The 144,179-nt window shown below is 38.4% G+C and overlaps 4 protein-coding genes across 7 annotated transcripts; 2 read left to right on the top strand and 2 right to left on the bottom strand.

Annotated features, from left to right (window-relative positions):
- Positions 1 to 39,871: 39,871 nt before the first annotated feature.
- LOC306877827 (E3 ubiquitin-protein ligase HACE1) lies at positions 39,872 to 61,397 on the bottom strand. 2 transcript variants are annotated; one of them, XM_079429811.1, is made up of 24 exons: positions 61,150 to 61,397; positions 60,680 to 60,734; positions 60,259 to 60,348; positions 59,995 to 60,099; positions 59,751 to 59,826; positions 57,289 to 57,420; positions 57,107 to 57,189; positions 56,195 to 56,291; positions 56,010 to 56,111; positions 55,822 to 55,928; positions 55,593 to 55,743; positions 54,282 to 54,589; positions 52,942 to 53,010; positions 51,297 to 51,384; positions 50,396 to 50,507; positions 50,209 to 50,306; positions 49,003 to 49,090; positions 47,575 to 47,724; positions 42,918 to 43,114; positions 42,189 to 42,320; positions 41,760 to 41,858; positions 41,413 to 41,483; positions 41,178 to 41,291; positions 39,872 to 40,970 (listed from the first exon to the last, which is right to left on the bottom strand). In XM_079429811.1, the coding sequence occupies exons 1-24, from the start codon at positions 61,238 to 61,240 to the stop codon at positions 40,868 to 40,870; spliced, it is 2,718 nt and encodes a 905-aa protein (XP_079285937.1). In that variant the 5' UTR covers positions 61,241 to 61,397; the 3' UTR covers positions 39,872 to 40,867. The 2 variants fall into 2 exon arrangements, with proteins under 2 accessions (XP_079285937.1, XP_079285938.1); XM_079429812.1 differs by having other exon boundaries at positions 50,492 to 50,507.
- Positions 61,398 to 62,508: 1,111 nt separating this feature from the next.
- On the top strand, positions 62,509 to 65,897 carry LOC306877821 (serine/threonine-protein kinase pim-2-like). Its single transcript, XM_079429799.1, has 7 exons — positions 62,509 to 62,653; positions 62,974 to 63,516; positions 63,867 to 63,961; positions 64,354 to 64,404; positions 64,910 to 65,279; positions 65,397 to 65,519; positions 65,736 to 65,897. The coding sequence occupies exons 2-7, from the start codon at positions 62,988 to 62,990 to the stop codon at positions 65,819 to 65,821; spliced, it is 1,254 nt and encodes a 417-aa protein (XP_079285925.1). The 5' UTR covers positions 62,509 to 62,653; positions 62,974 to 62,987; the 3' UTR covers positions 65,822 to 65,897.
- An 11,179-nt stretch (positions 65,898 to 77,076) lies between these two features.
- Positions 77,077 to 88,373, top strand: LOC306877521 (cytochrome b5 reductase 4-like). 3 transcript variants are annotated; one of them, XM_079429312.1, is made up of 17 exons: positions 77,077 to 77,378; positions 77,987 to 78,105; positions 78,199 to 78,352; positions 78,510 to 78,610; positions 79,206 to 79,290; positions 79,503 to 79,538; positions 79,648 to 79,720; positions 80,090 to 80,147; positions 80,248 to 80,341; positions 80,449 to 80,481; positions 80,751 to 80,873; positions 81,604 to 81,744; positions 81,855 to 82,004; positions 82,393 to 82,543; positions 86,027 to 86,113; positions 86,430 to 86,591; positions 86,714 to 88,373. In XM_079429312.1, exons 1-17 carry the CDS (start codon positions 77,285 to 77,287, stop codon positions 86,766 to 86,768), a joined length of 1,716 nt encoding a protein of 571 aa, XP_079285438.1. In that variant the 5' UTR covers positions 77,077 to 77,284; the 3' UTR covers positions 86,769 to 88,373. The 3 variants fall into 3 exon arrangements, with proteins under 3 accessions (XP_079285438.1, XP_079285440.1, XP_079285439.1); XM_079429313.1 differs by lacking the exon at positions 77,077 to 77,378 and adding an exon at positions 77,694 to 77,909; XM_079429314.1 differs by lacking the exons at positions 86,027 to 86,113; positions 86,430 to 86,591; positions 86,714 to 88,373 and adding an exon at positions 83,158 to 83,316 and having other exon boundaries at positions 77,190 to 77,378.
- A 1,033-nt stretch (positions 88,374 to 89,406) lies between these two features.
- LOC306877520 (granulocyte colony-stimulating factor receptor-like) lies at positions 89,407 to 103,994 on the bottom strand. Its single transcript, XM_079429311.1, has 16 exons — positions 103,778 to 103,994; positions 103,276 to 103,356; positions 102,673 to 102,972; positions 102,146 to 102,275; positions 101,546 to 101,721; positions 98,447 to 98,604; positions 98,200 to 98,353; positions 92,855 to 92,919; positions 92,526 to 92,724; positions 92,231 to 92,422; positions 91,549 to 91,647; positions 91,304 to 91,450; positions 91,072 to 91,206; positions 90,581 to 90,674; positions 90,418 to 90,499; positions 89,407 to 90,304 (listed from the first exon to the last, which is right to left on the bottom strand). Exons 2-16 carry the CDS (start codon positions 103,343 to 103,345, stop codon positions 89,828 to 89,830), a joined length of 2,478 nt encoding a protein of 825 aa, XP_079285437.1. The 5' UTR covers positions 103,346 to 103,356; positions 103,778 to 103,994; the 3' UTR covers positions 89,407 to 89,827.
- Between the last annotated feature and the right edge of the window lie 40,185 nt (positions 103,995 to 144,179).

Below are 144,179 nucleotides of genomic sequence, written 5' to 3'. Positions count from 1 at the left end.
ACCAACCTGGCACACATAAATACCACATGCCACAAAGATGTTTAGCAGAGGAAGCAACCATTAGCTACAAAAGCATTACAAATTCATTTATATATATATATATATAAAACCTATGTGTTGCTAAACAATAGTTGCAGCTATACTGCCAACTGGCAGTCAGCAAAAAAAAAATAAAAATCAGTGCATTAAAGGTACAGTCTCTAAACATTATCCATTCAAGTAACATTTTGCTCTGAAAAATATTTATTTTTATAAAATGTATTTTGGGGACTCTCATAATTGAATAAACAACCATTTTGTGCATCCTTCATTTACTTGATGTGTAAGAGGTTTCACTTTTGTAGTCAAAATTAGTGCCAAAAATCTATTTTAAAGTTTTTAGCTTTTATGTTGTTGTCCAAAACCCTCTTTAAACAAGTTTGTGTTTTACTGAACATAACAGTTGTATGGATTTCTCTAGCTCTTGATGCAAATTTAAGGCATCAACTATTACAAAGAGTCCAAGAAGTGTTGGAAATGTAGTGTCGTACTGTACCACTTTTTTCTTTATCTTTTACTAAACATTGTAGAAGCCTAACATGTAATGCATTACATAGGCCAACTCTTCCCATGTACTTGTTGTAATGCAGCACAGGCTCTGGGATGAGAATGGCCTTGTCCAAAGACCTTCACTGAACCTCCTGTTCACCCTGTCTCCTCTTGATGCTTTGTGAACTGAAGAACACATGACATCCTCCTGTGTGTCTGTTGACTTGATAAGAAGGCCATCTTTTCTTATCAGAAGGTCAAATACATGAAAAGCCTATTCTAAATGTTAATTCTGCCACAATTGTGACAAAATCATTGTATGTCTTCTTCATTTTAAGGCTTTAAAAAGAGGTTGCTGGTACTGTAGGATGTTTGCCTTTAATAATGAGATCAGACCGAGAAATTGGCTTTATTTTGAAAAGTGGATCATACTCATCATCAGTTCTGTTTTTGGTTGTTTGCATTTAGATCACATAGTCAGGACCCAAACCAGCTTCTTTGACCAAAATCCTTTACAATCTGAATGTAAATAATCAGAAACCAAAATTCATAATCCTCACTCAAGGTCAGCCACTTAAATTTATTTCCACTGGCTATTTTCACAGCATGAGTTTGTCAGAGTACTTGTGAGAACACACACAGACAGACAGACAGAAACACACACACACACACACAGCTGGAGTGAGGGGCTGATTCATTATTAGTTGGGGTCCTGGAAGGCATTTAGGCACAAAATTAAGCATTTGTGGTGCCTCATCAACCCCCATTTAAATACACAAACCCCTCTGTTACGACCTGAGTTTCTTGTATTTGCTGTGTTGTGTGTGTGTGTGTGTGTGTGTGTTCTTTTTCCTCCCTCTCTTGTGCTGTCTGATCTCTGATAGGATGTCCACTGATTGGGGTGTACGATCTCCACTGGTGGTTTAGACGAGGAGTGGTCTTTACAAGGACGCCGCCGGCATTCATCGGGGAGCTCATTGTTGGTTCAGTCGCGTTTGGGTTGAGAGCCCCTGGATCCCTCCTCCGGCCGATGATCAAATTTGGTCCTTTTAAGTGTAGCGTAAAATCTGTAGATCACGTTCATTCATTCTTAACTTTGTATTCTAAGAACGTGGAGCAAAGGGGTGTCCTGCCATTTTGTTTTGGCTATTTGGTTTGGCTTCTGTTTTGTGTAAAGAAGCTGTTTGATTTAGCTTACCCATAAATGTTAATTAATGCATTAACTATCAAACATTCATGCATGAGTACGTATGACTCCAGTCGTAGTTAAGGATAGCTCTGTGTTAGTTCATAATTAGTTAACTCCTTTAATAATCATTAGCATGTGATGAATTAAGTATTAATTTAGGCATTAGCACATGGTTATACATGTACCCTTATTGTAAAGTGTTACCATCTAAATGTAAAAGTACAATACATGTAAGAAAAAAATATGGTTAGACTTTATTTTGATAGTCCATGTTCGATAGTTCTACTAACTATAAGTAACTTAGTAACTACATGTCAACTAATTCTCATTAATTTGCAACTACATGTCTACTAACTCTCAGAGCAGACTGTTAGGTTAGGTTTAGGGTTAGTAGAATAAGTTGACATATACTTGCAAATTTTCTCATAGTTAGTATATTGTATGTTGTGGACCCATCAAAATAAAGTGTTAGAAGTTATTAAGCAGATAGTCTACTAATACTCTAATGACTGCTAGTTGACATGTAGTTGCAAAATTACTTACTGTTAGTAGAATGTCTAAAGTGGACTATCGAAATAAAGTGTTACCAAAAATCAGTTTTTATTTATTTATTTGTTTGTTTATTTATTTTTGTACGGACATCTGCTTGGAAGAAAATACAGAGGCTGTCCCTCTTGGAACTTTAATTGAATACCCCTGACTTTTATCAAAAAGAAATACTTGATTTTTATGGTTTTGTAATATCTGTGTTACATTTTTCCTTATGTGTTATGGTAGATAGGACTCTTATTATAGAATTTGATTACAGAAAAACAGTTTTGAACATGGGAATGGATTAAAACATAAGTAACAGGCTGGATGTACATTAACCTTACATCTTAACACCTATTGTTTTTGCAAAGCAGATCATAGATCATATATTTTGTCTATAGCCTATAAAACAGCTTCGTAAATAGGACGATTTCAGTACATGAGGATTCTGAATGGGATTTTTTTAGCGAGCCATTAAATGACTTGAGACTCGACTCGGACTCGTGACCAAAGACTCGAGACTTGACTCAAGACTCAGAAAGAAATACAATTTGTCTAAGTTTTACTGCCTCTAGTGTTGATTTCAACTGAAAACTGCAGTAATTTGTGTATGTTTTTGAGTTTTTCAGCAGTGAAGGTAGAGGCATGTATTTCTAATGAGCCTGGGTAGGCATTTGCAGTCGTGCAACTTCTTTTGTTCTTTGCACTCTCTATATTTTAATTTTAGGGAGTCGATATGTTTTGAATGTTTAGTCCATTTAAACACAGTCTTGACCTGTCATAAATCTTCCAATAGATAAAAAAAAAAAAAATGCTCAAATGAAACTCAAAATCACAGGCCTTAAATGACATTTCAGCTGTCATCAAACTGCAGGCTTTCCTCTGCTTTTGGGATACAATGCTGATTTGTCATGAGGAACAGAACATGATTACATGTGACTCACAAGTTTATTTTAACGTGACAAACAAACAAATGAAATGTTACAGAGATTCTAGAAAATTAACAGGAAGACATGAAGTGTTAAGCATTATTCATACACTTTGCAGATAGCTAGCCTATTATCTTACACCATTTTTGGTATCCTTGCACAGTTTTGCTGTAAAGTTCTTTTGGTGAGTACTCATTCAGTAACATTAAGTATAATTTGGATGTTAATATCTTTATGGTTTCTTATTTGAATTAGAATTGATTTTGTAGTTATATCAATGCTCAGGTCTGCCATGTATATCATCATAAACTTTTGAAGTATCGAGGCAATCTCTCCCGGGTTTTCTGCAACCATGATGCGCACGCATCCCGTATGTTTACAAACTTTTAGTTGGTCTATAACTATAAAAATTCCAAGTATCATCAAGGTTTTTTGGTTGTTTTTTTTTTGTTTTTTTTAACCACGGGACCTTATTTTATTCATGAATTGAAAAGCCCCATTTTAACAACCAACAGGAAAATCTCATGGTGATTTTAGTTTTGATGATTCAGCTTTGACGTCATTGCTGCAGAACTGTATATGCCATTCCGGAAATTATTCAGGAACCATATTATGATATAATTAGATGCAAAAGAGTTGCTCAGCAATGCAGGGCCTTCTTGGAATGTTAGTTGGCTGCAGGTTACATAAAGGTACTGCTTGTCGAATGATGGCGAATGAGTAAAGGTACACGTAAATCTTTGAAAACTCCCACATCCAGGGTCCCAAGCCAGGCTCTATGGCAACAGTTACAGCTCATCCAGGGGCATATCTGGTCTCTCTGTCAAAACTTGAAAACTTTGTGGGAGGAAGAATGCCAGCCAAAGCCAAGCTAATTGAGCTGCCCGAGTCTTGCATGACTGCAACTCATCTCTGATTCACCCAGACCTCCTCCTGCAGAATGTCAGTCGAGACCTGGTGTCTGATGAAGGATGCAGCCCAGGAATGCGGTCTGAATCATATGGAAATCAAAGGCTTCAAGATGTCTTGTTTACTTGCTGCTATAACCCTCAAACAAAATGATGAATATCTTTCAAACATACTGTGCACTGCGATCTTTTCAAACCTAAAGATATGGCATATCTAAAAAAAAAAAAACTCATTTTATTACTCATTGTAGCAGCCCGGTAACTTGTCAACAAAACTTTACTTCACAGCAGACTAATAAAAACTTTGCATTCTGACTCCCTGAGAGATACATTTGGCAACCCAATGACGTTGAAACCAATTTCACTTTCATCTTGTACTTACTGGACCAGATAATAATCATAATTCCCTGTAATCATTCATATTAATCCCAGGTGGACATCAGAGGGTTATAGGTATGTTAATTTAAAAATTATAATACATTCTCTTGTTCTGGCTCAATTAATTAAACATATTCCACCCTTAACCTTTATTTACTCGTCTTTTCTTACACACTGGATATTTCTGATTAAGATTAAGAACACACTGAAGTGCCATGCCACTGATCAGCTCCACATTGCTTCCTCTGTCCACAGTTCACTTGTGTCATCGGCAGGAGCTTGAAGTTGAGGATAATGAGCGGCGCTCCTGCTGAGAAAGGGCAGGTAATTTTATCATTGTCTCCAGCCCCAGCAGTAAGGGTTTCCGACAATTCTGACTAATCAGAATATGGGATCTCAGACTCAATCATCGCTGTCAGGGGCTGTAATTACTATAGCCTCGTCTTAATTAAAACTTCAGGTCATAATTAGGAGTCATTGTTTACCTTGCAGGGGCTGCATTGATATGTGTGTCATTGCCTGCCTTTGTGGCTTTTCCTCATCTGGTGTGGCTCCAGGCCCCTCTCATCACTTTCCTCCTCTTTTATTTATGTTTGGCTTGTCAAAGGAGGAGGGCGCTTGAGGGGAACCTCCAGCTCCACCAATTACTTTGTGTTTGCTGATTTTCTTAGACGAGTCAATAACACACTGGCACAATAGTAGGACCTTCCTGGGGGGTAGGTGCCGAAAGAAATGAGGGGGTCATTACTTCAGATATGGATCAGACCAGCCTCTCGCTGTGTACGTGGAGGAGAGGAACCAAAAAGTTATTTCACTTTGTACAATCACCATTTCAGAGTTTATTCAGGGTGCTCTTGAGAAAAGCACTGGCCTTTACTTTTATTGCCACAGTAACCTTTAAAGTCAATAGAGAGGATGTTAAAAAAGGGTCTTTTTCATTTGTTGACCAAAGAAAGAGATTTCTTTCAACTTTACAGTAATCTTTCCTCTTAAGGAAGTACATGTTATTATCCTTGATTTGATTGGCTTTGTAGTGTTGTAGCAAGTAAACTAATATCTACAAGCAGAATTGAATATTCACATTTTATTAAATCTGTAAAATAATCAATACTTACAGTATTACTTTTACTTTCAGGTGGCAATGTTTAAATTCATCACTGTGCAGCCAGTTGTGAACCAAACCAGCTAAGCAATTACTTTAATTTACCTTTTTTTTTTTTAGTTAACTCTTAACTGTGCCAGACTGTTTTTCTGGGTTGCACTTTATTTCAATAGTTAAAGGGATACTCAAACCCAAAATACAAATTTTGTCAATATTCACTTACCCCCATGTCGTTCCAAACCCGTAAAAGCTTTGTTCGTCCTCGGAACACAATTTAAGATATTTTGGATGAAAACCGGGAGGCTTGTGACTGTCCCATTGAGTAATGCATGGATACGTATTTTACGTTTATTTACGCTTTGATTTGAATGGAAACAGCGTATCCATGCATTACTGATGACAGAGAATAGCCTACGCACTTTGCGTTCATCGGAGGCTCTCCAAAATGGCGCTACACTGACACGGACAGACAGAGAGGAGACGAATTGTTGAATAAATGTCGTTATTTTTATTTTCTTTGCTTACAAAAAGTATTGTCGTCACTTCATAAAATTCCGATTGAACCACTGATGGCAGATGGACTATTTTGACAATGTTTTTTATACTTTTCTGTGCCTTGATAGTGAAATTTACTTGGCAGTCAATTTCGTTTCTCTGATCCGCCTGATAATCTGGGGTAGCAGGGCGATCGGAGGGAATGCATACAGGCGGGTGTTGGGCCAATCGTGGGCCAGAGCATCCCGCTGCTTCGAAAAATAGGTTGGGCAGTGACAGTTGTCGAAGGCGAAGAGGCGAAGAGGTCGATCTCTGCCTTGCCGAAGACTGACAGATCAATTGAACTGTCTGAGGATGTAGCCTCCATTCCCCCGGAGTTACATTGTCTCTTGACAACATGTTCGCTCCTTGGTTTAATTTGCCCGGCACATGAATCGCTTGTAACGAGAGGAATTATTTTTGTGCCCAAAGCAGGGGATGTCGAGTCATCCTGTGAAGGGGGCATGACCTGAGGCCGCCTTGGTGGTTGATATAGGCCAACCACAGTTGTGTTGTCTGACTGGACCAGGACATGATGTCCTCTTAAGGCTGGCAGGAAGGTCTTCAGGGCCAAACAAACAGCCATCATTTCGAGGCAGTTGATATGCAGGCGTCGCTCGTGGGTCGTCCAGGAGCCATATGCCGGATTGCCCTCGTACAGAGCACCCCAGCCCGAGCTGGAAGCGTTTTTCGTGTCCATCTTCCTCAATAGAACCCCTGACTGAAACAGGCGAGAAGTTGTCCAAGGGACCACAGCTTTGAGGCAGCGGTGGGTTTGCGCGGCCCAGGCGCCAGGCGTGGGACAGAACGCAAACTTTTAAGCAATATTGGAGGGGCCTCATATGCAGCAGGCCCAGAGGAATGACTGAGGAGGCAGCGGCCATGAGGCCGAGCAACCTCTGAAAGGCCTTGAGTTTGAAAGATGCCACCACTCGCTGGATTGTCAGGGAACGTTCTGGTGTAATCCAAGCCCGCATTAGCCCAGAGTCTATGATTGTTCCCAGAAAGGACACTCGCTGTGTGGGAGACAAAAAACTCTTGGATGGGTTGATTTTCAACCCTAAGCGCTCCAGGTGGTTGAGCAACAATGACCTGTGAGCGATCAGTTGGCTAGCACCAGCCAGTCGTCGAGGTAGTTCAATATGCGGATTCCCATCTGCCTCAGAGGGGAAAGAGCCACGTCTACGCACTTCGTAAAAGTGCGGGGTGCCAGGGACAGTCCAAACGGGAGGCCCTCGGATCAAATTTGCGCGAGGATCTGCTTTAGTGTTAACATTCTGAACGGCCGTCGCATGAGGGCTCGATTCAGAAGTCTGAGATCGAGGATCGGTCTGAGCCCACCGTCTTTTTCGGGAACGAGGAAGTAGCGGCTGTAAAAACCTGACTCGCTGTCCGCTAAGGGGACCGTTTCCACTGCACCCTTTGCAAGCATGGTGTGTATCTCGGCTCAGAGAACGTGAGATTCGTTGTCCTGCACGAAGGTCTGCACCACGCCGCGGAATGCAGGTGGCCTGCGAGTGAACTGGAGCGAGTAGCCTCGTTCTATGGTCTTTAGAACCCAACTCAACACACCTGGGATGGCTTTCCAAGCTGATAGCCAGGAGGCGAGAGGTTCTATTTTAATTTATGACATATCGCCGCCCGCAGGGGGAGAAATTACATTTTTGGACATTTTCATCAAGGGCAGCTTGCCTTGCGGGGAGCTGGTCCTCGTGATTGATTTTGCCTTTAGTAATGACTGTTCGCTGCCCGAAGGGGGAGAACAGACATGTATGAGAGGCTTTACTGATGACAGTTTGTCGCCGACAGGGGAAGAACTGACATGTGTAAGTGCAGGGAGAGGAAAATTGCTCTTTATTGTATGTGGGTCCGCTATCACAGTGGTAGTTTGCTGATTAGGGCACACACTGAAAGGACAGGACGTGCCCTGTTACAACACCTCCACCACTCAGAGGCATTCGAAGGGGTGGGTAATAAATGCAAGCTGTCTTTGAGGGGATTCTGGCATCCGCGAGAATTAACCCTCTCCTCTTCCTCTCCGCACACAGCCCTGATGCTTGGGGAAGGGATACCTCTTCGCCGATCTGGAACGCTGTCGAAGCCCCGGCTCCAGCTTTTGCGAGAGCTGAGGCTGCGGCAGTTTTTCAGGCTGCTGAGAAACAGTCGCCGTGCCTGTGCGTTGGGGCAGGAAATGACGCATCGCTTGCAACGTCTTCTGTGCCTCGGTGAAGCGCTCCGTAAGCCATCTACAGCTGGACCGAAGAATCCTTTGGGCGAAACCGGAGAATGAAGAACAAAGAAGGCCATTTTCTCCACGTCCCGGATATCTGTGAGGTTCAACCATAGGTGGTGCTCCAGCCTGCGTCATCGCCTTGGTAGCGCGCAGAGCCAAGTCCGTGCCTGTTCGTAGCTCCATGAACGCGCCATGATCTCAGCCAGACTCGTCCAAATCACAGAGAAGTTTGGCCTGAAATACCTGGAGTACGGACATAGTATGCAGGGCTGAACCGGCCTGGCCCTAGCAGGGCTGTGAAGTATGCGTTCCCCTCCTCGAGAGGGGGGAGCTTGCAATACCCTTTTTCCTCAGCGCCGTCAGCGGTGGTGAGAGCTGTTGAAGTGGAAGGTCTAACACGCGCCGAATAAGGGGCTCGCCAGGTTTCAGTGAGCTCCTCGTGGACCTCTGGCATGAACGGAGCTGGTCACGACGGGAAGGCTGACGGCGATCCTTGAGGAACCTCTCGTCGAGGAGGCCAGGGGCGGGCTCTTCCGGGGCCCTCCACGCCAGGCCTAGTCTTCCACAGCACGCGTGAGAACGCGTTCAGAGAAAATTATCAGTTCAGAGTCCACGCTGGGCCGCGCAGACTGTGATGGAGGGGAGCTTCGGGCTCTTCGCCGGAACATGCCCACTCGTCAGCGTCAGATGCCGTCAAGGACATAGTTTCGTCAACGGCTATCTCCTCCTCCTCAGATGCGCCGAAGGAAACCAGGCCACTCGCATTTGACGAGGGGCGCTGCTCCTTCCGTGTGAAGCACACCGGCGGCATGAGGCGCTGTAGGGAGAGCGGAGTGCATGGGCGCTGGGCCGACGCAGTGCCCGAGAGAATTTCCGCTGTTCTGCTGTTTCTTCATAAGAGGAGACAAGGGAACGGAGCGGGGAGGATTGCATATGTTGCAACATAGTTGCATATGTTTTGGTGTCCATAAGCACAAATACAACACATGTTGTTATACCAAAGCGCTTTACTTCAACATCCCATCCCATAAAACCTTGAAATAGAGTGATGTTTGCTCTTATTTATTATTTGACAAACACTCCATGAAACTCCACAATCATAAGATAACAAAGAGTTAAATTTATAAATTATATAAATCTTTCCCAAAAAATTATTATAAGAAATTGAAGAAAATAAAACCAATTACAAATGTAATAAGGTTACGCATTATTTCATTAGTCCACCTTAGACATTCTACTAACTATAGTAATTTTGCAATACAATATTGCTCCCCCACAGTATGTGACATGCTTTGATGGCCCACGCTGTAGTCGAGCTGTATATAGAGGAGTGAGCACCAGAAGGGCCTAAGTGACATTTCACCAACTTTACAGGAGAGCCAAAACAAAAAGCTTACCATAGTTTGATCTGACTTTGTGTACTGATTTCAATTGTTTGTAATATAAATTTGTACACTCATGGATGACAGTACTTTTGCCAGTAGAAATAACTCATTAAGAGCTATCATTCGATGTATAATCTCCATTTCACCAAAAATGTCACTTATCCTTCTGGTTCTCATCCCTCGCTGAGCTGTATATGTCTAATTAGTTGTTCAGACCTAAATTAATTGCATGGAAACAATTTCCTTAATTTTATTAAGTTTACTGAACAAACTATTTTTGAGTGTGTAGCTCAAATGTGTACTGTTCCAGGGCAACTCGCACCTGAAGGCATGTCAAACTAAATAAAGTGCATTGAGTCTCTTTACATGTCTGTGATTCTTGGCCAGAGTAAGCAGCAAAGTTGACCAGACTTGATAGATACATTAATCATTTTCATTTGTGTTCCATATTGTTACAAAGTATAGGTTTACAGAATAATGTGCCTTAATGTCTTAAAGCCCACAGTGAGCAGTCAAAGGAAACTGTGGCAAGGACAAAAAACCTCCATAAAATGCTTAGATAGTGACTGCTAAAAAAAAATCATTGATAGAAACCAGGCTCATCTGGAGAAGCTCATCCTACTCTGACATTACAGTGTCTATACAACGTGTAGCACAATCATGGGTCATAAGTCATAAATTAAACGATTGAATTATTCATTATGTTAGTAAGGCAATGTTTAAACTGGAAGAATAATGATGAAATGTGAAGTCAAAAGCCTTCCTACACAAGATTAGGACAGAACAGATCAAAGGCTTACTGTAATAATGTGTTAGAGTGCTTTCAGAAACACATTATTGAATGAGCCAGACATCAGATCCATGCAGGAGGTTCAAACAGGAGTGTGCCACCTAATCAGCATGCTTTCCCCATATTTACTCAAGTGCCCGCTAAAGAGATTGGAAAAGAAGAATATTGAGAACAAGGATCCATAGTAATCAATCAAACCATTGAGAAAAAAGAAATAACTCCCTTTGACCAGAATTTTTTTTATTATTTTCTTTTTTTTTTTTTACAGTTCAGCATTCTTAATCAAGCAAGCTTGACATGAACTGACATGTCACCGGAAATCACCTCAGTGCTGAAGGACCATGAGTGTATGTGTATAACTTTTACTTAGTTATCACATTAGTGCAACTTTAAAACACCAGCAGTCAGCAATCTCTCACTTAGTATAACTCCAATATTCAGCATATTCAGAGTGACTAGATGTCCAAAAATAGCCCAGATTATTTCAATATTGTACGAAGGCTTAAGTGCATCCATGGTTTGTAATATCTATAAATTTATCATAAGGTCTGGTATTTATAAAATGCTGGGACAGTATGTTTTTAAAGCTTTCTGAAGGTATATTAAACCACTGCCTGAGGCCTGTGTCATGAATAAGTTCAGATAAGTCAATCATGCTCTAAGTGAACAGTAGTGTGTGATTGGTTGGTTTAAAAAAAAAAAAAAACTTTCATCAGCAGAAGACTTCAACCATCACTCGCATCATATAGACCCATACAACACTACATTACAGTCAAGGCTTGCATTAAAGATTACAACTGTGTGGTATGTTGTTCTAAATGCATATTTCACCCCTTCTTGTAAATCAGAGTGAAATCCCACATGCGCATTTGCACACGCACACCCCGTCAGCTGAGCTGTCTGCCTCCAGCACCCGTGCAGCAAGCCAGCGGGGTGGAAAATTGCATCTTGTCGTTTAATTTCCAAAAAATCTTTGTTTTCACAGGATTAATCTCAGTGCTTTGCTACTGTTAAGTTGAAAGCTCAGCAAAAGCAACTGGCCTGTGTCTGTATCTGCAGTCTGTCGGGACGCGTTTGAGAACTTGTGCTGAGATGAATAATGATCAGCAGTGCCGTGGTACCGTTTGCCCTGCATAAGCCATAAATTACCCAGCTAAAGGCATCATGCATCATGCACTGCTATTAAAGGAAAAACAACTTCATTGGTCCCCAACAGGAGGCCGTCATAACTGCAGTGGAAGTTTTTTTCTTTAATCTGTCCGCATGCATTGTTAATTACTGGCATAGTTGTGTTAATTGACTATCAAATTTAACTTTTCCCTGGCCTAAACTGCAGGCATAAATCAGAAACGAGTCAAAATCTTATCATTTTGCAAAATCGTTTTAATTTACGCAGCTGTTGCTTGCTGAGAAGATTTATGTTGACTGTATGACTGTATGTTCAGAAGGATGGTAGTGAATTCGGTGAAGAGCCATGACCAGCTCACAAAAGCCTTGTTCAGACTATCAGTCCAAATCCATTTTTGTGCATATCTGATCATATTTAGCAAGTGTGAATGGCAAAACAAACAAACAAAAAAACCCACATGAAATGCAATTTTTACAAATCTGTTTCAAGCTACATTATGTGGTTTGAAATCCTATTCAAATAGCTTTTCTGGAAATACGTTTCAGCCCGGGCCACTCTTATTAGATTTTGCATTAGATTTTTTGTCACTTTCTCAGGACATGTAAAACATAAACACGTCAGTATTAAAAAATTCTGAATGTGAATCTGAACGGAATCTGAGTAGACTGTCAAGTTGATTTGATCACAACAAACTCATGCAGAAACGTGTCTCGCTGCCGTGAGACCCATGACAAATGAAAACACTATGGACTGGTTTCACAGACAGAGTCTAGATTAGGCCAAGATTAGGCTTTTATAAACGTTACTGGTGTGCGTCTTGAGACAAAAACAAAGGCACTGACATATTTTAATGACATATGTCGGTGCAAGTTTCTTACATTAAAACAGCTCAGACATGCATGTTCTAAAACTGGCTCAAAATATTGTGATGTTATATAAAACTAAAAATTATTAAGATGAAAATCCATCAGTCCCATCAACTCCTTTTATAGCGCAGTTTGAGTTTTGAAACCTTGCAGACGTTTTACATTCACAAACAGCTAAATTATACACTACATGAAATGTAATATCCAAACAAGCATAATAGGGGCACATTAAGTCAGCTTGCAGATTCCATGTGGGCTAGCTATGACAAACTGACTGACTGTTAACTTGTTGGTGCATTAGCAAGTGATATGTGAACTTACACAGAGTACTATCAATGTTAGTAAAAAAGAAAAAGAAAAAACTTGATCAATGTGTTATTGTATATATCTCATTATTATCTGATATACCATTGCCTGCTATATGACCTGTGGAAATGCCTCTGGTCAGAGGGGGCCAAAGGGGTGTAAACTGTCACTGCAAATTCAATCATTCTCTGCAGTTTGCTGAGCTACACGACAACTTAATTAAAAGAACAGATTCTGATCCTCTGAAGAGAAACGTGTGTGCAGAATCGATCGCCTCACAAGGGCAGTGCTAGGGCTTACAAAGACATCTCCCTAATAAAAACCCGACTAAATGGGGAAAGCAGAAAGCACTGAAATGGCGAGACATATTGACGGCGTATTGATGACCTGGGTTATGAGGTCACAATGATTTCCCTGGGAAGACAGAGCTAAAGGTTAAACTATTCCTATTAATTGCTCCAACGGGGCGTTTATCAATGGCTGCGGCTACCTTGAGCTGTGTAAATAAAGGTGTGTAGCGGAAGGTGTTTTGATGTCGGTGGGTGTTACTAGAACAAAGCACTTGTTTGATGGTACGCTGCAGCTGAAAGGTCCATGAATATCCCAGAAGGCAGAGAGAGGCAACAACCGTTAGAAACCTAGGTAGATTTGGTTCTCCATGAATAATATCACAGTGGGACTTTGCAATAGCACAAGCAATGCATTTGCACATAAATGCACATCTCTTATGAGAACCCTTACACAACCCAGCAAGTGTACGGCACCCTGAGTTTGTTTACTTCCAGAGATATACGACCACCTATGGTCAGTGAGCGTGGAATTTCTTTTTCTATATATAAAGATAAATAAAATTGTGCATGTGTAATATTGCTGCAGAGACATAGAGGTGGATGAAGAGGTGAATGAGGTGAACAGATTAAGTAGATAGATATAGAAGCAAAGAGAAATTTCTGCTCCCCGGGTACAGCACGACCTTCAATTTATACACTCGTAAGGATAATGGGGATTGAGGTGTGTGTAAGTGTGTGTTCGATGATTTATTAAAGGATCGTTAAGTTGCACTGCTGTGCACTATTCACCTCCAAGGAGCGTTTAAATGGAAGATGATAAAACACACAATCGAGGGTAAAATTATTTTTCCAAAGTTATAAATACTCTAGTTTGTATTAAATAAGTAATAGTCAAGAAATGCAGAAAACCGTGTAACTGTTTAATTTAATGAATTGCTTGCTTTTGGTCAACATTTTTAATTTCCAAACTCATGTTTAATTGATGGATATACATAAAATGATTCAGCAAATTAGTATTATACAAATAATAACTTTTTAATCAGAAACAAATGTATTTAAATCCTTGCCAATTGTATGTAGTTTAGTCAAAATGAACAATATAAATCTAGATCAGATGCAGATACTTAAGCCACAACTCTTGTGGATATTTCAACAGAATTCAGAGCTGTGGATATTTCACAAAACCTACACTGTAAAAAAACAAAAAGGAAAACAGGTTTGTTGAAAATATTTGCTATGGTGCAAATAAACCCTTCCCTAAATCTACACAATAGTGAAGCCGACATGAGATAAAAATACATTTGCTGAAACAGCCATGCCATTTTAGCTTGCTTCTACAAGTCATGACTCATATTTCACAGTAGCTTTTTGCATCAGGAGTGCAATGCTGTATCAGGTGGGCTACTGAGTAAGTTTACTTTGTTAGAAAAGCCATACTGTACATATGGAGCTGTTTATTTAATAAAAAAACTTACAATGTATTTCTTTTACATACCGTAAACATGTTTTGAGGTCATAACATATTATTGTGGAAGGTAGATGCATGTTTTTCCAGTCAACCTAGTTTTTTACAGAATCCAATGGTAATGTGTTACAATAAATGTAATGTCCTGTCAATACCAAATCACACTGCATTGCAAGATTTTGCATAATGGAGTACCAATAAGCCTTTGAACTGGAATAATTTAGTTATGCTTGCTCAAAGCATTTAGGACTACAGTATATACTCACAGATTTCATATAATATTTAATGTATTGTTATAGATGTTTCAGTGATATAATTATTTATGGAGGGCTCTTAAAACCATAAAATAGACTCAGGATAGTAGTCAAGGATTTTGGGACTATGTGTTTTTTGGCCATCAGCGTTGACTCCGAAGTAATTAGTCAGTTCAGGTGCCTCGGAAAGTTTTATGGTCCCACAACACATCGCAAATGTATTAGGATTGGGATGAACTGGAATACTAATGGGTAGTTCTCTCCAGGTATTACAGACCTCACTGACTATAGACAAATCTAAGTTGTAAATGAAACAAAGATTAATTGAGAACACATTACAAGAAAATACTATTTCAGTTTTTAATTCAAAATTGTATGATTAATTCAATGTGTTGCTTGTGGTTTGTTATTGATTGTGAAATTTACTAGCAATTTCTGAGTGAACGTTTTTATTACCTTTTTTTTTCAGCGTGTGTTAAAAACACTCCAAAACACAGGTGTGACAACATTTATATGTAACAGTTACATATACAGTATAATGACATATTTGCTTAAAGAAATTTGAATGTCTGTCAATGGAAAATATTCTTTATTTCTACAGATTGTAAAATCAGCATCTACCAGTAGGTGCTACAGTACCTGCTTAAAGGGGTCATCGGATGCCCATTTTCACAATAGAGCTTAGTTGGGGACACTTCATTCCCAGCGATATCGTCGACCTGATTGCAAAGACACTATTTAAACTGAACTGAGCTGGATGATGACATCACTGAATTCAATAAGGAAATGCCTTTAACTGAAAATCTTTTCATTTTACATTATTGACACACTATTTTCCTTTTTTGATATTGTGCAGTTGCTTTGACACAATTTACATTGTTAAAAGCGCTATATAAATAAAGGTGACTTGACTTGACTACAGAATTACGTCATTCTGACAGGGCTCTCACCGATTAGGAGCCACGATCACAGAAATCGCCATGATTGTTTCACGATGCCAATCTTTCGTCTGAGACAGTTGAAAATCGTGCAGTGTGTTTAGGGCTTTATGCTAACCAACCAAACCTTGACCACCTTGATAGGTTTTAAATATAGCCTACACCTTAGGCCTTATTCATAAAACACAAGCAGGTCAAATTTCTGTCTAAATTATTAATAAATCCATAAAACTAAATGCATGTGTAACGGTTCTACTTCGCCTCGCTCCGAGCGGGATTCGAACCGCGGTCTCCGGCGCGGGAGTCAGGCGCTCTAACGAGGAGGCTAAAGGCCTCCGGCCTCTAGCGTCAGTCGCCAGAGCGCCTCTTTTTGAGATCAGGGGAGTGAGGTTTACACGCACCAGCACTTACTTGCCTACGTCTGTTACACTTACCCCCCTAAACCTCACTCCCGTCCGGGTCACGGCACCAATGTAAAGGTTCTACTTCGCCTCGCTCCGAGCGGGATTCGAACCGCGGTCTCCGGCGCGGGGGTCGGGCGCTCTAACGAGGAGGCTAGCGTCAGTCGCCAGAGCGCCTCTTTTTGAGATCAGGGGAGTGAGGTTTACACGCACCAGCACTTACTTGCCTACGTCTGTTACACATGGATGTTTTTTTCCACAGACATTATTTCTGCTTGTGTGAATGAGGCCATTCTGTGCTCTTCATTTGTTCCAATAACACTAAAAGCTTCCAGTTTTTGTAATTTCAAGAAGGAAGTAGGAAATTGCATATTTACTTTATTCCAGACAAAATCATTTGACTGCATGGAACGTTTTAATTAGGAATTTATAAACTTCCAGGAGCACTTACTGTATGGCAACATTTCAAAAGCATGTCACAGCATTCAAAAGGCAAAATATGACCTTGAGGTAGCGATGGCCTCTACTGTTTGCTTTTTGTACATTTTCAACTTCAGACAAAACACTTGCATATATTGGCTTCACAGTCCATTGAGTATTAATCTCGCCACCTTTGTGTCGAGACCTGTTTGTTTGACACCCCTCACCTCCCGTATCCTTCCTGTCCACTCACCTCTCCTTCACTATTACCAGCCTTTTTCACTCTGCATTCTGTTACTGAACACATTCAAGACCTTGACTATTTTCCTCGGGAATATTACATTTTCATATTCAGAACCCATTTCTTTCCTTTCCCTATCAAGGACGAGAAGCAGTCTGCCGCTGGCTCCATACCCTCCCTTCTCTGCGCTTCTGAAAGCAGCTCGTGTTTGCTGCTTTACTCAATCTTGTGTTTGATTGTCAACAGCAGCAGGTCTATTCTCCATTCTCAGATCAAAAACAACAGTGCTCATTCATATGCTCATTCATATGCTCAGTCTGCCACCATTTTGTTAGCCAAGTGCTACAAATGTGAAAAGAATATCAAAAAGGCCGCAGAGTTTCTCAGTAGTTTGTTGCTCGGGGCAGATTTACATTTAGACACTTAGTTTTAATGCAACAATAATATTTGACTAGAAGATAACTGTAAAAATCTATTTCAATGCCCTGCTTGTTTTGTATATTTTTATATCATTTGGTTTATGGGTTAGAGCCGTTGCAACATATTGAGCATTTGACTAATGCTTTTGAATTTGCTTTCACAGTATGTTCTCCAACTGTAAAATCAAATTATATCCTTGAACTTTTTTGGTCCAATGACTTATTCAGCAGAATATAAAAGAGCAAGTTAAAACACTAAATAAAATATATATTTTTTGTTATGTTATAGGATTATTCCTTGAAGAACAGTGGAGAATATATTAATGTTTGATAATTATTGCTCATACTTTAATGCCTTTTCCATGTGTTTAATGTTTTGTGAATTAAAAATACTATCCCACAGCTAATTCATTCATTCCCCCATTTTAGTTAAATTGTGGCCACATTCTACTAATTTTATACACAATACACATTCCACATTCTACTCATTATCGCTAAAGATTTGGTGTGGATTCTGCTTTTATTTACAATTTGGAATGATTTTTAAAACCATGTCTTTATTTTTATCAGTTACAGTTATCATCCTCGGTTTGAGTGGGCCTTTAGTCTGGTATCTAGATATCTATACCGTGACCAGATCAGGACTTACTGTGTACGTGTATCCTTAAATTGTACATCTGAAACTGAAACTGATTTAAAAAAAAAAAAATGAAAAAATAAATATGAGTGAATAAAACAGAGTGGATGTGACTTCAGATGAAAGTATGTGCTAGCACAAAGAGTCATCAGTAGACAATGTTTTTATTTTGTGAGCCATCTGTTTAGTCAGTGAGAGGTAAATGATGGAAATGTGGTGAGATACGCTAGACTGAAATCTACTGCAACTGCAACAGAATTGAGCATGTGCATGAATATAAGCATATGTATGAAATTAGTGGCAAGTGGCCCACTCCTGCTTGCAATAAATAATTAATTTGTTTTATATATAAAACTGTCTGACGTGGCCAACTGGTATGATTTCTCTTTGAAAAGTCTCTGTGATCAGGGATAAAAACATTCACTGCTACACCAACATTTCAGTTGTTTAACTAAAGCACACAACATTTGGATAAAGGCTCGTTTACACCAAGGACAATAACTTTAAAATTTCAATGTTATATAACTATTATTGATACACAAATTTATACCGTCTCTAAATTATACATATGATTGAAAATTAAAGAAAAAAAATGTCCTGTTGTACAAAACTACAAGCATTATTTTATCCTTTTATACTTCAGATTTATGTTTTTATACTTTAAAAAGTATATAGTATGTATGTGTATATATATTTTTTTTTTTTTTTTTTTGGGGGGGGGGGGCTTTACTGATTTTTTTATGTAAATGTAAGACTAATTTTATATAACAATGTTAAAATATGAATTAAATATGTTACATCAGGCTTTTAAATGGCACCTATTATGCCCCTTTTTACAAGATATAACATCTGGAAAATGTCAATATGTTTGGGCATGTCTAAACGCTAAAAGCTGTTTTGGTGTGACTTGAAATGCAAATGAGCTGCATATTCCTGTCCCGTCTTCAGAGGAGGGAGTAGCATATGTACATCTATGTTTTGCATATCTACATCAATAAACAGCAGCATGACTGAGAGCAAGAGAACGTCTCGGTTATGTATGTAACCTTCGTTCCCTGGTGGAGGGAACGAAGACGTTATGTTGTGACTCAACTTAGGGGGTTTACTTGAGAGCCACAATCCACTCTGACTTTAAGAGAAAATGCCAATGAAATTTGGTAGTGAATTTTGCATGCCTGAGCCACTCCCCATGCATACAGGTATAAATAGGCGACAGGTCCTTCCACTCATCAGGTTTTATGCTGAGGAGCCGAGAACGTGTCCTGGCATCCAGCAATGGTTCGAGGTTGAGGCATGGGGACATAACGTCTCTGCTCACTCCATCAGGGAATGAGGGTTACATACGTAACTGAGACGTTCCCTATCTGTCGGTCACTATAAGTTATGTCGTGACTCGACATAGGGGCTCCATGGAAGGCGCCATAACCTGAACCCCGTCACAACCTTGTGGCATTGCAAATGTTGACAAGCAGCCGCGTGTCAGGCCCCGTTCACATGGAGACACATTTAGCTGTATACGCATACATTTTGCATCGTATAGGCATTTTGTCCAGACGGATCCAGCATGTTGGGAGACTGAAACCACTATTTTTTGAAACCGGGTCCTAGAGTGGATAAATCTGAAAACGACGTCCTTGCGTTTTCGTGTGTACAGCGAATCCGTATATTTTCTGAAACAATAATGTCATCAGCCCACATCTCACCCCAGTCAGACACTGCTATGTCACATGACAGCAACAAAAACACGAACAAACACTGAACGATTGTCTTTTCATTAACTAACATTAACACAAATTAATAAATGTTCCGGATTGTTCCATGTTCGTTTGTATACTTTAAAGAGCTTGAGCATTTGAAGTGGAAGACAACAACTACAGCACAAACCTAAACAGAATTTATTGTGCTTTGGTGTACGCTAATCTAGCGTGTTCTTATACATTTTTGGTGTGAACTGGCTTTGCAGTACCTTGCATCCAAAATTTTGATTCCATTTTGAGAAAGTGCCTACTGATCTAAACTTGTTCCTCTGTTTCTTAATGACAATATAGCTACATCAGATCATTTTCTTGGGCATACATGGTATAAATCCCCTCCCAGCAGATCAAAATGCAGCAGACATGCTAGCCACTATGGATCAGCAAAATATCTCAGTCTGTGCGCAAATCTACAGAAAGGAACACCTGCTGCAGCATGTGCTGTCAGTGCAACTCTTCCGATTGCTAATGTAAATTACAAGCAGTTTCTGTAGACTTCTCACTGTTATTCTTATCTTCCCCTTCTAGAACTGCAAGTAGAACCGGGTTGATGATTTCACCTGACAGAGGAGACAAAATGTGGGCTGACAAAATAAAATTATCTAACGTACAAAAGCACAAATATGAGCTTGAGCTAACATGGCATTATCATTTTGTAAAATGTTACTTTACAAGTTTTCAAAAATATGATTTTTGTATATTTCATACTTATTGTTATACAGAGGCTTATACTTGTGCATTACATTAGTTTTTCGCAATACATTTTTGAAGCGGGAGCTAGGAATGAAACTTGAAAATTTCGAAATTTAATTGAAGTTCACTTCATAGGATTTTTTTTATTATTTATATTTTTTTATGCCAAACAGTAATTGCAACTAAGTACATAAATAAACAAATTAAGGACCCTACTAGAAGACCGATTAATGCACAGTGGAGATAAATAGCAGTAAAATGAAATGATAAATATATGAAGACTACTCAGGTGAACACAGGTAATCAATATTCCTGCTAGTATATAATGTGAAAGAAATATCCCCTCCAGATTCGAGAACTTTTCTGTAGAGTTCACTGCATTGTGCTTTTGACAGCAGAAAGGCATTATTACTGATTTATATTATATTATAATTTAAAAATGGCAGGGGGTAATGTCACCGCTCACCTCAGGATGTGGGCAGGGGACTGATGCAGGAATGAGCAAGTCATTAGGCACGTCAAATCAAATCAACCCTGAAAGGAGGCATTATGCTCCCTAATGGAGATTTAAACCTTCAGCCGTCAGCAGTCTGTACAGCTATTTTACCTGGGCTCACCTGACTCCTTCCAGCCACAGAACATGTGGCATTTCCATCCTCATTCTGCTGTTTCGTATAACTGGAGAACCCAAGCAAAAGGCAATTAGGCTCTGCTCTAGTGCCCCGCACATCCCCCAAATACCCACATTTGTTTATTTAGTGTTTTTCAGTCTCCTAGCTAACAAGCAAACCTACAGTTGTTTTCTGAAAAGAAAACCGTTTGACATTTTGATTGATTTTACGTTGAATTGATGATTTAGGGAATTATTTTTTCTTAATATTCTTATTACTAACCTCAAATGCTCAGCATCCCTAAAGCATCCACTTCCAAACCTCTGTAGATCAAACTATTCTCTCTTCTAACAAAGCATGAAGAAAGCTAAGATTCTTACTCTTCAATGATTTGTTTGTGAACGCGGCATGTTAAAATGTCAGTAAGATACAAAGAGCCGAGCAAGCAGTCGTTTTAAAGTGTCTGTGTTGTGTGTTATTGGAAGCTCATTAGAATGGTAATTAAGCACGTGATTGGAATGGCATTACGTATAAGGGCATTACAAACTAAAACTCTTTCTTGAGACTCAGATAACCATGACGGGTTTGTTGAGTCAAACCGAGCTTATTCCTTTGCATAACTTTGAAAACAAAACTTAATCCAGCACATGCATGTATTTATTGGTTTGTTCTGGTATTCGGTACCTTTTCTTCTGTTGTCATAGTCCCTTATTCAACTCATCATCACCTTCATCTGTCCTGGATTGAGGGTTAAGGCCACTGAAAGCTCTCTAATTATCACACTGTGCCACACATCAATCATGTTTCCCACAGACCTTGCAAAGCTACTGTGATGGAGACGAGGAGAATCCATTTGACCTGTCCAAGAGTGAATTAATTATCCAATTACTCCTCTCCAACTGACTGTGCTGCCTTGATAACTTCAAAGCTGTTTACAACTGACTATCTCCTCCAAGATAACAAAAGACCTCTCTGCTTCATAATCACCCAGCAGACTGGCCAACCTGCTTCAGATCTTCCTTTTGCTTTTTTTTTGCTTTTCAGAGTAGTACTCTGGGCATCAAAGATGAAAGAGAAATGGCAGACATTTTTTCTATGGAATAGCTTGGCCAAAAATGTAACGTCTGTCATCATTTACTCACCGTAATATCGTCCCATGACTTTTTATCTTATTTGGAAATGAAAAGGAAAATTAGCAGGATGCTCCAGTTATTCTTTTATTCAGTAAAAGTGAGTGAGGATTCAGATGCTGAGCTCCAAAAAAGCACTGGCACTCATATGTACGCACTCACACACATTCATTCACCACACGCACCCATCCGTTACCTCGTAGTGCTGTTTGGAAAGCGGGTGCACACGCGATCTGATAGTGCATGGTCATGCATCCACATTTCCTACTCTCCTTCCATTATTCCCTCTGAATATGTCACACATACTCATTGATCGTTTGTTTTACGTTTTATTGGTAATCGTCTGTGTTATTTGTTGGTAAAGCCAGGTTCCTGGGAGCTGTGCCGGCAAACACGTGCGGATGGCGGCGAACCCATATGATGTCATTAAATTGTGTGGCGAAGGCACAATGGACAGGGACCCAGTGAAACCATGTCCTGTCTTTATGTGGGGGTATCAGAATTCTAACCTAAAAAAGGAGTTAGATTGCGTTATTGATGTTGGTTTTATTATGGTTATATTGAATGCAATTTGTTTGTATAATGTTTGTTTCTTTTCAAGGTTACATTATTGTGAATTAGCTTATTTTAGAAGACAATGTACCTGGTAAAACATACCTTTTTTATGGTGTGCCCAAAAAGGGGCGGAGTCTGGCCTTTATAAGCCTCACCCAGACTCCAGTGTGGCTTGTTCACCAAGTCAAAGCAAGCATGCTACTGCGGTGCCGTGAGCGGAACACCTATTTTGTATAGTGTGTATACTTTTGTAAATATCTGGATACTTATATAGCTTTGATTTATTTTGTTTTTGTTTTTTTTTTGGGTTGCTTTGGTGCTTTGATATTTTTTTTGTTGCTGTTGGGACTGTTCACTTGTAAATGATTCTCCACGGTTGGACTATTGGACTTTCGGTGCACCTGTAAATAAACATCACCATACTCTAAAGAGTACTTGCGGGTTGAGCCATCCTTTTTTTTTTCCTTTTTGGGCCTTAACACGCCCGCAGTAGACCCTGCCAAAAGTCTACTGCATCACACTATTGCAACTATACTGTGATCTATATTACATGCGAACTTATAGGTATAGGTTTGCTGTTAGTTTACTGTGGCTGTGATGTTGAAGTCATGTGATCATGGTGTAGTTGGTTTATAGCTTATGTTTAGCTTTTTACCTCTGCTGATTGTATTTAGGCTTCAAAAGTCATGTTCATTTGTAAAGATTATCTAGATACACAAAACATGTAAAAGTTATGAACTTTTGTTGGTCACAGAGCTTATTTTCTGCAATAATCCAAAAGTCAATGTTTTTTTTTTTTTTGTTTAGTTTTTTATGGAGGGAAACAGGATGATGTGAACTTTTGTGTTGGCCTCCAAAAATATGTAATCACTGCAGCACTCTATTGTACGGTGGCCGAGAGAGCTCAACGTGCTGAAACTTCAGAAAACACATGCAAATAGAAAAAACACCAGCAAATCAAGAAAACATCTTCATCATTTTGACAACACATGCGCTGCAAATGCTCACAACACATGCAAATTAAGAAACGCTGCAAATGCTCACAACACATGCAAATTAAGAATGCTGCAAATCCTCACAACACATGCAAATTAAGAAACGCTGTGAATGCTCACAACACATGCAAATTGAGAAACGCTGCAAATGCTCACAACACATTCAAATTAAGAAACGCTGCAAATGCTCACAACACATGCAAATTAAGAAACGCTGCAAATCCTCACAACACATGCAAATTAAGAAACGCTGCAAATCCTCACAACACATGCAAATTAAGAAACGCTGCAAATCCTCACAACACATGCATATTAAGAAACGCTGCAAATCCTCACAAAAACGCGCTGCATGGACCACAATGGAAATGTTTCAAGGGGACCCAAAAAAGGTGACGGACCAACTGGGATTTGCTTATTGTGCAGTGTCTATTGGTTGAGTTGTTGGTGAACTGAAAGGTGAGTGTTTTTTTTGTTGTTGTTGTTTATTTTAACACCCTGATTGCATGATTTCTTTGTCTTTTGGATATTATTAGATTAATAATGACAAATTACACGATTAACGTTATTATGTAAAATGGCTAACTTATCCTCAACTAAATATAATTTCAAAGTTAATGAAAATAAATTCGCAATGCTTCATTAATTGTTAAAACCAGGTCAAAATAAAAATGTCAGTAAGAATAATATTTTAAAATTTATTCAGGCCCTTTTAGTAGGCTAATGAAAGAAAGGACATTTGCATGTGTTGTGAGGATTTACAGCGTTTCTGAATTTGCATGTGTTGTGAGGATTTGCAGCGTTTCTGAATTTGCATGTGTTGTGAGGATTTGCAGCGTTTCTGAATTTGCATGTGTTGTGAGGATTTGCAGCGTTTCTGAATTTGCATGTGTTGTGAGGATTTGCAGCGTTTCTGAATTTGCATGTGTTGTGAGGATTTGCAGCGTTTCTGAATTTGCATGTGTTGTGAGGATTTGCCGCGTTTCTTAATTTGCATGTGTTGTGAGGATTTGCCGCGTTTCTTAATTTGCATGTGTTGTGAGGATTTGCAGCGTTTCTGAATTTGCATGTGTTGTGAGGATTTGCAGCGTTTCTGAATTTGCATGTGTTGTGAGGATTTGCAGCGTTTCTGAATTTGCATGTGTTGTGAGGATTTGCAGTGTTTCTGAATTTGCATGTGTTGTGAGAATTTGCAGTGTTTCCTAATCTGCAGGTGTTGTGAGCATTTGCAGCGTTTCTTAATTTGCATGTTCTGAGGATTTGCAGCTCATGTGCTGTCAAAATGATGATGTTTTCTTGATTTGCTGGTGTTTTTTTCTATTTGCATGTGTTTTCTGACGTTGCAGTGCGTTGAGCTCTCTCGGCCACCGTACTATTGACATATATTAAATTTATGGATACAGTATTTATGATCCAAGATAAATAAATTCCATCAAGTAAAAAAAACCAAAAAAAAAAACATATTCCTGTGAAATAAAAGCAGACTCAGTCATTTTCTGTCATAACATATTACTATATTTAAATATGGTGCTGCATTGTGGGATAATAGTGCAAAAGATTTTTCACTTAGTTACCATTACTGTAATTTGTGTTCTCTTTGACTGACAACTTGGACCTTATTTACTTTCAATTTTATAGCCATGCAATGTAATACTGGAGAAAATAAGGTAAGCATAATAATTAACTCTTAAGTCAAGTAAAGGCTAGTTCACACTACAGGATTTTAAGCCCGATTTAAGCACGATTTGAAAGTTAATGAGCTCGCCGACTGGTCGGGCTGTAATCGGGGGAAAATCTGCGGGTGATCGCGCTCCGCAATCTTTATGTGTGAACTACACAACGATGCATCAAAAACGCTCGCTGACACGTCGCCGACACCTCGCCGACGCCAAAAACATATATCTAGAGCAAGGCATGTCTAGAACAAGGCATCAATGAAAGAGCAAGGCATGGGTTGAGGTCACCGGAAGAAAAACAACAGCAAATTCGCTGAAAGAAAATGCTTATATTTTTGCACATAAGCATCTTTCGCAGGCTTTTGGCTGCTATATTTTTTATTAACCACCAACAGTTACTGTTGCCATGACTGACAAACACTCACACTACACTCTATCTCACGCAGTGAAAAACACATCTCAGAGCAGAGAGGAAACTGACCGCACACCGACAGAGAGGACAGAGCAGGTTACTGCTGATATGAAACAAGTTCTCAGGACTCTCAGCTTTTAAATAGAGTCATTTTTAAAGAAATTCAAACAATAAATACCTTTTTGTGGCTCTTCAATGTGTCGTGACAGATCACTGTATTGCCTCAGTTCAAACACGTGAACCGATCGTCTTCTCATATTTACTTAATGCACGAAATGAACATAAATAAACATCAGAAGGTGTTTAATTTCAACCGCGGAACACACCATTTTAAGTCCACCAAAGTTAATCTACTCCTGTCTGATTTGTGGTTAAGGTTAGAAGGGATACAGCTGCGGCTACTGGGCATGCGCATTTACATACTTCCTGAGCACACAATATAACGTGAAACCTATGAAAATGGTTTTAAAAAGCACATAGCTCCATAGTTTCATCACTTTAGAGTGTCGCAGTGACCGTCTTTTTGCAGTAAAGGACCTGTCATAGTTTAATGAGTGGATGATGACATGAAGTTCGCGGTTAACCTGCATTGTAAACAGATGAGCGTGCATGTGCATATACAGCTCCCATTCGAGGCGAAGTTCACGGGATTTTGTCCACAGAATGATAAGAGCACACTTTTTAACATATTATTTTATTATTTAACACGCAGCTCTGATTGGTCAGATCACCTCTCAATCAAGCTCTTTGCGAACGGTCAATTCTCGCGTGTTTTTATGACAAAACGTGGTTTAGGGACCGAATCGAGTAGTTAGGTGACAGAGTTGTTGTCAGCTCGTGTAGTGTGTAACCCCTGGTTGCGGATCATTTACATAAAGTCATGTAGTGTGAACACCACAACGACTAAAAGACAGACAATCAAGTCATGTAGTCTGAACGGCTCAACGATATGCCGACGTGTAAAGTCCTGTAGTGTGAACTTGGCTTAACTCATAACTTAAGATTGATCATATGCATTATAAAAATGCTATGCTGTAGTTCAGAATGTGTACAATCTTTTGTTAAAAAAAGGAGAGGGGTTTGTTGGGGAAAAAAATCTGATGTAGGGCATGAATCCTCTTCTACTGCCATTTATAATAATGCTTTTCTGACCCATTCTGACTGGCTGCTGTGTGACCCTTGACCTTAACGCAGTCGAGGGGATCAGGCAGACATATCAAAGTCTTTCATATGACTTTTCTGCTTTGCACAACACACCTTTCTTTGTCTCTGTAAAAAAAATGGCAAGAGAGAGAAAATGTATGTGTTATAAGAAAGCAATGCATATTTTAACACAACTTTATATGGAAAGTAATAATGTAACGTTTTGAAGAATCTTCATACTGTATAGAATATACAATAATAAAGAAATAAAATAAAATACCTAACAGTCTAGTAATATGCTAATAAAAATTGGATGACTTTGATGTCTCATTGGTCTGTGCAGCTTCAAGTCAAACTGTATTGGTAATATTATATTATATTAACCAATCATACAAAGTAAAATAGGCTTCTACAACAAAATGTATGTTTGATTGATGCATTACTGTCTTTTATTTCTAACATGATTATAGATATTGAGATTTTTCCAGGACACGTTTGCAGTGATATATGTTAGTAAAAAGTAAATGCTGGTAAATGGTTACAGGTTTTTTTAGTTTTGGGTAACCTATCGCTTTAAACTTTAAAAGGCCATGAACATTCATTCTACACAAAAGAATTCAAAACACTGGTAACACTGAGAGTTCAAAGGAAAGCGAGATTCTGTGACATTGAGTTGGAGGTATAGACTGACCTGATCAATATGTGAAGCAAACAGCAAAGCCCTTCAGAGGAATTCACAGCACAATATAAAGGGGGAAGTAGTGCACGGCAGCCAAAGTACAGAGTGCAATGCATCTGAGCCAATGTCAAACAGAGGTGAAGCGAATTCAAACTCACAAACACATTTAAAGCTTTGACACGCTGACCTGTAGACTCTGTGAAGCACTGATGTGTATTCATGAGGAGAAAAATGCGATAACACGTATATATGCGCACAAACATGCAAACTGAAATAGCAGTAAACCATTTCAATCATTTATTAAAGTTGAAGAAAAATATGTATTTCTACACACAGACAGTAAACACTTTTTTAATGTACGTATGCAGAACATATGCTCATTTATACTGCTGTTGACTTATTTGTGTGGGTTGACCTTGAATCTCTGCCCTCGGCTGCTACATTTTACTTTGATCTAAAGCCCACGGGGCATCCACCAACAGAAAGACTCACCTCTGCTTTTCAGTGGCATCTAAACCAGTGGTATTCTAATGGTTTTACACTGGATATCAAGTGGTCACCCAACACAGTGCCCAATCTACCCTAATCTGCTACTTTCATCCTCTTGGCTGCAAATGTTTAGACCCACTGAAAGTGCACCAGTGTGGGAGTAGGGGACAGCAAGTTGACAAAACACCCTACATGTAAAAGCTTTGCCCACAAGGATATTTACGCCAATACCTTGGTAGATGGTTATGCATTTTTTGGGGCTTTTTGTCTGTATTAGAGAGGAAAGTAAATAAGCAATGTAAAGGAAAGAAGCAATCTAGAGAGGGAACAAAAATGGGAAAGAAGTCAAGACTCCTTAAAATATACCTTTGAAGAACTTAAATAAATAAATGCTTTTATTTTTTACATTCAACTTTATTTTATTTTTGCTTTTTACAACTTATTTGCACTATACTAAAACTAAAATAGCAATAATTTGAAAGTACAAGTTTCCCTCGAAGAGGTCCTGGACATCTTGTTTAGATAGAGTGGCATCATGTATTGACAGATAAAAAAATCAATGACTCTCTGTTAGAAATCTTATAATGGGCCATGTTTGGATCTTCCAACCGTACAATAATCCAAACACAAACCTCAAAAACAACACAAAAATGGGTCACTGGGCACAAAACCAAGCTTCTGTTGGCCATTCCAGTCCTCTGACCTGAACCCTGTAGAAAATGAGTGAAGTGAACTGAAGAGAAGGACCAACATGGAGCTGTGAATCTGGAGTGATTCTGGATGAAGGAATGGTCTCTGATCTCTTGTCAAGTGTTCTCTAACCTCATCAGGTGTTATAGGAGAAAATGTAGAGCTGTTAAACTGACAAATGGAGGTTTCAAAAAGTATTGAATAAAAGGGTGCTGTTAATTGTGTTCAATGTGTATTTGAGAAAAAAATATATTTCATAATGATGTTTCCCCCCATTTTAAATTCCTATTATCCAATGAAAGTTTAGATTTTTGTATTTTTTTGAATAAAAGATCAAAAGGAAAAGCAATGCAGATTAATTTTCACAGCCTTCTTTGTTCATATTTACCAAGGGTGCCAATACTTTTGGCCATTACTGTATATTACTATTTCTGCTCTAGAAAGGTATGGTGAAAATAGTAAGAGTAGCAACAATAACACCTCTCCTAAACAAGCAGCATAATTTGCGCTATCAATCATGTCCATATAGCACAAACAGTGTGGAACAAGTTTAATAGTTAGTGTTAGGATTATGTTCAACATCCTGTGTATGAGAAATAGCAATAGCGAGTTTTGCTTTGGCACAAATACGTCACTTAAACATTCACAATAGTGAGCAACAGTTTTTAGGATTATTAGGAGTATTAAATATTAAAGGCACATAGGCACCTTTGGGGATCTTTTAAAATATATATTTGAAGAATATCATGAAAATGAAAGTTGAAGCCTAACCGTTAACTGAATATTAAAATGGTAATTTTAGATATAATTTATCATACAGGCTTAGCCTCCCACAGTGAACCAAGGTCATGGACAGGTCTTTCAATGTGACTGATATAAACCTGATCAAAAAAAATATAGCTACAAGTGAAAAGTGTGTCCTAAACAAACAACCACTTTATTGGCTTACATTACTTGTGTTTAAAAAATAATCTTACAAATAAAATAAAATATGAGTGAGATTTTGTGTGTGAAGTGACCCTTGTTTAATATAAATTACTGGATGCAGCAGAAGATAGTATGGCCAAACATTCCAACAGCATGTCAAAAGCAATTCATATAAGAGAACGCACTCTGCATATTAAATGCTCTTTAAAACTATACAATCTGAGAATGCTTATTCATGGCACCCATCGTCCTCTCAGCCGCATGCGGGCAGCAGGCATAAGAATTAATGAGCGAGAACAGCTTCTGTAACAAGAATGCCAGAACATGTTAAGACTGTTGTCCGATCATGGTAACCGTCTGTGAGCACTGCAGTATGTGTCCTTTGGGGCGTCGCTGTGAGGAAAGCTTGTGTACCTGCTGGTTTGCTGATTGTGGATATTTGGTTTTGCAAGAACATCATAAATCAAGTGACCTCCTTTAAAAGCTTTATTCTAAAGAGATGAAGGTTACCACTCTGTGAATAAACATGCAGTGTCTTGAGGTCATGTGACAAAGTCATGGGATAATAATATAGCATTATACTGTTTAAAAAATATATATTGTGATCTAATGACTAGGGCAATATTAAGCAGAGAGTGTCAGCTAAGGCCCTTCATTTCCCTGTCATTGAAACACTGTCCATTCTAGTGAAATCAAAACACAAAATGTTAATATACTACTGACAAACAGATGCTATTTTATCTGACCTTTGGAAATTAAGGCAAAACATATTGAGCCACAGGACCTCTTGTTTGGCTGGGCATGTCCAAGACAAAAATGATCTGATCCACTGACCAATAAGAACTCAGAGAATGACTCTTTCCAACACCTAAAAGGAATAGTTCACCCAAAAATGTTCAACATTTGCTGAAAATGTACTCACCCTGAGGCCACCCAAGATGTAAACGAGTTTGTTTCCATCAATTCAATCTCCAGTCCATCAATGAATATATTCTGAAGTGAAAAGCTGTGCGTTTGTGAATAACAAATCCATCATTGGAATTTTTTTTTAAACTTAAAAGTCTCAAATCTGAATCAGAAGAGAAATATGCACAGACCAATCACTGTTTACAAGCTAAACCAGTTCGAAACAGTTCTAAACAAATATTTTGGTGTATTTTGATCAAATGTTTCATTTCTACTGTGTATGCATCCTACGTTATTTGGGGAAAAATTGCCAAAATGTTGCACAGCAGTGTCAGGCAAAATCTGGCTTAATTGTGATAAAGTTGGCAAGTTACTGGCTGCCACATCTAGTCTGAGTGATTGGTGTCAGATCGAGCTTGTGAGTACAAATCAACAAAAGGCAGGTGAAGTTTTAACTAGTTTTGGCTAGAGATCTAAAATTACTGATAATTAACCATGCATATTTTAGATCACCAACCCAACACATGTAAATAAAGCAAAACAAAAACTCATGTTGTGCCATCTACAGACTATGACCAATATTTGTAAATGAATGAGAGAGCCATTATAGATAACATCTATTTGCCTCAATCGTCTGCTCCTTCATTATGATATATTTATATATGACCCAGTCTTTCACTTGTTTTGAGATCCACCTGCTATGTTAACCACATGCTGGCTTAATAACACACTAGATTAATACTGGTTTAAAAGCTGATCAGTTTGAAAGGTTACTGCTGATAAAGACTGTTGGAAGGAGGCATGTCTTGTTTCTTCTCCCTTTTGCTTTTTTAAACACATTTTATTGAGAAACATAAGAAATTATACAGTTTGCGTTTACATTAGTCAATTAATGCATCAGAGAAATATTTATACTGTCTGACTCTTCTGGCATTTGCAAAGCGATTTCGCTCTCTACTCTACGCACATGACAGAAACTTGCAAATAAAATACCTCTTTATATATGCATCTTATATGCAGTTATGCACAGCAAAAATAAACTGAATAAAACAACAGTTTTATTTGTGTATTAATAATTGCATTCATTTTTATCTTTTGAGGAGACATCCTTTATCACTGACGGACTGCCACTAGCGAGCCATGAAGAGGGAGATTTACAGTATTATTAATTTGACAGCAAGTATGTTAGTAATACTATACGTTTCATCATTCCAATATGGAAATTTCTACAGATCTAACTATGGCAAGGTGCTTAACAATAACACATGGCAGATACTGTATGTTGGCCACCTGACATCACACTGTCAACAAATGTGAATAAGTGGCATCATAAGCGGCAGCCTGGGTATATTAGTTTATAAAGTTGTTTTATAGGTTCCCAATATCTGTCTCACCTTTCTGGGTCCTCTTTTCTGAACTAGTTCCTGACATCATGATCTGGCCAGCATGGACTCCTTGGTCAGGGCATCTCAAAACTTCTCCAGAGCCCCAAAACGCCATGGCACCATGCACCATGGCATTTATTAGATGCTGCGTTTGGACCTAGGCTTGGGCTGGTGAGGAACTGCACCAATGCCTGAACCTATTTGTGCCACTTTGATCCTCTAGTTGTCCAAAACTGACCATCTTTTTAATTTTGACAATTTGACTTTTAATGCCTCTAAATCAGGGATTTTCAACCTTTTCGGACACGCGCCCCCCAAGTTTGTCTAATTTCACTAGTTTTGGGGGGGCTAAGATGACAGATAGGGGGGCTGAAGCCTACCTAAAAAGGGTTTAGATCCACCCCTGGTATAGCATGTGTAATTATATTGAAACATAAATATATAACCAGTTTACCTGATTCAATGTGATGGCTGAGCCTGTTTCTAAAGATTTGCTAGCTCGTATTCATAAATAGGCTACTCAAGGGTATGCCTCTGAATTAACAGATGCTCGCACCCCCTTCACAGGTGCTGGCGCCCCCCTGGGGCGGCCCGCCCCACAGGTTGAAAGCCCCAGCTCTAAATAACAGATATAAATAACTTCAAAATCTGCAACATTACCTTTGCAATGAGATCCTTAAAAAATGTCCCTCACTGTCCTCTTTGTGTTATTTATTATATGTTATTGTTGGGTATTTGTTTGTTATATTTATTTAAAGAACTGTGCATTTTCTCTAGGTGACAGGCACAGAGAAACTCCAGGGAAAAGAAAATGCAAATGGAGCACACAATAGACGTTCCTACTACAGTAATTTAATTAGTTCATAATATGAAACTTTCCCTAATTGGCCAATGCATATTCAGTCAGGCTACTTTATTAAGAACTTTCATTGATTCTCCTAGCACAAGAGGTGTCGGCCAACCTAGTTGTATAGGATACACAACACTGATGGAATAGACCAAAATAAAATAAAAAAAAATGGAACAATGAAAGAAAGGATACCAGGGCTGGTTCTAGACATTAGGAGGCCCTAGGCCAAATTCATGTTACTTCACTTAAGTATTATTTTGGGGGATTTTTACTTTATTCAAGTACAATTTAAACTGACTACTTGTACTTGTGATTACATTTCTGAAGCAAAAAAAACAATACTTTTTACTCCTTACAATTTTATTTCAAATTAAAAAGTACATTAAATTTTTATTTGATCTTATGCAAATTAAATATGGGAAATGGAAGCTCAAACATGCGTGCTTGACGTAAGAACCAATGATCATTGTTTTCACGCATCAAGCACACAGTTCAATTTCCGTTATGACTTTCATCAGGTAAATATCTGGGTTCAAAAGTTCACCATCAAATCTGAGGACGCATATTGAGGTAGCAAAGTTGTGTTTTCCCCCAAAAGAGTTTGTTAATTAATCGTTCTGTTTTGATAGAGCCATTGGCTGTGTAATATATTGGCTGAATGCACAAGATTGAGTGCAAATAAAATCAGTGATGAAAATTTAAATGTAATTAATATTTTTGTGGGAATTAATCATGTTTTTTTATTAAATGTTACAAATGACAAATGTTAAATGAACATTGCAGGTTTACTTAATTGTAATTCCTGTTGTGATGTTCTTACCAGGTAGTGGATAAGTTGTTTTAATAATATGTCATTATGTGATACATTGAGTAGGAATTTGGATTCTCAATGAATACTTTTTTAATCTTAATAATTACATGATTTGCTCATTAATTCATATAATTAGTCACTAATAATTATGCAGCAATATTTTCTGACAAAATGCCCAAATAAAAAGGCCCCAAATAAACAATTCAAAAATTAATTATCCTTTTAGACAGTGACGTAGACAACACACAAAAAGTGGCCTTTCAAAAGGTTAATGTTGTATGTTTTAGTTCTATGACTCTCCTCATTAATTCAACCCATTCTTGCATTCTGTCTGGAATATGTTTCTAACCTCTGCATCACATTTTTATTAAAAATTATAGTTCAGCCAAAAATGAAGATTTTCATGATGTCCCAGATTACTTTCTTTCTTCAGATGAACACAAGCAAAGATTTGTAGTCCGTGTAATGCAAGGGGACAGGACCACTTCAGAAACAACACAAAGTGAACACGTTTAAAATATTGTTTCACTAACGGGTTGTATGAGTCATATTCACGTTGTGTAGTTAAGTGTCATTTTTGTCCCATACTTGTCTTATAAGAAGAGAGATTATTTAGTTTAGATGATTTGGATCTTAGTTTGTGTTCATCTGATAAATAAAAGTACTGATAAATAAAATACTTGTACTTTTAATTGACTCACATTTTCACTGATTATCTTTACTTTCACTTGAGTAAAAGTTTTTAGCACTTTTTACACCTCTGGGTATAGGCAGGATTTCCCCCTCCCAATTAATCAATATTGACTACAGATATTGTCATATTATTAATTACAATAATATGATATTATGTATTGCATTGTTACCTTAAATATGACATATATACACACACACACAAATCAAGTGGAACAGAAAGACACGGTCGCTACTAAGCAGAAAAAAGTTATTTACTTAGTTGAAACAGACATCAATTTGTACAAATTAATCATATTAAATCAGATTTAATGAAACTTAATTGTGGTGTGCCGCAAGGTTCGGTGCTAGGCCCTAAGTTGTTTGTACTGTACATAAATGATATTTGTAAAGTGTCTAAAGTATTTGGAACAGCTTCTGAACACAGTGGAAATACAATTTAAAAAAATGGTTTGATGATAACAGACTTTCACTGAATTTAATTCAAACAAAGTTTATAACATTCAGTAATCGACAAAGTAACAAAGTGAAACTAATGATTAATAATGAGGAAATATAAAGAGTGTATGAAAATACATTTTTGGGTCTTATAACTGATCATAAATTATGTTGGAAATCACATATTAATAATGTTAAAACCAAAATGTCTAAATCACTTGCAATATTAAATAGAACAAAACATATTTTGAATGAAAAACTTCATATATATTGTATTGTGCGCTCATAGTTCCATACATTACGTATTGTGTGGTGTGGGGTCACACATATAAAACCAACTTAAATTCAATATATAGGTTACAAAAGAAAGCTATTCGGATTGTTAAAAGGGTTGATTATTACAAACTGTTTATGAATTTACATGCATCAAAATTAGTAGATTTAGTTGATCTATATACGTTACAGTTAATGTACAAAAATTATAATAATTTACTTCCAAATTGTATTCAGAGGCTGTTCAAAATAAGAGAAATTCAGTATAATTTAAGAGGACTGTAAGGGCAAGAACTAATGCAAAAAGTAGGTGCTTATCTGTTAAAGGGGTAAATGTATGGAATAAATGTGATAAGGAACTAAAAGTATGTAATTCACTTTGCCAATTTAAGAAAATGTATAAAAAAAAGGTGAAAAATAATTATATGACTCAGTATAAATAAATTGTGGTTGTATTGTTTAAAAGAGAGTGTCTTTTTATGTTTGTTTTGAATTATGTTTGTACATTTTGGGAAATATTTTTATTACATTGTTTATTTTGTGTTATTTAAATCAGTGAAAATGTTGCCCATTCAGTTAATTATGTATAAAGAGTAGACATAGCAAGGCTTCTGCCTACTCCTTTTTCGGTAACAATGTATTTTATTTATTTATTTTGTGAAAATTTGTTTGTGAGGACCGGAATAAAATGATTATTCATTGATTGAAACTTAAATTATAAGTGTCATGTTAGAGCAGCAATCCTAATCATCAGCCGAATTTAGAAAACCTGAGATCCTTTACAAGGTGAGACTTAATAGCAATTTATTCTTCCCAGGGGGAATTATGCTGGCTCCAGCAATAATTAAAAGGAGGTCATATAATGGCGACAGACATAAATGATGCCATTTCCAAGCACATTTGATTTTTCTCTTTCTTTCTTTCTTTCTTTCTTTCTGAGAAGCCCTCAGAAGCCCTTATTTTTTAACTTGTATTGTGTGTTTGTATGGTTTTCTAAAACATGATTCCAGGGCTGAGAGTGTCTGTACAGGCAGGCTGTTGAAGAAAACAAGGAAACAAGGATTTTTCATTTTCTCTTAAGCAACTTTATACGCAAACATTGCAGTTTACATCACTCTTGTTCCCAAGATGCAATCTGGTGTTGAGGTAGTAAACATAAATGGCCCAGCAAATAACCCAACCAAAGGACTGAATTGAAGAACAAGGGGTTAAAGTTCAGCCACTGCAATCTCCTACTCAGTGTACAAGGACAACGGAAAAGAAGACATTTATGAATACACTCCACAAATGAATTCTGTTATTACAGATAAAATTGTTGTGACATCACACAACAAGCAACCACATTTTAGGATTCTTCAGACAAGCGGCTTTAAATGATGCCTTTGAGCTGTGCCATTATTGTATTGATCTGTTAATCATTGTATAATGTAATATCGCTTGTTGATGTTGATAAACATTATCAATAAACATATTTTATTGTTTAAAGAGAAGAAATATATGAAGGTTATTTTGGGACAACGGATAAAAGTATTAGTTCTTGCAGGTCATGTGAGTTAACATGAGATGATTAACAGAAGTTATCACACAAGAACACATTACTGACATGTTGCATTGTTGGGCATGGAGTTAGCATTTTTCTCATTCAGAAGGCTGCATCCTTTGGCTGCTATGTCATCAAGTGCCATCTGAATTTGAAGGATTCTTGGAAGGCAGCCTTCATTTCATGTAATTAATTCGGCATATTTTGAAGGACATATCCTTTGTGTCCTCTAATCACCCACAATTCTTCAATTCTGCACACATTCCAATTCAAGAAAAAGAAATGCATTGGGCACTGAGCTTGTCAAAAGTCATTATGAAATGCAAATAAATAAATTGTTTCAAAGGTGAAGGCATATATATATATATATTCAATAAATGCTATATAGCCTATGATGTAAACCACTAAGAGACAAGTTGAGGTTTTACACATTTTTATAATTTTCTTTCTTTTTTTTATCTTGATTTAGTGAAATCTTATGTACTGCAGTGTAACAGGCTACAGCTAGCAAGGAGCTAACCATGTCCCTTTAGTGGCTCGCGTTATTTTATTAGAACGCATTATTTGCTTTCCGTGCATTTCTGAATAAAGACACCAACCCATCCCTGCACTTCACACCCCCTGCACAGTCTGGAGCATAACACTTATTTCCATGGTCCGCCATTTTCGGTGTTGTCCGAGCTTGTTTATTTACAATATCTGCAGAACGTCTGATAGTTCGGCTGGCGGTTGGCCTAGAACAAGGGCGGGTTTATGCAAATGTTGGGGGCGTAACTATTAGTGATCCCGACTGTTGCGTCACAGTCCGTGTTATGTTCTGATTCGCCTGTTTTTCAGTGGTCTTTTTTTATTCACGAGATTTACATAAGGAGGAAAAAATTGTGTTTGAGGTTCATCGTATGTCATTTCCATGTACAGAACTGTTATTATTTGTTTTTCATTTTATGGCACCTTCAATTTACAAGAACCAATCCATGCCATGATGCTGCTGGGTCCTTTTAGTTTATCAGTGGTCTTGTATTTTGCCTTATATCTGTCACCTTGGTTGTTTTTCGTTAGGTGAAATCATCAGTGTGCAGCTTTGGGGTTTGTGTGATGCCTCGGAGAAATGCAAATCTACTGGAACCACCCACAGGTTAATCAGATCTTATTAGAGCAGAAGCGAAAGTAAATTGTGTCAAATCCTCAGTATGTCCTGATCCACAGATAATGATGAAAGTTTACAGAACACCAAATCTCCAACCTCTACACTTCTTAACGTTTAGATTATGAAAACTCTTTTCCATGGTGCCTGAGGAACCTTAAAGTCTCCCAGCAAAGCGTTTGTAAATGGGAATTTCATCTATGGCAGGATGATTCAGCAGTTGATTACTGTACAATCACATGAGAATTGACGGAGAAAGAGCTGGATGGATGAAGGTGTCTCAATGTGGAGTGAAACCTTCTCCCTTCTTTCCAATTTCATGGACTGGAACTTCAGTTGAACTGGAACAGATTGTAATGGAATGGGATGCAAGAGTTAATGCCATACATGTCACAAAAGAGGGCATGGAGAGCCAAAAGTTTTGTGGAAAAGCACAATAGCATGACAAGTACAATCTGTATCCGTTCCATCTGTCCAAATCACACGCATATATACAGTACGTCTGTATGTATACTCTATTCTGTCGAGCTTATTCTAGTTCCCTGCTTCTCTGACTCTTTCAATCTTGTTTTTGCTTGGCTGTCATGGTGACATATGTTTAGTTCGCATCTGTCCCAGCTTCGGGCGAGCCCCCATGCTGAGTCGCTCTAGCTCTGGATGCTGTGTTGCCATGGAGAGCAGCTTGCAATTACAATAGCACTGGTGTAGTGAGCAGGTGATATCAAAACGGCACTTTCGCCAACTGCCAAGGGCCTCATGCACACTATGGTAATAGTGGACAGAAACTAATGTGTAGCACATTGTAAGGTGCTTGGTCATGTTCATGTGGTGTTGCTGAGCTTCAACAGAATAACATGAAAGCTGGAATTGGGATTCCATTGGATTTTTCAGTGAACTCGGTGTAATAAAGAAAGCTGTTTATTATAGCTTTGTGGATTATACACATCAATGCTATGGAGTGCTGCAGGGAAGATTATATTTGTAGGCCAAAACCCGAAAATTAGTTAACATTTAAATTCCATTGTCCTAAAGTCATTGTGTCGTCTTTGTCATTTACCCATTGTTTTTTAAATTAATTAATTTTTTTAAATTTTCAGTAAATGTCTGAAATATGGTCTGTGGTGAACACAAGCTTAATATATTTTCACTTTTTGTTCTAAAATAAAATGCATAATACCATAATTTTCCTATTTTGATATTGTGCAGTTGCTTTGACACAATGTACATTGTTAAAAGCGCTATAAAGGTGACTTGACTCAAATTTTGATGGAATGTTTTTGTTTATTAATAGAAACTGAAAGATTTGTCAGATGCTAAATGGTGATGTTGAAGTCATGTGACCGTGGTGTAGCTTAGTTTACATTTCTTACTTCTGCCGATTGTATTTAGGCTTCAAAACTCATTTGTGTTCATTTATTTAGATCATCATGATGAACAAAACATGTAAGAGTCATAAACTTTTGTCGGTTACCAAGCTTATTTTCTGATATATTCCAAAAGCAAATGGAAAAATTCTATTGGGCTTTTTTCAAGAGATCCAGGGTGATGTTAACTTCTGTTTGGCGTACAAACATACGTCATCACTACAGCACTCTACCGCTCCTACTGAGAGTTAGGAATTTGTTCAAAGAATGCACTTAAGGGAAAAGTTCTTCCTGTGATTTGAGTTACAGACATGAATCATTGGTGAGGTGTGCTATTACTTTCTATCTTGGGAATCTTTTGACTTGAGCAGCAAGTAGCCACCTAGCAACGAACTGCATAGCTACATGTTGGAAACTATTCGAAAACATTTGCCGCACCCTGGTGATGGTGAGTTTTCTTCAGATATATATATATAATCTATACACACACACACACACACACACACACACTACATGTGTACACAAACAAAGTCTAACATGCACTTTTTTTAACCAGAAAACCAGGTAAAATTATTAAACAACACCATAACATCTGTTAGGTTCATTTTTAATAAAAAGCATACTTTAATATTTTTGATGCCCACTTGTAATATCCAAAAGATTGTACAGTATATTCTGTTATTACAAGTACAAAAACAAATCTTAATCCAAAATCATAGTCACAAATTAGAATATATATATATATATATATATACATACACACATTTTCACTTTAACCACAACCAATAGTAAAGATATGATACGTTCCTAAAATGATATGACTTCCCTCTCCAAAATCATTTCATGACATGTCCTTGCTTTACAAAAGGAATTTTTATGATTTGCTTGTAAGAATATTTGGCACACCTATAACATTATTTGATAATTTATACTGAATAACTTAACTGCACATAAACAATTTAGACACTGAATATAAAATTAAGAATTCCTGGACCCCATATATAACTAAATACATTTGAGTACATAAAAATATATATGGCACAGTAATCATGAGAGAGTAAAGAACTTTCTAGACCACTAACTGAAAGTGTGCCACAAGAGACAAATACAACAGAAAAAAAAAAATACTACTGCTCAAAATGACAATTTTCAATAATGTGTCGACAGTTGTCAGTTGTGATAAAAGCTATAGATATTTCACTCTCACATGCATCCGCACACACATGCATTTCAAGCATGGCGTGAGTTGAACAGCATCAGATAACTGAAATAATACAGCCTGGAGTACATTTATTAATGTAAAAGAAATCGGAATTGTGCATGTCACAGGCCATTTGGATTCAGTCATTGGCAAATTTGAACCTCAAGAAACCCGTGAAGAGCATGTCTAGGTCATATTTCACCAAAAAATGTATATATTTAAATGCCTAACTTATTTTTATGATGAATTAGATTTTATGGGGAAAAAATGCCAAGTGTGTGTGTGTACATATATGAATAAAAGTAAAAAAAAATTAAGGATTTTAATAAATAATAATACTAATAATAAACAAAACCTGTATAATAGTATTGCATTTGGTGTAATACAGAAAAATGAGCAATGAAAAATTTAAAAATCCATGTTTTGAATTTACGGTGAAATGTGACCTGAACAGCCTCAGTGCCTGAACTATCATTAATTCATGTCATTATTCACTGATGTCCTTGCCATAAATGTCCTCATGCCAAAAATAAATCAAATATAAAGGCTTTTGAATCGAAGTGTTGAAGAATCCCTGAATTGAGCCATGTGTGCGATGTGTGTCCACAGAGCAGAATTCTCAGCAAACCCAGAAGCCGGCGTCACGCCATGGTGTATCCATAACTCCCACAATGCAGTGCAACCAGCAAACGATCACGTAGGACGTCCTTGTTTGGGTATTCTGGGAGTTTCAGCATGTTAATACTGGGAGAAGAGAGAGATCGGTAAGTGATGCTACACTGTGAGAGTCGAACCAGTTTCATTACACACACCTTTTTCTTTTTGTTAGTCTTTGTCACTCTTCATCATTACGTTTTAAAACAGCTCTGTGTTTACAGCTCAGAAATATCAGAAGAGCCACATTGCCCTCTAGTGTTTCTATCTGAGCAACACTATCCATCTGTTTCTCACCATGTACTGGAGGTAGGCAGTAGGTTTGATGTGTAGGGCACAGCGGCGATAGTAAACTTCTGCAGACCACTGCCGCCCATCAGAAAAGCAAATCCTCCATGAGGAACTCTTGAACTGTTAGATAGAAAACAGTATTGCTAAAAAGAGAGGCACAAATCCTATGTTTTTTTGGCAGTGATACTTATCAGGACAGTATGGAGGCCTGAATACAGAATAAGGTAATAACTGTATGTACCTTCCTGTAACAAACTGTAAGAGAAGGACTCTTTCTTCTTGAGTGAGATTTTCAACCACTTCCCAAAACCACTGCAACAAAAACACACACACACACAAGTCTCTTATCACAGCCTGGTAGATACTTGTCAACCGGTAAGCATTTTCATGTATAGTTTTTAATCACCATTATAACAAACGCTGCAGCATTAAGCAGTTTACCCTCTGCTAAGCTACTGTTTTCTCTAATAATGAACTTTCTGACAAGTGGTCTCACCATTAATGTGATAATGTAAACATTTTGACATAACTGTTAATTATCATCCGTCTCTGAAGCAGTAGAATTGTTTTGTGTGCTGGTGCTGATACCTGTATAACAGGCTCCTGCAGGTCATAGCCACTAGTGTACTCTGTGTTCCTCTTCCAGTCCATCACATCAATTTCAGGCATGCCTGACAGCAGCAGTTCCTGCTCACACAAACATAAAACAAGCCATGCCATCAAACACACATTCTAAGTATTTTGTATTATGTTGTGGATTAATTTTGTATAGACTGTGTCTGAGTGCGCTTATTAGCTTGCTCATTTTACTGGTGTTCAAGGCTTTCATCTTAATCCATACTACAAAACATACGGTACTATGGTTGCGGTTGCTGTTGTTGTTGTTGTGTGTGTTACTTCAGTGAGTACAGGAGAAAAAAATAGCAGAGAGAAACTCCAAATGAAAAATGCAACACGAGAATATAAAGAAATAGAAGCAGGAGTCTCATGCAGAGATCAGAGGAGGAATCTACTGACCAGCTCATATTCATCAAAGAGCTGGATGAGCGAGGGGGGGATGAAAGTGTGAAAGCCCTGCAGGAAGGCATTGATCTGCGGCTGAATCGCTCGGGTCATCCTGAGCTCCGTCACCAGCTGCACATACTCTGCCTGACACACACAGAAACATGACAAATCAGACAAAAACCTACCATCATTCACTTCTTCGATATCATGGACAGACTGCTTTGTTCTCAGAGTGACTAAAATGAGGGCAAATGCACCTAATAATAATAATAAAAAAGGTACTTCACAAGTGTAAATGATTTTAAAAAGATGATGGAGACACAACTAAGTTTTAATTGCTCTGAATATTAGTCTATTCGACTCAAAAATAATATAGGCAGTTGGCTCATTTTCCCCCAGTTTTCTGTACGGTTCATTCCAATAGTTTGATTTTAGCAAAAGTAAAAATGCTATACTCTAATGTGCACCAAAAATACTCAAAACATTCAAAATGTTTTTTGTTTTTTTAAGATGTCTCTTGTGCTCTCCAATGCTGTATTTATTTGATCAAATATACAGTAAAAAAAAAAAATACAATTTAAAATAATGTTATATTTAAATGTATTTTAAAATGTAACTTATTCCTGTGATCAAAGCTGAATTTTCAGCATCATTACTCCAGCCTTCAGTGTCACATGATCCTTCAGAAATCATTCTAATCCATTCTAAAACTTACAGAACATCTATATATATATATATTACCTTGTTGTCTTGGGTGACCTGAATGACAGTTCCTCCTGGTTTGAGAGGGACCTCTTCCATAGTTCCAAACACATCTGTCTCCACAGAGAAGGTGAGCTCAAGGCCAAGGTCACTGATGTCATTGTCCAGAATCCACTGCAGATTTTTTGCATACTCTGGGTCAATGGATGACACATCCTGATAGCTCACTGGGATGCCTGCAAAGATCCCACACAAACACACTTTTACATATCATGCATGTTGCAGACGCTCCTGTTAATGACCATGTTTACCAGAATATTGGTTTAATCAAGTTGTGGCAAATGGGTACTGTTGACAAACATACACAAGCACACATTTTTATCAAATATGTCAATAATAGCGGTTCACTTCCGTACCACTTCCGAACCGTACCAGAGTTCACACGGACAATACCCCAGACTACCTCTTAAAGGGGTCATCGGATGCCCATTTTACACAAGTTGATATGATTCTTTAGGGTCTTAATGAAAAGTCTATAACATACTTTGGTTAAAAATTATCAATGGTAGTATAAAAAACACCTTTTTAAACCCGTCAAAAATCAGCTCTGTCTTCAGCACGCTGATCTAGTGCATGTTGCTTTAAATGCTAATGAGCTCTGCTGACTCCGCCCCTCTCTTCCGTGGAGTGACGAGCAGACCATAGATATGTGTAGATTCCCTATTCGACCGCTCCAGATACGCTAATGTGTCAGCCATCTCGCATTCACCATAATAAATCAATGAATATTCAAAGATATAGACGCACACAGTCCATGCACTCAAAGATTTGCAGACCGTTCCAAAAATGGCGGATGGCTTACGTATCGCGGCCCATAGAATCAGTCGATAATGAGATCTAGGTATATATGTCTATGGAGCATACTAAACTTCAGCCACAAAACTGGCTTACTAGCACATTATTAGGAAAGGCGATTTGCAAAGATTCATAAAAAACCCTTATACTCACTCCCTCTGTAGATAAAGCTGGATCACGAATGATTCGCGTGAACATAGATGCATTTATATAGATCGGGGATCGGCACATTCACTTCAAAACGAATCATGGGAGCGGTCTGTACCGAACTACGCCATTCTGACAGGCATCTCAGAACAGCCTGATTTGAGAAAGAGGATTTTAAAATAGGGATTTAAAAAAAAAAAACACTGGGTGGATTTTTATCATTATAGGATGGATGTGTACACTTCCAACACACATTTATGTTCAAACAACTTGAATAGTGAATTTTGCATCCGATGACCCCTTTAAGCAGACTCGGGTATGGATCGCAGGTGCGCACCTGAGTTCAGAAGACAGTGATCACATCATCCAAACAAACTGAACTCTGACGTCAATCGAACCAAAAGTGCTAATGTGAAAGCACCCTTAACACTTTAACCTTCAACCCCATTTAGGGCCTCGCAGGTGAAAATAACCTACCTGAATTAAAATGGTAACAGTTTGTGACAAAGTGTGCTTACACAAACAAATTAGGTATCTTTGGAAAGAAGAGACTCTGGGCTTTACTATCTATCATCCAGAGTTGATAATGCTCAAAAAGATAAAAAGTTATAGACACTGACGTGCCTTGAAAAATATTTTTCCACACTGAATGTTTTTTTATTTCATATACAAATACATGAAATAAGTCCTGGAGCAATCCAGAAAAGTAATGGATCGAAAGCCATGTGTCTCATCAGTTCATATTTCAAATTTGAAGAAGATACCATGAAAAATGAGATTCCTGCAATATTTTTTCTGAAACTATTTATAGTCCCCCCACCCCCCTGTTTGAGGAAAAATAACCACCAAATGGATTGCAGAATTATACAAGCTATTTTAGTCATTATACATGTTCCTGCATAGTTTTTCAATTATAAAATAATAGACAGATTTATTTGAGCACTAAAAAATACAAAAATAATTATTTGAGTAATAAAAAAGGAAAAAAAATAGAAAAAAATGCTTTGTATATAGTATGTATACTGAAGTATTCTTCGTTATTCGTTATTACAATGATAAATATCACTGCCAGACGTGAAGTGATATTGCCAGACATGGTCATAGAGTCAGTAAACACACGCTGATGTGCTTCCATTCAGATTATAATCAAACAGATGGGCCATATAATCAATAATAGCTGATCAATGAATCACAATGATAGCCGTCATAGAGTCGCTAATAAACACGCTGATGTGCGTCCATACAGATTATAATCATGCAGACACGGCCACATTCCCCACACAATACACACACACACATATAAAAAATGTAGAAGAAAAAAAAAACAGTTTTTTATGGATAAAGCAGATCGCTAAGTTATGCCCCGCTCAGATGACAGCGTGCGTCACAGAAGCGTCACTGCCGGCAGGAGGGAGCGCCAAATTCAAATAATCTATATTCCGCTTTTCTGAGACTTTTTTTTCCGTAGACGGTCTCATTATGTTTGTAAGACCGTATTCTACAAAATCGTTTTGTTTTTTTACCACCAAGACGCTGTTTTTGAGCGTAATTTATTCCATAACGGACGCGAACAATAACTCTCTGAAGAAATGAAACGTAAACAAAGGAATATTCATCCTTATTACAACGTTATTGTTTCGCTGGACTAAAAGTGCTCGCTGGGATGTTTTTCTGTGGACCCTTACCTCTCTAACTAAACTGGGATTTCAGCAGTGGACGCGTTTGTGGCTCGTTATTACAATGATAAAGGTACGTACGGCTTTTTTACTCTGCGTGTTTGGATGTGTACTGCTTACACAAATGTAGCAAATTTGTGCCACTCATTCCTTATAAGCTTTCCATCGAAAAACAGCGATCTGTCGTCGATGCTTGAGGCTTAGACCCTCAGAATGATATAGAGTTTGACAAGATTAACTTTGTCCCGTTTCATTTATTCTATTAGAAAACAATGACACATGCAAACAAAGAGCGTTCAGTGCGAGGTCGCTCTGGTGCAGGCTAACAGGTTAATTAAAACATATCAACTATGTGTCTGTACAAGTTCTAATCTGTAGAGCTGCCCCCTAATAGTTGACTAATCATTAGTCGACTAGAAGAGGCTTAGGCGACCAAAATTGTATTAGTCGCAGAATTTTTATATATATATATATATATATATATATATATATATATATATATATATATATATATATATATATATATATATATATATATATATATATATATATATATACTGTATATATCTACAGGCGAAGTCACGCAGTCCATGACGGACAGATCATTAACGGGTAGTCTATGGTAATACAGTACATAAGGCAGGACATCAAAACACTCGCCTATTATCAACCTCAAATATGGCTCATCATTTGAAATATGTAAGCATTAGCAACTTTACATGGCCGCTCAATCTAATGTTAACCTTGAGAAATGTGCTCCGTTCAGGTGTCTGTAAAGACTCGTTTATTTGTGTACACTCACAATTAGGGATGCACGATATTGGATTTTTGCCGATATGCCGATATTTTTCCAAATCATTTTGGTCGATACAGATATATTTCTTTTTTGTTTGGAAACAACACCAAGTCTCTCCTGTGTAGAAATTATAAGCAAAATGTTAAAAATTTTGGTTAGTTTTTAAGAAGAACTTATTTGTTAGAATTAAATAAACCATAATGAAGGTTTTTTGATGGCACATTGAAGCTTTGAAAATAACTATAAATAAACAATATATCAATTGTTGAATTTTTTTTCCCCAGAAAGATGCAGTGTTAACCCTAACATTTTATTTTATTTATAAGATTTAAAATTTGGTATATGGTCTAAACCAAAAGAAAAAATTCTGAAAATCTTTTAGAGCTTATGATTTGTTTAAAAAATAAAAAGTTTTACACATGAATGAATAAATCAGTATATATAAAATAAAATAATTTTCGTGTCACCATGGCGAGACATATCAGCATAATTTTTCATATCGGGCCGATGCCGATATTTGCATCTAAAGCAATTATCGGCCGATTCCGATATATCAGTCTGATAATATTGCGCATCCCTACTCACAATAACAACAAAACGCACTTTTGTAAAATAATGAAAGCACACAGGATGCGCTTTCTGCCGTCTTGGTCTGTGAACTTGAGCGCGAAACAGACATTAAAATGATATCTATAGAGACTGAAATGTCTACTTCCAAATGAACCAATTCAAATGGAAAACAAATATTCTCTGATTATGCAATCCATATGAAACATGCATACAGGAGCATCCACTACTGCAGAGATGACGAGTCGATGTTGCCCACCAAAAACAAAGAAAGCACTGGTTTATCAAATTATTAAAATGTTAATGCAGTCTCCTTACTGTGTTTCCCTGACACATTCATAATCATTACTTCTGCCTTGTGCTGTGGCAAGCTTTATGCGTGTGCTTGAGCGCTTATTAGGCTATGTAGGCAATTAAAAGCTCATTATTATGATTTAAATAGTTTATTAATAAACGTGCGATTAGTCGGCTAATGCTTAAAATGAACGACTAACTAGTCGACCAGAAAAATCCTTAGTCGAGGATTCCTACTAATCTGTATGAATGCATGCAAAAAGAAGTATAACAAACAGATTCAATGTAAAAAATGTGCTGATACAGAACTATTTACAAGTAGATTCTCTCATATAAACACTATGTGAGTGGAGTAGGTTACCCAGTATGTGCTTGTAAAAGGAGCGTGTGAAGTAGATGTTCACCAGCTGTCGATGATAGAGAGCCAGACCCAGGATTTGACCAGCAAATCGGAAGTAGTTTAGATGATCTGGGTTTACAGAGGAATTACTATTGGGTTGAAACGTGGTACCTGTACAAGAATTTGAGAGAGAGAGAAAAAAATTCAAAATCCAAACACTGACATTCAAAACAAATAGAAAACTGTAAACGCAGCACATTGTATCTGAGAAGAGAAGGGAATGTTATCTATTTCTGCATAAATGACAGATAAAATGTTTTCTCTAAAGGCATAGTCCCACTAGCCAGTTTCTTTGCTGATTTTAAGTCATAAGCTTCATTTACATAGTCAAGAGTTCAGAGGCAACGTCCATATCTTTCAGCGGGAGGACGTTAATGGCCCAAGCGACTCCCTGCTGAGCTCATGCCCCTGCAGACCCTCGGCCAACAACAAGCTTCTCCTTGGCAGTGACCAACAAGCTTCTTCCCACACTAAAAAATTAAAAAGCCATTGCCTGGCTCAAACCTGATCCAATATTTTCCTTCTACAAGCGCTAGGTCTCACATGCTAACAGCAGGCTCGTGTCCTCTCCTTCTGTTTTTATAGAATGTCATTTTTTCCCCCATTAAATCTGTGCATATAATTTGTATTGTAATGGTAAAGTCACACAATTTACTGTTGTACGGTAACTTACTGCAAAAAAATGCTTTTCTTATTTAGATATTTTTGTCTTGTTTCCAGCCAAAATAACTAAAAATTCTAAAATCAAGAAGGATTATTTGTACTTGTCTAGAAAATCCTTCTTGATTTTAGAATTTTTTGATATTTTGGCTGGAAACAAGACAAAAAATCTAAGTAAGAAAAGCATTTTTTGCAGTGAAACCAGTCATTTCAATAGGAAATCACAGAACTCCATGTGGGAGTGAACGATTTCCCCCACACAGATTTCAAAATAGGTTCAAGTTGGTCACACAGATTTGCTACAAAAGGGCGTTAATTTTAATCACACCTACTGTACAGTATGTGAACACTTTGAAAAAAAAGTGACTTTAAAGGGGGCGAAAACATTTACATTGTTTGGTGGATTTTCATGGAGAAATCTTGTCAATTCAATACAAATCCACAAGCTCAGGAATTTCGCATAGCACCGTTTCTACATTGGACGCAACAGTTGCAAGTCATTTGAACTTTGTGTCAGTACAGCATAAATAGAACGAGGCATCAGTTTACTGTCGTGATTGTCACAACCGCATAGGGCACTACATGAATTGCATCTTTATCTGTCACTCCTTTTCCATATAAATTCATGAGTGTGACAGATCACCAACAGAAGAGAGTGATATTACAGTAAAAAAATTAAAAAGCTGATAGGTACAGCACCCTGACCCGTATTGTACATAAGATTTTTACCATCGGCTGATTGTGTAAACAGTGCGTAGTCCGGGTTGATGATCTCATTGGACAGAATGTCAAACCACTCTCTGACCACCCCCTGACCCTGAGAAAAGGACAGAATAAAGTTAATCATGGCATTAATCCTAGATCTCCACTCTACTCCATTATAGCAAAATCCAAGCAAAAATATTTTAAAACCTGGTAAAATAGCCAATGCATGCATAATATACACAAATACGCAGCTACCTGAAGTATCTTAAGCATCACAAGCTGCTTTCTAAGATCGCTCATTTTGGTCAGATGGTAGCCGAACTGAGGCTGGTTTAAGATTTATTTTCCATAGAATAGTCTTGTCGTGGCCTAATGGTTAGAGAGTCGGACTCGTAATCGAAAGGTTGCGGGTTCGAGTCCCCGGCCGGCAGGGATTGTAGGTGGGGGGAGTGAATGTCCAGCGCTCTCTCCACCCTCAATACCACGACTGAGGTGCCCTTGAGCAAGGCACCGAACCCCCAACTGCTCCCCGGGCGCCGCAGTGCTCCGGGGAGTGTCAAACCACTCTCGCAGCTCCGGGTGTGTGTTCACGGTGTGTGTGTGTGTGTGCATTTGTTCACTACTCACTGCTGTGTGTGTGCACTTGGATGGGTTAAACGCAGAGCACCAATTTCGAGTATTCGAGTATACTTGACAATACGTCACGACTTTACGACTTTTATATTTTATTGAATAGTAGAGTTTTATTTTATTTTATTTTATTCATATAATACATATGTATATTGTGTATTAAAATACCTCTGTATGGCAGATTTTAGTCCCAATTGTAATAACACACCTGCCTCTTACAGACCCTTTTGACATTTCCATAATTCTCAAGAACAGAAGTTGTCATTGTTTGGTAAGCTTCTATTGTGGTGAATAAGAGACTATGACAAATATGATTTTTGATCTCCTATTTACTCCAAAAGCCAAAAAAAAAAAAAAAAAGCTGTCTTCTAAAGATGAAATTAGTATTCCAAAGATGAACAAAGGTCGTATGGGTTTGGAACATTATGAGGGCGAGTAATTAATGGCAGAATTTTCATTTTTGGGTGATCTATCCATTTAATGAATGGTCTCTTTTGGCTTATTGTTTCACATCATTTCTCTCTTCTGACAGGGTTACATGTCTGGGAGTGCCAAAAGATTTGAGATGAAGAGATTCACAGAAGACATGTTCAAGCTTACCATTCCCTCTTCACCGTGAAACCGCACTGCAATGCCCTGTTTGAGTTTCTCATTGGAGGACTTGGACACAACCTCGCAGCTGCTTCGGAATATTGAGTCTGAAATCCAATGATAAAAAAATGAATGAAGGAGGTGAAGGCTGAAAGATGAAGGAACTTTTGAACAGATAATGAAGAAATTCTTCTACCTCTGTGAACAAGAAGAATATCGTTTTCATTAACTGGCCGGTGCACCATATCCGAGTCTGGCTGTCCAGCCAGAAGATGTTCATAAAACCACTCACACCTGTCCTTAAATGGCTAAGGAAGAGAGATAAACAAAGACCCATTAATAGTATGATTACATTCACTACACTCTGTTGCACTTGAATCCTAGATGAATCCTCAGGCCAGAAACATACAGTGCCCTCCAAAAGTATTTCACTTTAATCTGTTAATTCTATCTGTTCCAGTAACATGAAAAATAGATGGGTTCTAACAAAAGGTGCTATCTTCTAAGTTGTGTATCAGATCCAGATGAAAATACCTGTAAATAAAAGCTGAAATGTTAATCTCTCATCTCATTTTCATCTATTGATGTCAAACCCAAATGGTTTCTGTCTACAGCAAAAATAAAGGAATTGGCCTTACTGTTCCAATACTGTTGGAGGGCACTGTACTTATCAGTTAAAAATCAGTCTGAATTAAATTGCCACTGACTAGATCCTAGCTAGTCTGTTCAATTATGTCAATTCTTGAACGATATATATACATATGATTTTTTTTTGTAATAGGTGGGAAATCATCTGGCAACAGAGCTAGGCAAAAACAAGGTGGGTTAATATTATATTTTTGACATTATATATTGAAAATATTACTTAGTAATCCTATTAGCATAACTATAGACACCCTAATTTGTGAGAGTTGTGAGTTTTATCTAATGAAAAATAAATACAAAAACTACACTAGAGAGTAACATGCATTAAATAGACTCTATTCTGATTTCATCATAGTCCCTGCAGTTTGTCAGGCCCTTTGGGAACTGAGGAACGATTCAATTAGCAAATTAAATCAACTCCAAGAGCTATTTCAGTCTCTCATCATGCTTACCTGTCCTTTAATAATATGCATGAAGCGAGACATGAGCTCAGGACATTCCAGCAGGAAGTGGAAGTGGTTGAAGATGATTTTGGGATTCCTGGGAACAGTAAATGAGCAATAGTGAGAAAGTGTTTTACAAGTATAGGCCTGAACATGTTCATGTGCACACATACAAACACACCACAAGCCCTAAACTTAATGTTAAAAGAAAAGTTTACCTGAAAATTAAACATTCCAAACTCATGGATGTTTTATCATTTTTTTTTAATAAATTTTTAATGAATTTTAATGCAGCTCTATCATAGTGCATCTAGAATTGGTATTTAGTTATTATGTTGCTTTTAAGTGTTCATTATGGTTTTTAAAGGGGTCATATGACGTTGCTAAAAAGAACATTATTTTGTGTATTTGGTGTAATGCAATATGCGGTTTAAAGTAAAAAAAATACATAATTTTTTGCATTTTTACAAAGCTCATCGTTCTGAAAAGTGTGCTCTGATTGGCCCGCTATCCAGTGCATTGTGATTGGCCCAATACCTCAAACATGTGACGGAAATGTTACGCCCCTTACATATTTGGAAACACACAGCATCTCCAAGACATGGTGGTGGCAACATAAAGTTTCGCTTTCTGTTTTTGCGTATACATTTGGGCGGTGTTATGCAAATCATCCCACACAGTGATGCAGATTTGTGGGGGCGTGTTTAAATGAAGCGTTTTAGGTAGGCGTGAATATCTCTTTGGGTTTGAGACTTCAATCTTTGCAACTTGACAGATCTTCTATATGCACGAACAGCTTGCAACACTCCAAAGAGAAAGTAAAACATGACCCCTTTAAGTGTTAAGTTATTTTAGATAAATCTCGTTCATCACATGTGACTTCAGAAAACTTTGAATACCACATACACTACTGTTCAAAAGTTCAGGGTCAGTAAGACTATAATGTTTTTGAAATATTTATGCTTAAAGGGTTAGTTCACCCCAAAATGAAAATATTCTTTGCGCAAAAAAAAAGTATTCTCTTGGCGTCGCAAAACTGAAGTTGAGCCACTGATGTCACATGGACTGTTTTACCGATGTATTTACTGCGTTTCTGGACCTGGGAACATCGCAAAGCGTTGCTGTCTATGGAGAGTCAGATAGCTCTCCGATTTCATTAAAAATATCTTAATTTGTGTTCCGAAGATGAACGAAGGTCTTACAGGTTTGGAACGACATGAGGGTGAGTCATTAATGACATCATTTTAATTCTGGGCTGAAGTAACCCTTTAAAGCAGCATTTATTTAAACAAAATACAGTTAATAACTGTAATATTGTGAAATATTATTACAATTTTAAGTAAGTGTTTTCTATTTTAATAGAAAAAATTAAAAAATTTCTGCAAAGCAGAATTTTCACAATTACTCCAGTCTTCAGTGTCATATGATCGTTCAGAAATCATTTTAATATGCTGATTTGCTTCTCAAAAAAACATTCCTTTCTTTTTATTTTAAATGTTGATAACAGTTGTACTGCTTAATATTTTTGCAGAAACTGAGATTTAACGCTGAATAAAAGTCTACATTTTTAAAAAACAACAATAATCTTACTGATCTTCCGTTAAGAAGTAATGATTTTAAAACATTAAAAAATGTATAATTGCCCCTGACTTACCTGGTCACAAAACACTTGAGCCCTTCATCATGTTTACAGACAAACTCGATGAATCGAGGGGAGGTCATGCTAGATATCAGAGAAGAAAAAAGAAAATGAAATAAGAGTATGCAGGGTCTCAGACCTGCCGATGAGAGTCTATAAATGATGCATTAATTAAAAAGTGATTTAATGGCCTAATAACATTATCATTAGAGAGGCAGTGAGAGGGTGAAGAGACATTATGAACACTCACGCCGAATGAGGTCATGAGCACACGTCTATTAAAACACTCATCTTGGTTCTCCCGTACTTCCCCTGAACTTCACAGGGGTAACATTCCACACTTCTGTAGCTTTTAGCTCCACTTATAAAGTTCACATGCTTTTATCAATACTTTTATCCAAAGCGGCCTTCAAGCTATTCATTTTGTCACCATGTGTGTTCACGCTGGCAATCCAACCCATGACCTCAGCAATGCCAGCACCATGGTCAAGATCTCAAAAGTATGAAGATTTCTGAACAAGCTGTTCTCTGCAGTTTATTGTCAAAAAGTTTCTGTGTAAAGTGCAAAGAAACTTTGTTCACACTTTAGGCCCAGTTCTCATTATTAACTAACTATTAACTACGACTTTTGCCCTGAATAACTTCCTACTTACTGCTTATTAATAGTTAGTAAGGTAGTTGTTAAGTTTAAGTACTGGGTAGGATTAAGCTGTAGGCCCCGTTTACACTAGTGCATTTTTGTTTTAAAACGGCGGTTTAGAATGAAAACGATCCTTGTTTACACTGGTGTTTCAGAAACGATCTCCGTATACACTACACAACTTAAAACAAATGCTACGTGACCATTCATGCATGTTCAACCATATGTACGTAGATCCCTATTATTTAGATGGCGGACGCGTCTGCGTGCTTGGATCGGTCGAATGGGGAATCTATATCTATGGGTACAACAATGCGCATGATGTTATTGTTTACACGGTCATCAAGGATACGCAGAGAGAATATGGGCAGCCACGGCATCATCAAAAGTCTCCATTTTGGTCCGTTTACACTGAAACACAACCCCTGAGCTTTCAAACTAAAACAGGGTCTGCAGCATTTTTAAAAGTCTCTGCTTTCGATCTGAGACGCCGGAGTAGTGTAAACGATAGGCGTAACCGTAGCAAAAGTTATGCGTTTTAAAACGAAAACGCACTAGTGTAAACGGGGCCGTGCAATATGGTCATGCGGAATATGTGCTTTATAAGTACTAATAAACAGCAAATAGTAATATGCATGTTAATAAGCAACTAGTTAATAGTGAGAATCGGTCCCTATACTGAAGTGTTACTGAAACGATTTGAGGTCAGTCTTACCCGTGTGGCATCTGACAGGAACAGCACATGTAGAAAGCCTGGATCACAGCGCTCAGGCGATTGGCTATCATAGAGATGACATCCTGACCATCGGCATAGCCCTCCGGCGTCTTCATCACTGACTTGGCATCCAGCAACAGAGGGGGATTTTCACTGGAAAGAGAAGAGTCAACCTCCTGCTTTTTCAGGAAGAGTGAGGCAATGTCATTTCCTGAGGATGAGGTTGTTGGGTCTGTGCTCTCCTTATCCAGCTCGGTAGAGATGAGGACCAGCCATTCATCTAGAGAGTGCCACAACAGCTCCAGAGGCTAGACAGCAACACAAGAGAACATCACTTCAACACAGATGTGCTGTACAAGACCAGAGCAGGCTGTGCTTTGTGAGACAGCTTTGGTATTTCCAATCGTGAGAGACTGGTCCATTCTACAGCAGAATGCTTGCTCATCTGTGCAGTGTTTGACACTAGGGTGATGTGATGTATTGATGTTTAGAAATACACTCTCTAGTCTATGACACTGTAAACATCTGTCTGATTTTACTGGACTTATTTGAATCCTTGTGTCATGACTTTTCACAAATCAATTATTCTAAATAGTCTCTATAAAACCCGGTACACACCAAGCCGATGCACTAGTGGCGATGAAAGCAGACTGCGGGGTCGGCTCAAGTCGGCAGCGGCTGGGTCTAAAGTTGCCTGTATGCATGTATGGATGTATGTTTTTATTTTATTTTTTTTCATAATTTAAAAGAATTAAAGCTTGGATTTATGTAAAATAAAAAAAATAAAAATAAAAAAAGACTACAAAAAATATTTTGTTAGTGGAAAAATTAATCACAAATCATCTTTTTAAACATGTTTAAAGTTCATATTTTTATTGTGGATTTTCAGATTTTAATACTGGGTGTAATTTCTGGGTCTGGGCCAAGAATAAATCAATTAAATCTATACATATTTGAAATGTAGAGAAATAAATGATGGAAGTCAGGAAAGTTTTTTGTTACACATTGAGTGGAAAACATTTGTTTGTATGTAGGTTTAATGTATTTTACTTGTATTAAACATTCTGAATCTACAGTGTCAGTTTCATCTCTGTTCTATTCATCAACTAGAACCAATCATAAATGATTATAAATATTAATCATAATTTTAAGCTTTCAGTCTATGGTGCCAAATCTATCACATTGTCCATTGATCAATGTATGCTACAAGAAATAAAGAAAGTGATGTTCTGTTTCACCAATTGTTTAAGTACTTAAACATTTATAATTCATATTTAAGTAAGATTTGTTGGCAATGCAATGCCTACTGACCTTAAAAACCTGGTTGCGTGGTGTCTTGTTTCCGTTGTAACCCATGTCATTCCCGTTGTTTGGTGAGGAAGGCCCAATACAGAACACATGACAGAAGATCCGGATAATTCGGAGCAAACTCTTTGTTTGGACCTCAAAGTTACTGGACAAACTGAATGGAAACAGAATGAGAAATAGATTTGCGTAAAGTTCAAAATAATACAATTTCTCAAGAAATGTGGAGACACACCTCAGCAGTTTATGTCCGTTTGTGGTGGCCACCTCAGCCAAGCTGGTCAAGATCCTTTGGTAGTTGGAGTCACCCTGCTGTGAAACGTGTTCTAGAACCTGCCTTAGCTTAAAAATTATATTCAACATGTAAAATACACTCATATACATAAACTCATCAAGAAACATAGACAAGAAAAAGAGGCATACCATGTTCTCTTTAATGTCATCATTTTGAGTCATCTGTATCAGGGTCTGAAACAGTCTGCTATGGTGCTGGATGAGAATTTCACATGTTTCGCCATAACCACCCTAAAAGTAGTTACACGTGAGCTTTAGTATCCAGCATATGAGTAGCTGAGTGAGTGAATATGATATAGGTGTGCTGCCTTCACCTGCACACACAGGTCAAGCGGTGTGACCCCATTCTTATCTGGCAAATACTTGGCTCCCCTGAGAAGCAGTATCTGCGCGGTGTCCCTCTGACCGTGACTGCAATACAATGATAAAAGCTAAATTGCACGCATATCGATATCTTCCATCCACGTGAACAAGATTAGATTCCAGAAGTTTTATGAGCTTAATGTTTTTTTCAGTGATTCCACTTTCATAACCAATACATTTACATGACTTTTCTAGTTATTCTAGTCATCCGGAACAAATGTGTATGGTTGATTTACAACACATAAACTTCACAAAAATTGGTATGGAAATACAAGAGTCAGAACAGGCCCAGATTTCATGTTTTAAAAGCCTTTCAAGCGTATGTTTAATTACTCTTTTTAATTATCTGTTGTGAGGCATGTTAGTGTTGATCACATCATCATCAGCCTTGAGTGGACTCATATCATTGGCAAAATGTATTTAAAACAAGAGACGGATGGAGTGCTGTTGCTCAGCAACCGAGCTCATGTGAGCATACCCTAAGCTTCACGCTCAGAAACCCAACAGTGGCACATCTTCATCAGGCTACATTCTTATTAGCCTGCCCCTACAGCAAAGAAATTTGAATTCCTTTGTTATCCTCATCAAACTCAAGAAAGCTGTGTTAAAAGGTTATATAGCGAAAAAATAAAAATAAAATTCTGTACAAACCCCTGATTATCCTAATTATGTTTCTTGTGTAGGCAGAAAGCATCCAGATTCAGTCACTGAATGGAAGTTAATTTTCTTAAGGGGCCACATTCTAATTGTTGACCACACATTTCCAGTTCAGGCCAGAGTGAAGTAAACGGTAATCATGCTAAACATTGTAAGTTTGTGTTGGCAGCTGGCAGTGCTGGGGCTGATGATGGCTAGCTGCTCACCTGCAGGCGAAATACAGTGGAGTGGCTCCAGAGACATTGGGCCTGTTGATGTCTGCTCCACTGTCCAGAAGACACTGCACTGTCTGTGAGAAACAAAAACATCACATGAACCTTAATAAAACAATCTCTTTTCAACTACACATTGTATGTGTGCAAGCTGTGTAGACAGAGAGATTTCGTACAGTCTTGTGTCCATTCTGGCAGGCCACATGCAAGGCTGTCTGGCCCATGGCATCCTCCACATCCACATTAGACACATGCTGCACCAGGTCATGAAGTAGCTCTGTCCTTCCATTCACTGCCAGCCAATGAATCTAATGACATGTAAGAATGACATAAAGAATAAAATATAAGTAAATACAGCAGTGCATTAGTAAACAAAATACAGTGTTTTCCTTTAGTGTAATAATTAAAACAATGTACGTTTTTATATTTGTTTGAATTTTTCTCTTTTTTTTATGATTTTTATACCATGTCACAAAGTGTATAATTGCTGTAGACAATAGGGGTGTAAATAAGATGGTTCGTCACGATACGATATCGAATTCTCATACCCAGCGATACGATATTTGCCGATATTATACAATTATACGATACGATTACGATTCAGGAGTATATCGATCGATATATCGATATTATATACCTATTTTAAACAACCATCTACATTTTTATTAACTCACAAATGCAACCAAAATATATAACATGAACATTTACCAGAAATTTTCACATCCTGTACCTCAATTGGGACATTCACAATAAAACAAATAGGCCTATGCACTTTTTTTTTTTAAATAATAAAGAAAATAAACAATTGGAGAAAATAATTACGGCTGCTACTATGGGCTCAGTGCTAAAAATATTTTCTAGAGATAACCAAATTACAGGCAATAGCAGAAAATAAATACAATCGAACAAAGACACAAGTTCAATAAACGGTGCTTTTCAAGTTTTTCAGCTCAGTGTAAAATAAATATTCAGGTACGCTAAAGAAATGTAATAATCAAATGTAAAATAACTACATAGTCTTCACTGTATACATTAAATACAGATTCATCATTTTTGATGTTACAAAGGTTATTTAGTCAGGAGCAGTGAGCACTTGTATTTTTCTTTGACAGCATTAGATTTATTAATAGTTTGCTTTCACTTTAAGAACGAAAGCACGGATTTAATATAGCCTGTTGATACATGTGTTTTCTTTCTCAACTGTTTACGTTAAGACATATGTCTAACCGACTGCGTTTACTAGGATATTCGCCAAAACGCGCATTTTGATGTAATTTTGTCTGTATTTATTCATCCATGTACAAAAAAGCAGAAGAGCTCAATTTAGTATTCGCGCGGTGTAGACGCGGCTGTCTGTGTGCGTGCGCAGAAAACTTCTCACAGCGCTCTACTGTTCCACCAACAATCCCGAGCGTCTTTTATGTTCGCCTTATGCCTTCAGGCAGTCCTCATATCGAGTCCTGATACGTGAGTTTGAACGAGAATGCACGCGTTGCTGGTAATGCATAGACGGACATTATGTGAAAATGTGGACAGTGCCAAAATAAAGGTGCCTATTTATACTACAGATATCGATATTTTACGCGTGGCATCGATGCATCGTATCGACAGACATCGTATTGAGTTATCGATCCATATCGATGAAGCGTTACACCCCTAGTAGACGAAAAAAAAAAAAAGTAGAGTTGTCTATCGTTTGAATTTTATCAATTCTGATTCTTATAATTTCCTAGTTTCGATTAATATAAGATAAAGAATGTCTAAAGTGGACTATCGAAATAAAGTGTTACCATCTAAATTTCAAATATAATAATAAGTTATTTCCGTTCCGGCGCTTAAATCGTTTTAAATCACATTAAAATGTGAACGCAGGAATCGTTAAGCAGAATCGAATTGCACGCGTCTTATAGAATACACAGTTCTTGGAAATTTGGTTCTAAAATGGAACCGGTTTTCGATACCCAACCCTAAAAATAAGTAAGTAAATACGTAAATAAATACACACATTCCAGTCAAATGTTTTTGCATGTATATAAAACGTAATATTCATATCTATGAAAATGTTAAAGGGGTCATATGATGCTTTTTTAAAGATCATTATTTTGTGCATTTGGTGTAACAGAATATGTTGACATGCTTTAATGTTCAAAAAACACATTATTTTTCAAATACTGTACATTATTGTAGGTCCTCTATGCCCCGCCTCTCTCAAACGCTTCATTTTCTACAAAGTCCATGCTTCCGACAAGCACAGTCTGCTTTGATTGGCCAACTGGCACAGTGCATTGTGATGAATGAATGAATGATGCGTTTATATAGCGCTTTATTGTGTATTGCTGTACACCCAAAGCACTTTACAATCATGTGTGGGGGGTCTCTCCTCAACCACCACCAGTGTGCAGCATCCACCTGGATGATGTGACGGCAGCCACAGCACACCAGCTACAGGTGGAGAGGAGAGAGTGATAGAGCCAATCAAGTGGGTGGGGATTATTAGGAGGCCATGATTGACAAGGGCCAGTAGATTTTGGCCAGGACTCTTTACAAGAAGTGCCATGGGATTATTAATGACCACAGAGACTCAGGACCTCGGTTTAACGTCTTTTTTGAGTGTCAAACGTTTTATCATCATACTCACAGCAGTGAGACCTTCATTATTGCAGATATTAACATCAGCATTGTACTCTAACAGTCTGCCCATACACTTCTTCTGTCTGTGAAAACAGAACACAACATGGGGAAAAAATGCTCAGTTAAAAACTTTTGCATGCAATACACACAAACGCTTAGGCTATGTACACAAAGCTTGAGGGATAAAGACTAAAAAATGAGATTTGTTATGATTCCAGCAGGTGGCAGAGTTTATAAAACCCTCCGTTTACCCGTTTCTTGCAGCCAGATGCAGAGGTGTGCAGCCGGAGATATCCTGATAGTTTGGATTCGCTCCACGCTTTAGCAGCAGGACAAGACACTCTACCGATCCACAGCTGAAACAACAACAAAAAATCCAGAGAACATTTAGGGTCATCAGTATAAATTTGTATCGCTTTATCGAGAGTTTTGGATATTTCACAAAAATAATTAAATAAGCAAATCCATGAAAATGTGGTAATTTTGTGAGGATGTGAAAAGAACAAAAGTCTTACTTGGCAGCAATGTGTAGAAGGCTTCTTTTAACACGTCCAAAGGCATAGTTGACATCAAACTTTGAATTTAAAAGCAATTCAGTAACTGACCTATGAGCAAAAAAAAAAAAATTGTTACATTAAGCTATGTGTCCAAAGACACGGAAGTTTAAAGGAGACGACTGCCGCCCAAAGAGGATTTTAAGCTTGACATCCTCTTATTTAGCTTCTATTAAATTAATTGCAGTTAATCACTGAGCCTGTCATGCATACTGTAGTGGAAATAGCAGAGGATAGTATTGGGGAAGCTGCAGGAATGGGTGGTACTCGTTTAGCTTTGTTTAGACAGGGAATAAAGTTATTGTGTTTCTATTTGTCTTGGCCTTTGTTAGGTCATTAATTGTGTTCCAGCTGTTATTCAAAGCATAACAGTGACACTCACCTGTGCTGGTCAGCCATAACCATGGGCATGAGGGTGTACACAGCTGTTTCACTGTCTACGACAAAAAATACACAGATTTCAAATATATCTTTGGGTCAAACAACTCGCAAACAGCTTTGGAGAATGTTATTTTAAATGTAAAATATATCACGGTGGTATATGATGGATCAAATAAAAATGACATTTTTACAATGAAGATAATACATTGACAGTCATGAGAATCATTCAACAATTTAGCATACATATTATGTCCACGTAACATATTTTTCATAAATATATACATGCATGTGTGTGTGTGTTTACATAATAAACATACACAGTATTTTGTAGTAAATGACCATATATGGATAAAGATGGATGGAAGTGTATGGCCGTAGACAGGAATCCTTGCCGGAAGCCGAGATGATTAGAATGTATCAAGGGTCTCCTCAGAAATAAGAATGTTTGTAATGTATCGCGTGACGTCTCACCTTCTGGGAGTTCTACAGTCCTCGCGCGGCGCAGGGAGCGCGTCAGTCGATTCAGCTGTACATTTAAATGCTCCATCGCCCGTTCCATCATACGAGACGCCCAGCACAGAATTCAGCTCATGAAACACGTATTCTGTCTCTCTGAAACGCTTCATGACTCATTCCACCGGACAATATCCCCCCATCGCTCTCTGATTCATTTTGAGCAAATATTTCCTCATGGTCTTTCTTCCTGTTTTCATTGCAATGCAGTATGGGAAGTGTGGTCTTGGGACAGACGCACATGCAGACGTAAGGGTCCATAAGGCAACTAAACAAAATAACATGTAGCCTAATTTACAACGTGCTGTATGCAATGTAATTTTACAAAATGCTAATTGTTGCAGTCTATTTATAAAATATATTCAATATTCAACAAATTGTAAAAATAATAATAATAATAATAAAATAAATCAAGCTGAATGAATGATTCAATGGCTCAATCATTTCTTTCCTCAGGCAATCCATCTCATGAACAGTTCAATTTGGCAATAAACGTGTAATATCCAACACTATTAATACATATATTTAACACACCTCTTTTTTTACACTTCCTTGCATTTGTACATAACACACCATATATTGTCTATTTTATTTATTCTTATTCTTTTTATTATCTGTCTTGTCACTATTGTTCTGTGGAAGCTTCTGTCACCAAAACAAATTCCTGGTAGGCTACGTGTAAATATACCTGGCATTCATGAATCAGTCAAGTTTTTTATGAATGAATCTCTTTTTTTTTAAGTCACCTGTCGCCACCTGCTGGCGGTACATTGTAATTGATACATTTTTTATTTAAAGAGTCGAGTCACTTTCAAAAAGGTGAATACTGTATTTTGATCACTACCTTGGACAGCAGTGTTTATATCCAAGCTATAAACTGTACTTCTGGGATGATTTGAATGTTTGTAACACATTTATCAGACCGGGCTGCGTGGGTGAATCTGTTCGCGATCTGGCTATTTAAATATACACAACATACAATGGGCTTCGAAACTGTGGAATGAACACTAAAAGTCAAATTGTTGACAGGCTTCTCTGGTCTTTGAGGGAAAAATGTGCTGCGTTGTAGGCTACATTATTGTTGTGTTGTTCTTTTTAAATTAAGCTACATGTTCAAAATGTAAAAAAAAAAAAAAGCTAGTCGTTTTCAAAAAGCAGCACAGTTTTTGTACACTGTCACAGTGCATTTTCCCCCTGTCCAGCATGATTAAAAAATATATATATTCCTGGAATAATTCTTAGAATGCGCGTGAAAGCATCGTGTGTTATTACGTCACAAGCGATAATTCATTTGAGAATCCGTCCAGTAGCGAAGACGATCAATTCGCGGTCTGTCAACATACAGACAATATCATTTTCATACAAAAACGGGCTGGAGTCAGTGGAGCTCAGTTCCAGCAGTTCTACACAGACAGCTGGAAACACTACTGACCCAAGAGCCCTAGAGAGAACACGTCATTTTGTAATTATTTTATGTCTTTATGGTAAAAATGTACTGATAGAATTTATGATAAACTAAAATGTTAATGTCAATTCTATTGAAACTTGTGTAGCGTGTATTTAATTATATTGTAATTACAGATTTGTGATGAAGTTGCAATGCAGTGTATTTAAGATATAGGGCATATTTAAATTTAATTTCAGATAACAAACAATAGTTAAAATTATAATGTATAAATGTATATACAATTCTATGTCCTTGTTTCTTCATGAGGGTTAACCTCAATATTTCATTTATGATCTCTGGTGATAATTTCAATTGTCTTCTATGCCACTTTCTAGAAAAGAAAACCAGAATGAGGAAGAAGAAAGGCACGTGTGTACTCTTCCGGCAAGCATGGAGGGTTGTAAAGTGTATGGTCCTGTATTGCAACAGGGGCAACAAAGTAGACCCAGAGCCATTCAGCATCAAGCCAGTGGCTCAGCAAGATTCAGCCGAGCCTCAGCCAGGTCCATCCGGCCTCGGTTTAGAGTTAACGACTGACCCTGGCCCATCTGGTCTTAAGTTGACAGCTGTCCCAGGTGCACTCAGTGTCGAGATGACACGTACCACCGATCCAGCTGATCCTGAGCCTTCCTCTGTCTCGGGTCCATCCAGTCTCCAGCTGACACCTGACAGCGATCCAACCAGTCCTGATCCATTACCTGTACCAGCTCCATCCGGCCTTGAGCCAATGGCTCCCCAAGATCTGGCTGATCCCCAGGCAGGTGCATCCGATCTTGAACTGACACTTGATCCCGAGCCAGAACCTGTCCCTGGTCCGTCTGGCCTTCATGCAGAGTTAACACCACTTCCGGGTTCATCTGGTTTCAGTCCGGCTGTCGGTGAATCTTTTGTCATTATTACTACTTTGTCCTATTGTGTGTGTTTTCTTTCTTTCAGTTTTGACTCATTTTTATTTGTGTTCATGTGCCAGCATTTTTCTAATCCCTTGTCCAGTATTCAACAAGTATCATGTGTCGCATGATGCGTTTTATCTTTTTGCTCTTATTGTCATTGTTGTAATTGCATGGTTAAAAGAAATTAATGTGCATTTAATAAACAAATATCTATAAAAGCCACATTTCCTTAATAAATGTTCTAACGTGGAGCATACTAAACTACTTTTGGAGTTTGTATATTAATCGAAGACAGTAGCAATATCAAATATTTCTTTCTTTCTTTCTTTTTACAGGATCATTTTTCTCCCTTTATGATATGGGAGTATCGCTGGGATCGGGAAATTTTGGCACTGTGTATGAGGGGACTCGTAGAACTGATAGCCAGAAGGTAAACCACTCTTGCTTTATTCATCAAACATTTTGCCACTTGTTCTTTTTTCTTTTTTTTAATAATTTTGTCTTCCATATAATCCTCTTTTTAATAATAGGTTGAAAAAAATTTGTTAGAAGTGTGATCGTTTTTTTTTTGTTAATATTGGTTTCCCACATATTTGAAAAATGTTTATATAAGTATTTTTTATTCAAATGTCAAATGTGGTGTAATAATGTAAAGTGTGAAGAATATTATCATGAATACATTCCAGAAATTAATTCACTTAAATGAATCATTGTTCTTTATTTATTTCAAATAACATTCATTTTTGATTCATTAATATCATTCTAGGAGTTACGCCATTTGTCCATAACACTTTTTTATCAATGTATGTATTCTCTTTGCAGGTTGCCATCAAGTCTTTAACCAAGTCAGTGCTGGACTGCTTTATTTATATTGTAAGTAGGCAAGTTATTAAATATATAAGTAATATATAAGTATCTATACTTAAATATAATGTAGAGGTGGGGCAAAAAGTCTGAGAGCATACTGAAAATCTGAATAATTTGAACTTGGAAATAAACAAGACTTTTACGATGTGTAAAGTGTAAAGCAAAATAAAGTTATGTAAATCTAAAAATAAATATGATATATAATTTAAGAATTATATGCTTGTTTAAAAATAATGTCTCATTAATAAAATAAGAACATTTGAGGCAATTACCAAGTTAATTGCTTTGCACAAAAGGTCAGATTTCACCTTATTTTTTATTTATTTATTTTTTCAATCCAATTTTTCACTTAAACTGTCAGTGAAAAATTAATTTGAAATTAAATTCACTTAGAAATTAATTCCAAATGGAGCCATTTTTCCTAGTGATCTCAGACTTATACCCTGCTGTGTAAACTAAATACACATGACAAATGAAAGCTAAAGATAACTCTGCTTATCACTTTCTCTAGCCTAGGTGTACCAGACTTCTGCTTGTGGAAGTGGCTCTAAACCTGATGCTGCGAGAGCCTCCCAGAAGCCCCTACATCGTCCAAATGTATGAGTGGTTTGAGCAGTATTATCGGTACATCTTGATTTTGGAATATCCACATCCATGTGAGACCTTGCTCAGCTTCACCTTGAGCAACGGAGGTTACCTAGAAGAAACTGTGGCACGTGGCTTAATGCGCCAAGCAGTGCTCGCAGCCAAACACTGTCTTGACCGGGGTGTCTTTCACCGTGACATCAAGTCGGACAACATCCTGGTCAACACAGAGACACTGCAGCTCAAATTAATAGACTTTGGCTGTGGCAAACTTTTCAAAACCTCTGACTATGAAGGTAGCTTGACATTTTAGGGCATTTAGTCTCATTGTCTCTAATGTTATTTGAAAATAAACTAATGGCTTGCAGATGAACCTAGCAAGTGATGCTCAGCTCTGAAAATCTCTTGAACAGAGTACACAGAGTGCCCAGCGGTCAAAGCTACGATCAAGTCATTGGGTGTTTTGCTGTTCAGAATGGTGAATGGAGTCAGCTTTGTCGATATGCAGATGATTCCTTCCTCAACTTTATCCAGTGGTAAGAAGACACACACTGCCTCAGCACAATCTTAAGAAGTCCTCATCATCTTCTTAAATATAAATAAGACAAGTGACAGACAGAATGTCTAAAAATGATTGTGATAAAAATGATGACATTTCAGAATATACTTTATATGACAACATTCACGTGCCGCATGTTCATAAGTATCACACAGTACATGAATAACCAGTTCTTTCTTGAAAACTTGTACAGAATGCTGTGATCTGCTAAACCAGTGCAAGAGCAGCAGCCTGACTTTAGACAAGCTCTTAGAACATGAATGGTTTAGGAAGAGCTGAAGGACGGAAGAAAATATTGCTCAGGAGTCAGGTAGTGTTACACAATATTTGAAAAAAATAAAAGGCTGATAATAGGAACTTTTGAAATTACTTTCAAAAAAGAGTAAACAATCCTGTCATTCAGTTTGGAAATATGTGTAGTGATAATTTAAAATGTACCCTTATGCAAATATGTAAATGCAAAGTAGTAAACATTTTAATATACAATCTTTTTTAAACATTAAACTTTAGTTAATACTTTATTTACAATATTCACATATCCCCATTATAATAAATACCCCATTAAGCTTTTAAATAGAGAATTTGATGTCTCTCTTTGTAAATATGTATAATATAGCAGCAATTGAGTAAGAAATTTCAAAGTTTATTTTGAAAACTCATGTTTACTGTAAATAAGTACTACAGTGTCTAGTTTTAACATTTGGTACAAATATTTTTTATATAAGGATTGATCCATTGATAAAATATCTATATTGTAAGTAATCATACTTCTTTCCGGACTGGAAACCGAGACATTTTAAGTACATAAGTACATAAGCAAGTAAATAAAATAAAATAAAATTGCTTATCAGGGAAAAAATATCAGTAACACTTTAACATTAAAGCAATTTAGTGACAATGTCAAAAGGACTTATATGTTTCTTATGACTTATAGTGAATTCTTATGTTGGATTTTTATTTTTGGGTGATCTATTGTCACAGATCAGCCAGGCTCATTCACCTCCCAATCACAACACACTCCTTCACCTGAGTATTAATAGCACACACCTGCACATCATCAGCTCCCTCATCAGCCTGCACATAAAAGCACACACCTCACACCAGCTCATTGTCCGATCTTGTTTCCTTTCGAAGTGGACTGATGCTACTACAGCTACTAACCTGTGTACTTACCTTGATCTCCTACTTACCCCCTGTCTCATCTCCAGCGTGTTCTTCACAACTCTACTCCATCGTCTGTGTCTCCCCAGTCCAGGATTTTGAGGTGTGTGCTCCGTCTCCCCTATCCACGAGTTCCTGTGAAAACAAAGGATATTCCATTATCACCCTCATCGTACTACTATACCTGTTCATTGAACTTGTTACTCGCCTCTATCAACAAACCGCTGACTCCACCGATTGCAATAAAACTCACCTGTTGTATTCTAACCATCTGTCAGAGTCTGCTTCTCTAACAACTATCCCTTTACCTTTTTTTAAAATGAAAGGGGCTTAACAAGATAATATAACTGGGGAGACTACAAATTATACCTGTTCAGGAAGGAAGATGGCGGCGCGATCAGACGCAGCGGCTGCTCCGGGTCCCAAAGACGGTGATTTAATGTCATCTGTTCGTCTCCAAATAGTGTCAGTTTACCGCTAACTCATAAGGAAATCACTCAAACTCATCTATGATTGCCAAAGTCTTTTGGATATCGCCAACGCGTACAAACAACAACTCTCGCCGGTAGCTACTGAGAAGCTACGAGGCCTTTATTTACTGCTGGAGCCTCGAGACCGCGGCCTCGCCTACTGACGCTACCCGCACAAGGCAGCGTCACAAGCGGTGTGAGAGAGGACGGAAGCTCGGAGGTATACGAGCTAGGCTAAGAGCTAAGCCCACAAGACCGGCTCTTCCAACATTCATGCTCTCAAACGTTCGCTCTCTGGAAAACAAACTGGACTTAATTCAACTCAGTCGGTCTACACAGCGTGAGGCAAGGGATTGTTGTGTGTTTGTTTTCAACGAAACATGGCTAAACGACAACATCCCGGACTCCGCCATTCAGCAGCACGGGCTAACCAGTTTCCGAGCAGATAGAGATTCATCACTATCTGGTAAGACCCGCGGAGGTGGCTTGTGTGTGTATATCAACAAAGACTGGTGTAACAATGCTGCGGTATTATCAAAACACTGTTCATCTCTGGTGGAGTTTATGTTTGTGAAGTGTCGACCATTCTATCTGCCGCGGGAGTTCATGGTTATCGTTATTGTCGCGGTCTACATCCCCCCCGTGTGCAAACGCTAAGAACGCGCTTTGTGAACTGTATAGCGCCATCAGTGAACAACAAACAAATAACCCCAACGGCTTTTTCATCATAGCTGGTGACTTCAACCATGCAAACCTAAAGACAGTTTTACCAAAGTTCTACCAACATGTGAACTTTGCAACAAGGGGAAACAACACACTGGACTTTGTTTATACTACAGAGAAAAAAGCATACAAAGCTGAACCCCGCCCCCACCTCGGGTACTCAGACCACATCACTGAGAAGTGGTCTATATGCTGGGATTAGCATAACAAACTCGCCAAACCGGTTCAAAAGCAGATCACAGTATGGCCAGACAATACCACCTCAGCACTGCAGGACTGCTTCCAGGATACAGTCTGGAACATGTTTCAAGAGGCGGTCACCTACAACAACCACACAGACCTGCAGAAGTACACTGAAACTGTGACTGCTTACATCAAAAAGTGCATAGATGATGTGACAGTCACCAAGACCATTACCACATGTGCCAACCAGAAGCCATGGATGACAGCAGAGGTTCGTGGGCTGCTAAAGACCAGAGATGAAGCATTCAGATCAGGAGACAAAGCAGCCCTCAAAACAGCAAGAGCCAATCTGTCTCATGGCATCAAGAAGGCAAAACAACAATATGCTAAAAAAATTAACAACAACTTCACAGACAGTAAAGACACTCAGTCACTGTGGCAAGCCATTCAGACCATCACTGACTAGAAGTCCCCACCACAGGCCAGTGATGATGACACATCCTTACCAGATGCACTCAACCACTTCTACTCACGATTTGAGATAGAAAACGACACACCTGCACAGAAACTACTCACATCTCCAAACGACCAGGTACTCTGTCTCTCTCCAGCCGACGTAAGGAAGACCCTGTCCCGGATTAACCCACGAAAGGCTGCGGGCCCTGACAACATACCTGGACGTGTACTGAGAGATTGTGCTGCACAGCTGACGGATGTCCTAACAGACATCTTCAACACCTCGCTGAGCCAGGCAGTCGTCCCCATGTGTCTCAAATCCACCTCCATAATTCCAGTACCAAAGAAGTCACCCGTGTCTTGTCTGAATGACTATCGTCCCATAGCACTGACTCCAATCATGATGAAGTGCTTTGAGAGGTTAGTCATGCATCACATCAAGTCCAGTCTCCCAAACACACTGGACCCATTCCAGTTTGAATACTCGTCCAAACCGTTCCACGGACGATGCAATATCCACCACTCTCCACCTAGCTCTTACTCACCTGGAACAGAAAGACTCTTATGTAAGAATGCTGTTCATCGACTTCAGCTCAGCATTCAACACTATAATCCCACAACAGCTCATCCACAAACTAAACTTGCTGGGCCTTAACACCCCCTTCTGTAACTGGATCCTGGACTTTTTAACTGCAAGACCTCAGTCAGTCCGTGTCGGCCGCAACTCCTCCAGCACTACCACACTGAGCACAGGTGCCCCACAAGGCTGTGTGCTCAGCCCGCTGCTCTTCACGCTGCTGACCCACGACTGCACTGCCAAGTCCAGCTCCAACCACATCATCAAGTTTGATGATGACACAACTGTGGTAGGCCTCATCGGCAACAACGATGAAACGCTCTACAGAGAGGAAGTGGCACAGCTGGCGAAATGGTGTGGTGCTAACAACCTGTCCCTCAATGTGAGTAAGAGAAAAGAGGTTGTGATGGACTTCAGGAGAAACTCTGTTGACCACCCCCCACTGACCATCGACAGCTCAACCGTGGAGAGAGTCGGCAGCACTAAATTCCTGGGGGTGCACATCTCAGAGGATCTCACCTGGACCGTCACGTCACTCAACAAGAAGGGACAACAGCGCCTTCTCCGCCGGCTGAAAAGGGCAAGCCACCAACCACCCATCCTCACCACTTTCTACAGGGGCACCATTGAGAGTGTGCTGACCACCTGCATCACTGTCTGGTATGGGAACTGCAGTGCTGCTGACCGCAAGACCTTACAACGGACAGTGAACACTGCCGCAAAGATCATCGGTGCCCCTCTCCCCTCCATCCTGGACATTTTCCTTGCACGATGCTCCAGCAAGGCCTCCAGCATTGTGAAAGACCCCTCCCACAACCTCTTCCAGCTCCTACCATCAGGTAGAAGGTACCGGAGTATCAAAGCTCGCTCTGTCAGATTGCTCAACAGCTTTTTCCCCAGGCTCTTTATTGCCAGGTATGTTTATACATACAAGGAATTTGTTATAGTGACAGAAGCTCCACAGTGCAACAGGACACAGATAATAAAATAATAATATACAAATAGGCAATGTACAAAATAGCAAAAACACAATATATAATATAGACAATTATGTGTGTACAGGTCTGATATGTGCAAATTTGAAATGAAAAAAAAAGTACAGTATGTGTGGTGAATAAATAATGTATAATAGTGTTGTGTGTTCCATGTTTAGTGTCAAGTGTTCATGAGATGGATTGCCTGAGGCAAGAAACTGTTTCTGTGTCTGTTTGTTCTGGTTCTCAGAGCTCTGTAGCGTCTACCAGACGGTAATAGTTCAAAGAGCTGGATGTGAGGGGTCCAGAGTGATTTTGCCAGCCCTTTTGCTCACTCTGGATAAGTACAGTTCTTGGAGAGTGGGGTGGGTTGTACCAATGACTCAGCTGGCGAAGGAAGTACAACCTCTGCTGGGCCTTTTTCACAATGGACTCAATGTGATTTTGTCCCACTTCAGGTCCTGAGAAATTGTGGTGCCCAGGAATCTGAATGACTCTACTGCAGTCACAGTGCTGTTCATGATGGTGAGTGGGGGGAGAGCAGGGGGGGTTTCTCCTTGAAGTCTTTCTCCTGAAGTCATCTCCTCAGTTTTGAGCGTGTTAAGCTCCAGGTTGTTAAGACTGCACCAGACAGCCAGCTCCTTAACCTCCTGTCTGTAAGCAGAGTCGTCACCGTCCTGGATGAGGCCGATCAGTGTGGTGTCATCTGCAAACTTAAGGACCCTGACAGAGGGGTCTTTAGATGTGTAGAGGGAGAAGAGCAGTGGAGAGAGAACGCAGCCCTGAGGAGCTCCAGTGCTGATGGTGTGGGTGTTGGATGACAATTTTCCCAGCATCACCAGGTGCTGCCTGTCTGTCAGAAAGCTGGTGATCCACTGACAGACAGAGGTGGGGACGGAGAGCTGTGTCAGTTTATTCTGAAGGGTGTCCGGGATGATGGTGTTAAAAGCGGAGCTGAAGTCTACGAACAGGATCCTCACATAAGTCCCTGGTCTGTCCAGCTGCTGCAGGATGAAGTGCAGTCCCATGTTGAATGCATCATCCACAGGCCCGTTTGCTCTGTAGGCAAACTGCAGGGGGTCCAGTAAGGGTCCAGTGGAGGCCTTCAGATAAGCCAAAACCAGTCTTTCAAATGATTTCATGGCCACAGACGTTAGAGCCACAGGTCTGTAGTCATTAAGTCCAGTAACTTTGGGTTTATTTGGGACGAGGATGATGGTGGAGCGTTTGAAGCATGAGGGACTTCACACAGCTCCAGTGATCTGTTGAAGATCTGTGTGAAGATGGGGGCCAGCTGGTCAGCATCCTTCTTTTGTTCTTTCTGAAGACCCGGCACACATCATCTTCACTGATTTGAATTGTAGGTGTGAGGGAGAGGGGGGTTGCTGGAGGTGTAAATGGTTGTGTGGAGAGGTGTTCAGGGCGGGTGTGGGGTGTTTTTTCAAACCTCCAGAAGAACTCATTCAGATCATCTACCAGTTGTTGATTCTCCACAGTGCTGGGGGATGGTTTCCTGTAGTTGGTGATATCTTTCATACTTTTCCACACTGAAGCAGAATCACTGGAAGAGAATTTGTTCCTTAGCTTTCCAGAATAATTCCTCTTTGCCACTCTGATCTCCTTTTCCAGTGTGTATTTGGCCTGTATATACAAGACTTTATCCACTTTTCTGTAAGCATCTTCTTTGGAGAGCTGTCTGAATTTTGCAGTGAACCATGGTTTGTCGTTGTTATAAGTTAGATGAGTCTTGGTAGGAACGCACATATTCTCACAGAAACTGATATATGATGTTACAGTCTCTGTGAGCTCGTCCAAATCGGTGGCAGCAGCTTCAAAAACAGTCCAATCAGTGAGAGAGAAACAGGCTTGTAAATCCCGCCCTGTTTCATTAGTCCATCTTTTAACAGCTCTTAATACAGGTTTTGCAGATTTAAGTTTCTGCTTGTTGGTCGTATGAGATGAACCAAACAGTGATCAGAGAGTTCTAAAGCTGCTCGTGGGACAGATACCCCTTTTCTACCTAAGCAGTTCCTGTACTGGTTCGGAGCCAGAGCCTAGTTTCGAACCGGTTCTTTGTTTTTCGACATCCAAAGAACCAGCTCCGAACCAGTAAAAGCGGTTCGTAAGTAGCACCAAAACATTGCTGGGCTAGAAGGTAGAACCGCTTGTGTCAGGAGCTAGGGGCGGGGTTACCGTTACCAACAAGACGAACAGAAACATGGACCGCCATATTTGAAATAGCAGCTAAACGCTAACACGTTTGATTCGCCGTGTTTGGATGCCGATGTAGGTTCGCAAAGCCATGAACATCAAATAGCACCGCAACGTCCGCCATTGCTGATAGTTTGTTTAGGCTTGTTCGGGATAGATCGGCGCTGCGCGGACCGTTCGGTACGAGGCATATCGGGGTGCTGCGGGAGCGACTGGAAAGCAGACGGCTCTTTATGCTTTTGGATCGCTCTCACCGTGCTTTAGTGTGTTGTGTGCCGATCGATCAATCTGCGTGGCGCTGATGTACATCGAACAAGCCTGTTGTGCTGCGCTAGTGAACCGAAACATGAAACGTATTCAGTGACGTAAGAGCTGGCTCTGTATTGGCTCTCTAGCATGTGGAAAAGCAACCGGTTCTTAAAGGGTTCGCCTGTCGAACTAACTAAGAACCAGCTATAGCACTGGCTCTGAACTAGCACCTGGAACTGCTTAGTTGGAAAAGGGGTAAGAGTGATATGCGTCCTCTATCGCTGTGTAACAGTGATCCAATATATTACTGTCTCTGGTCGGACATGTGATGTGCTGTCTGTATTTTGGCAGTTCGCGGGAGAAATTTGCTTTATTAAAGTCCCTCAGAATAATTAAAACACAGTTGTTGTTCTGTGTCTGTGATCAGATCAGCGAGTTACTGTAAAGCTGATCTTGCGTGCACTTGCAGTGGAATGTAGACACTCACGAGATTGAACGAAGAAATCTCCCACGGCGAATATAATGGTTTGGAGTTAATGAAGAGCGTTTCTAGATCTGAACAGCACATCTTCTTTAACACAGTTGCATCTGTACACCACCTCTCATTGATGTAAAAGCACGTCCTGCCGCCACGCGATTTCCCCGTTGATTCTGCGTTGTGATCTGCTCTGATCAGCTGGAAGTTAGCCAGATGTAGCACGCTGTCCGATATGTCGCCATTCAGCCAGGTTTCCGTGAAACACAGAGCAGCAGAGTTAGAAAAATCCCTGTTTGTCCGGGAGAGCAGAAGGAGTCCGTCCGTTTCATTGGGTAGAGAGCGGAGATTCGCCAGATGGATGCTAGGCAACGTCGTTCTAAATCCGCACTGACGCGCCCCGGCTCGCTTCCTCCATCTGCACGTCCTGAAGCGTTTGACCAGAGCTACGGCTCCACCAACTACAATGTCCAGCAAAAAGGCGGAAATAATCAAAATCCGGTAAAAGATTTTATGGTGTGTTTTGCCGAATGTTCAGCGGGTCATCCCTGGTAAAACTGATCGTGTTTGAGAAACAAAAAACAGGAAAAACAAACAAAAACAGTACAAACACTGAAGAGCAAAGCACTGTAGCTGCCATCTGTGGCGGCATCTTAGATCATAATAAAGGCTGTCTTACCAGCAACGGGGTCAGCCTGCCTCCTCACTAAGATAAAATGTTTTGTTTTTTCCTCACTCAGAGTTGATCTTAGATTGGTCTTGAATGACTTCAAGCTTTAGCTAAGACTTCTAGGTAGAAATTGTTAAGCTAAATTAGGAGCTTTCTGAGAGGATTCTTAGAAGCTTTATACCCACACTTGCAGTGTTTGCACTTGATCATTTGCCAACTTAGATGACATATTTTCTGTAGTTGACCCAAATGTACAAGTGGGTGTGAAGACCACAAGTGTGTGTAGAGCATTTGATCACATGAAGGGACACAGTATTGTATTTTTCAGCTAAAGTATTAGTATCAGTAAATATCAATACACAGCAGCGGTTTAATCCCAAATACAATACTTTAACCTTTTTTTTTTTCAGTTTTTTTTTTCAGTTAAAAAGCTGTTGATTTAATCACCTTAAACAAAACTGAAAACCATTAACAAGAATTTTGTCTCAAAATATATTTCATGATTCTCATTTGGTACATAAATGTACAACATTTAACAGCAGCAACAACAACAACAAACAAACAAATTAATAAACAAAAAATAAATAAATAAATAAATATTCAGTCATCAAGGTCAGTTCCCTTAATGCACATGAAATCCAAACTACTACAAAATACTGCTTCAGAGTGGTAAAGACAGTAAACAGTATCAATAAAAAGACATGCCTGCTTTGACATCTTTCAAACTTCACAACAGATACAAAATTAATAAGCATTTTCATGTTGAATTAATGTGTTACAGATTAAAAGTGTCATGTATCTCATTGTTGTGATTGTTCCTCCTACTAACAAGTGGGTATGATCTGCTGGTTTTACTGGTTCATATACAGTAATACAAATGTGTCAGTCGTTGCCTTGGTAACGCAAGTGTTCACATACTTTATGGGATGTACATATTTGGGCAGCTACAGAGAGAAACTAGTAGCCAGACAACAAACAAGTGAATAACCAAGCTCAAGTGGAAACATAACTGGAACCGTTTCTTACCGTTATTAGAACCGTTCATCTGATGGAAAAGCAGATAAAGTCTGGAGACACTTGGAACAGCATATTACATGTGTATTGAGCAGGCTTTAGAAGTTAATGTATTTTTGTTATTCATTATCTGTCAGATACCAGAGGGTGTACTGCACTTAGATTCTCTTCCTCAAAAGTGGTATATTGTTTTGAGTTTTTCTCTTTGTTGGATTCATTGTGTTGGATACATGGCCCTCATCAAACAGGTTATTCTCCTCTGGGTGAACACAGTGGCATTTCATAAATCTGGCTTTGTGTAAGGATATGCATGAAAAGTGTGTTAAGTTCTTGGCCTGTCATCATGCTCAAGCAGTGCTTAATGGCTTATCAGTCTGCAGTGTAAAGCCATAATGCATTACAGTAATAATCTCATTTGGGAATTTACAGTAATGTGCTTTCCCTAGAAACAAGCAGTGTAATGAGATTGTAGTGGACAGCAGGAAATATGGCATCCCCCTTTTTTTTTTTTATAAATGTTAAGACTTTTATCTACCTGTGACTGAATAGTGCAAATAACCCTCACACTAAGGGGGTGATATTGTGGCCACCTCAGAAAACGTTAGCCAATCAGAACATGAAAAGTGCCAATCTGCAATCCCCTGCATCTGAGGAAGAATTTAAAGGTTCTCTCAGATACAAAGAAACTATCTGGCTCTAAGTTCAACCGTTGGTTGTTGTGCTCTAAGTTGCTCTTCGTTGGTTGTTGTGGAAGAGAGAAATAAGGATGTTTGACAAGAAGCGAATTTTGGGAGTTTGGAAACAGCAAAAGCAACAACCAAGCTTAGTGCCCCCCATTTTAAGGACCTTCTGCATCAACTTCAGTATCTTCTCGTCAGGGATCATCCATCTGTGTGTTCCAGATTCCCTGGATCTTCTGTTCAGACTTCAGAACCTTCATATTCAAGGCTCCTTCATCTGCGTGTTGTAGACCAAGGACCTTCTCAGTGTTCAGGAGTTCATTGTTCAGTGTTTTGTGTTCAAGGCTGTGAAACTGATCTCTTCCCACTGCAATGTGGCCCAACACAACAGTGGAAGACATCTGCTGCCATTGTTATAATCAGTTATTTATAAAGCGGGTAAAATAAGTATTGAACATGTCACCATTTTTCTCAGTAAATATATTTCTGACATGAAGTAATCCATACATACAAAGATAACAAAACAAACAAGTTCAGAAATGGTGTTATGTGTAATAAAATGGAATGACACAGGGGAAAAGTACTGAACTACTGAAATTTATTTAATACTTCATACAAAAGCCTTTGTTGATAATGACAGCTTCGAGACGCCTCCTGTATGGAGAAACTAGTGGCATGCATTGCTCAGATGTGATTTTGGCCCATTCTTCCACACAAACAGTCTTCAAATCTTGAAGGTTCTGTGGGCCTCTTCTATGAACTCTGATCTTTTGGTTCTTATTTTCTTTTGGATTCAAGTCAGGTGATTGGCTGGGCTAATCTAGCAGCTTTATTTTCTTTTTCTGAAACCAGTCGAGAGTTTCCTTGGCTGTGTTTGGGATCATTGTCTTGCTGAAGTGTCCACCCTTGTTTCATCTTCAGCATCCTGGTACTGTAGGTGTTGGGACTGAAGCAGCTAATATTAATTTCCACATACGAGGGGCAGGATTGTTTTCTAATTACTGATAGATTTCTGCTGGTGTCTTGGCTTTCCATGCCTTTTTGCACCTCCATTTCCTCATGTGTCCAATACTTTTTCCCTGTGTCCTGCTACTCAGGCTGCTCTTTTTTAATTTTTTTTTGGTTAATGGCCTATATTTTTAGGAAATTAAGAAGGGGGTAATTTTGATATACATATTAGGTTACACTAACTCATGGTTTGATCATGCATTTGGCATCCCGTTGATGTCAGGGAAGGTGTCACCAGTTTCCTGACTAATGTCATTAGCAGAGTACAACACTGAGGTTAAGAACCCATCCACTAGACTGTAAAATATTACTGATGAATCCTTATGTGTCAGTGGAATTGACGTATATTTCAGCAATCAAGTGTTTTATACCCACTGTTTGGGGGGGTGCAGTCAAACTCCCCTTAAATAGTCTAGTTCAAAACATTTTTAGTTGTGCATCAGTTAATCAAAGAATTTATTAAAATTAATGTTTTGCCCAATGCATTTTTTAACAAGCACTGAACAAATACACTTGTGTATTTAAAGTAGCCTATGTCATCAAAACCAGTTATTAGGCATTAATCCAAAAAACGAGTGTTTGAGGAAAGGTGGAAGGACATTAGAGGATGTTTGAAGTTCCTCTGTAAATTAAAACAGCATTTGTGCAGAATTGTAAACAGAAACATTCTTTAAATTTGAGACTTTTATTTTGACATTTTAACTCTTCTCAATGCCCTTCAGTATAAACTCTCCTAGTTCCTGTTGGCGAGATTAAAAACAGATTAAATAAGAGTCACGCCCGCCAGCATGAGCCCCCTGTCAAAATGCCATAGAGCAATGTATTTGATCAAATTGATAATTATGTGTAATATTTTCTTAAACCACTGATCGTAAAAGTTATATCACTGTAATGTTAAAGGAAGAGGACTTTGAGGAAGATTGCAGAGCTGCAAACAGAGGGAAAATGTCAGCTGTCTTTTCTGTCATATCCAGTGTTGTGTCTGGTGAGTTTTATAAACATAATAACTACCAGATATATAAGAAATAGGCTGTATATCGAGACAGTAGCAGTTGTACTAGTGCGCTTTCAAACAATAACAAACTTGCTAAATTATGTTAACTAAAGTGGCATATATATAATTGATTTGTGTTCATGAACACAAGTTATATTTATGTTCACTAGTTATTATTATGTTTTTTGTATTGACAGACCAATATAATTTTGCGCGGTTTAAATGTATTTAATTCTAATAATATTCGTCTTTTATTATGAAATCAGAATGGTCGCTATGACGTCATATTTCGGCGACAAGTTTTTTTTGAGCAGGATAGTTTTTGGGACAGTGCTGCAGCCGGTTATGTCGCTAACTTAGTGCTTGTTACATTTCTCTGTGTTTATGTGTTTTTAGGGCAGTCGAACTGGATCATGCTGTCATGTTCGATAGTTCAAAAAATAAACCCACCTGCCAAAATGAGGAAGTCGCATTTCATAACACTCCCTCTAATCAGTAACCTCCTCTGATCAGTGATATCTAGTGTGTATTTTCTCAAATGAGTGCTATCTAGTGTGTTTTGGCAGGTCTGATCAGTGATATTGAATGTGCTCGGGCAGGTTTTCTCAGGAGCTGGATTTGTTTGAGAGCGTCAGAGATGTTAAATGTACCATCTCAGTCTTTTCCGGCAGCTGCATCCCAGCAGAGAGTCGCACCAGCCGGACAGTCCAGAAATAAGGTCGGTCCCTTAAACTACACAACTGTCATTGGAGTAATTTAATGAGTGATTGACATGAGACGGCTCTGTATTTAACATGTGCAATGAATACAGGTGTCGCTGAAGCCAGGTCACAGTCTCCTGGACTGGATCCGACTGACCAAGAGTGGAGGAGATCTGACCGGACTGAGAGGTCGACGGATCGAGGTGACAGAAGAGGAGCTGAAGAAACACAACACCAGAAACGACTGCTGGACCTGCATTAGAGGTAGAACGTCGAAACACAGGAGCACAACTCATCTCAGTAGAGCTTTCTAAGTGTGTGTGTGATAATAATAAGAAGAAATGTATATACAATATATAATGTAATACAAGATGTGTCTCAGATGTACACGTGACTCTGTATGTTTGTGTGTTTTCTGTAGGCATGGTCTATAACGTGAGTGCCTACATGGATTTCCACCCTGGTGGGGAGGAGGAGCTAATGAGGGCTGCTGGGATTGATAGCACTGAGCTGTTTGACCAGGTACATTCTGTTTCAGAAAACAGTCCATATTTTGATCTCAAATGATGGAGCACTTTATGTATACAGTTACAATTCCTTATAAATAATAGTTTACTTTACATTGTTTTCCACCCCTTTTAATTTGCTCATATATGACTGTACAAATGTTTACAAGTACTTATTTAATATGAATATTAAATGCATGGAATTAATCTGTTATCAATAAAACAGCGTTTCACATTTATCATAGGTGACTTAATTGTATGTTGTACAGCTGCTGCTTATATTTCAGCATGTATTAAAACATGCATTTATTTATTAATGTGTAAATGTTACATACAAATATCTACATATAAACATTGAGGATAGTCTGATTTTTAAACCAAAGTAATGGTTAATGAGAACATTAATTTTTTTTAATTAATACTAAAGAAATTTAAAGAAATGTTTATGTATAAAGTGAATTGATACACATTTTTGTGTAATGCATATGAAAACATTTGAGAAAAACGTACTATTAATGTATTAAAAATGCTTATTTATAAACTATGAATTAACTATAAACTAATGCAAATTATTATAAGTATTTTATTATAACTGATTCTGTCCACTCAAGGTCCATCGGTGGGTGAATTATGAGTCTATGCTGAAGGAGTGTCTGGTGGGGAGGATGGCAGTGAAGCCCAACGCTGCTCTTCAAGGTTCTGTCAGCTCTTTTGGCAATGGAAAAGAATTCAGTGAAATTCATTAATTTTGTGATAATGTATAATTATTCTAATACAAACATACTGCCTTACATCAAGTTTTTGATGAAATATTCCTATAGATTCAGCACCTAACCCAAAATAAGGTTTCTGATGTTGTTTTAGTTTTTATTTTAATGCCTTGTTACATGGTTCTTTGGTTCCTGCAGCTCAGACGGAGAAGACTGAGCGCACTCACATGAACGGTATGACATCAAAGCCATACATCAGCTATGCAGATTTCTAGTTATAAATGCTGAGTATGCTATTACTTGTTTGATTCACGAGGAGTGTTTGTGGTACTCCTTATACCAGGTTTGTCTGTTCCTCCACCTTTAAGACAGGAGCCTTTACCTACTCCTCTCCCTCCCAAAGATCATCGCCCTCGGTATGTATTTTCCTTATGGCATGATTGTTTTATTTAGACTTTTTATTCTGTTATGCAGCATTTAAGCCTAGTTGTGGTGAATAATGAATAATGGTCTTGGCTGGTATTGTTGAGATTGCATTTTTGATCCCAGGTAGATTCATTCTGTGAACCAGAGAGTTATTTTAATTACTCAGACAGAGTTTACTAGCAGGGCTCTAAAAATATTATGAAAAAAACAAAATAATAATAATTACATTATATTAATGAATGAATAAAGAAAAATATTTAAGCTAGGCAAAAATTAGGAAAAAAGAAAATAATGTTGTCAGCCTCACTTAAGTGAAGCCACACTGGCTGATTCTTGTTATATTTGTTCTTCATGTTTAGGTATGATTGGTTCCAGACAGATGGAACTGTCAATATTGTTGTTTACACCAAGCGAAAGGTTGGTGTCAACTCATTTGCATAAAATGCAGTGGTTATCTGGTTGTCTTTTCTCAAATATAAAAGGAATTTTAAAAAATATTTGATTTCCCCCTCACCAGATTCCCAGCGCCGGCTGTGCAGTAGTGGATCTACAAGATGACACACTTCGGGTTGAGATGCTCTTAGGGAAGATGTCGTACCTTCTCTGCTGGCGTGGGTCTTTCTTCACTTCTCCAGCCACTGAGACATGAACATTGTTGTGGATTGCTCTATATATGTTATAACATGCTATAATAGTTGATAACACTGTTCCTTTTTAGGCCTGTCTAGTGAAGTTCAAGAACGTGTTGATGGTGAGTAGTATGTTAAATTAGACATGCTAACATGCAGTGTTAAATGTAGAAATATTTTGAAAATGATCTGTACATGGTAAAGTGATGATATAAGATGATATTACTGTGATCCATTGTGGTGTAGTGTACTGTACCTTGCTATTGATTCATTACCATTTTATTTTATTATTACTTGGTACTACTATTTAAACTATATCCTTATTAGAAATGATCAATCATTTATTTTTCTCATTCTAAAGAAGTGTTTCTCTGTTGTTCTGTGCTTATAGTCCAGACAGCCCGCTCTGTAGGAAAAGTTCAGGTGTGTCTGCGCAAATCTGTCCAAGATAAGTGGACGAAAGTGGGGCAACCTCTAGAACAACATGACACATTTATTCAGTGTAAAGATCGTGGTGAGTAACAAACCTATGATTTCAATTTTCTGACTTTACCTAAATTTCAGAGAATTTGCGGTTTGATTTTGTAAAGATAGAACATTTTGCGATATTGTTTTTTAACATGAAGTAAAGGGGTACCACAAGGTTCTGTGTTGGGCTCTTATTATTTTTTAAATATATATAATTAATTTAAGACACATTATTCCTAAAGCAAATTCAGATTTTTGTGTTGATGTTTTACTCTTGTGCTTCTACATTAAAGTTTGTCTTGTGTTTATTTCTGTTGATTTTGGAATATTTCATACATTCAGAATTGGTTCTAAATATAGAGGGGAAAAAAGATTTTCACTATTAAAGGTGTTCATATTCAAATATACATGACTGCTTAAAATAGAAGTTTATATTATGTGCATCAGTGCCTAAAACAAGGACTGAGTTTGGAAATGTCTTTGTATCTGCTGCCCCTTGAACACACTTTTACAAAATTACAAACCTTATTACCATTGAACATTTCTAGACCAGATGGTTTGGCTGTTACCAGTATCTTAATATATAGCTAGTCAGTACATTTCCCCACTTACTTAATTCCCTCCTTGCATGTATTTTGCATATTTCTATCATTTTATATAAAATTTGTTATTGTTGTAATATTTTTGTCTTCTACTGTAGGTCTCTGAAATAAATAGCTCGGGAAAACATAAATGAATAATAATATTAATGTTTAATAACATTTGTTTCACCACAGAGCTCTTCTACAGGGAATGTGTGTTGGTTTCGAAAACGGATGTCACACATGACACGCAGGTCTTGCGATTACAACTTCCACCAGGGTCACATATGCAAGTTCCTGTGGGGAGACACGTCTACCTCAAAACCTCTCTCGAGGGTAATGCATCACATTATGTCACACAACACATGCTCTGCTGGTCTAAAGAGAACCGATGGAAGGTGACTGTTTTATGGAGTGTTCAACAGTTTTTTGTGTTTGGTGAGCAGGTACAGATGTTGTGAAACCTTACACACCAGTGGATCAGGCGCTAATACCTCCCTCACAAGCTAGTGCTGAAATGGGCTCAGACTTACATCTCATGATAAAGATCTATCCTGATGGATTGTTGACCTCACATCTTGCCAACCTCCCTATTGGTTTGTAACTTCCCATATCTATATTTTTTTTTTTTAAAGAAGGAAACAGTATTACATGATTTTTCACCATGCAATTCATAAGCTGGCATTTGAACCCCACCCTTGTCAGTAAACCTGTTTGCAAGATCTCTAAAACTATAATTACACTTTGATTTCTTTGAATTTTAGTTAACTTTAATGCTCAACTTTTTTTAATTTTTTTATTCAAACTCAAATGTTAATGGTAGTCCCTGTTTGGTATCTAAAAAGCTTTCTCAGCTCATGGCTCACAACCCTGTTTTGCACATAAGCGCAAATAAAACAAACAAATAGTAATCATGAAAACTGGAATTGCGTTGAATCACAAACAAACCTTACTAACTCCTGTCGTGTTTCTGGTCTGTTCCAGGATCCTCTCTGTCAGTAGGCGGTCCGGAGGGATCCTTCACTATGCGAATTCTGCGTGATGTCACTCATCTCTACATGTTAGCGGCCGGCACGGGTTTGACACCCATGGCTCGTCTTATACGGCTGGCTCTTCAGGACCTCGCATCAATCAGGTCTGCTCTGTGCAAATCTGAAAAAAACACAAACAACATGCACTATTTAAGTCACCAATCGAAAAGCAAATGTTGCAATCACTTTTGCTAGTGTCAAGGTGGTTTTAATCAATGTATAAAGCAGGCATGCATAATATTATCGGAACATTATTGGAATCGGCCGATAATGGCTTAAAATGTAATTATCGCCATTGGCCCGATATGAAAAATTATGCCGATATGTCTTGCCGATAAGACAAATAACTTGAATGGTGTGTTAGTGCAGCAGTGTGGTCATTCTTGAAGCAAAATTTTGCCTGAATGGTGATTAGATTTACTGTTTTGGATCGCCGTATTTAATCTGAGAATGTGCATTCAGAATGACGTGTCTGGTGTGTGATCGAGTAAACAGTCAGTAGCGTGTGTAGCAGCAACAAAAGTCTCCCCCAGGTCTTAATGCCTATCTTGTTTTATTCACTTGGCGGGGGGGGAATGTTGGCCTATTTGTAATGAAATTAAAGTAAAATACACAAATAACATTAAGAATGTGTTTCTGATTAAATGAAGCAGTAACTGGTGTCATAAATATGTTACATTAATCTGTAATATGTTTTGTTTGTGTTTTTTTCAAACAGATAATGAAAACTTAAATACAAAGAGCTCTAAAGGATTTTCTACAACTCTTTTGCTTTAGACCATCAACTAGTGTTAATTTCGTTAACGAAGACTATGACGAAAAATGTTCGTTGACGAGCTTTTTTCCCATGACTAAGACGAGACGAAGACGAGACAATAATAAGGTCAATAAACGATAACTATGACTATATGAAAATGCAATTTCGTTGACGAAATAAGACGAGACTAAAATCTATATAAAAACGTATTTTTATTTTCATCAAAAAAAGGAGCCAAAATGTTATTGCAGACTGCTCTACACGCCTCTACAACACACGCTTTCATGAATGCGGTTGCCAGATATCAAGAGTTCAAATCCCCGAATCAGAGCTTCGCTCATACAAGGCTACATTTTCTACCCGGTGATTTGCTTCTTTTAAGCAATCTGGCAACCATGCACACGCGCTCTCTCCTCATTGCGGAATCACCGCCGACGATGATCTGAAAACGCAGACAAACAAGCTGGAGATTAAATGAAATCTAAAGCGAATTAAATGAAAGCGTCACTCAGCCGGTCTGTGTTCTGGCATGAGATCTTGACTGTATTGTTTGCGATTGTGATTGCTGAATAAATGCGCTTACTCAACCGCTTTAGTTTCAATAGAGAAACATAGGCTATATTTTTCGTTTTTCGAAAGAGACAGAGAGATTTCATGAGTCTTTGGTATTAATTTATATAATAAAAAGCCTATAATAAATCAGTACATTAGATGAGGTAAAATACACTATGTATATGTCCACATTCTATTGATTTGTGCTTACTGGTGAAAGTGCAATACCTGAAATGCAGAAGTAAATTTGTCAAATGACAACAATCATTACGATTATAATTTTGAGCAAAAATAATTTTTATCAGTTTAACCACTATACAGAAAATGTGTCTACGATTTGACTAAAACCTGACTAAAATGCTCATACATTTCATTGACAAAATCAGGACAAGGTTGTCTGAATATGATAACTAAAATGTACATTTGAGTAAGACTAAGACTAAATTAAAAATGTCTGCCAAAATTAATACTGCTGTACGGTTAATTAGTAATAATTTTATTGCTAAAATGTCAAGTTTTCATCAACTAAAACTAGATTAAATACTTCAGGTTTTCTTTGACTAAAACTAGGCTAAAATGTTGAGACTTTTAGTCGACAAAAACTTGACTAAAACTAGTAAAAGGTTGACTAAATATGATAAAAACTAACAAGGACATTTTACCACAGGACTAAGACTAAAATAAAAATAGCTGACGATATTAACACTACCATCAACAAAATGTTAAGGTTAACTGCACACTGCATCTGTAGAAAAAAACAACAACAGAGTGTCTATTTGCACTAAGTGGAAATAGCCTGTCTTGTTGGCAGAGGCTATTTAAACTAACTCTGCCCACTAACGTGTGATTGGGCTAGTCTACATTACAAAAGACGGTTGACAGTCGTCAGCTCTAGTGGTGCAGATGGTAAAACGTGTGTTGCGCTCATTTCGACCCGGGTTCAAATCTGCCTTCTGGCAAACTTTATTTTCTCCCTTTTCAAATTTCAAATCGCATCAAAAAAGCAAATAATCAAAAAGTTGAAAATAACGTAACGGGTAGGGTTAGGGTAGGTGTAGGGAGGTTTTTTTTTTTTTTGTCCCAATAAGGTGGCATCCAGTTAATCATTTGAATTAAAATAAAAATGTACACACTAAGTTATTGCATACTGTTTTATAATGTACTACAATACCGAGGTGCAGATAATTGCCACTATTTGCAATAAGTAGCATAATATAGCAGAAAATCCTGCTTTTTTAACATAGTGTAAATAGAATCTATTGCTATTTGCACTTAGTGCAAATAGCCGCTGCCAATGCAATGAGAGATTTATAGTTGTTTCTATAAAAAACTTCGTTATTTTTTTAACAAGTAATTCTAATAAGTTTATTTTAATTCTTGCAAGTAAGTTTTTGTTAAAAACGAACTTAAAAAAAAAAAAGTTTATAATCTTTGCACAGGACTTTCCCAACAAAAGGAAATATATCAGCAAAAATTAGTTGAAAAATATCGGATATCGGCAAAAATGAAATATCGTGGACCCCTGGTATAAAGTCAGTTACCCTGGTGTCCTAGCAGCATAACCTTAGTTGTAGTTCATCACGTTAAAGTCACCATGAAATCCGAACAGGTAGTTGTCTCCCAAGTGATGTAATGTAAAAGCCACACTGTACTGATAAGTCCAGTGTTAATCATGAGAGATTTAGTTACTCACAGTTGTGAGATGCGGCTCAAACATACTCTCTGTACTCGGTTACAAAGCTTTTAAAGCCATTGTTGGTTGTTTAAAAGATCTGATGGAGGAACTCAGTCATTCATTTAATCACATACTGTCAATTGTGATAAAGCTTCCCGATGATATGGACATTGCCATCTTTGATACCGTCACTACGGTTACCTGAGTATGGTTGTGACTTCAATTGTTCGTTCATACATGTTTGGATTAAAGCTGCTATTTTAATTGCTGAATGAAGAAAACTTTGAAGACACCTACAATCAAATGCAGCTGTCACTACCAAGCAGTTAAAGCACTCATCATGGGCATTTGTATTACGGATAGATGTAATTATTTTAATTAACTTATAATTCTTGGGAATTTATATATGTATGCATTTATTTACTTGGAAAGTAAAATGGAATAAATTGGGATAAAATGATTGGTTGAAGATTATTGGTAGAAGTTACAGTTATTATGTCTAGGTTAAGATTAATCAGAATTGATAGATTAACTGTAGAATATTATTAAGTTAGTTGACTAATCAAAATAACAACAACATTTTTTTTATGGTTGTCTTTTCAGAAAAAGCAAGCTGATGTTCTTTAACCGTCAGGAGAGGGACATACTTTGGTGCGCTCAGCTGGATGAACTTCGTTCAAAAGAGGAAAGGTGTCATTTATCGCATTATATATCTGACTGTTGGTTCTATCAGGAATGTCACATCTTTGAATTACAGTACAGTGTTCTCAGTGGGAATCATGCAGTATTTATTTATATGTAGTTAACTGCCTCACTGTCTACTGTCAAGTATTTATATAGTGCTTTATACAATACAAAGTAGCTTAACTGTAATAAACAGGAAAATAACAGTTAATAAATTTGTAAAATAATTAAATTTCAACTGTAATGCAGCTCTACAATAGTGTCATTATTCAACTCAATTCAGACTGTCATTAGGCAGCATCCTAACTGTCATGCATCTTAGGTTTGAGGTGGAGTACGTTCTGTCGGAGCCGACCGACTCATGGAAAGGCAGAAGAGGGCGGATAGACGCTTGTATGCTGCAAAACGTCCTGGAGAGACCAGAAGACTCCAAATGTTTAGTGTGTGTGTGCGGCCCAACTGGATTCACAGAGTTAGCAGTGCAGTGAGTCATGTTTTAATGGCTTACATTTATACATTTGATAAATCTGAAGCTGTTTGAGGCATCTGCTATTGCTTGGCTAATGTACAGATTTATTTATTTTTTCAATGTATACTTTCTCACAGGTTGGTCAGACAGCTGGACTTCAGTGAAGAGGAAATTCACATTTTTCAGGGCTGATTGAGACTTTGAAAGATGGATTTCGTACTTGCAGACTATCTCTATGCATATAAAATGCACTTTCCAGTCAAAACAAAAAGCCGTAACACCGTTCTACTATATTGTCTTATAATTTGTAGAAATCTAATGCCACAATCAGAAGCCTGCACTGAGAAACATCAGAAGTTTCATTTTTTTTTTTTTTTTTTTTTTTTGAAGTTTTCAGATTTGATCAATGCAGAATAATTCTGCTAGGTTTGTTTTTGCAATGAAAAATATAAGTGATGTTTTCTGTATTTGTTTTTCATATTTATTTATGACATGGAAGATTTAGAGCACTTTGTGTAATGCAACTACAACATAATTGAGCAAGCAATCCATGCAACCGATTGTGTTGCTGTGTCTCTATATAGCAGATTGAAAGGGTCAGTAAATCAGGATGCAATACAAGTATAGCTATTGCTGATTGGATCTCCATCTGACTGCTGAATTAATAAGGTTTCTCAGTGTGTGTACAGGTAATATTCTAATATGGTAGATGATCTACCTGGAATGCAAGTTCCCTACAGAAATGTGCATTTTGTGCCTCTAATGCTGTTGTGTCTCTGTAAACTTGTTTGTATCACAGCCCTGATGTCAGTTTAGAGGGGGTAAAAAACTATTATAGCAAAACCAGGTTGCTCTGGAAAGGTTTCTTCATGCATTATTGCATGATATTTTGGATAGTATGTGTTTGATACATTGCAGCCCAAATATTTATTTCTTCAGAAAAGCTCTGAAATATGATTGACTGTAAAAATGCATAATTATTTGACTGGTCAACCACTGATGGCTTCAACAACAGAGAACTTTAACAGGCTCGCTCTATCAGTGCTCACATTCACGGGGAGGATGGGATGTGGCACTAAGCTGTTAGCGGCAAGAAATTGAATTAAATGGTTTAAAAAAAAATAGTTTGTGTCTTGATACACCTTTGATTTCTGCTGCTATCTGCAGTCTTGTAGTCTGGAACAAATCTTCTCACCTGCAAGAAGATGGTAATGTTATTAACAGCGGTAAATAATAGAGGATAATAGAGCGAAATCATGAAATAAAATGCAATTTGATTTGTATAATATTCACACTTTTAGTGTAATTCAATTTTCATTTTTCGGAGAACTACTTTAAAGTCAGATGCGTTTTTATCTTCGTCAGAACAGATTTGGAAACGCTCACCAGTGGATCCTCTGCAGTGAATGGGTGCCGGCAGACTGAGAATCCAAACGGATTATTAAAAAAACAAAAACACATCACAACTCCGTCAACTAATGTCTTGCGAAACAACGAGCTGCATGTTCGTAAGAAAGAAATCCATTAATGCATTTTAACGTTAAACTGTAACTTGGACAATGTTCTCCCTCCAGTTCAATAATAATAATCATTTCCTGTTGTCCTTTTCACATCAAAATCCCCTTGACATATTTGTTTAGAAATTTTTTGCTTGTGAACAATATTTGATCTGTGCATATTTCTCTTCTGATTCAGATAGGACAATATCAGTGCACAAAAACAACAAAATATATCAAATCAAGCTCACACTTTTCCACTTAACTGAAAAGTGTACTAAAATAAAAAAAATCACATTTCTAAGAGGCTGGTTCTTTTAATGAATTTAACATCAGTTTGATGAATCATTAGCTAAATGAACTCTAAATACAACGGCTGTATTTCCTAAAAGCACTGTAAAAGACAGAAGATTGTAGAGATGGTTGGTGCCATTCAGCGTAGGCTTATAATGCGTCTGGGAAATCCCAGAGCAGTTACAGAATCTGGATCTAGCTTAAACTTAAACTTAAGTTAGGATGTCCGTCTTGAAAGAATGTTGTGGAATTAAGTTTTGTGAAACTGAGGTAATTGCTGATTGTTAGTTCATATGTTTATAACTCACATTTGTAATATAATTTTTAGTTTCACTCTATTTCACGTTTACTTGTTACAGTGTAGTTATACAGTACTGAGTAATTTTAATTACATGTATTTACTATACGGTAAAGGTTAGGATTAGGGTTAGTTGCATGTAACTATGCATTTTTGTTTTATATATTACTGTAGTATGTACATCTAATGTGTAACAAGGACTTTTTAATAGCTTTAGACAACAGTTTCAGTCCTTGAATTTGATTGGACAAACTGTCTTCTTCCAGGAGTGCTGGTATAGGGCCTGTTACAAACCTCCTTTCATGTTCCAGACAAGCGTTTTAGTCTTCTAGCGGTGGGGAATTTTCCGATTTTTGACACTTTCTGTAGATCACAAGTAACTCTTTATGAGTGAGTGAATCATTTGTTCAAACCACTGATTAATTCAGGAAGTGACTATGAGTCATTGAACCAGTCACGCAGTCAATTTGTCTAAACAATCATTCAGCAATAGCAAAAAAAAAGAAACATCAGATTCCCTGCATAACTAATTGACATTGCCTTGAAACTTCTGCAAGACACAATTATTTATATTTAGTACAAGAAATTGGAGTCATGAAGCTAAACACTCTAGACTGCACTTTTCATGCATGGTTTGTAAAGCGGCATCACCTTTATAACGCTCACTGAGACCATGCTGAGCTTCTGCAGAGCCTCAAGAAAAGACTTTGTAGATGTTCCGGTATAAAATTATAAATGGAGAAATCATTTAACTCTTTTATTTTGTCCTTTCCAGAGGAAGCGTTGTTACATTGCCAGATGTAACCACAAACTGTATTTTTTAAAAATTAAAAAAAAAAAAAAAGGATTCCAAGAGGTGAACGTATAACATGGCAAATATGAGATAACATTAAGAAGTAAATGAACTCTTGTATACACCAAAAACATGCTGAAGGTTGAATTAAAAATACAGCCAAAAATTAACACAAAAAGTAACAATGGTGTTGGTAAGCATTTTTTTTTGTCTTATACCCCCACAGCCCCAGTTTAGGCCACATTCAGCTGTGGTTTGAACGTATCCTTTTGTATGTTTTTGTATATACTCAAACTCAAAATGCGACACACACACACACAAACACATCCTTAAAAAGAAGCACATAAACAGGAACTGGATAAACTGGAATTTAGTTACGATCAGTATCCCTGATCTCTAAAGATCTGAGCATAGGAAATGCTTCCCAAATTTCTTCATTCGCCTCACTCTCAGTGGAATTCTGAGGGGATATAGTGAAGCGTTGTACATTGGAAACACTGCCGCTTGGTGACACATTCTCATACGGTGGGGGGCTGCCAGGGTCGTCCGCTCCTAGCAGAGGCTGTGTAGACTCAGAGCGAACGTAGGCTGGAGGACAGGATGAATGGTTTTGATACGGACCACCGAAAACAACTGTGGCATAAGGGACAGAATTCCTATCGTGCTCCGAATCGTTTCTGACACAGGTCTGGAATGAGGAATGACTGTCATCACGACTGTCGAGTGACCACTGGTTCTCCTTGACATAGTCACTCTTGAACGGCTCTTTCTCATCCATATCAAGAAGACTGAAGTGGGACAGATACACCAACACGGGCTCCTTTTCTTCTTTAAAGGGAGGCATGCCCTTGGACAAAATCATATTAAGATACAAATTCAGTAAGCAGTTTGACTTTTAAAGCCATTTGATTATTAACTATCAAAATCTATTCCAGATATTGATGAAAATGATAATCATACCTGCACTGAATCGGTGGTGGTCCACCTCTTAATGCTGCTGTTGGCAGGATCAGGAATTATAGGCCACAAACACATCTTCACCCTATGAAAAACAGAGAGAAATTTCATTATATTAATTTTTCTGTCCTTAATACACAAGAATGACAAGCCTGTGGATGCTCACCGTTCATGTTTCCCAAAATAGGCAAACACAATGAGGACGAGAAGTGATAACCCAATGCATGCTGGGATAACAAACAGCACCATTTCAATGCCATCTGAAAAATATTTTCAATAATCTGTCAAACCAATAATGAAAGACATTCACTGTGTCTGAATATTCATATTTCCCCTCTAGTAAAATTCGAAATAATTTATCTGGTGAACTGCTGAGTACAACCAATGGAAACTTTGCTTTTCTATCTCATTCACAAAAGATCAAATTTTAAAATCAAAATGCAAGATGTAGTATGTTAATGAATGTATTTATATTACACTCATGCACGACTAAGCATACTTCATAGTAACTATCGGTTACTATGAAGGTATGAAAATTCAGTGGTAATGATTTGTAGGTTGTCATTCATCTCTTATTTGGCAATTACACACTACTATTATTTGTCTCACATACATATCTATCTATATATATATTTGAAATGTATGATCAATATTCACCAATATGTCCAGTTGCCAGGGCCACAGCTGATCCGTTTAAACTTCCGCCCATCGTATGAACCGTCAAAAGGGCTTCATATTTGGTAAGTGGTTGAAGATGTCTCACCACAATGCTGGTCTCCTCAGTCTTTATAACTTGATACAGAATAGAAATAGTATGGTTAATAATAATAATAAAACATTTGAAATCTTCCATCCAAAAATCTGTTATCAACTTTAAATCCTTGAATACCTTTAATATTGTTCGTCTCATTCCAAAAGTAAACGGTATATCCTTGAATAACCCCATTTCTCTGTTCGAGGGGGATTTCATCCCAGTGTAGTTTGACATATGAATGACTGATTTCCATAACATTCAACTCTGGGGCCACAGAGGGTGCTGTAATAATACATGGAAATGCAAGTATGAGCCCACTAGATGGAAGTATTGTATCATTACCCTCAGATTTCCACTGCTGATTTTCAAGCACTACGCACCTTTCTGACTGCTGTATGCCACTAAAGTGTGTGGACTTCCAATCCCTTTATCATATTTGGGATAAATAGACATCTCATAGGGTTTGTAAGGCCTTAACCCTGAAATTTGAAATAAAATAGCCATAATTAGATCTGCATGCACTTTGTGAACAACAATTAAGGATATAAAACATTAAGTACCAGATGACTTTAAAGTCATTTTAGTGGCTTTTAAAGTACTAAATGACTTAACAAATATTTTTCTCACGTCGAAATATGTTACAAATCATTATTGTAGTGTATACCATAAGAGATCAGGATAAACTGAACTCTACTCATTACTCAATGCCCCAAAGGTCCAATTTGACAGTTGTTTTTCATCGTTATTATTAAAGTACAAAGTTTGGAATAAAGATTTTTATATATAAGATAAGATTTTGTCCATTTTTTTTTAAAGAAGTCTCTTATGCTGAGCAAGGCTGCATTTATTTGATTATAAATACAGTAAAAACTGTAATATTGTGAAATATTACAATTTCAAAATAACTGTCATTAGTCATTTTTAATATATATTTTTTTCTTTGTTTTTTTCACAATCTTAATTCTAGTCTTCACTGTCACATGGTTCTTCAGAAATCATTCTAATATGTTGATTTGCTCCTCAGTTATTATCAATTATTATCAAATTTAAAAAAAAAAACACCTGTTAGTATGGTACTGGAGATGTTTTTGTCCATGAGAGTGAAGGACAGGGGGGCTGCTGGTGTCTCACACAGAGATCTCCACTCAAGCACGTATCCTGTGACTTTGAGGGACGCTGGTGTTCCCCCCCACACGATCAGCACGGACGTCTCTGACTGGGGATGAACACTGAAAATAGAGACAGAGCCCAGCCCTAAAACAACACAATAAGAAGTCATCAAACATCAGCATTTCATTGCTTATACACTGTGAACAGAGCATCTGTCTGAAATATCACACTTCCAGCAATCAAATACCTTTGTTCCGATACACCGGTACTTCGGTACTATCCAAGCTTGCCGCTGCGTTAGTGGCTCTCAGGTAAACCTTTTCAACCTTCTCAGTGAGTTTGAAAGAGCAGTGGCTTTCTTGTGTAACACATAAAGTATTTTTCGGTTTCTTTGATTCGACAGTGTACTTCAAATTCCAGCCGTTGGCACTGAAATCTTTAGAGGGCTAAAATAAGATAACAGAGAGGTGAAAGGGAAAGTTACAGGCTTCATTGTAATACTGAATTATACACACACACACACACTCACTGTAAGCCTATAATATATTAGCCATTTTCCAAGTTGTGTTGTCTCACCTTCCAGTAGAGCTGTGCATTCTGATCATCCACTTTAAGCCATGTGTCCAGGCTGCCAGTTGGGGCTGATAAATGAAAAGATAAAAACTAATTAATAGTCTTAGTCTTCATGTCAGGACAATTCTGTGACTATTACTATTGTGCGTGTGTGTGGTGGTGGTGGGGGGTGTCAGGTATACCCTACGTTATGTGGACAATATCCAAAATCCTTGACCTTGTGCGGACATTTTTTTTGCAAGCTTATAAATCATACAGAATTAAGTTTTATTTGAAAATCTAAAAATGCTAAAAAAGTTTTGCGTGAAGGGTAGGGGTAGGGTAAAGGGATATAAAATATAGTTTGAACAGTGTAAAAATCATTACATCTATGGAACACCCCCAAAAACATGGAAACCCAACAAGTGTGTGTGTCCTGGTATGCCCTACATTATGGGGACCCACAAGGATAATGCTAGTAAATGTTGACCTTGTGGGGAAACAAGATTATAAATGATAAATAATATTTTTTTTTATATATTTTTTTTTTTGGGGGGGTCTAAAATAGCAGAAAGAGAAGTTTTGGGTGATGGGTAGGGTAGATATGGGAATGTTCCCATAAAACATGGAAATCCAATATGTGCGTCTCTGCGTGTGTGTGCGTGAAGATTAGGGTAAATGGTCTTGTTTTATAATCAAGAGCACATTAAAATGCTTCAGACTGCAAACTGAAGTATATGTACCACAGCATGCAAACGTGTAAAAAATATATTTTGTTTATTTTCTCACACTCTCTAAAGCAAATGAAAATAATTTATTATTAAGTGTTCATGATTCAACAATAAGAAAGAAACTGGGCAAAAATGGCATCCATGGGAGAGCTCCAAGGCAAAAGCCACTGCTGACCAAAATAAACACAAAGGCTCGTCTCACATTTGCCAAAAAGTATCTTGATTTTCCCCAAGACTTTTGGGCAAATATTCTGTGGACTGAGACAAAAGTTGAGTTTTTGGAAGGTGTGTGTCCCATTACATCTGGCGTAAAACCAACACAGCATTTCATAAAAAGAACATCATACCAACACTCAAACATGGTGGTGGTAGTGTGATGGTCTGGGGCTGCTTTGCAACTTCAGGACAAAATCAGAATCAGAGAGTGCTTTTATTGCCAAGTATGCTTGCGCATACAAGGAATTTGTTTTAGTGTCATAAGCTTCCAGTTCACAGAGACAACAACGACACACAGACAATAAAAATAAGATGGGAATAAAAAATACACATGTAAATATAAATAAACAAAAAGTTTAAAAAGAAAAATAATTTAAACATAAATAATTGTATGTACAGTTGTGCTATAGATGATAGAACGGAATAGAATAGAAAGATATGCAGGGATTTACTAGGATGGAGGTGGTAGCAAATAAATATAAGGTTATTGCACATTGTTATTTGTTATTGCATAATGGGGCGGGGGGGCATTTAACTATTCATAAGGTGGATTGCCTGGGGGAAGAAACTATTCTTGTGCCTGGTTGTCCTGGTAATTGGGGCTCTGTAGCACCCCAAGATCAAGATAAAATTAAATCATCAAAGTATAGTCATTTATTCTCAGCTCAATATAATTCAAAACAAAGAGGAGTTTGCATTTTAATAAGTAAAAAAATCTAATTTATTCATAATACCACTTGTCACGAACTCAGTCTCTGTGGTTCCCTCCGATCACCACCAGAGGGAACCCTCACCTGAGTATTAACTCTGTCATTCGGACTTAATTTCCCATCACACCCCGTACCTGACACTGATTACCTGCACAGGTGTTCCCCATTGACTGGTCTATTTAATCTGCTCCACCCTTGCTCTCAGTGCGAAGTCTTTTTCTTGCCATGCAGACATTTCTGAGCGTTTATCCCGTGTTTGATTTCCTGTTGCTGACCTGGACTGTTTACCCGTTTATGAAAGAACTCTGCCTGCCTAATCTGACTCTGCCTGCCTTGCTGATCTGTTTTGTTATCTGTCTGCCACCTGCCCAGACCTCTGCTCTGCCTACGTGGTACCTGACGCCTGTGATTGACTTATGCTTGTATGACCATTCTTCTGTGATAAAGCTGCACATGGATCTTAAAGACACTGCCTCCTCGTTACACCACTTTTATAGACCCCGAGGGACGTTTTATTATTATAAATATTTCAATCGATAATAGCCCAGTTACAAAAAGGGCACTCTTGAAGGGATTAACTAATGATCACAGGAACGAGGAAGGTCAAATAGAGACACGAGAGGAGGGGAAAACAAGACACAGGACTGACATAAGGAACGAGGAACGAGGAGACAAGGAGATTCCAAAATAACATCCTTTATTGAAATCCACATCGAGGACCACGGAGCTTGGGGAGAGACGAACATAGACGACGTTCAGACCAGACACAGAGGTAGGGAAACACAGGGCTTATAAACATGGGGAAATCAACGAGGAACAGGTGAGGACTAATCAAATGGGGCTCGGGACTAATTTAATGATCACAGGAACGAGGAAGGTCAAATAGAGACACGAGAGGAGGGGAAAACAAGACACAGGAAATCAAATCAAACGAAACAAGGAAAAAGCAACAATTTCAGTTATTACAGACCAAGATGGAAAATCTACCAACTCACCGGAAGAAATTAACCAAATTTTTCACAATTTCTATAGCAAAGTATACTCATCAGAAAAAGACCCAAATCAAAATGACATCAACTCATTTCTTAACAGTATCAATCTGCCACAATTGAATGAACACCAAAGAAATAGCCTAGAATCACCTATCACACAACCCGAACTTCTTACAGCACTAGAACACATGCCTAATAATAAAGCACCAGGTCCTGATGGATTCTCTGCTGACTTCTACAAACACTTTTAGTCCACTCTATCACCACTCTCCATCAGAATGTTAAGTGAGTCACAACAAAAATTAAAACTCCCAGCTAATATGAATACTGCCACAATTTCACTTCTTCTCAAACCCAATAAAGATCCAAAATTACCATCAAGCTACCGTCCCATTTCTCAATGCTGACATTAAAATCATCGCCATAGAATAGAAAAGGTCACACCATTTATAATACACCAAGATCAAACCGGTATCATTAAAGGTAGACTAGCATTACACGCAGACTGTTCAACTTAATGTTCTATTTTTCAATTCAAAAAGCAAAAGCCATCATAGTCACTCTGGATGCAGAAAAAGCTTTTGACAGGGTCAACTGGAAATTCTTGTTTTCCACATTAGAGAGGTTTGGTTTTGGGGAGTCATTCATTAATTGGATTACAATTCTATATACATCACCTTCAGCCACTGTCATCACTAATGGACTAACATCACGTTGGACTAGACAAGGATGCCCACTTTCTCCCTCATTATTCACCATTTTTATCGAACCGTTAGCACCAGCTATCCGCCAAAACAGCTACATTAAAGGAGTTCAAACATTAAACATACAGCACAAAATCAGTCTTTACGCAGATGAGATATTACTATATTTACAAGATCCCTCATCATCATTACAAGAAACAATTACAATTATTGATTCATTTTCAAACATTTCTGAATACTCAGTCAACTGGAGTAAATCTTCCATTCTTTCATTAAATCACAATAGCTTGGATGTAACATCCCAGACATCACCTATCCCTCTATGCACCAATCACAACACATATTTAGGCATTAATATTTCCCCCAGGCTGTCAGAGCTGGTTAGTCTTAATTTCACCCCATTACTCAAAACAATAAATGATGATCTTCAACGCAGGATGAATTTACCATTATCCATTATAGGCAGAATATTAGTAATCAAAATGACTATACTCCCTAAACTAAACTAAACTATTTATTCTCAATGATCCCAACACAACCCACCCTCACCTGGTAAGACCCCAAGAATTAAACTAGATACTTTACAGAAACCAAAAGCACAAGGAGGATTGGAAGCACCACATTTCTACCACTACTCTCTGGCTAATTAGCTTCAACAGATATACAAATGGATTCACCCAAACTCATCAGAAAACATATGGCTAGATATTGAGCAAACAATTTGTAAGGATATTCTCATTTCAGATTTACCATTCTATAGTCAGACAATCAAAAAACACTCCTGTTTTAAAGCACCAACTATAGCAGCAGCTCTGACAGCCTGGTGGAAACTTCACCAAATCACAATCACTCCTCTTGTACCATCTAAATACACCTCCATTTGGAATAATCCAGATTATACAGTTAATAAAAAGCCATTTAATTTACACACATGGGCAGAAAAGGGCATAACACAACTCCAACACATCTTTCATAGAAATAATCTGGCCTCATTTTCATATTTGGTCCAGGAATACGGCATCGGGCGTAATAGTTCTTTGGAGTATCTACAAATAAAATCATCTATCCAATCAAAAATTAACATTCGAACCGTTAATCTAGAACTTTCACCTTTGATCTCAGAGTTAAGTAATATATCGTCCTCAAAAAAACTACTCTCCAAAATATACAGAATAATATTAAAATCAGACAACACATTAAGTTTACCACATGCTAAATGGGAATCAGACCTATCTATTACTCCGGATGCCGTTTTCTGGACACAAATCTGCAAAAATATCTACTTTATGACAAAAAATGGGCAATTTATACAGTATAAGGTACTTCACAGAATTCACTTAACCGGACAGAAATAGTTTAAAATGGGATTCACTTCAGAAACATGTTCACATTGCACCCAAAATGAAACAGATACGCAAGTTCACGCCCTTTGGTATTGTACCCCAATTATACATTTTGGGGAAAAAGTCACTGAATCGTTATCCGTCACTATGGGATGTCTGAACACAGTGCCACACTTTACTCTGAAACAGTGCATGAGACTAAATCACAACCATTTGAGATTTGAAATGCATGCTCAAATCAAGACATAACGTAATTTCACTTTATTTTGATTGCAGACTTATTTATTTTAATTCGGCATTTTATGATTTGAGTAATTCTTAGCTTTCAGTGAACTCATGAAGCATTTCCTCTGCGAAAATGTTTCGGAAACCATGACCTAGTTAGGGGACCAATTCTCAGTATTTACTTTTAACTTTGACTTTTACCTCAATAAACTCATATTTTGCTCCTTATTAATACTTAGTAAGGTAGTTGTTAGTTTATGTATGGGGTGGATTAATGAATCTCAAATATGGTCTTGTAGAATTAGGCATTAACATATGCTTTATAAATACTAATAAACAGCCATTGTGCTTGCAAAATGCATGCTAATAAACAACTAGTCAACAGTGAGAAATGATCCTTAAATTAAAGTGTTGCCCAGTATTTTACCATAAGATAGTAACTTCTTACCCTTCATAAGTGTGATGGCTATCTGCGGATCACTCCATTCACTCCATTTACTCAATGAACTATACTTCACTCGCATTGTAGTGCTGTAATTTATCCCATGAAAAAGGTCACATACATTTATTTTGATTCCTTGTTTTTTTGTGAAGCACAACACCTGTAACAGAATGAATATTTAGGACACTTTCTGAAAAAAACTTACAAACAGTGCAGTTTTAGACCAACATTCTTGTGAAAAGCAATCGCTTACCAACTCTTTGTCTTGCTGGTTGTCTACTGTTTTCAATCTCAACTCTAAACTGATGGCAGTCGTCAGCCATTGCTGAGATTTTGCAAGACTCCAGCTGTAATTTAAGCAGCCCAACACATCTGCTTCAATCCTGTTAATCTCCGGCGGGTCGAACATTGCTGAAATGCAATACAGGAACTGAACAGCACATACAAGCCAATAACCTTTAGGATCACTATATTTTTGCATAAAAGAAAGATTTTGAAAAGATGATTATGAATGGTCTGCTTCAGCCAAAATTTGACTGTTGCAGCAACAAGCAGGATTGCAAAAATGACCGAATTTAAGATACAGTACAACTGAATTAGACCCACTCCACAAGATATTGAAATTGAAATATAGTCATATTATAATGAATTTGAAATGGAATGACATGAAGGGGAATTTCCTGAACCGCAATACAACAACTTCTGACTTCATTAGTACAACAAAATAATACATAATTCCTTTTGACTAATTATTATTTAACACATGCCCATTAGAAAAATGTCAATATTACTTCTGTCAGATACTTTTTTAAAGAAACGGTAACACTTTATTTCAAGGTGTCACAATACAGAGTAATTAACTAGTTAAGTACTTAGTTGTAGCTGTTGTACTTACATGAAACAAAATGTACTTACCATGTAACCTGTAATTACAGATTGTAATTATGTAGATGTAATTAGACAGCTACTTGTACACTTAAGTACAATCTTGATCCACTTTATTTTAAGTAGCTTATGTCTGTGTAATATTCTGTAATTTTAATGCAATTAGAAAGGTATTACATGTATTTTAGCTGTGTACTGGTGGGTTAACTCAAACTAAGGTGCAGCTGGATAAGGTGTACAGTATAGATACACATTAAGTACACTTAAGTACAATCTTGATACACTTTATTTTAAGTAGCGTATGTCTGGGTACTTACATTTATAATGATGTTGTATAAAGTCTGCAACACATATGCAACAATATTTTGGTTACATAAGTAGCTGTGTAACAGACTCGGTCTGTTACATATGTGTAAAAGTAGCTGCTTATTACATCTACATAATTACAAACTGTAAGTACAGGCTGTCCCATAACTTAGTTACATGGTAAGTACATTTTGTTCCATGCAAGTACAACAGCTACTACTAAGTACTTAACTAGGTAAGTACTCTGTATTATGGACACCTAAAAAAAAAAAAAAAAAAGTGTTACCAAATAAACATATTAAATAAACATTTTGAAATTGTAAATAAATTTAATTTAGAAACATTTAAATCTATTGATTATGTAGTATTTTGAAAACAATGTATGTACCCCCCCTCCCCCATTAAGGCAGATGGGAAGTCTTTCTATAAGGACAATGTTGTTTTGCTCCATTTTGAATAAGAGCAAACCAATTAAATAGCCTCTTTATTCATTATGGTGCACACAATTAAAACTTTCATCCCATTTAAATTCATTCTGTTGCGTTATATTAATATTCAAATAACAATTCAACATCCTCTATATTAATTCATATTTACACATTCAGCAATTAAATAAACGGAATAAAACTAAAAACTGAATAAAAATAAAGATTTCCGAATGGAACACAGTCTGGTTAAAACCATTAAATCCACATTAGTTCGATGTGGCCTTATGGTTAGAGAGTCGGACTCTCTAACCATAAGGCCATAAAGTTGCGGGTTCGAGTCTCGGGCTGGCAGGGATTGTAGGTGGGGGGAGTGAATGTAAAATGCTCTCTCCACCCTCAATACCCCGACTGAGGTGCTCTTGAGCAAGGCACCGAACCCCCAACTGCTCCCCGGGCGCCGCAGCATAAATGGCTGCCCACTGCTCCGGGTGTGTGTTCACGGTGTGTGTGTGTGTTCACTGCTGTGTGTGTGCACTTTGGATGGGTTAAAATTCAGAGCACGAATTCCCAGTATGGGTCACCATACTTGGCCGTATGTCACTTCCAGTGGCGGCTGCTGGTCTTTCAAAGAGGGGAAGCTCATTTTCGGCCTACATCATAAAAATTGTCTATTTATTTATGCGTAAATAATTTTCAAGAAAATGCTCTGTGACCCTGTCGTACCAACTAGGCGTCTTTTCCAGTGACTTGACCAATGTCCTCTCAATGGCCAGCAGAGCTAGGCTGCTTAAACGCCCTTGGCCCATTGTGTTACGGGTGTAGGACTTGAGAAGCTCCTTTCTACACCTGCAGATGTAGCTCCAATTGTTGCCACTAATGAGACCAGTTTGTAAAGCTGAGGCATTGCACTGTCCAGCTTCATGTCTTTAACCCTCTGGGGTCTGAGGGTGTTTTGGGGGCCTGGAGAAGTTTTGGCATGCCCTGACTTTTGTGCTTTTTTTCACTTGCTTATAAATATATAAATGGCTAAAGTCTAATAACACTGTAAACAGCAAAAACAGGGCTACAATAAAGCTGTCTTTTTAGCATCATTACTCCAGTCACATGATCCTTCAGAAATCATTCTAATATTGTGATCTGCTGATAAAAACACATTTATTATTATGTTGAAAAGAGCTAAGAATTTTTAATTTTTTTGATGAATAGAAAGTTCAGAAGAACAGCATCGTTTGTAACATGACGTCTTTATCATCACTTGTGTGCTAAATAAATTTTTTCATTTCTATATATGCTGGCATTTTCATAGTGTATATTGTTTATGTGCTCTGAAGGGGAAAAAACAACAACACATTTAGAAAATCACAGCATTTATCCAATGACCTTCTAGTTTCGAAGCACTGAAAAAAACTGTTCAAAGCAGCTCCATTGAAGTCAATGGACGCTAGGCTTCAACGGGGAAATACACTGTGACGCTACGGGAATATATGAGAAGGAAATCGAGTCACCTGCTATATGTAGCTGATTCTGATTGAACTCGTCTTCGAGATGAACGTGTTCTAACGCATTTGTAATCAATAAAATGTTAACACAATAGTACATATTTGACCATTAATTTTTTGACATTATAGGGGAAGCCGAGCTTCCCTTGCAGTCTTAAAGAAATCCCCACTGGTCACTTCACTTTCACTTTCCTAATTCTTGATAGATAGAATAAAGCTCATTGCTCTTCTTACCTGTTTCCATTGGGGTAAGCTTCAGGGTTTCAGAGGTGGCGTTCCCAAAGATATTCACAGCTGTCACATTTATCTCCATCTCTGATAATAAAGGATACGATTCCCGTGGAATCAAGAAGAAATGTGCTCCAGGTGGGATCAAATATTGATCACATGTAACCTTTTTTGACATGACCCTGGAAAAATGTAAAAATAAATAAATAAACAAATAAAAATTAATAAAAGTATACATATTGCCAATCAAATTTAATTTACTATGAGCATAAACATTACAATGTCCTGGTAATATTTAATCTCAAAAATAATAATAATTATGTTGCACTTGTTCACTATTACATTGTAAACATGACAAATAAACATTTTCAGATATTATTTTTGTAAATTATATATGAATGATGTAATTTAAACATCATGGTACTATTTATTGAACTACCTTGATTTACTGTAAATTAATAATTAATTATTAATAAGTAATTATTAATCTGGGCTGGGGGTGGGGTGGGGGGGGTGTCTTTCCTTTCATTGAATGAAATGTGAATTTTTAAAGAGATTGATTCATCAAGAAGCTGCATTTCTGAAAATGTCAGCAGAAATTAATACCTAAATAGGTGAAGTGTATAGTTTGTAGGAAGATTTGCCATTTGCTGACCAGGATCCCATTTACACAGGAATCTGCTTTTGGATGTTATATTCAAAGAGCAGCTCAGGTGTTTAGGAACGGATGGAGGATCTTAAAAAAAAAAAAGAAAGAAAGAAAAGCAGAAGTCAGGTGAACTTTGGCTTGGAATATGAAGTGAATAGTCTACATGATTCCGTTTTTGAAAATGTCATATTCTGTAGATAAACTGTGAATGTGAAACTGACTTTATTCGGAGCTGGTACCGTGTAAATTGAAACAAGGATATGAATGACGGAAATACTGTTAATCATATACGTTAGATATATGTTAAATTCTGTTAAACATATGTTTTGCTGGTTGAACAATCAAACTCTACCCATCAAAGCCTTGTTTTCATTTACATAATGTATTAAATATGAACCCTGATTAAGCTCTATGAATATAGTTAGTAATTTAGCAGTTAGTAACATAGTTAAGACTAAATTATAATCATATAATAGATCCTCACATCCCACTTTCACTAGCACTCCATTGACAATTTGGCAGTTTTCCTCTTCACACACAGCGCAAGCAATGAACGCGTCTACATCTGGTAGACTAGGGATGATTACACCATATGTCCTGTTACTCTCCTGGTAAGAGAGATTGCTGGGTACAAAATGGTTGTTCATTTTCCATGCCACACGAAAGTCTTTGCCTTTGGTCAGCGGGCAGTCATCCTGGATGGAGCAGGACACTGACACGGGTGAACCAGCGAGCACCACTGAAGCAGGAGTGTGAATCTCAGCACATGACGACGCTTGAATCACTGTAGATGTGGGATTTTAACATCAAGAATCAATGTTTTAAATCACACTCATAAGCAAAGTCAGCAAAAGAAATTGGGCTCTAATAATAAACTAGCTAGCAACAAATCAATCCACTACACAAGTCTTGTGACTTAGCATTGCGTGACATATTCCCGACAACATCCGGTTTCATAATGTCTGGGTAATACTTGCATGACATCAGAAAAAAAAAAAAAACTGGTTTGTCTAAACAGTATATCTATATCAATAGATGGATAGATAGATAGAATCGTATAATGAGATTAGTAAAAATGTTGTTTCACCTTTTATCAAGGCGTATTGTGGATATATAACAAATATCCACAACACAAGCACAAACCAGATGGATGCCATGGTTATGACGTCTGAAAAAAAGAAAAAAAAAAAAGAAATCTTGTTACCATTTCAGAAAAATGACAAGTCTTCAAATTACAAAACCTTCGGTTTCTAATGTGCGATCTGAAACTTTGTAAAAAGTGGGGGACGAAACTAAAATGAAAATTATAGGAAATCTACAAAACCATTTTCAGTCAAAACAGAGGAATTACACAGTAAAACAACATTCAACAATAACATAATACATATTATAATGCTTTATTATTGACCAATCATGTACAATTGAAATAGTTAATTCAGAAAAGTAATTCAAGTCTGATTTAAATATTTTATTATATATTCATATTCGAAAGTACACAAACTGTTTAAAGCATGTTTATAACAGTTATTCTGAAGTGTTAGAGATTATTCAATTTAAGGTGAAAAGTTAAACATGAATAAAATACATACTTTAACGTGTTCTGCATTTGTAGGTTCTCTGGGTCACGTTTAAACTCATGTAAATTACTGTCCAGCGAGGTCTGGTGCAAAGTTGAGCTTTTCTTTAAAAACAAATCCAGCTGCTGTTCTGAGAACGATTTCTCTGCTCTGACTAAAGAGTCACTGCTGTCAGTTCTTCTGTGGCATCACGTTCTTACCATCCTGAACCACACGTACTAACTGAAGCAGGAAATGTCAAACTCTTGTGAAACCCATGTACACTGTGTCCGTTTCTGCTCACAATTTGTAGTCTTACTTATGAGGAAACTTATTTGAGGATATTTAATACAATTATTTGTGTAAAAAAAAAAAAGAATTTTTTTTTTGAACAAGCATAGATTGATTAATCAAAGGACAGTGCTTTTTTAAAAAAAATATAGATGTGTTTATTAAAATTTAGCATACTTGTTCACCAATCGATCCTCTGCAGTGAATGTGTGCCATCTGAGAAACAAACTCATCTACACCTTGGATGGCCTATTTTTTAGCAAAGTTTAATTTGTGGGTGAACTATTCCTTGAACTAATAAGCTTATCGTGTAATTAATTAAAATGATTTTATAACTGCCAGACAGACTTGTCTCCAAATAAACTTATTTACAGCACTTCTCACATTGGTTAGTTTGTTGTTATACTGTAATGTTGCAGTATATGTTAATGTTATAAGAATAATATGGAAACAGGCCCATATATGATTTCTACAGAGTCGCTGAGTTAATCCAGTTTATTTTGCTACTTATTACAACATACAATTGGGTCAAACCAATGCAATCAAGCTGAGAGTTATAGCGTTCTGCCAATCTCAGAGCGCACAGCAAACTCAAGCAAACCCACAGTATTAAAGTTCTGCTCCATTCTCTGCTTATCAGCGGCTCACATAAAGGCCTTGTCTTCTGTGCGACTGCCGGCCAGCATTTCTGCTCCTCGCAGGGGCTAATTGCCTGTGGTTCTTTGCAGCCCGCCTGCTAGAGAGCAGTTATTATATTTATAGTGATTTCTTTTGTCACTGTCTGGCATGTTGCTTCAGCTGCACGATTTAATATGCCTCTGAACACAAATGAGGTTGCCAATTTCTCTTTTTCCATTTATGTAGTTCCGTGTGTTTTTCTTATTTTTTTATGTTTTTGCCCTTCTCTCGAATTGCTTCCAGGAACTTGATGCGGTAGCTGATGCTGTTTTTTTTTTTTTTTTTTTTCTTTTAGAGAATAGTTGGTGACATTTCTATCTTGGTTTGTGCTTGCAACAAACTTTGAATATCTGTATAACTTCTTAAATGGCCCATCCTTTCCTCAGACCACACACTGGTACACAAATCCTTGGTTATTTATCTTTAGTTGTGTTCTTTAAATATTATTTGTTAAAAGATGTTGAAAATGATAATAAAGAAAATCCAAAATCACCTCGTCTTCCATTATTGTGAAATCGACAGTGTTGTTGCACAATGTCAAAAGAGGAAGGGGCAGATTTTCTCAATCTTTCATGTCCTCTTTACAAGACAACATCAAACATCTAAGAAACCGTCAAAACAAACATTATGAACTGTGATATTCATTTATATTATATTAATGTAAAGACCTGTTACCAAAATAAAAAAATGTCAAATTTTTGTAAAAACTTATTTGGTAATAGTGTTCCATAACTCAGCTAAAGAGATGTGTGACAGTGATAACAATCTTATATGTATGATGTATGTATGTTTATTGTGGTAAACTAGATTTGGTCAGATCGTGTCACATATTTTTCATGAAAAGTTGACTAAAACAAGCATGATTTGGGCATTTGGCCTTGTGGTTTGTACACATGCTGTGATGTTATTTTATCAAATTTAATAATAAAGGTAGTATAAGCGATAATTGTGGAGAACCCCATAATGTAGTCCTTGATCATTTTCTAACAGTATGCGTGAACGAGAGAGAAATGGTTGTGGAACCAATCCTCACTTTGAAGGTTAACATGTCTGACTCAGTGGTCAAAATAGTGCTTTACCGACAATCTCTTGGAAGATAAATATCGTTTCCGTTCCTTGAACATTAACATTTTCCAGAAAGGAAGCTGGAGACAGATGTGGGTATGAAACAGGAAGTGTTGTAAGCGAATGGGTCCCTATGTGCTAAAAAGTGTAATATCTGCACTACTACACTCTCAGAAGAAAGGGTAAAGAAACTGTCACTAGTGTGGTACCTTTTCAAAAGATACAGATGTGTACCTTATTTAACCCTAAAGCTTGCATACTGATACCTTAAAGCTACATATTAGTACTTTTTCTTTGTAGTGTAGCGACATCAAACAAAACAACCAAAAATAAGCTGATCTCATTTGAAAAACAATATTCAACTTCCACGCTTGCAAAACTTTTACTGTTATATTTATCTACTGTCGCACCCTTCAAAATCCTACGGTCACTTTACAAAAACAAATGAATCATAGACAATTCAGTTCAAAACAATTCAGATAACAACGTTTTTCTTTGCATAATTCAAGGTTCAGGTTTCAAGCTAATTTCCAGATATCTAATTTATGGAGAATCTGAGTTGCATCACAATCAAAAAGTACACTGTAAAAAATGATCGTGATTTAACGGTAAAAAACTGTGAAAATGCTATGGTAAAAACCTGTTACATGGTTAACGGAAACTTCCTGTAAAATTTACAGGGAAAAACCGTAAACTGATGTTCCCAGAATTCCCTGCGTTCCATTTCAAATTCTGTTTGAATTTGACGTTTTTTCTTTGAAATAACTATGTTTCTTCTTAGTTTTTTCTTATCAGTTATGTTTATTAGGGTTGTATGTTACATCTAATGTTGTTAAATTAATGTTTATAGCATATTTCATTTTAAGGAGTCTCACCATGATGGTGTTTAGTGCTTGTATGAATGACACTGTGCACCTTCTGTAAATGCTATTGTTTAAATTTGCTTGTGAAGGGCTTTGGCTCATCATGTGACTTTCTCATCATCACCTGCATTTGGTGGTTATCAGTGTATTTCAAAAGAACAAAACAGATTTCAGTACTTTAATAGGTTGGTATATTAAGATTATATCAGTTAAAGAAATTACGGTATTTAACTGTAAATTTAAGTTAAAACCTAAAACGTTGCTACTGTATTTTATACGGTAGAATTCTGGCAACCACAGCTGCCAGTATTTTACCGTGAATTTGACAGATTTTTTTTTACAGTGTAATTAATTTCTCACAATAGAAATGAGTGGTTCAGCCAGAAAACTTCTTCTTTCATTGAAAGAGCAACTACTGGTCCATGTCAGTGGTTCCCAACCCAGGACAAAATTATTTAGTGTTTCTCTTACAAAATGTTCTTGCTGCCCTACGAAACGTTGTGTTCACTTGAGAAACTTTACATTTGCTCGCAAAACGTTTTTGTGATGGAAATAATATGCGGTCTGAGCAAACACAAAGTTATTCCGAGGAACGCAGTACTTTTGCAAGAGAACCCAAATGTTTTGCGAGCAAATGACAAGTTTATCTGGGGAACACAATCCTTTTGTGTGCAAATGCAAAGTTTCCTCAGGAACACAGTACTTCTGGCGAGATAATGCAAATGTTTTGTGAGAGACCAGAAAGTTTCTCTGGAGAGCGCAACACTTTTCTTTTTGTTTTATGTCACCTTAGAGGCTCCGTAGGTGTCAGAGCAATAAAAAAATGCACACCACTTAAATGCCAGAGTATGCTTTTTTTATTTTTGGTATCAAAATGATTACTTATACTTTGAAACATTACTTCAAAGTCACTGACTTCATATGAGATTTTCACACAGGACATGTTAATTCTGATCATCTCAAGACCATCCCATATCTGTGAGTGAACAGTAAGGCTGAGAAACTGGAAAGTAGCTTTTGGCCATCTTGATGAGAACAGACCGAGACAGCGGAGGAGAAGGAGGAGGGGTCAGATAAGCTCAGACTCACGCTCTTGCTACTTACAAGCATCCAATCCACTCCTATCTAATAGCTGTCAGAGGCAGGCCACAAAATGGAATTGACTATTGATCTCCTGCTTAGTACAGGTCAGTGGTGATGACGGGGCTGCACACGGGGAAGGGCGCGAGGCGAGGGACAGCCGGCAAAGAACACGAATGAGTGAAAGTGAGGAAACAATAGAGTTTTATTAACCATGGCAGATCTGAAAAGCACTGTAGTGAGAAGAGAGAGGCTGAGGGACATTGGGGAAAAGGGTTCAGTAAAAATCACTAGGAGTTGGAGTATGGAGGCGGTTTATTTCGGGGTGAACACACTGAATGTGGCCAATGGATATGATTTGATCAAAACGAAATTAGATTACACGTACTGTACATACATACATAAACAAGCAAACATACAAACATACATACATGATCAATATTCTGTGGGAATTCCCTAATCATGAATTGTAGTTTATTTGCACATTTGTTGTTTCAGCACCCAATTCATCAATCAACTGGGACTGAACAGCATTCCAGGTCAAAATTTGTGTCAATATTTGATTTTACAGTTCTGTAGCCAACAGCATTGACTAGTTTTCTGGTCAAAATTGTTGTCTGATTAATTATTACCAATTACACAATGTAAAATATATATATATATATATATATATATATATATATACACTCACCTAAAGGATTATTAGGAACACCATACTAATACTGTGTTTGACCCCCTTTCGCCTTCAGAACTGCCTTAATTCTACGTGGCATTGATTCAACAAGGTGCTGAAAGCATTCTTTAGAAATGTTGGCCCATATTGATAGGATAGCATCTTGCAGTTGATGGAGATTTGTGGGATGCACATCCAGGGCACGAAGCTCCCATTCCACCACATCCCAAAGATGCTCTATTGGGTTGAGATCTGATGACTGTGGGGGCCATTTTAGTTCAGTGAACTCATTGTCATGTTCAAGAAACCAATTTGAAATGATTCGAGCTTTGTGACATGGTGCATTATCCTGCTGGAAGTAGCCATCAGAGGATGGGTACATGGTGGTCATAAAGGGATGGACATGGTCAGAAACAATGCTCAGGTAGGCCGTGGCATTTAAACGATGCCCGATTGGCACTAAGGGGCCTAAAGTGTGCCAAGAAAACATCCCCCACACCATTACACCACCACCACCAGCCTGCACAGTGGTAACAAGGCACGATGGATCCATGTTCTCATTCTGTTTACGCCAAATTCTGACTCTACCATCTGAATGTCTCAACAGAAATCGAGACTCATCAGACCAGGCAACATTTTTCCAGTCTTCAACCGTCCAATTTTGGTGAGCTTGTGCAAATTGTAGCCTCTTTTTCCTATTTGTAGTGGAGATGAGTGGTACCCGGTGGGGTCTTCTGCTGTTTTAGCCCATCCGCCTCAAGGTTGTGCGTGTTGTGGCTTCACAAATGCTTTGCTGCATACCTCGGTTGTAACGAGTGGCTATTTCAGTCAAAGTTGCTCTTCTATCAGCTTGAATCAGTCGGCCCATTCTCCTCTGACCTCTAGCATCAACAAGGCATTTTCGCCCACAGGACTGCCGCATACTGGATGTTTTTCCCTTTTCACACCATTCTTTGTAAACCCTAGAAATGGTTGTGCGTGAAAATCCCAGTAACTGAGCAGATTGTGAAATACTCAGACCGGCCCGTCTGGCACCAACAACCATGCTACGCTCAAAATTGCTTAAATCACCTTTCTTTCCCATTCTGACATTCAGTTTGGAGTTCAGGAGATTGTCTTGACCAGGACCACACCCCTAAATGCATTGAAGCAACTGCCATGTGATTGGTTGATTAGATAATTGCATTAATGAGAAATTGAACAGATGTTCCTAATAATCCTTTAGGTGAGTGTATATATATATATATATATATATATATATATATATATATATATATATATATATATTTATGGTTCTTCTAAAATTAATTGGTGTTCATTATTATTGCCCTATTTATTTTCACATAGCATATATAGTGGCCTTAACTACTATGTACTTACATCAAAAAATAAGTACAATGTAATTACTGTGTTCATACTGTATTGCAAAACACTTTTGCTGCTATTGAGGTGGGATACGGGTAAGGTTAGGGACAGGTTTGGTGGTATAGGTAGGTTTAAGGGTGAGTTAAGGTGTAAGGGATGGGTCAACAGTGTAATTATAAATGTAATTACAGAAATTAATTACAGATAAAATTACATATAGGTATGTTTAAAAATATAAGTACAATGTAAAAGCATGTATGTACACAATAAGTGCATTGTACCAAATGATTAATTTAAATGTAAGTGCATAGTAGTTAAGGCCACCTAATATAAAGTGGGACCAAAAAATATATATTTAGCAGTATATTGTACTAAATGTCTGTCCAGACCTGACCTGTGATAACACATTTGCTTATAATATATGATTGATAAACTCAACTGTTATTGGCTGTTCTGTCAAGATGATGTTCAGCAGGGTGTTAGTTTAGCTAACTTATTGACAGCACAAGTAGGCTCCCAAGATTAAAATTTCTTATAAGCTACAGTAGCTTTTCACACAATCAGTCATTTAAGACTTTGTTTTGGAACTGTGGCATCAATTCACTTCTACATTATGTCCTTAATCTATAATTTTGTTAGATTCTTAATGACAGTTGTGGAAGTTAATATTCTGTACTATCTGACTTGGTACTGTAAGTAAAAAAAAAAAAGTTTTAGGATTCCAATAAAAAAGAGCATTCTTAAACTAGTTTATCTCACTGAGACAGTGAGACAAGAGCTCACTCCTTTCATTAACTATCACAGCCATATAAAACACCAAGCTTGCTGATAATAATAATTCATAATTCCCCCCTCATTCCACGCTTTCTCATAGAAGCGCCAGTCCGACATATGGTGATGAATGGCCATGCCGTTCCATATTCACTCCTTTAAGAAAACATAGTTAATTGCCTCACTTTGTTCTGTCAATTACGGTTCCATTTGCGTTCAGGAGAAAGGCTTAAAACAGCTCCCTTTTCAAGGCAATTGATTTATGAACTGCTCAGCATAGCCTTTTGCATCCACAAAACGTATCGTATTTTATTTATTTCTTGATTCTGAAAGGGCCTTTCAGGTGGGAGATGTAGGTCTGGAGTGGTGTGAGGCTGCGCTGGGGAAGCACAGGAAAAACCTGCTTTAATTAATCAAAAACACAAAACCCCTACTGTAAACTACAATCTTGGATAGTAAGCATATTTTGGAAAGTCTGACAGTTTTCCATTTTGTTCCGTTTGCGATTATGGCTTGTCATGGAACTGCAAAGGTAAGCCAAGCGGTCTCATTGTTACTCCCGTTACCATAATATTGAACAATGTAGAGAAAGGATGGGTAGAAAAGAAGAGATTGACATAACATGAAACTACATGATGCTTTCAATGCAATAGTGCATCCTCTGTGCTGTACTGAGGTTTTACCAAACTTTGATAACATACCAAAAATGAATTAAACAGGCTAACATTTGGATTCAGAGTTGTACAATGATCCTGAGCACCTAGAGATCAAACTATTGCTGAACAAAAGAAATGACATTATTTGAAATTGACATTTGTCAGTAAAAGTCTGTGGATTACTTACATCTTACAGTAGATATCAAGTACGAACTGACTCATAAACTATCATTTACTATTAAACTATTAACTAAAGCAGTACTGCATATTTTTAAATAATTGTTTACATAACCTCAAAATTTCACTTCACCAATTCTCCCTTCTTTTCTTTTCTATAGGAGAGGGGGGAAACAGTCCAGTTGTACATACATATGTAGCTCTCAATCATTGCATTTCTGTAAAATGTTTTTTCTTCAAAAACCCTAACCCTAACCCTAACCCTAACCTCTTTTTTTTTTTTTTTTTGTAGGTCGTATTAAAGTTATTTATTGTTTTATACTTAAAATACATTCAGGTTAACATTCTGACAATTCATTATTATGTGAAATAAACTTTCAATAAGTAAACAAACAAAAAAATATATTCCTCTTACATGCATCATTTTAACCACACACAAAAAGCCCCTAAATAAAGTTTCTCAAAAAGTTTACTTATTTAAACAGAAGACAGCAGTGATAGTGAAGCACTGATGAAAAATGACACATGGTGTGTGAAAACTGAGAAATACACAGATAAAAATCAAACAGCGACCACACTTTTCTTTGGTGTGTTTTCATATTTCATGTTGTGAAGGTCAGTGTTAATAGACTACATTAGTGTATTTACTAGTTGTCCTGTTACATTAGGTTGGAATTAGGCTTCCTGGTGGCCCTAAGCAAGACAAGATAGAGTAAAACCAGTAAAGAAAAGAGTTTTTCCATAACTTCATGAACTCCTTCAACTTCAGAGTCAGTTGAATTTCAGCAATTGTTCTTTGAAGATAACTTTTCTTACCTTTGAGAATATTCTTTCGCGTGGCACAGATGTGGCTGAAATTGCAAGGCACTGGAAGGCCAAATGGAAGTGATATGTATAGTTGGTCTGGTGTCTGGCCCCAGTCTCCAGTTCATCATTCGTTCTGATGATATATGATACACTTGCATGCAGCTGAACCTCTACTGTGGCATCAGCAATGACAATAGGGACTTTCAATGTCTCTCCGATTTTATGGACCAAAAATCCCATATGTTGTCATCTCCCCAATCACATTTCAGCCCCACGCATGTCGGTGATTCAATATTAGATGATTCAGGCATTTGGATGCGGAAAGTATCAAAACACTTCAGTCTGTAAAGAAGTTGCTAACTAGTGTGTAGAAATGGAAATTACCACAAAATATCAACATCCATTTGAAAGTAATAAATGTAAGTGTATTATTACATTTAGGCCCAGTTTCACAGACTGGGCTCAGCTTAAAGGGATACTTCACCCAAAAATGAAAATTCTGTCATTAATTACTCACCCTCATTTCGTTCCAAACCCGTAAGACCTTTGTTCATCTTCGGAACACAACTTAAAATATTGTTGATGAATTCCAAGAGCTCTCTGACCCTCCCATAGACAGCAAGGATCCCACCACAATCAAGGTCCAGAAACGGAGTGATACTCTCCAAAATGGTGCCAGGGTGGAGGAGAGTTGTTAAAGTCATTATTTTTGTTGTCTAAAGGTATAAAAAGTATTCTCGTTGCTTTGAAAAATTATGATTGAACCACTGATGTCACATGGATTATTTTAACAATGTCCTTTTCTGGACCTTGATTATGGTATGATCCTTGAGTCAGAGAGCTCTCGGAATTCATCAAAAATATCTTAATTTGTATTTTCCGAAGATGAACAAAAGTCTCTCTCAATTTTTCAACATCTCTCTCTGCCAATTACTATCAATCTTGTACAGAAATATACATAGGAGCTCATAAAAGAAGAGCTTTAGGTTTTGAATAACTGTGTGTGTACATGATATATCCAAAAATATAATGTTATGACAAAGGTGTTTGCAACGTAAGACAATTGTTTGCTTTTGAGATGTGTTTGTGATATTTTGAATGCAGTGCTTCATTTTGCAAGAGATGTGAATCGTTTTGCATTTTGTGTGTGCAAATTTTGGATTTGTGTGTTTTGAAAAAAAAGAGGCAAAGTTTTGAAAATGTATGCAGTTGAAACAAAAACTGTAAGATATTTAAGCAACTGCCTTTACAGGTGTGTATCTTGAGACAGATCAATGGTACTGGCATGTTTTAAGATATGTCAGAGCAAGATATTTTCACTTGAGACAGCTCAAACATGCATTTTAGTCTGGGACTAGCCTCAAGTCTTGTCTGTGAAACCAGGGGTAGAGCTTTGTTGAAAATGTCTGCAAGACCGTGAATTTTGTGTTGAGAAGTGCTTTGCCAGTATCTTTTTGAAATCAGCTCCAAAGCATTGTTTTAGGCTTGTTATTGGATGATTTATCAGTTCATTTGAGATCAACTCCTTGCACAACATTACACAACTTTTTAATATGATGAATCACCTGGTCTACAAACTACGCCTCACAACCAAACACATGCGAGAAGTGATGCAAGAAATTATGCAAGGTCATGCGTGAGACAGTTCTCGTGTGAGACTGGATTTCTTCCTGTTAGAAACTGTAGCCTGCAAGCAGCATGCGATACAAGTTGTCTATATGCTGATTGAAAAAAAAAAAATATATATATATATATATATATATATATATATGAAGGAGAGATGGTTGCTTGCAGAAGCCATGCATTCTGATGTTTTGTTGCAGATCTATGACTCCACCCTCTGAACCTTCCCTTGCCCTGTATTTTGCATTGGTTATATGTTGTTGCCTATGTCATTTCCAGTCAAAACACATTTTACATAACAGGACTGCGAGTTGCCGACAGGTCCAGATATTTAGCATTCTAAATATCTCACATGCATCGGCTCCTCTCTCACACAATGTGATTGTCGCACACGTGAATGAGCACTGGTTTGTCTTTGATTTCAGGCAATTGTTGGCAATTTCCACAAAACTGTCGGTGAGTGAAAATCGGGGCTAAATTCGTGCAGTGATTCCCTGGCATTATGATCTTATCCAAGAAAGTCTTGTAGAGATCCATTTCAGAAAAATTAAACAAATCTCTAATATACTTGAATGTCCATCAAAGAAGAAATACCATATTTGCAGCAAGACAGTGTAGTTCAAGCATCTACCAGAAGGGGCTAAATGGACCATACTAGCCATAAAAACCTGGGCATAAATAACTAAAGAGCCTTTGCAATACTCTGTTTTGGAATCCAGTCCACAATCAAACAAAGCTTATAGAATGTTTTATTTTAATACAGGAAACCGCGTTTGAGGAAAAAAAATGACTGTGTGCATTGGTTATATTTGACTGGGGTAGAGAACCAGTGTGCTCAATATAAAAAGACACCTTACAGTTCCATTTCGGGAAGCAGTGGAACCATTTAATAATTCACCCAAATTATTTCTGTCAGAACTGACAAGCTAAACAGCAAGTTGATTTAATTCTGTAATTGGGCACTCACCTTTATCCTGTTCCCATACTTTAGTAATTAACGTGGCCTTCCATTATTTGAAAAATGGCACACCGAATAATGGATTTAAAATTGAAGGTGATGGGAAACTGAGGATGAATAGCCAGGCCGAGGCAGTCACCTATTTGTGGACTGAGCATTACAAGAAAGTAATGTCTCTACAGAGACATCTTCAGAATTCCCAAAAGGATAGTTGGAGAGGGTAAGCCGCAAAAAGGAGTTTAAAATGCTATAAAGTTACCTGATCATACTGATTTAACACACACACACACACACACACACACACAAGATTTATGTATTAAATATGTGAATATAACACTGAGAAACCTTACTCATCAAGAACCACAAAGTCAGATAATTATAAGATGGCATTAACACCCACCAGGGTATGTTCACTAAAGCGAGAACACTGAAAGCAGGTGTCTGAAAAAATATCCAAGATATATAAGATATGCATTGTTGCTAGCTTTTAGTGACTTAGTAATGACTTAAACACGATCTATGAATTATCAACAGCATATTTTACTGTTTATGATAAACTGATCATTGTTGCTCTTCTTAGGTGCTAATTGTAAAGCAATCACTTTTTATTGATTGCATTGGTCGGACAAATTGTTAATAGACTGTTTCAAATTAATTGATTAATGTACATCCCTACTCCCAAAGTTTCTTCCTTGTTCCCTAGCTTTTCATTGCCATTTTCGCCTTTGGCTTTCTCACTGGGAGTATTAAGACACTGATCGCTGTAAAGCTGCTTTGTAATAATATGCATTATGATAAGCGCTATAGAAATAAAATAGGATTTAACTGAAAGCACTATTGTAGAGAAAATGTTGCAAAGCATCAAGAGGGTGGAGATTATAAATAGACCTAATGCGATGGAGCTTAACTCATGTTACTGAAACTCTCCCTTTTAGGGTGAGATTTCTTTAGATCATTTCTCTCATGACATCAAATTACATTTCTTATAATGTATAACCATACAAGGCAGAGAAGCTGTGAGTGTCACTTGAGTGTGTGAAGCCCAGGTTTGTAAGTCTCACTGAATTCTTAGTATGGCTACTGGACATGTGCTTAACTCACTCAGCCATGTATTACACTCTCAAAAATAGTTCTTAATTGGCATTGATGGTTCCATGAAGAACCTTTAATGGAATCTTTCCATTACACAAAAGTTTCTTTATAGTGGAAAACGTTTCTTTAGATTATTAAACTAATCTTCACATAACAAAAAAAAAAAAAGAAAAGCTTATTAAAAAAAAAAAAAAGTACGGTGGCCGAGAGAGCTCAACGCGCTGCAACTTCAGAAAACACATGCAAATAGACAAAAGCACCAGCAAATCAAGAAAACATCTTCATCAATTTGACAGGAGGTGCTGCAAATGCTCACAAGACAAACAAATTAAAGAAACGCACTGCAAATGCTCACAAAACAACCAAATAAAGAATTGTATTTGCAGCGCGTTTCTTTGTTTGGTTGTGTTGTGAGCATTTGCAGCACGTATGTTGTCAAATTGACAGTTGTTTTCTTAATTTGCAGGTGTTTTTTTTCTATTTGCAGTGCATTTCTTTATTTGGTTGTGTTGTGAGCATTTGCAGCGTGTGTGTAGTCAAATTGACAAAGTTGTTTTCTTAATTTGCAGGTGTTTTTCTATTTGCAGCACGTTGAGCTCTCTCGGCCACCGTATAAAAGGCTGCCATCTAGTTGTAATGGGTGACTTACTATCCAACAAGCTACGATATTAAATAAGCTACCAAACAAGCGAGGTAACGTTATAATTGCTAACATAGTGGACTCATGGAGAACATTGGTTATCAGCACTTTTTTTGTCATGACTAATTTATTAATGACTCAGCGTCATCTTATGTTTAAAGTGAATAAAATAGCCTTGATTGCCTACTTACTGGAGCTCTACTGAATAACATTTTCTCCCATCGCACTTGTGTGAGTAGGCGAGGTAAATGCATTTTCCCTCGTTTGCATTTGTATTGTTTTTACTACTTACACAGTTATTTTATATCATTATATTATTTACAATTCACAGCGTTGTTTTAAAATATTTTAAGTGGGTGACAACCCTCAGATGGGGTAGCTCCCCTGACCCCCTTGCGATTTCCACCTATGGGTGTCACGAGTCTGTTCTGTTTTTGCCTTGTTTTCCATTGACCCAGTTTCCCCGATTAGTTAATTAGCTCCTCACCTGTTTCTGTTCTCCCTTAATGATGACCTGCCTTTATAAGACTGAGTTCTCCCTGGTTCCTATGTCCGTTATTGTTTATGTTACTCCTGACGTATTGCTACAAGTCAAGTCTTTGTTTGATATACCTGCCTGCCTTGTCCTGATTCACCTCCCGAGGGGCGTACCGTAACAGAATAACGGACCTCAGCAGTTTAGTTAGCAGCGTTTTTTCTTTTGGTTTTCCCAGTGTAGCAGTGTAAGGCACGCCTGCCAGCGAACGGTCCCAAGGAGAATTTTGCCGCTTGCGTGGAGTGGGTGCTGGAAAATAATAATCTGTTTATCTTCGGTGACCCTGCTGAGGACAGCTCCAGCCCCACTCCCGATCCAGAGCCCAGCCAGCCCTCACCTTCTCGCTACATGGAGAGTTCGCCAGAGCCCACCGCAGTCGCAGAGCCCGAGCCGGTCGCGTGGATAGAGCCGTTACCACGGAGAGTGACAGAGCCACTCATCGCCCCGGAAACCGAACTCGACGCGACTGACCAGGTGTGTGAGCCGGCAACATCGTGCGTCGTGGGAGTCTTAGTGGAGATCGAGGGAATGGATAAATCCCCAGCCCACACATCCACCACTGAGGGTGAGCAACCGCTGGCTTCTGGAAGCTATTTTGAGGAACTGTTGGGCCTATTCGAAGAAGATCTGATTGACTGGTTTGGGGAGGCCTCCGCCTCTCTCGCCTGAGCCACCGGCTCCGCCGTCCATCTGTGTCACCCTGGCTCTGCGGCTGCTCTGCTCCATCCTGGGCTCCTTCTCCACCGGCGTCATCTCCGGCAGTCGGCCCCATGGTGTCGGTGGTCCCATCCCCACCATGGCTCCTCCCGCCATCGACTCCGCCGTGGGCCGCCATCCTGGCTGGCCTCTGGACTGCCATCTGGCTTCCCCTGCTCCGGGCTCCTCCTTGGCTCCTCCCACCCTCCACTCCCCCTTGGACTCATTTTTTGGACTGTTTTTTCCTGCTCCCTATTGCCCGGATCCCTCCTACTCCATGCCCGCCTCCTGAACCCCCCCCTCCTGAACCCCCACCCCCCCCCCTCCTCTGTTGGTCTACATTTTTCGGTGTAGACGCACCGTTCCGGGAGGGGGCGAACTGTCACGAGTCTGTTCTGTTTTTGCCTTGTTTTCCATTGACCCAGTTTCCCCGATTAGTTAATTAGCTCCTCACCTGTTTCTGTTCTCCCTTAATGATGACCTGCCTTTATAAGCCTGAGTTCTCCCTGGTTCCTATGTCCGTTATTGTTTATGTTACTCCTGACGTATTGCTACAAGTAAAGTCTTTGTTTGATATACCTGCCTGCCTTGTCCTGATTCACCTCCCGAGGGGCGTACCGTAACAATGGGCATGTAGTAGATTGTGAACAACAGGTTTTTCAGCAAAGTTTTGGTAATGTTAAAAATTCAGAGGCCTTGGAAATGTTCTTATCCATTACAATACAGAAAGCTTGATAGGGTTATTAAAGCATGCTGCAATTAATCTCTGCAATGTTTAAGTCAGGGATCTTCAAATCTGAATCGCGAGATCCACTTTCCTGCAGAGTTTAGCTCTAATCCTAATCAAACACACCTGAGCATGCTAATCCAGAATCATAATTACATGAGGCAATATGATGCAGCTTTACATTCAGTTCCAATTAAGAAAAAACCTTTTGGCAGTGAATGCAAACTGAAATCTCTCTCAAACTGACATGCCCACATATCCTGCACAGCAATTTGTGTCAGTGAGCATGAGGATGCTGTGTTGTATGACAGCCCATTTAAATGCTGACAATCTGTACATCTGTGTGGTACTACAGCACTGGCCCCTGAGTATCAGCCTGTGTCTGGGGACTAATTAATCTGGTCTCATACCCTCTTTGCGCTTCAAACTCAAAGGAAAGTTACAGATGCAAAGGTTCAGCTGTGAGCTCAAATGTTGCTTGTGAAGATATACAGCACTGCAGCAGTGCACAGTGAGTGCTCATTAACAGCTTTAACATGCATGACAACAAAGGAAGTGATAGAAGATAACAATATTTGGATTACTGTCTCCACTGCTCAAACAGAAAATAGTGGTCAAAAGTTTGGAAGTATTATTATTATTATTATTAATGGTTTTTAAAGAAGTCCCTAATGCTCACCAATACTGCATTTATTCAATGACAAATACAGTAAAAAAAACCACATTACAATTACAATTTAAAATAACTGTTTTTTATTTAAATATATTTTAAATTGTAGTTTATTCCTGCAACATAAAACTATGATTTTTCAGGATCATTACTCCAGTCTTCAGTGCCATGTGATCCTTCAGAAATCATTCTAATGTGATGATTTGCTGCTCAAGAAACATTTATTGTTTTCATCTATGTTGCAAATAATTGTGCTGCTTAATTTTTTTTTGTGGACAATGTAACACGCCTACATTTTCCAGGATTATTTGTTGAATAGAAAGCTCAAAAGGGCAGTATTTATTTGAGATAGAACACTTTTGCAACATCATTCATGTTTTACTGTCACTTTTGATAAATCTAGTCCTTGATTAATAATAGTATTTATTAATTTATTCATTCATTCATTCATTCATACATACACACGTACATACATTTGCTGCAGTACTTAACATGTCTCTCTACCGCCATCTCTGTCTAAAACATACAAATGCAAGTTAAAAATTTTTTTTTACAGTTTTTGCTTCAAGTCAAGTCAAGTCAACTTTATTTATATAGCACCTGTAACAATACAGATTGTGTCAAAGCAACTTTCCAATATCAAAATAGGAAAATAGTGTGTCAATAATGTAAAATGACAAGATTAAACATTCATTTTTCAGTTGAAGGCATTTCATTATTGAATTCAGTGATGTCATTGTCCAGCTCAGTTCAGTTTAAATAGTATCTGTGCAATCAAGTCAACGATATCGCTGGAAATTTAGTGTCCCCAACTAAGCAAGCCAGAGGCGACATTGGCAAGGAACCAAAACTCCTTCGGTGACAGAATGGAGAAAAAAACCTTGGGAGAAACCAGGCTCAGTTGGGGGGGCAGTTCTCCTCTGGCCAGACGAACCAGCAGTTCAATTTCAACTGCAGAAAAGTCAAATTGGGTAAAGGACTCATCTGGTTCCCGAGGTCTTATCACAATGGCCGTCGGGATGATCTGTCTCTGGGGCTCATCTAGGTGTCCTGATCTCCGCTGACGTTCAGGGCTGTAGAGGTCATCTCTAGCTGCTGATCCACCATCTGATCTGTGTAACGTAATACAAACGTAATATTAATATGTAATTTAAAGAAATAGTTTAATTTAGCTTAAAGGGAATAATTTATGATTTTATAGGGATTTGAACAGAATCACTGTTACGGCGATTCACTGAACGAGCCGTATAACAAACTCTGCACTGGATATTAAAATCCAAAATATAGTGAAAACACTATTAAATAGCACAGTAACAAGATCGGCATATTAAGACATTAACTTGTGAGCACAAAACAAAAGATACTTCTCTTTTCAATACAAATAAGATTTTATTTATATAAACCTAAGACATAAACTAATCTAACACATGAACACAAGCATTGCAGAAAGAGAGAAAGTAAGGAAGGGATGAGTTTAAGAGAATGGAAATGTGAAATACCAAGTTTATAGCAATATGTTCAATTGCATAGACCTTAAAGCATGATTTTTCAAACTCATACATACCAAACATGAATATTACCCTTTAAGGCTTAAGCTATTCAATACTTATTAAAAGCAATACATACACAACGAGTGATTAAAACAAGGATAGACAAATGTGTGGGTTACAAACATAATATGGGGTTCTGCATAGAAATGTCCTTTTAGGATGATTTTATGTGCATATGAAAAATAAAGTTTTTGTATAGTTCTATGGAGAACGAAGGCATGTTCTTTAGACAAAATTACTTTGGTTTGATATCCTACATCTGGATACGGATTGGATCCGGGTGACTGCAGTGATTATCTGATCTGGATCCGGGTAACTGCAGTGACTATCTGATCTGGATACAGACTGGATCGGGTGGCTACAGTGATCTCGGAATAAGAAAGAAACAGACTAATTTTAGCGTAGATGCCAATCTTCTTAAGATGTAACAAGTACATCGGGTGTTATGGGAAGTGTACAAGTGAATGTACAAAGAATGGGCCCCTGCAGTGAACCACAACAACAACAAAAGTTACAGTAGCCTACAACACTCAGGGCTCCTGTGTGATAATGGGGTGCAAATGTTTAGCAATAATAACTTTATAACAAGAGCTACTTACAGTTTCACTCCTGCTTGCAGAGCTGCTTCAGCTCAGCATCAATGTTTTATTTTTGCAAAGATTAAAATCGTCTTACCTTTTGTTATGTGAAGCCAGTTTTAGTTCACATTAATTACAAGGACAGTTTTTATTGGTATACTCGCTCTATTTAATCTCATGCATCTTTTGGTCCTCAGCATCCTTAAAGGAGTTTAGAGACACCAAACAGATTATTTGACTTTCAGTTGCTCTTTCCATACTTGAACCCCCTTATCAGGGCACAGTGTGCAGTGCTGCGGACACTTGCACTGCTTTTAATGAACTGCAGACAGCTGGTGCCAGGAACACCATATTGTGATTATTGATTGGATCAACAAAGACACACACAAGCTTTCATTCATATGCACCATGCTGTCATGAGCTGGATGCCCTGACAGTGATAAAATGGATCTGGCTTTTAGGTGGCAGGTGACTGTTTTCTGAGCCAATCAAATAGATAATTCATTAACAATCATGAGGTCCAGAATAAAGATCTCTCAGCTGGCCTTACACACCAGCATGTCGTACAGGCTGTTGCTGGGGAGATGGAAATAGATTTTAGGCCTAACTTGTCAAGCAGCAGTAGAATTAAGTAGTTTTATACATTCATAATATCCTATATAGTTACGTTTTAGTTACTTATTTCCTTGTTTATTCTTATGTATGTAGTTTGTCATTTGAATTTCTACACAAAACATGCATGTTTTAGTTAAAAAAGCCACACTGTTTATAATATATATTTAGCATATACTATATGGAAGAAAGGCTGACTGCCCATACTGCCAAATATATATACTTTAAAATATATGCTTGTTATACATTAATTTTTCATCAAAACTGACTAGTGTATTGAGGTTTATATTTATATTGAGGTTTAAAAAATGTAATGTGGTGTACTATTTATTTATTTATTTATTTCACAGCACGTTATATAACAGAAATTGGTAATGTTTAATTAAAAATATCTGACATGCACGCAATTTACATGCAAGATTTCAAAACCTATTTCAGGCATGCTCACTGAACCGTTAAATTAAAGGCGAACCTACATTATAGCCCCAGTGCAGGTGTGCATTGCAAGGCTTCCATCAGAGAACAAAAGAGACATATATGCTTCCAATTTAATCTTTCTCATTATTTCCAAAGACTCACTAGTAAGCAAGCTCATTGACTGGTTCAAGATTCATGGAATTTTTTTAATACTTGTGGCCCATATTTTTACATGTAGAGATGTAAATGTACTATATAGCACAACATGTTCAATAATATGTTTCAAAATGACATTTATTATGCCTATTTTAACACATTTACCTAACTAAAAGAACATTCCTTCATGGAAGTTTGTCATAAAATGGTGCGATAACATGGCCTGGGTCTAGATGTATTCCATAGAAGAGTTTTACTGGAGCTCCGATGAATAGTCACAAACAGACATTGATTGCTGCGAAGTACTCCTTACATAACGAGCTTGAAAGTGGCACATAATCATGCGAGCTACAATTGCAGCCTGCCATTATGAAATATCCATAATTACTTCACACTGGAGAGAGCGAGTTTTGATTTTCTTTGTCTTCAGGCAGTGGCTTTGCAAATGGTTGTGTTCTTTTCGGACCTGTGGTTTGGTTCGACAAAATGGGAAATTACAAAAGCTTTTTGAAAAGGAAATGTTCCTCAGGGAATAAATGCTGTGATTTTCTCTACATCCTACATCCTATTTTCGAATCCTAGGCACAGTGTCGGGTGAAAAAATGCATAGCTGATGAAAGATGAGAGCACAAAGCTAAACATCCTTTCTTTAGATTCTTTGTCTAACTTTCTAATAACTGGAATTCATGGAGACTTGTGATTTACCTGAAACAATGTTTAATCATAACCTAAAAATGTGCACTGTGCATATGTACGATTTTCTGCATTATGCATTGGAGAATGCTCAGGACATCCAGTTCGTAACTTGTTTTACTGGTATTACCAAACTACCTGGACAGCTCAGAAACAGATGTCATAATTAGATTTGTATGGTTTCAGTGTCCATAATGGTTATTGTTACACAATGACAAGAGTATTTTGTGATGGCAGCACAGGAATGATTCTAGTTCCCTTTCAGTCAGTCACGTTCGACGTAACGTCAGAGTGACTGGCGAAAATGGGATCTCGCCCGAGAGCCCAGTCACCTTTTGAGTGTTAACAAAACAAGCCAATGACAGTTGGTGTGTGTGTTTCGCCATGTGCACCCCGCCCCTCAGCGCGGGGATAAAAGGAGAGCGCGTGAAAACGCACATCAGCTTTTCGCTTCGGAGCTTAGTCTTCTAGGAAGACTGAATCTCCGTGAGTGTCTATGAGACAGCCTTGAGTGTTGGTGTTATGGCGCGTCAGCGGAGGTTGCTGTCCAGTGCTGCTTCTCTTCGGCGTGCTGCAGCTCTTCATTCTGCGGTCTCACCGCAACCTCCCCTGGGCGCTTCAGCACTATCTAAAAGAGTGGTTTTCCTCTAAAAGAGCAATCTAAAAGAGCTCCACGAGCGATGGGCATCTTTTTAAAGATGGCTTCCCGCTCGTGCGTTTCTGGATATGGTCGTTTCCTGGCTTCATCTGATGGTCACGATCGCTGTGTCTCGTGCTTGGGCTTTCAGCACACTGAAGCAGCGCTTGTGGATGAGTCATGTTCTCATTGCGGGAACATGACTATCGCGATGCTGTGCTCCAGATACCTCATCAAACTGGGGGGTATCCCCCTTGCCATGCCCCGTTCTAGCTCCTCCGGTTCTCAGAGGGCTACTTCGGCTCATGATCAGGGTGACTTGAGGATCACAGTGAGAGCTTTCCCGTCGAGAGCGTCTCACTCCTCCAGCGCATCGTACCATCTGGTGTTCCCGGACGAGCTCGCGGGATCCTCGGACAGGGCGGGACCCAACATCTCGTTTGGAGCACCAGCGGATGACATGATGTCGATCGCTGCATCGGAGGGCGAGCTAGGCTCTGGATATGACGATATGGCTGCGCTGCCTCCGTCAGGATGAGTGGCGTTGCCCGAATCAGATCCAGAGCTGACTGTTATGCTTTTCCGGGACGCTGAGAGCGTTGGGTTGCACTGGAGGCCTCCTCCTTCTCCCGAACACTCGAGGCTGGACGATTGGTTCCTGGGGGCACAGGCTGATTGCCGGCAACCACCTCCGGTTCCTTTCTTCCCAAAAGTGCATCAGGAGGTGACTAAGTTTTGGAGGGCACCTTTTTCTGCCCGAAACAGGCCTAGTGCCTCTTCCGTCCTCACCACCCTCGATGGCGGAGCGGCCCAAAGGTATGTGGACATCCCCCCAGTCGAGTGCGCTATTGCCTACTGCTGCTGTCTCCACCCTGCTGCAGCCCCTCCGTCTGCTCGTCTCTGAGGGCGCCCTCCAGCAGCCTTCACCTCCGCTCCAGCTCGCCACAGCAGCAGCCTTCACAACGGCCGCAGCGTGGAGCTGGCTGCAGGAAAGCAGCGCAGCCCGCCTCTCTCCCTGCCGAGTCCGTAAAGCGCCAGGGCAGGCGGCGTCCCTGAGACAGGCGACCCGGAGTCATTGGATCCTGCTCTTCAGGAGATGGTGATCGCACCACTCCTTCCCCCGGAGGAGGGCCGGGTGGAGAATCTTTTGTTTCCTTTTTGTTCTGTTCAACGCCACTGGCTCCGCAGCCAGTGGTACCTCAAAAAAAAGAGCAGTTTCCTTTTTCTCTGGGTTCCAAGAGGGCGAGGGTGGCAGTGCACGAGACACAGTCTCAACACTCCCGACTCCTTTCACCAGTGGGCAGCAGGGTCCGGTCCTAGGAACCATCAGACTCAGCTACGCGATTCAGTTCGCCCGGCGTCCTCACAAGTTCGGTTCACAAGTTCGGTTGAACAAAGATGGTCCTGCCTTGAGGGCAGAAGTCACGGTCCTGCTGGCGAAGGACACGATAGAGCCGGTCCCTCCAGCCGAGATGAAGTCAGGGTTCTACAGCCCCTACTTCATCATACCCAAGACAGGTGGTGGCTTACGACCGATCTTGGAACCGTTCAGGATGTTGACGCAGAAATGCATCTTTCAATGCATCTGTCCCTTCGATTGGTGCGCAGCGATCGACCTGAAGGACGCGTACTTTCTTGTCTCGATCCTCCCTCGACACACACTGTTTCTCCGCTTTGCGTTCGAAGTGCGAGCATATTGGATTGGATTCAATTTATTGTCATTGCACATGTAGGTACAAGGCAACGAAATGCAATAGAGAAGAAGAATACAGCACAACAAAACGAAAGAGAGGAGAAAAAAATAGTCCTCACACTACGCTCCTGAACGAGAGTGCAGTGTGAGAACAGACAAAAACCTCAGCATAGAGCACAGTCAACACAGGAACATAACTTGCATAGAAAATCCAGTTCAGACGAAACAGCCATCCGGCCTGCAGCCATTACAGCGCGAACACAGACCCGTTATCAACTGACAGGATGAAGCGACGAAGGCGTGGGATGGGGGTAGGGAGGTGTATGAGTGTGTGTATGTGTAAGTTCGTGTGAGTTCGTATGCCTTGAAATCCGTTGCGCCAGTACTCCAAACCAGTTGTCTCAGTTCGCAGGTTGTGGTGCGACATAGCAATTACCATGGAAACGACCTTGGCCAGAGCCCAAGCGCCCGACAATAACAAGGTGTTTGATGGGGGAGGGAAGAAAGAGCGTCTCCCTGCAGTATTCACAGGAGAGTTGATACCAGAGCGGCCTTGCCAAGCCGTTCTGTTTTGGGAAGCCGGAAAGAGATAAGATTGTTTTGACTTTGGGCGAACAGCTGTCTTCTGGTTTCACAGCTATTCTCATTGTCCATTCTGATCTCCTTGTCCATCAATTTTCCTTTCCAAAGCCGAGAGCTTAGCCGTGATCGAATCCATATTGCGGTTAATCGACTCTGTTTCAGAGCCGACCGCTCTGCCAACAGCCTCAATCATGACGGGCAGCCTTGAGAGGTTTTGGATAGCCAATCCCGTCTCCTTAATTTTCCGATAGTTTAGGGCAACACCTAATCCAAAAAGCAGAAACCCAATTATCATGGTTCCGAATAAGAAGATGTCTTCAATGTCCTCCATGGAGAGAGCCGCCAGACACACGACCCGCCATCTCTCCCATGCGTCCATCGTGTAGCCAGCAGCAAACGTCCCAGCAGGACATTCCGGTTCTCCAGATCCCGATCTTCTAGTCGAGAAGATGGTGTCAATTGCGTTAAGAGACCAGTTTCGGTTTTGTAAAATAGTGCTGCGAGAGTCTCTTAAGAAGGACAAGACAATACGAGAGAGCAAGCAGGGAAGTTCAGGATAGGGAGGGTAGAAAAATGCGACCGCCTTCGAACAGAGCCAAACGAGAAGGAGAACAGAGCCAAACGAGAAGGAGAGATATCAGTACAAGGTCCTCCCCTTCGGGCTATCCCTGTCGCCTTGTGTCTTCACCAAGGTCGTGGAGGCAGCCCTTGTTCCATTAAGGGAAGCAGGCATTCGCGTTCTCAGCTACCTCGATGATTGGCTCATACTGGCCTGGATATGTGCCCAGAGTTCTCACCACGCCCTTTAGGGATCAGGTGGTGAATTTGCAAGTGCTGCCCCGGGAGGAGGCAGACCCAGCCATTGCTCTGCTCTGTCCCGTCCGCGCCTTGCGCATTTGCGTGGACCGGACGCAGAGCTTCAGTACCTCAGACCAGCTCTTCGTCTGCTTCGGAGGACAGCAGAAGGGAAAGGCTGTCTCCAAAGAAAGACTTGCCCACTGGATAGTGGAGGCTATAGCCTTGGCCTATCAATAGAAAAGGGCCTTTCATCCTGCTGCGTAGACCGCCCACTGACACACAGCTTCACTCGCAAGCAAAACTTTTCAACTCGCAAACAAAAGTTTTAGACCCGCAAAAAAAGAAGGCAGGAAAGAGAGCAACATTTGTGGATTAGTGATGAAAAGTTTTTGAAGTGCACAAAGAAAAAAAAATATTTTTTAAAGATTTACATGCACTGCAAATTATTTTGTTTTCAATTACTTTAATTTTGAACCTTAAGAAGACTTTTTTTTGCAAACTTTTGTTTTTTAATTACAAAATAATTAGTTTTGCTCTCAAATACAGAATTTTTGTTTGAATAATAAAGACACAAAAATAATTCCATACCAATAGCTGCTCGCATAAAATTCAAGGCATAAATGTTTGCCTACAAAACCACCACTGGCTCTGCACCCCTTTCTGCACCTAAATTCATTACTTCAGACTTATGTGCCTCTAGAAGCTTGTGTTCTGCAAGTGAATGATACTTTGTTCATCCCAAAGAGGCACAAAATTACTTCCACAGACTTTTTCATTAACTGTTCCCTCCTGAATGACCTGCCCAACTCAATCCCAGCAGCTGAATCCTTCGCCATCTTCAAGAAACGGCTAAAAACACATCTCTTCCATCTTTATTTGACCCTCTAAATCTAGCACTCTCTATTCTAATTCTATTTTATATATCTGTCTTCTTTGTATCTAATCTTTGTTTCTATCTGACCCTCTAACACTAGCTTTCTTTTTTCCATCTACTTGTTTTCTTAAAAAAAAAAGCTTTTTTTCTATTCTACTTGTTTTCTTTCATTAAAAAAAAAAAACCTTGCTATGTGTACTGCGTTAGCGAGACTTGTCATAGCGCTTGCATGTTGTCGGTCTTTTGTTGGTTTTGATTGCTTCTATTGTCCTCATTTGTAAGTTGCTTTGGATAAAAGCGTCTATTAAATTTAAATGTAAACTACATCTGATTCCCATCTAGGAAACACACTCAGTGTCACGTTTCTCGGGAGCAAGGGAATGAGGAGGCGAGGAACTTTTCCAAACAATGACTTTATTAATTCGAACGCTAGGACACAGGAGTCGCAGGAGACACTGAACACAATGAATGACGAATAACAGCTGACACCAGACTTAGGGAACACAGGGTTTATAAACAGGAGTAAACTAATCAAGGAAACTAAAAGGGAACAGGAAAACCAAATATGGGCACGAGAGGAGGGGAAATACAAGACACAGGACGATAGGATTGACACTCAGGTGTTGGGGTTCTTTCAATCACATGACCATATGATATACAGTAAAAGACATTTGGGCTGATCTTGTGTGGAAAAGTGCACTCCTGCATAAATGTGAGATTTTAGAAGATCTGCATCAAAGACTGGTGCCAGAGAAAGCGGACGGGTGGGAGACCAGACCACTTGTCAATATATGTGATCACATGGGACAATGTGGCATTCCACCATTCCCAGTGCAGTCAGAGACTGGTTTGACACCCATTCAAGAATGATGCCTCTTTTTCTTGCCCCTTACTCCCCTTAACTCAACCCCACTGAGGAGTTTTTCTGAGCCTGGAGATGGAAGGCTTTTGACCAAATGTCCCTCCTGGATTCAATGGATGCTGCATACCAAGACATTACAGCTGAACACTGCACGGGTGGATAAGGCATACCAAAAGATTTTTCCCAAGATGCCTTGCCAGAGAAGATATCAGGTGTGATGTGGATGAGAACATGTGGCCAAACACAGAAGACCGGGCAGATTAGTTTACATTTATTTATAATTCTTCTGTGGCTTTTTCTGTTTGTATATTTTGTACTTTCACGTAATAAATTAATATATTGCATATTTTTTGTTTTCATGCATTCTTGTTTTCTTTCTTGTTTTTCTAATGTCCTGTTGCAAATAAAGCCTTTAATGCAGCAATTCTGTCTCAGTCTGTTTTTCTCACATAAACAGCTACTCTGAGACGAAAGTTCATTCAAATTTTGTATTGAATTTCTGCAGCAATAAGATGAAATACATGCATTTACTAAACCCAAAAAGAAAAAGAAACTGTAGTGTAAAACACAATCTATGATCAATGCAATATACTGTCTATCGTAAAAGGTCAGACCTGACACCTAAAATAATGCAGTTTCTGTAATTCAATTTGATGTTAGTGTTTTTATGACATTATGTACTATGATTGACTTAATGTTCCTGTTGGAAGAGAACATGTGTTTGTGTTTTGGAATAAAAAATAGATTTTGAGACGTGTTTGCAGTGTTTAGGTAGATATGGTGTATTGTGTTAGTGTATTATTATAATTTGAAAATTTGTGTTAGTTTAGTTTGCAATGTGTGATTTTGAGCATGAAATGTACTGTTTTGTCAATTGTGTGTTGAAGGTGTTTTGCTGCGTTAAGAGTTTAGGAAAATTGTTAGAAGTATTGAAAAAATGTCATAGCTATCGTACAAAAACTGTAATACAGCCTAACAATCCTTTAATGAATTTGAATATTAGAAATATCTTAGCGTGTTATGTGTAAGACAGGTTAAAGAGATGGGTTTTTAATCTAGATTTAAACTGACAGAGTGTGTCTGCCTCCCGAACAATGTTAGGTAGATTATTCCAGAGTTTGGGCGCTATATAGGAAAATGATCTGCCGCCCACAGCTGATTTTGATTTTCTATGTATTATCAAACTGAGTTTTGAGAATGCAACGGACGTGGAGGACTATAATGCGATAAGCGCTCGCTCAAATACTGAAGAGCTAACCATTCAGGGCTTTATAAGTAATTAGCAATATTTTAAAATGTATACAATGTTTAGTGGGGAGCCAGTGCAGTGTTGACACATATCCGGGCTAATATGGTCATATTTCCTGGTTCTAGTAAGAACTCTAGCTGCTGCATTTTGGACCAGCTGGAGTTCGTTTATTAAGCATGCAGAACAACCACCCAATAAAGCAATACAATAACCTTGAGGTCATGAATGCATGAATTAATGTTTGTGCATTTGAAACTCATCTGCATCTTGAATGGCTTGAATGCGAGCACATTTTTTGGTGAACTATTCCTTTAAGAAGTACCATAAACATCACTGTCTGTTCTTCATCTATGTAAGTTGCTGTGTGCTTCAAAGTGAAATCATGGCTCATAATAAAGTGTTTTGAGCAGCTAAATTCACAGTAAACACTTTCCTGGTGCTTTGAGATTGAATCATTTATGAAGTTACTTTCACATAAAAAAAATAAAAATAAAAATATATATATTGGCCAACTCCAATGTCCAGTTGCATAAATTATTTAGACTAGTCTTAAAAGTTATCCATTTGATTTTTTATAACTTTTTGAATTAAGTTACATAACTTTAGCGTCTGCTAAATGACTAAATGTAATTTGAATCTGAAACTAAGACTGATTACCATTTGGTTAAATGCTAGTTAGTCAAACTAATTCTTAAGACAGTCTTAACATTGTCAAAGTTTATGGAACTGGCCCCAATGTTCAAAGCAATCATATAGCTTCATTTTTTTTTTTTTAGCAAATAATAACAATTTAAAAGTTAAACCATTCCTTAACTCTGCTGTGCTCTAAAACTGATTCAAAGCCTACACATCTCGTCTCATATGAGTCATTTTGTTGGTGCAGTGGCCAAGGACTTTCCAATGTTTGGTTTAGAGATGGTCAGCAGTTCTTTTTCAAAAGTGTTGTATTCACATATGTAAAAAATGAACATAATTTGTACAACTATGTAAAAATAATTAAATAATTAAAATACTACTTATAATTTACACTGTGCTAAAGTGTTAAGCTCATAGATTTTCAGGCCAAGTGGATTTTGAATGCAACTTCCAAAATAAATAAATGAACAATTACTAGTGGTACTTCTTGAAAACTGTCCAAATAGTTTACCTTGTCTTAATTTTTTTTGTATCTTCTATGCTTTTTCCCTTCTGTTTTCATTCTGCTGAAGGCCAGTAAGAGACAGCCAAGTGAGGGTCAATTGAGTCAGGACTTTTGTAGTTTTCAATGTGTGACATGATGCTCCTGACTCTGTGTCTGGAAAGTTTTGCCAGAACACAGATGATGACAAAACACTTACCACAGCTGAGAACTGTCAGCATCAGCCTTTTCTGTGTTGTTTAGTCGCTCTCACTTCCCTCACATCGTCCGTGCCACTGAAGTGCTCATCTTTCCTGTAAGCATAACCGATCGTGATGAGGGGAGGGAAATACTGAAATTGCTTTCATAGAGGCTAAGCGCCTTAATGTTCTCTCAATTCCTTCAAACTGCTACAATCCCAGCGTTTATTCCTACTACAGTATAATCAAACAGCCAGGCATACGTTTAATTGTGACAGATTTCTTGGACACAACCTCTTCCTCTAAACTCTCCCTTGTTGCAGTGCAATTGGACTCGTTCAATGGCCAATCAGCAGGCAAAGGGTTGTTATTTGGCATGTTCTCTAAAATGGACCAGAGAATACCTCACAAGCCATCTCATTTTCCTCATTGTCCTCTGTTTGTCTCATGCAGAGAGCCAAAAGCATTTATAATAATCAAAGATGCATCTTATTTGTTGTCAAACTTGGCTGCTTGTCTTCACAAATGTTAATAGACACTGTGAATTCATAGCTGTGAATTACCTTCATCGCCCTCATGTTCTGTCGCTTTGGCTGTCTGCTCAGTCACTCTTGTCAAGCTTTATTGTCATTCAACCATGTGCCTAACACAGGGGAAAGATATGGCATTTATCCTAGGCCTTAGTGCAAAATCAAACAGATGGTAGTATAGCTGGGCAGTATAATTAAATACAAGACAAGTGCAAGTCAATTAAAATACACACTGAAAAAAATTAGAGGATCAGTTAACTCAAATTAAAAAAATGGACAGTTACAATTTAAAACTTCAGATTTGTTGATTTACTGTAATTTAAACCAATAAAACATTTATTTACCCAAAAATGAAAATTATCTGAAAAAAAATAAAAAATAAATACATCAATAATAATAAAATAATAAATACCATCCAAGCTCATTAGAACAGATTTGCAATATATGTAGCATTACATCACTTGCTCACCAATGGATCCTGTGCAGTGAATGAGTGCTGTCAGAATGAGTGTCCAAACAACTGATAAAAACATCACAATAATCGCCCCAGGTTATGTATGTAACCATGGTTCTCCGAAGGGAACGAGATGCTGCGTCGAAAACGCTATGAGAACGTCTTCAGCGTGATTGCGCTCTGAACCACGTGTGTAATCTGGATGACGTAATCGACCAGAAAGCTTAAAAGCATGTGTGGTGGAACCGGCATCAGTTTCCAGGAATGAAGCAAACATTCGCAGGGACGCCGGAAATATGACTTCAAGACGTCTCTCTATATGAGGAGCTGGTATGCGGCGAGGGCTGCTCCCACACAGCAGCCCCCCGAGCTAGAGATCGGCGAGGGAGGAACTGCTGGAATGCCACCGCCTGTTTATGGGCCTCCCGGTACCTGTCGACGACGGAGTTGACGGCGTCGCCAAACAGGCCAGAAGGTGCAAGCAGGGCATCCATGAGGAAGACCCTATCTTTCTCCTTCATATGAGTCTATAAAAACTGGGCATGTGGTTGTTTTGTATTCTGTTTGTGATGTATGAGGATATTGTATGGAGAATTTGTAACGTTAGTTTTTTTAGGTATATATAGTTATTTTATTATAATTATTTTGGTTATTTATTTTTCTATTCATTCTATAGAAAAGCCTTTCTATGAGATGCAAATTAGCTTCTGCTATAATCTCTATGTGCAGTGCATTTTTTCCTTTCTTTGTCTGAATTATGTCTGTATTGTATTGTATTGTCCTTATTCAAATAAACGTATACAGTAAATAAAATAAAATATCAGATAGGGTCAACCAGAGATGTCTCTCCGCTGCCACCAGCACTGCCATAGACCTGCCGATTGCAAGGGCGGTGTATTTGGTAGCGCGGAGAAACAAATCAGCGGTTCTGCGGAGATCAGTGATGTCATCAGATCTGAGCTCCTCTCCCTCATCCAGCTCTTTTAGCAGGTCGGCTTGGTACACCTGTAACACCACCATGGTGTGCAGACACGCACCAGCCTGACCTGCAGCCGCATACCCCTTGCACACCAGCGCTGATGTTGTACGCAGTGGCTTGGAGGGCAAGGTCGGAGCCTTCAGAGACAAGGCCGCGCTGGGGGACAGATAGCTCGTGAGCATCTGTTCTACCCGGGGCATCGCTCTGTATCCACGCTCACTCAACGCCACCACATTACTGTAGTAGTCAGAGGCGGGGATGAAGAGGTGAGCCGGGAAAGGTTTAGCCCACGATCTCGACACCTCGGTGTGGAGCTCGGGGAAGAACGGCAGGCTCCGTTGTGGAGGTGGCGGCTTAGTTTGCAGAAAGCGTTCGTTGAGTTTGCTTTCCTGCGGTTCAGCCTGTTTCTCGGCGGGCCGTTCGATGTTTAACTTGGCCACAGCGTGAGTAACCACCTCCACTAGCTCCTCATATTGGGGCGATTGAGGGTGCGAATCCTCATCGACGCTCACCACATCAACCTCCTCGTAGGAAGACAGGCGAAGCCACCTCCCCGGGGGGAAGAAACCGCAGAGCGGGCTTCCGCCTCGGCGGAAGTGGGACCAGCACTAGAGAGCCTTCCAGGAGCGAAGTGCATGCAGTGAGAGGCTCCCTCGAGAGCCGACTCTGTGTGACTCGCTCCCAAGCGGACCACACACAGACTGTGTGTATCCCCAGCAGTGATGTAGCGTCTGCAGGGAGGAACACACAGCCTGTAGTGCGATCTGCTCTCGCACAAGCGCTTAGTCTTTCCTGCACTTTTTGACATTGTGGAGCTTATTTTGAGTGATTGTGTACTGGGACAGACAACACTAAATAAGACTCACAACACAGAGAGACAGACACACACAGAGTAGTGGTTGCTGAATGACAAAAAGCCGATGCCGGTTCCACCGCATATGCTTTTAAGCTTCCTGGTGGATTACGTCACCCGCCCGTGACGTCTCGCCCATTCATTGGACAGATTAAACACGTGGTTCAGAGCGCGGTCACGCTGAAGCCGTTCCCATAGCATTTTTGACGCAGCTCGAGTTCCTGAAGGGGAAGCACAAGTAATCCACAATACTCCAGTCCATTAATTAACATCTTGTCAAGCAAAATGCTCTAAAAGAAACAATTCTATCCAAGATGTTGTAACTTCAACTTCTGGATAGAATCCTCTATACATGACATTGCTTTCTCCATTGAAGAAGTCATCTTTTCTGAATCAGGAGAGAAATATGTCTTGATCCATTTACAAGTGAAAACAGTCCAAAACAGTTGTAAACTAATATGTCAGTGGATTTTGATGTGAGAGACAACAGGCGATGGACTTTTCCCTGAAGTATTATTATAAATTATGCACTTGTATTCTGGCCAGAAGCGACAGTTTGACTGTAATATGCCCCGATTATTTATTTTATTTCTTAAAATCATACATTGGTGTGGATTACTTGTGGATTTTATTTTTGATCAGATGTTTGGACACTCATTCTGATGGCACCGATTGACTACAGAGGATCCTTTGTTGAGCAAGTGATGAAATACTTAATTGCTCCCAAATCTGACAAAGATACAAACAAATACATCTTGGAGGGTAAATTTTCATTTTTGAATGAACTATTCCTTTAAGTTGCACAGTGTTGTTTTTTTTTTTGTTTGTTCGTTTGTTTTTGCAATTTGTTGTATCTTAATGAAATTGTATTGATACCTTTGACAATTGGAAAAGTGGATTTCTTGTCTTGCCTTGCCTTGTCGGATGTCATTAAAGACTATTCATTTGAGTTTTCTCCTCGTCTTGTGTTCCTCGTCCCTCCCCATTGTGTGCACCGTGACAGAAGACTGTAACAGTAAGCGGTGCCCCTTCACAGTTTTTTGAAAATGTTATTTGTTCCTGTTTGTTTTGTCCCCCGTGGCATGGAAGTCGCCGCTCACCTTTCCGCCCTAGCCCGCGACATCAAAGCGTGGGAGTTTGCCAGGATCGCCGCGAGTCCTCTGGCTGCGAGTCCCTCAAGCCCGCCGTTCGTGGCTCACCCAAGCCCGTCTGCAGTTCGTGTGGCAAGCCCGCCGCTGACTCCAGCCCCAGGTCCCATGGGGGCTGGACTCAGTCCAAATCACAGCCAGGAGTGTCGTGCCATATCCACACAGTCATGGATTTTAATCTAGTCTTGTCTTGTCATGTCCTTGGAGACTCGTCTGGGGCAGGCGGGTCCTCTAGTTATGGCCGTGGAAGTATGCCATAACTATGCTCCTCCTGTTGCAGAAGTGGAAGCAGTTGCTGAGGGACCCTGTGAGTGCCCCTGAAGTCACGTCATGCACAGAATGGACCTCAGCGTCCGAGCTTAGCCCAAGGAGGGCTTCCTGTTCCTGTGGGCTGTCATGTTGTTATTTGTTTATCCCTGGAGGGCTCCTGATACCCCAGTAGCTGTCCCAATTATTTTTTTTGGGGGGGATAGTAAGGTTCCGGCGGTTGGGGATGGTGGCCACTGCCACGAATGCTACCTGCCATGGCCTCCGGAGCTCCCTGCACCGCTCCCAGTTCCGCCATGTCCTCCGATCTGGAGGTCAGTTATGTCAGTCCTTTGGGGAAGTCATGGCCTAATGGTTAGAGAGTCGGACTCGTAATCCAAAGGTTGTGGGTTCGAGTCTCGGGCTGGCAGGGATTGTAGGTGGGGGGAGTGAATGTCCAGCGTTCTCTCCACCCTCAATACCACGACTGAGGTGCCCTTGAGCAAGGCACCGAACCCCCAACTGCTCCCCGGGCGCCGCAGCATAAATGGCTGCCCACTGCTCCGGGTGTGTGTTCACGGTGTGTGTTCACTGCTGTGTGTGTGCACGTTGGATGGGTTAAATGCAGAGCACGAATTCCGAGTATGGGTCACCATACTTGGCAGTATGTATGTCACTTCACTTCACTTTGTCGTGTGTGTCTTTTGATCCCGCCTCTTGTGTCCATATTTGGTTTGTTTCCTGTCCTTGTTAAGTGTGATTATCAGTTAATTTTTGTCCAGCTGTGTTTGTCTTAGTATCTGTGATTATCCCTTGTATTTAAATTCCTGTCTGTTCAGTTAGTTTTGGCCTGGTCTACTCGTTGCTCCCGGTGTTTCTGTGGGTCTGCTCTGCCTTGTCGGATGTCATTAAAGACTGTTAATTTGAGTTTACTCCTCATCTTCCTCGTTCCTCCCCGTTGTGTGCACTGTGACGGTTCCTCAGTGTAATTGTTGAACAATATATAATTACTATCTACCTTCATTTTATCAAGATGACAGTTTATTTTATGATAGGACAATGTTTTACAATGCAATCTGTGGTGAGGTGAGCAAAAAACTGCACATCCCCTGACGCTTCCCTTCATATATATATATTTTTTTTTTATAATCTGTGCAAAATTGTCTTAAAATGAGGACTGCTCTTAGATTTAATAGACATTTAATAGACAAAACCTAACACTTCACACTTAAAACACTTCATCAGATATGCAGACAAAATCAAGACACCAGAAAGAAAAAGAGTAGACAGGCTTGTCCATAAAACATGGCCAATAATCACACGGTACATAGACAGTTCAGAACTCAACCAAACACTAAACTCAACACATATTACACTAAAATACTGGAGTAAATATTATCTAAATAAATGTAATACAAAAAAAATCACTGTTGTTACTGGTGACTGTAAAGGAAAACAAATTGTCATATGTGTCAGTAAGGGATTTCTGGGGACGTCCTTTTACAGTTTTCATAGTAAATTAGAAGTCATTGGTTTTATCTCCTAAAAAACATAAATGTAAACTTTAAGTATTTCACTGTATAGGATAAGGAAACTTACCATTATCATACAATTAACCATTTTTACTAAAGCATTTTTACAGCATTTCCTCTTGAACATTTTTTTTTCAATGTGCAATGGGCACATACCCCATGCAGGAGTGGGGCTTGTGAGTTTTTGGCAGCTCTGTTTTAACATTTGCGTAATTCAAAGTATTACTAAATGTTACAAGATATTTTTAAAAGGTAGTAATGCAACATAGAGGAGGAGATGACAGTACTTCAGTAGATTTGAAATGAAGAACATTTTAAAAATGATTGTAAACTACTACAATACCTAAATGTTTTCATTGAGAGTTCTACAAAAAACTAAGGTTTAATGGTGTAAATTAATGTTCTTTTTATTTTATGGTGTAAAAAGCCCTGTGGGACTTCAAAACTAGATGTGATGGTAATGAAGATATTGCTATCTGAACTGTCTGTGATCTGTCAATTCTAGTCAAATGTGTTTTTGACTACCTCAAAACTTTTTAGAATCAGTTTACATCTGTTTTTAATGTTTAGCGTTAGATCGACAGAAACACATTTTATTACTAGGTGTAAACAGAGCCTAAGATTCAAATGCAGAATAGCTATTCTGCCATTGGTGTGGTTTGCTACATATTTTCCTTGGTCACAAAATCACTATCTGGAGGATGTGTACCTACAATAAATGTTCCTCTGTAAGGTTTAGTAATAATAATAAGAAAAATATAAAGATTTATGCATTCTTCTGATTTGTAAATTCCATAATGGCCTAAACATCAAACCAGCAAATACACAATAGATATATGGGTACTACTGGTTAAATATTTTGAATATTTTGTGTATGTGTTCTAAATGTTTTTGAAAGAAGTCTTTAAATGCTCATTTTTATGCTCATTTATTTGATCAAAATACAGTAAAAACAGTCATACTGTGAAATATTACATTAAATGTATCAATAGTGACAGTAAATACATTTATAATATTACAAAATATTTATATTTTAAATAAATGCTGTTCTGTTGAACTTTATACTCATCAGAGAATCCAGGGGAAAAAAATAAGATGTATCATGGTTTACACAAATGCATTAAGTAGTTATCAACTTTGATAATAATCAGAAATGTATCATGCACTGTAACCTGCAATTGATACCTTCAGGAGTTATTTCTGCTTGATTTTGTTGATATACATTATTGATTTTTGGGCATCCGATGTTCGTTTCCATGTTAGCATTTTTAGGTTACTTTTTTTATTTTTTTCAGTGTGTTATACTAAAGACTGGGCTAATGAATGTGAAAATTCTGCCCTGCATTACAGGAGTTAATTACATTTGAAAAATTGTATGAAATAAATGCAGTTATGGTTAACTTAAGAGACTCACCAAGACTACACCAAGAAAAACATTAAAAGTCAAGTAACCTTTACTTCTATAGCACTTTCATACAATACAAATTGTGACAAGCAGCTTCAGTGTGATAAACAGGAAAACAGCAGAATCAGTTATGGAAACTCAGCTTAGGGATTCTGCGGTACAGTGGTTATAAACGCTGGTTTAAAAAAAAAAAAAAAAAAAAAAAAGAACTAGAGTATATAGCGTACTTAAAAGTAACTGTGCAGCAGAGGGTCCTGCCCCAGCCCTCCTATCACCCTCACTTGGCTAAAGCTCCTGGAAGTGTGTGATAAAGCACACCTGAAGTTAACAGCACCTCGTGACCACTGCTGTAAAAACAGCAGGAGCCTCTGACTGTCAGGAGTTCCAATCGAGAGACCTGCTGTGGACACCTGGAATCAAATCAGTGCAGATGTAACATAAAAACAGACAAACAGCACTTGAATTTGTACCAATGTGAAATGACAAATCTGCCTTTCTACTCCTCAGAAATAACAGTGCCCTCAAAATACCCTTTATGGCATATAGTAATGGCAAATGATGTGTTCATTTTAGTAATTGTAAAATTAGTGACTGTATATCTCACATTTGTCAGTTTATTTCTCATATTTATGATATAATACATGACATTATGGGCCCTATCATACACCCGGCGCAAGACGCGGCACAAGTGTTTTTGCTCGTTTCTAGTGTTGTTGCTGCTTGTGCAGCCATCTGTCGTGTTTAATATTCCTCACACCTCAGACAGGATGTGCCCGTCTGGCATGCTGTGCCACACCGTGTGACCACTGTTTGGGTATGGCAAGGTCCTCTCTAATTAAATTAAACTACTCACACTACTGCTACCTAGGGACTGGGGTGTTCACACATAAAACATGAAACATTTATGCTTTGAGGGAAAATCCAGTAACACCATTACTAAATATTTGATTAAGAAATTGCATTGAAATCATTATTAAATATGTATGTATATGGACATGACGGTGATGAAGGGTGTATAGTAACACTGAAGTTAGTTACCCTATTTACATTGGAAATAGTAAATAGCAAATTAGTGAACATTTAACTCTGACATTTAACTGAATTGGAGAATGAGTCATAAAAATCTTGCATCTGTATTGATGGAAGAGAGAGACTATAAATGTAATGCATATTGACGCCCCACTATGAAGCTCTTACGTGATAATAACCACCTCTGGTTAGTGAATCAGACGTGAGTATTTCCACTGACATACCACATAAAATTGCTTTGAGTTGCAACTGTTTAGTGAATTCCCTTGATAGTTTCAGTGCCAGAAAATCTAATTAATGGAAAGCGTAGCCTCTAAAAATTTTTGAGTTTGCCTACAAGAAAAAGGAAATAATAAGCCAAAACACACTTTAATCTCCAGAATATTTTATAATGACTGTTTTGCTTTACAAATATGTAATTGAAATGAAATCATTAGTAATATGGATACAAATATGGGTGTCATTTACTGAACAGCTGCGACCACTGAGGGTTTGGATTGGGGAAGTCAGGTAAGAACATCTGTATGCCCACAGCACATTCCTTTCGGTCATAGACTTCAGCATCTGATGGGCATGTAAACAGTCTTAAAATTGATGGGCCCACCTGTGCGTTGTCATCAAATGATTCCCAAGAATGTTTCAGATGCCAACACACCTCTAGCTGAGAGCTTGAGTGCTTACCTTGAGGAATATCTAGCGTTCCAGATTTAAATATTTCTAGAGAAGGCAAAAATCACAGAGTTCACATTAAATATTGGTTACACTTTATTTTGATGGTCACCTTTAGAAATTGTACCAACCATGTCAACTAAAAAAGGTAATTGTGACTTTTTATCTCACAATTCCAAATTTTTTCTTGCTATTGCATGTTTAAATCTTGATATTTTTTTTCTCAGAATCATGTAATGTAAACTCACAATCACGTGTCATAATTAAGTCAGAATTGCAAGATATAACAATTACATTACAGACATTTAATCTGCAGACACAATGTTATCCAAAGTGACTTACAACTGAAGTTAATAGAAGCAATCAAAAGAACAAAAGATCAATGATATATAGTCCTAAGTGTTGTGACACATTAGACGTAACAATTTTTTTTTTTTTTTTACAAGTAACACATAAAAAAATAGATAGAAAAGAGACAGAATAGACTCTAGTGTTAGAGGTTCAAGTTTTTTTTTTTTTTTTTTTTTTTTTTTTAATATAATAATTAATAAGAAAACAAGTAGATTGCCAGTCCTGTGTCGTGTGTGTCATGTGCTTCCCTCGTGTGTCCTTATTTGGTTTGTATCCTGTCCTCCAGCCCAGCCCAGAGCACGCTCCAGTGGATCCGGTTCCCCAGTTTCGGCCAGGAGTGGCGTTCCCAGTTCCCGTGGATCCAGTCCACAAATCATGGCCAGGAGTGCCGTTCCATGTGCCATGGAGACATGGTTTTAAGTCTTGTCTTGTCCTCAGGAACAGTTTTAATTTTTTGTCTTGTCGGTCTTGTCCATGGGACTTGCCTGCCTCTCCTGTTGCAGAAATGGAAGCGGATGCTGAGGGACCCTGTGAGGGCCGCTGACTCCACCTCATGCACAGTAAAGGTCTCAGCTTCCAAGCCTAGCCTAGAATGGGCTCCTGTTCCTGAGGATAGCCCCGGAGTGCTCCTGCTACCCTGTAAGTTGCCCCCATGGATTTTTTTTGGGGGGGGTTAGTAGAACTCTGGCTGTAGTGGCAGGGCTGAGTGGACCGAGACCATGGCCACAAAGACCACCTGCCATGGCCTCCTGAGATCCCTGCACCGCCATGGCTTCCAGAGCTCCCAGCTCCACCATGGCCTCCGATCTGTCTGTTCCGACCCACCCCCGGTGGTACTGTTACGGCGTGGGTTGCGCCTTCCGGGAGGGGGGAGTTATGTCAGTCCTGTGTCGTGTGTGTCATGTGTTTCCCTCTTGTATCCTTATTTGGTATGTTTCCTGTCCTCGTCTAGCGATTATCAGTTAATTATGTCCCAGCTGTGTTTGATTATGTTCGTGATTATCCTGTGTATTTAAGTCCCTGTCTGTTCGGTTAGTTTTGGTCTGGTCTACTCATTACTCCTGGTGTTCCTGTGTGTCTGCCCTGCCCTGTCTTGCCCTGCCTTGTTTGAATTAAAGACTGTTATTTTGAGTTTATCCTCATCTCGTGTTCCTCCCCGATGTGTGCACCATGACACAGATAGAACAGAAAGGTAAGATATAAAGTTGCAATTTCAAGTTATAAAGTCAGAATTTCAGAATATAAACTCACAGTGGCAGGAAAAAAAAAAAAAAATCAGAATTGTAAGATTTAAACATGCAATTAAGCTTGCATTAATCTTACAATTCTAAGAAAGAAGAAACAAATTTGAATTATGAGATAAACCTGCAATTGTCTTTATTGCAACATATGAAATATGTGCCTCTATATACATTTCTGTAAAAATTAGAAAAAAAATTCCTATGAATCACTACAGTTTCCAGTTGAAATGAACACTAGAGGCAGTAAAACTCGGACAAATTTTATTGTTTTTCACACAAAGTATTATGTACAGTTTTAATTTATAAATGCTAATTTTCACACAATTGCTTGCAGAATATTATGTTATGACGTCAAAACAATTTGACCACATCCTGCGCGATTTTGAAAACTGATACTTTTGAATGTTGTTGTCACATATCCAGCTTCATATGCATGAGTCTTCCAATTCAATAGGTTTGCTCGGTAGCTCACACGATACGGCGTTGCACTTGAGATGAACAGCTCCAGTACGAACCCCATGAAACTACGGTTCAACAAAAGAGTTCAAATCTGCATGAGGAAGTTAGAATAGCATGGCTGCATCAACAAATGCATTTAAATATCACTTTTGCATTTGTTAACACTATTGGGTTGGTTTAGGGTTGGGCTTGGTGTAGGGGATATTTCCAACACGTGGATTTTTTAATTCTGAACAGCTACAATTCGTACCTCAGGCAGCATAATAAAAACACAGGAATACATGCTTGTACCAACGTATTAAAAACGTGCCACGGTCAAGTACTGAACTTGTGTTTTAGCACCACTCTCTGGACATTTCACTTTGAAACTGCCACAAAATGTGCAGTAAGATATGTAATAACGGTGTTGCTATAGTTATGTTTCAACAACCAAGTTTCTCCAGTTTAGTTTTGTTGGTTTTTGACAGAATATACTGGGCCTGGTCTGAGTTGAACCTTTCAAATAAGAAACTGAGTTGGAGTTGAAGACAGACCACAGGAAGGTTAACCATCTAAAATAAAAAAAAATAAAAAGCTTTAGTAGAAAAGTCCACTGCCTGATAAGAGATTTGAACTTTCTGACTCCTGTCAACATAATGTACATCTGGATGACATTCAATTAATCTGAAAGAACCTTTTATGAGTACCAGTATGATGATGGTCTGTCCAAATTCTATACAGTACAGATGTCAAGGGCTTCTTTTGATACCTTATTTATGAGGAACTTGTGGCACAATGAAGAGAGAATGATGTATGCAATGCATTTGTGAGCTCATGAAATATCTTCCATACTGATTTTAGTGGCGATCTCAAGTGTATTATTGCCTCATGCACTGACAAAGGGTTGGAAGATGCATCATTTATTAGCCAAACAATACTGCAGTGACATTGGAGTGTGTTTTTAGAAGGGAACGGTTGTAAGAACAGCTTATTAGGGTCAACATATTCCCTATTCAGAGCTCTGACAGCTTTATATGGCCAGCATCCCCATCAACCCCTTCTGTCTCAGAGAGAGTCTGCAGAAATGGGGTGCTCATGCACTGCAGAATCGCAGCCTGTAGCACTCAGTGAGACTATGGCTAAGCCTAGAGGTGAGAAATAACCTCCAGTCATCCCATCCCCCATTTATTATTCATCTATGGCTCACTCAGAGTACACAGAAAAGCCCTAGACATGTTATCGAACTGCTCTACTACAAGTTTCCAATCTGCACCACCCCCATCAGAAGAAGCCAAGATCTTACCTGTCAACTTTTGTTTTGTCATCAAAGGTATTGATCGGAGTGCTGTCTGTGCCACGTGACAAATAACAGGCCTAATCCTGTGTGATTGCTGGTTAACATTCTTTTTGTGTTGCCGTCCAACAAGGCTCGAGATTTGATTAGACAGCAGGACTGATGGGGAGAAAAAGTCAAGCCCACTTATCTAGTATACGATAGACAGCCCTGAACGCAGAACGGCTACAAACCTGTAAGTACTAACATTACAATTAAACATCGCCTTTACCCTATGATGAAACAGTTCTATGCTTATCGGAGTTGTCTTTCAGGATAACAGTGACCCCATCCATTGAGCACAAAGGGTCACTTAATGGTGTGATGAGTATGCAAATAATTTGAATCATATGTTATGGCCTTCACAGTCACCAGATCTCAAAATTTGAATATCTGCACTCTTAAAATTAATGATTCTTTATTGGCATCTGTGGCTCCATGAAGAACGTTTAACATCCATAGAACTATTCCATTGCAAAAAAGGTTCTTTACAATGGAAAAAGCTTATTTAGATAAAGATGTCATTATCAGCCACTTTAGAGTTCCTGCTGCCGGTGCGAATACAACCAGGAAGACGGCCCGAGGGGGAAATTGGTTCTCTAGGAACCACCATGCTAACTAGAACTCAGTTCCAAGAACTATACGGTACGGAAAAGCCTTATGGCATCTAGTGTTGTAGTCAAGACCAAGTCAAGGCCAAGACTTTGAAGGGTTGAGAACATGACAAGATCTATTTTAAGACAGGGCAAGACAGTTAAAACCAAGACCAGATAGCACACTTTAAATTAATCTGATAATCCACATTTACGGACTGTGAAATGTCTTAATTAAATAATCATAAA

Source organism: Barbus barbus, assembly GCF_936440315.1.
Source record: "Barbus barbus genome assembly, chromosome: 12".
Classification (NCBI taxonomy): Eukaryota; Metazoa; Chordata; class Actinopteri; order Cypriniformes; family Cyprinidae; genus Barbus; species Barbus barbus.
This window is presented reverse-complemented; position numbering and strand designations above follow the sequence as displayed.

Excerpts from the sequence above, each read along its gene's own strand:
- LOC306877827 (XM_079429811.1), bottom strand. The coding sequence starts at position 61,240 with ATGATGGAACGGGCGATGGAGCATTTAAATGTACAGCTGAATCGACTG. Across the intron at positions 56,292-57,106 it reads CCACTGTATTTCGCCTGCAG|TCACGGTCAGAGGGACACCG; the intron begins GTGAGCAGCTAG and ends ATTGTATTGCAG. Across the intron at positions 41,292-41,412 it reads TTACAGTTTGTTACAGGAAG|TTCAAGAGTTCCTCATGGAG; the intron begins GTACATACAGTT and ends TCTATCTAACAG.
- LOC306877821 (XM_079429799.1), top strand. The coding sequence starts at position 62,988 with ATGAGGAAGAAGAAAGGCACGTGTGTACTCTTCCGGCAAGCATGGAGG. Across the intron at positions 63,517-63,866 it reads TGGTTTCAGTCCGGCTGTCG|GATCATTTTTCTCCCTTTAT; the intron begins GTGAATCTTTTG and ends TTCTTTTTACAG. Across the intron at positions 64,405-64,909 it reads TGGACTGCTTTATTTATATT|CCTAGGTGTACCAGACTTCT; the intron begins GTAAGTAGGCAA and ends CACTTTCTCTAG.
- LOC306877521 (XM_079429312.1), top strand. The coding sequence starts at position 77,285 with ATGTTAAAGGAAGAGGACTTTGAGGAAGATTGCAGAGCTGCAAACAGA. Across the intron at positions 78,106-78,198 it reads CCGGACAGTCCAGAAATAAG|GTGTCGCTGAAGCCAGGTCA; the intron begins GTCGGTCCCTTA and ends CAATGAATACAG. Across the intron at positions 80,148-80,247 it reads TTGTTTACACCAAGCGAAAG|ATTCCCAGCGCCGGCTGTGC; the intron begins GTTGGTGTCAAC and ends CCCCCTCACCAG.
- LOC306877520 (XM_079429311.1), bottom strand. The coding sequence starts at position 103,345 with ATGGCATCCATCTGGTTTGTGCTTGTGTTGTGGATATTTGTTATATAT. Across the intron at positions 90,675-91,071 it reads CCTGGCAACTGGACATATTG|ATGGCATTGAAATGGTGCTG; the intron begins GTGAATATTGAT and ends AATATTTTTCAG. Across the intron at positions 90,305-90,417 it reads CCACCACCGATTCAGTGCAG|GGCATGCCTCCCTTTAAAGA; the intron begins GTATGATTATCA and ends ATTTTGTCCAAG.